The sequence below is a fragment of the Podarcis pityusensis genome (genome assembly GCF_964106645.2).
Source record: "Podarcis pityusensis genome assembly, chromosome: 9".
Taxonomy (NCBI): Eukaryota; Metazoa; Chordata; class Lepidosauria; order Squamata; family Lacertidae; genus Podarcis; species Podarcis pityusensis.
Window position 1 is genome coordinate 18,048,711 of NC_138034.1, and position 121,896 is coordinate 18,170,606.

Genomic DNA, 121,896 nt, shown 5'->3' on the forward strand with positions numbered 1-121,896 from the left:
TTCCTTATTATGTGAAATGGGAATATTATTTCGTTTGGCTGTCCTGAATCTTCCACCATTCAGCTTCTCTGGATAACCCCAAATTCTAAGATTACAAGAGAAGGGAGACCCACATCTCTGCCCATGGATATTTTTCTATTCCTCTGACGTGTCCCCTTTGCTGGCCTTTGTTTCTAAATTAAATAGCTGCCAATGTTGTCACCTTTCCTCTTAGGGGACTTACCCTGTGTCACTAATCACTTTGATTGCCCTTCACCTACACTTTATACCTCTCTAAAATATCCCTTTTGAGAGGTGGCAACCAGAACTGCACACAGTATTTCAAAGGTGGTTGCACCGTAAATTTCGATAAAGGCATTGCAAAATTGACAGTTTTATTGTCAGTTCTTTTCCCAACAGCTCCTAAAATGAATTTTGCCTTTTTCTTTTTTACAGCTGCAGCACACAAAGTTAATGTTTTCATTTAGCTATCCACTTTGTTCCAAGATCAAACTTGTTGCCACTGACCTGGAGTTGGAATGCAAGATCTGTCTGTCAATGTCTGGATAAGAAGAGGGTATGTTGGGTTATAGGGAGTTGGGGTTATGGGGTTGAGGGATGGAAATGAACAGGTGACTTGTGCCTACATTTCCTGATTGCTGACCTTCAACAGTCTTACAAAGACTGGTTTTGAGTTTGTCAAGGGCTATCTAATAGATGGTGAAAACGGTCTTTGTAGACTAGATTGAGTTTTGGTTGCTGGACTTAAGAAATCAGGTGAAGGGTACAGTAGTAAACTAACCATTATTATGGGGTCAAGTCTGTAATATACCCACTTTCTTTGAATTCATATTAACTTGACGTGTATAGGATTGTACTATTATTGCATTATTACACACTAGACCAGAACTTCAAACTTTCCAATTCCTTTCAGTTTCCAATGTTGTTCCAACAATAAAAAAGTTAATTTTGTTAGGCTGTAAATAAAGTGTGAATATATAAATTTTTGTGTGTATGTGTTCGATAGAAATGGAGGAAGGCAATTCAACTCTGATCCTAAGAGGTGAGATTTATAAAAAAAGATATCTCAGGAACAAGTATTTCACCTACTGTAATTGGAAATGAAGTCATTATTATCACAAAATTATTATTACAGAAAATCCCACCATTAGCTCCATTTTTAACATCTTATTCCATTCAGTTTGTTAAAAGATTGAAACTATGGGACATTAACTGGTAGAAGGAGCACATTGCAAAGTTGCCATTTTTAATAGTGATTGATAATATTACCATGAACATCAAATTAACTGTTGTCACTTAGAGAAGAATTAATAGATATTTTCCTTGTAACACCTCAATCAGTTCCACTGCAGTGATTCTGATTTTAATGCAGATTATTCCAATTATCTTTTTTAAATGTTGATAGTGTATAGCAGTAGATTTTGAGGTGTACTGTAGGTGCGTGTGTGTGTTCTGAGAAGTGGGGTGGGCATAACAAAATATGTTCATACACATGGAATTATGCTTACCTCACTTTTCCAAATGGTGAGATCTTCCAAGTGGTGATCTCCAGAGAGAGAGGGAGAGAGAGAGAGAGAGAGAGAGATTCCCAAGAAGGCTCATCCTCTGTGTTTGTAGATTCCAAAGCTGAGCTCTGCTTCTCACATGAAAGATACACACCCTTAGTTTACATCAGGGGTCAGCAAACTTTTTCAGCAGGGGGCCAGTCCACTGTCCCTCAGACCTCGTGGAGGGCCAGACTATATTTTGAAAAAATAGTAATGAATGAATTCCTATGCCCCACAAATAACCCAGAGATGCATTTTAAATAAAAGGACACATTCTACCCGTGTAAAAACATGCTGATTCCTGGACCATCCGTGGGCCGGATTTAGAAGGCGATTGGGCCGGAACTGGCCCCCAGACCTTAGTTTGCCTACCCATGGTTTACATCAACCTTTGATGTGGGAGGAAAAGTATGCCCTTCCCCCTCCCTTTTTATCATTTTTCCCATTCTGAGCATTCCAGAGTGGTCCTGCATGAAGAAACAATTTTCTAAGAGTTCGCTCTGATGGAGACACATCACCTGAATATCACAGTCTATTAACACTCCTTTATCAAGTTCAAAACTCGGGTCAAGTATTGCCATAAGGGAGCTCACAGTGATAGTTCTAATTACGAAGTCTTCTACCTACCTAGCTACCAACCCAACCATCCATCCATCCACCTATGTAATTATGCAACCATCCAGTGAGTGGTTTTACTCCTTGATTCCAAATGCCTAGGAGAACAAGAATGACCGCTCCCCACTTAAAACGGGGGGCGCCCTTTGCGTGGACGCGCGCAGCCCTAGATCTGGAGCAGCCCCATCAGCATAGGCTTGGCTATGCCTTCCCTCAGGTGGGATACCTGGAGGTCTCCGCCTACCTCAGTCAGTTGTCCAATCCCACCTGGGGGAAGCGTTGCCAAGGAGACCAGGCCAGGTAGGGGAGGGATTACCTGCCCACACAATAGAGGGAGGATCTTACCTGGGAATCCTCACTTGGCTCCAGAGCTTCTCCCACCCTACCCACCCTCAGTTAATGTCTTCTTTTTCAGGTTAACTTTTCTTCATAGGTTTTGCAGGTTAACTTTTCTTCACAGGTATGCGGGTGCTGATACGTTAAGGTCGCTGTTAAAGGGCCGGAAAGGAATTTCCCTGCATTGGCAGGTTTCGCCTAGCAAAAAGTCACAACTTTGGCGGTATCAGGCCTTGGGCGGAATCCTTTAGTCCATCTTCCTCTTTGCGGCGGCGATACCAGGGTTCCCCGTTAAAGGGGTTTCTGAAGGGAGGCTTTGACCGTACGCCGAAAGGTCGTCATTGCTCTCCCCTGTGGCAGCGGCATAACAGGGGCGGCTATCTCTTATTGAACATATGTTCTCCAGAGCCGGCCCATCCCCCCCCCCACACTGGATAACCCTGAAGCTCCCTAGGTCCCCGGCTGGGGACTGGGGAGGGAGAACGCCCAATGCCTGAGCCAAGGTCTACCCACATTTGAAATTTAATAAAGTTGTGGCCAATTTAATCCCATAGCACGTTGTCTTGAGTCATTATTCCACATGACAGGGGGGACCGCTCGGGATCTGGGGACTCCGCCTGTCCACGCAATGCTTTTACTTGTTGGCAGAATCCCAATAGATTTCTACTGTTGGGCAGGAACACCATGCAGCTCTATGTAGCAGGCCCTCCATTCCCCTGCTGACCGCAGAGTCTGGGGCAGAAGAAATGGGAGAAGGCACTTTGCCTTCCTAGGTGTGTGACATCATACTGGGTTCATAGGGAAAGGGTTAGCTAATTGTAAAATGACTAACCAATGGGAACCCAGGGGGTGGAGTTAACTGTGTATAAGGTTTAAGCACAGGGGTTTTTGGGGGGAGAGTTAGAGTTAGGGTGGAGAAGACAGTCTGGAATTAGAAGAGACAGATAAGATAAGTCTGTGGGTTGGGCTAGTCTGGTGTGAGAGAGTGAGAGAATTTGTTAAGAGGAGTCAGTCAAACAGTTGAAATAATCAGTCAGAAGGTATTAGGAAGGTATAGGCTGGTAAAGAAACTAAATTTAAGATACTGACAGGAATATTATCGGAGAAACCATAAACTTGTTAATGTCTGTAAAATAAACTTGGGGGGTTTTTGTTCACTTTTAACAACTGTCTGGACTCAGTGTTTTACTAGAGAGTAACGGGTTGGTGGCAGCGGGGAAGCGAGCACAGCGGTGGCACAGGGATCAATAGACTGTTAAATGTCCAGGGACCCTGTGTGATCACCACACAGGCATCTGGGACAGAGTAAGAAAAGTAATCAGATATCCAGGATAATGTGTAATATTCATTAAATTGCTGGTGGAGTCAGAAAACAAACACAAAGCCCACATTTTACAAGGGGAAACACTTGCAGAGAATGTCCTCAAAATCACTCACATTTTATTATTCACTATGTCAGTCCCACACAATACATATTCCAAGGGGCTGAGCACAGCCTCCCTAACTATTTATGATAGCCTGTCAGGGGCTCAGTCGAGGTTTCCGCTGCCTGCCTTCAGCTGCAAAAATCAGGTCTCATTGGTTAGAGTGAATGGCTGACTTGGAGCTGTCCATGATTCAGAAACATCTGGCCAGGCTTTCCCTTGCCACTTTCCCCATTGGATCTGGCATTAGACCAGAAAGTGAGATCTGGTTACTGTCCTCTTGTGTGCTTGGAAGCTCTATGTACATTGATGGTGCTATCACTCCCTATAATACTGGACTCAGTGCCCACCCCCCATGCCAAATTGGGGCCACCAACAAAGAAATGGGAAGCAACAGTCTATCCAGGTGAATCTCAAGTTATGCAGAAGTACAAAACTGCCCACTCCAAATAAATAAATAGGAATGCTCCAAAAACAGAAATCAATATGCAAGACACACATGAGCTTTCTCATTAGCCCCCAAAAGCCACAGAAGTTTGAGTGTCAATGGGAAAGGAAAAGTGGAAAATGGGGGATTAGTGGAGAAAAGTGATTTGGCTTACTTGAGTCCTTAACTGCTTGTGCCATCCCAGAAAAACAATGGGGTACGAAATTATTTCAAACCAGCAAGCAATGGAGATCTAGCAAGCTGGTCATGCTTGTGGTGCTATTCTTGCAACCCGCATGGGGTGAAGGTCATGCTTGGTAACCTACAGTGTGTGCTGGGCCCGGGGGTTAACCCGAGCAACGCAGTCCAGGTCCAGTCCCGAATCCAAGGATTCCACAAAGAGTCAGTCCAACAGGGCCAAGGCAGGAAACCAGGATAGGTCAGGCACAGGGTAACAGGCAGGTTCCAGCAAGCAGCAATGTTGCTCCCACAACCTGGGGCGGGGTCCGGCAGCCTTTTATCTTTGTTGGGGTAGCGGCCGGTCCTGATCCCCCGGCGACTCACCTCCCTGTATTGCCCGAAGGCGAGCACTCCTCCTGCGAGTACTCAAGTCTCTCCTTCTCTCAGACCTGAGTCTTTGCAGCTCGGGAGATGTCGGTGGGTTACTAGACCCAGAGGCTGCCTCAGCCTCTCCTGACCCAACTGGTAGTGGAGCAGCTGCACGTGATTGCCCAGCAGAGGGCAACGAGGTAATCCCCGCATCTGGAGCCAGGGCAGGCTCAGGCCCCTGACTCAGCTCTGCTGGTGCTTGTTGCAGGGGAACCTGTGCAGACTGAGACTCCTCCGATTCAGAGTCCGAGCCCTAGTCCCAGGCCATCACAGAGTGATTACATCAGCCCCTCTGCACCTTGTAGAATCTAGTCACTTTCTTCTGATCTACAGTCCATGGTTTACTGTCCAGCCTGACAACCGAGAAGGCTGCCAAGAATGGAAAGCTCTCTGCTAAGAGGTTCTGTTCTCTTTTGCTAGTAGGGATTCTCTACATTTGCAGGCCAACTTTGTTTTTCTCCAGCTTCTCTGTCTCTCTTCTTCTCCCCTTTTCTGTACTGTTGTTAAATTGCTATGAATTATTATGTTTGTTTTGTATCTTATGTTCTTGCCTTGGTTGTAGTTGAAGTATTTTGTATAAGGAAACCACTTTGAGGTGGGCATGACATAAAGTGGGATATAAAAGGTAAAGGTAAAGGTATCCCTGACCGTTAGGTCCAGTTGTGGGCGACTCTGGGGTTGCGCGCTCATCTCGCTCTATAGGCCGAGGGAGCCGGCGTTTGTCCACAAACAGCTTCTGGGTCATGTGGCCAGCATGACTGGAGAATCAGAGCAGCACACGGAAATGCCGTTTCCCTTCCCGCCAAAGCGGTACCTATTTATCTACTTGCACTTGATGTGCTTTTGAACTGCTAGGTGGGCAGGAGCTAGGACCAAACAACGGGCGCTCACCCCGTCATGGGGATTTGCACCGTGACCTTCTGATCAGCAAGCCCTAGGCTCTGTGGTTTAACCCACAGCGCCACCCACATCCCCTAAAGTGGGATATAAGACTTCTAAAAAAACCCACTAAACAAAGATTGAGCCTGTGGCAGGCCACAATAAATGCCCAGTGGACTGCATTCAGCTTGGTGGGTCACCTGTTGCATAGGCGCACACTGTTTTGAGCCTTCTAGATAGGCTAGAAGAAACTTTCATTGAAACTTTGTTCCAGTGAAAGTCCTTTCACATCCATATTTCAACACTAGAAAAAGTGTTTTACGCTGCCGCCGAGACATAAATTAATACCATGCTTACCGGGATTTATAATTTTCAAGGTGAAATTGACTTAGCATGCTCTACCAAGTGCAATAAATTTATAATAAAGTGCCTTATCCGGTCTCCGATTTGTCCTTGGTAATGACACATATTTTAAAGGAAAGCCAACCTTACTTGTTTCCTCCCCTGCAAGGAAAAATCACTTTCATGCAGTATTCTAATTTTGGATATATGTTCAGAATACTCAGCATATTTACTGTAACCCCAATCTGTGAAACTGCATGTGAAGCTGTAGGATGAAACTCTTTAGCCCTGCTATTGATAGTGCTGCTTCAGGTGTGGCCGCTGGTGGGGTGGGGAGTGAAGAGCCAGCCAGCCTAGCCTTCCACACACAGGTGATCCATTAACAACAACAACAACAACAACAACAACAACACTTTCATTATTTATACTCCACCCATCTGGCTGGGTTTTCCCAGCCATTCTGGTCAGCTTCCAGCACATATAAAAACATCATCAAACATCAAACATTAAAAACTTCCTGATACATGGCTGCCTTCAGATGTATTCTAAAAGTTGTGCAGCTCTTTATCTCCCTGACATCTGGTGGGAGGGCGTTCCACAGGGAGGGCGCCATTGCCGTGAAGGCCCTCTGCCTGGTTCCCTGTAACTTCACTTCTCACAGTGAGGGAGCAACCAGTTAGTCTTTTAACCTGAAACACCAGGACTGAACTTGGAAATTTTGCCATGCAGAGCACATACTCTACCATTAAGTGGTGGTTCCTTCACTTAAAAGAAACAATTTTTTGCAGATAAAGACTACCCCATGACACAGGGGGGCTGCAGAATTTGAGCATTTGACCCCACAGGCAAAAAACTATAGAGACAGCATGGTTGAAACCTCAGCCTAAGTTGCACTTTCTGAAGTGAAATAAGTTTTGTGAAGTGTTGCTTCAGCGATCTTGGATGTAATTTATTCATTTTGCATGCTCACTGACAAATAAATCAGTGTGCACCGTATAGTAGTACTTCATGACTTGCACCAGCTGTGAATTTAACTCAAGTTTTCAGTATAGATTCATTGCAATTGCTCTTACACAAGGGATGAGCTTAGCCCACAGGCCAATATGCCAGCGCATAACTGTCACCAAGATCACATTTTCTCTGTAGTTTATAGTTAGAAGTCAAGGAAGGTCTAATAAGGAGATATTAGAAAGCCAGGAGAAATATAGTGTGGAAAATATTTGACATATAGCTGAAATTAATCTTCTCAGGATTTGAGCATTTACATGTCCATGCTGTGCAAACTTGAATACTCATCCATATTTCTCACATTTGATTCACAGCAGAAACTCCATTTTCAATATCCCTGTTATTCAAAATTCTTTGTTACTTTTATTAACTCTGAGTATTTTATTTCTCACATGTCTGCAAACTTTCTTTCAAGGAACTTCAAGGAATCCTGGGTTAGGCTCAAGAGTCATCTGCAATTTCAACCCACATATCTGACATCTAAGTCCATCACTCTCAAGTACACCATACTGACTCTCTAGTCATCCCATGTCAAATTAAATAATTAACATTTCAGACCAATTGCCCAGGAAACCCTAGGAGAAATTGATTCCCTTTTTTATCTACAAATGTAATGGTTGCCCTTGCTAGGAAACTACTGCAGCTATCCTTCTGAAGGCCAGATTCAGAAGGTGTCCTCAGAAGGTGTGGCCATGCCTGAAAATTTCATTCCAATGTCACTCTCTTGATTAATTCAGCAGTGTTGACTTAATCCTCCTTCTCCAATTAATGGTTACTGCTATCAGAGCTGAAAACACTGACTATTTAAACTGGTGGCATGTTGATAGCCAGCTAGTGCCTACAAGTCCTCCAGGGGATTATATCACACCTATATTTTTTGGACAATAACTATCTCACAGTGCAATCCTATCCATATCTACTCAGAAGTATGCCAAGTTGAGTCAAATGAGACTTATTACTGTACAAGGTAAACGTGTATAGGACTGCAGCCTCAGCCTGGTAAATAAATGTTAGATGTTAAGAGTACAGTAGTAGAACATAATAACATTGGAAGAGTCCTGCTCAAGCAGTTCAAATGCCCATCTAGTCCAGCACTCTGTCTAATCCTCTTTTAAAGCCATCCAAGTTGGTGGCCATCATTACCTCTTGTGAGAGTGAAGTCCATAATTTAACAATGTGCTGTGTGAATAAGTGCTTTCTTTTGTCTGTCTTGAATCTTCCAACGTTCAGCCTCATTGGTATTAGGATCGTCCTACTTGTGTAGGACGCTGGTAGAGACACATGCCCGACTGGAATGTTCTCTCCCTTCTGGTCGATTGTTCGGGAGCTTCAAAAGCTTTCTTCAGCCTGAACATCACAGCGACTGATGCCAAGAGGCATTAGCACGCTTTAGGATCCTGCAGAGTATTGGCGGTTTGTGTAACAGACTCAATAGCTCAGCATTTTGACTAATCTACTTTATTTACACATAATACACTCGGAGCATTCTGACTTAGCTCCTTCCTCTTTCTCATCAGACAGCAAAAAGAGAAAGAACAAAAGACAATAGTCCCACTTCACGGAACACAGTAACACAAAACATCCTGTCTCCGTCACTTCCCACACTGTGGAATGAAAACATACACTGTCATGTGATAGACAACAATCTCATGACTGCAAACACGGAGAAAGAATCCTAACAACTGGATGGCCCTGAGTTCTATCTAGCATTATGAAGGCATGCTGAAAATGGCTCCCTATCCCGTTTCCCACACCACACATAATTTTATACACCTCTATCATGTCCCCTTTTACTCACATTTTTGCTGAACTAAAAAGCCCCAAATATTGAACTTTACCTCATAGGGAGAGTTGCTTCAACTCCTTGATCATTTTTGTTGCCCATTGAACATTTTCTACCTCTACAATATCCTTTTTGAGATGAGAACTAGATACAGAGTTCCAAGTGAGATCTCACCATAACGGCATGGTGATATTAGCCATTTTATTTTCAATATCCTTCCTAATGATCTCTAACATAGAATCCTCCCCGCCCCCCACAGTGGCCATACACTCGCAGCAATAATAGTAAGCAGTAGTAAAAGTTCTAGCATAGCTGCGGTTTTTTTTAAGCACTGGAAATAATAGCACCTCTTTAAAAATGCAACTGGCAAATAATTTTGTTGTTATTAGCCAGTTGGGGGGAAAAGAAAAAAAAAAGAACGTAAGCTATTGGCACCCATTTAGTTCAAGGTTCAATTATATGAAAGTGTGATTAAGTAGAAATGATTAATGAATGCCACATTCAGTTCACAGATGAGGTTTCTGAGTAGAAAGAGTATTCCCTCAGGAGGACATTAAATGTGACTCCTATTATAAATTATGACTACCATTGTTGAGACCAGAAGATGTCTGTTGATCCAACAGCCATGTTAACATTATGAGACAAGCATGGGATTGTATTATTGTTTAACCTCATCTTGCTTGGGTGCCAAAGGGAGAGGAAAAAAACCAATGTGCAAATGAGGAAGACTTGAGCAAATACATGTTAAGCTAGTTTCAGATTACAGTTTGTGTTAAGAGATCTTGCTTTGACTCTTATGTATTAGTTATGGTATATCACAAGCCTATGCATCTCAGAAGGATGTAAACCTCATTGAATTATTGCCCAGGAGGATCCAGTGGCTAATCTGGGTGGGTGGAGTCAGTTCACAACTGGAAGAATTCTTCACTGGGAAGGCTGCAGTCCGTTGATTCACCATACTTTGCAACAGTTCCCAACAGGGAAATCCAGATCTTCAAAATATCTTCAATGGTTTCCTCAAAAATAATCCTTAATCCTATGTCTTTTTTCACTACTGTTCATGGCTGTTTCCCCTGTCTGCTATTTTGGAATAGCAAACTTTTGTTTTTTGGTTCACATGATCCCAGCCAATGAGGGGACCATGCAGTTATCATGATGACGTCACAACCCTGCAAAGTCATTCTTGGCTATGCAAGAATGTCACGGTGGGCAAACAAGACACATTAAGGGCAGGATGAAACAGGAAGCTATGTCTACACAGCATGATGGTTGTTTTTATAGTATTGCGTCTGAATAGAGCAAATGCTCAGAAGTCACTGCAATATTTACCAGAAGTCTTCTCTCTGGTCAGGGACTTATTGTTTCTTCAGATTAACTGTCAGCTGGTGAAGCACTGGCTTTAGTTCTTCCCAAAGGACTGCTGCTGGAGTCTTTTTTTTTTCTCCTCTTGCAAACATTAGCTTTTGTTTTCAGTGATTTCAGCTTGAAGACTTGGCTCCTTCCCCTTTATCAGCTGCCTGCTGCCACAAGGATTCCTCAGCTCCTGGCCCCTCTCTGGACTTTTAACTGCTTCCAGTTCCAGACTCTTTCCAGGTTTACCTCTTCAAAGTATCTTCTTAAACTGCCTGATTAATTTTTTTCACAGTCTCCCAAAGACAGGGGCAGCCCATCCATTTTCACCGCCTGTGGCAAAACAGGAAGATACTACCCTACATGTGTGCCGTGCACCATGTGCTCCTTGCTGCCCCTGCCAAAGCCTCATCCACTTAACAGGGATCACACAGCTGCAGCTTCTGGGTTCCAGTGAGATCTCACATGCAGTTTCATGGAGCTCTTGTGAGATCATGCCAGAACCTGGAAGCCACTGTGGCTGCTTCTCATTTCTCCAGTGATGGGGGAGGGCACACCCATAGAGATGTTAGAATTCCTGATCTATGATTGCAGTCATGGGATTGTTGTCTTTCACATGATGGTATATGTTTTGACTCCACAGAGTGGGAAGTGACAGAGACAGGATGTTTGTGTTACTATGTTCCATGAAGTGGGACTATTGTCCTTTGTTCTTTTTCTCTTTGCTATCTGATGCTAGAGAGAGAGAGAGAGCCATGTTGCAGTGCTCCGTGCGTGTTTATATGTAAATAAAGTAGATTAGCCAAAATGCTGAGTTGCTGAGGTCCGTCATGCAAGGTGCACAAACTCTGCGGATCCCTAAGTGTGCCAGTGTCAGTTGGCATCGGTCGCTGTGATGTTTGGGCAGAAGAAAGCTTTTGAAGCTCCCGAACAATCAACCAGGAGGGAGGGAACATGCGGGTCGGGCATGTGTCTCTGCCAGGGTCCTACTCAAGTGTAGGCTGAGCTCCTGACAAGAGGTGTCCCTTGGATTCTGCCACCTGAGGCAGCTGCCTCAGTCTGCCTCATAGATGGGCCAACCCTGCTCAAAGGCTGCCCATGTGAGACAAGTCTCCCCATTTATTTTCTACACCTCCAGCCAATAAATAACAATGAGGTCATTTAGAGTGTGGATTACTGAGGACAGGTTGCTTCAATCAAAGAACAGCTGTTGCTGGCAAACTTGGGAATGTTGGGCATAGGAACTCCTTGCCACTGAGTGCCAGCCTCAGAGAGAGCCTCCCATCTATGTACTTCATCCTTCAGGGGAAGTGCAACCCATCCAGGACAAGCTGCCTTCCTAATTCAGAGTCTTGAGAACTTCCTACCCATGACGCTTCCATCTTGTTGGGATTCAGCTTCAGTTTATCCAGCCATTTACTGGTTCCAGGTATTGGTCCAGTCTATATTGATTCAAAGGGAAAGGAGAAATTGAGAAGAGTATCATATATAGTACATATTGATGGGGCTTTTTTTCATCCGGAACCTACCGGAACTCAGTTCTGGCCCCTCTCAGGTGGATGCCATTGCCATGATAAGAGAACAAGTGACATGTTCATTTGGGCTGGGTGTTCATCAGTATGCAGATGACACCCAACTCTAACTCTCTTTTAAATCAGAACCAGTGAAGGCAGTGAGGGTCCTGTGTGAGTGCCTGGAAGCAGTTGTAGGATGGATGGCGGCTAACAGATTGAGGTTGAATCCTGACAAGACAGAAGTACTGTTTTTGGGGGACAGGGGGCGGGTGGATGTGGGGGACTCCCTGGTCTTGAATGGGGTAACTGTGCCCCTGAAGGACCAGGTGTGCAGCCTGGGAGTCATTTTGGACTCACAGCTGTCCATGGAGGTGCAGGTTAATTCTGTGTCCAGGGCGGCTGTCTACCAGCTCCACCTGGTACTCAGGCTAAGACCCTACCTGCCCACAGACTGTCTCGCCAGAGTGGTGCATGCTCTGGTTATCTCCCACTTGGACTACTGCAATGCGCTCTACGTGGGGCTACCTTTGAAGGTGACCCGGAAACTGCAATTAATCCAGAATGCGGCAGCTAGACTGGTGACTGGGAGTGGCCACCGGGCCCAAATAACACCGGTCCGCATTGGCTCCCAGTACGTTTCCGAGCACAATTCAAAGTGTTGGTGCTGCCCTTTAAAGCCCTAAATGGCCTCGGTCCTGTATACCTGAAGGAGCGTCTCCACCCCCATCATTCAGCCCGGACGCTGAGGTCCAGCACTGAGGGCCTTCTGGTGGTTCCCTCATTACAAGAAGCAAAGCTACAGGGAACCAGACAGAGGGCCTTCTCAGTAGTGGCACCCGCCCTGTGGAACACCCTCCCTTCAGATGTGAAGGAAATAAGCAGCTATCGTCTCTTTAAAAGACATCTGAAGGCAGCCCTGTTTAGGGAAGTTTTTAATATTTAATGCTGTATTGTTTTTAACACTTTATTGGGAGCCCCCCTGAGTGGCTGGGGAAACTCAGCCAGATGGGCAGGGTATAAATAATAAATTATTATTATTATTATTATTATTATTATTATTATTATTATTATCATCATTATTATTATATTCATGGTGAGGTCTGGCATTTCTTTTTCTAGAAAAATAGCATATTGTCTATTGATGACACTAGACCCCAGATTCCTGGGTGACATGTTACAGCGGTCTCATATAGAGGTTAACCAGCATAGGGGTCAAGATGATCCCTGCGGGGCTACCAGCACAAGAGCCTGACAGAAGCCCTCCAATGCTATGGTTCTGGTCGAGGTGGAGAACATGTATTCAATTTGCATTTTAATGAGAACCCACCTAACTGGCACTTGCCCCAACAATATGCAAACCAAGGCATACCTATCCTTCAAATTGCATTCCTCCCAATTTTGTGATGCAGGTTTACAGCCAAATAAAATGTGTATATTAGGAGAAAGTGTGCATCAAAATTCACATATTAGTGAATGTAGCCTAAAATTCTTGCCATTAGGGGAAAGAGCTTGCAAAGGTGTGTCTATTGCATCCAAAATGTGTATATAAGAACCAGTTTGCTCCAATACGTTGCTGAATTTCCATTAGGTCTTTTTTAAAAAAAATCCGAAATTTATGCAGAAATGTGGAGAACTGAATTTAAGATTTGAAAAAAAATGAGAAGCTGAGAGAAGCTGAAATTGATGGGTTCATCCATTCTCACTCTCTGGTTGTGACATTGCAGAGCAAAGCCACTTTGATACAGGGCCACCAACTCCTGGCCCATTGAGCTGTTCTAGGAAGATATCACAGTGTGGCACATCACTGAGGAATCCATAACAATCAACAGGATGGTGCTCCTCATCTCTGCCTCCTGAAAAAAAAGGTCATCTATCAAGGAGAGTAAGGTGAACCAAACCAAAGTCTAAAGCCAGGCTAAAAGGGGTCTAGATATTCTATATCCTTCTGGTGTGTCTGCGGTTGACCTGCCACCACTCTCTCAACCACCCTGCCCATGACTTCTGCCAACCTGTTCCTTTATACCAAGAGAAAAGAGTACACCAAGAACTCAGGCCAATATAAGTTTCAATAGTGGGAGTGGTCCCTACTCGCAAATCAATAGTCAATTGTAACAAAAACTAATCCATTCAAAAGTATGTGTTCTGACAAGGATTACAAACTCGAATAGAGATTACAAACTCAAACTCATAAGGATATGTATATCCAATTATGAATCAGAAACCAGTAAGTTCATGTTAGTCCATAGTCAGATTCAATGTGGAGGTCTTAGTTTCAATCATTGAGCAGAAGTTAGAAGTCAATTATGGATCAGAAACCAGGACAGGGCCCTGTTTCGATGTTTTCACCTTCATCAGCTGGAAGTATCAAATATTACATGAAAATACATTTAAATTCTAAATTATCATAAATTGTAAAACAGTCATAAATTATAAAACAGTATTATATAACATTTGGTTCCTTACCTAATTTTTAAAGGGTCGTGTAAGTTTGAAGAATTCATATAAATATATCCTGTTATTTTCTACGTTTCTCAGAGATAACAAGAAGTGTGGAAAGGTACACAAGCCAGGCATTCTTGCTGTAAGGCTTCAATTCTATACCCCCTGAAAGTGGGGTATCACCTGGCAGGCCAGAGCACATGACTGGTGGCCTTCATTTGACTTGGTAACGTAGCATATTGTTTCAGCTAGGTGTAAAGGCAAAGGTAAAGGGACCCCTGACCATTAGGTCCAGTCGTGACCGACTCTGGGGTTGCGGCGCTCATCTCGCTTTATTGGCCGAGGGAGCCGGCATCCAGCTTCCGGGTCATGTGGCCAGCATGACTAAGCCGCTTCTGGTGAACCAGAGCAGCGCATGGAAATGCCGTTTACCTTCCCACCCGAGTGGTACCTATTTATCTACTTGCACTTTGACATGCTTTCGAACTGCTAGGTTGGCAGGAGCAGGAACTGAGGAATGGGAGCTCACCCCGTCGCAGGGATTCAAACCTCCGACCTTCTGATCAGCAAGTCCTAGGCTCTGTGGTTTAACCCACAGCGACACCTGGGTCCTAGGTGTAGAAAGACAAATATGTATGGCATATAGTGTTGGGAAAAAGCACCAAGGCAAAAGCCAGCTCCAGATGGCTGGAATGCAAAACAGTGCAGATGTATTGTTGGAGAAAAGGTGGAGCCTATTCTCTGTACTGAGCACCGGATGTTAGCTCAGTGTGTCATCTGACCTGTACTGGAAGTACAGGGGAGGAGTGTGTGACTCTTCTGATGGAGTCTGAAGGGAACAGTCACATTTCTATGTACTGTTGAGTGACAGGAATAAAACATGTAGAAAGACTCCTGTCTGTCTCTTCTTCCCCTCCCTGGGAAGGAATGCAGGGAGGGAGGAAGGAGGAGGGTGTGTCCTGCTCACGTTTGAGGAGGATCGCCGGTTTGTTTACCTAGCCTGCCGGAGGTCGCAGACGGACGGTAAACACACAGTATCTCGCTCAATTGCCTCGGGGGAGGCCAGGTACCTCTGCCTGTGGGCTGAAGATATTGACATATGGCAGCAGAGGATGGTTTCGATCCATCGACCTCTGCATGAGAGGCTGGTGGATTGTCCTCCTCTGCTCCAAGGGAGAAGGAAAGCGTCTGAAAGAAGCCAGAGGCTCCACAGACAGCTGGTGGAAAGAAGAGGTGTTTTCCAGAGCAACAAAGTTCAAGGTATGCTGCATTTCGGGCTAAAAGTGTGAACGCAGTCTGATTAATTCACTGGTTCAGGGAGCTGCGTTTTGGAAAAATACAGCTCCGGGAGAAGAGGCCTGCAGCTTGGAAGCTCAGCCTGCATTCCACAAATTTTTGTGGTTAAGATAAGATGTCCTATTGAAATGCATTGTTGCTAGGTAACGGAAAGTTGGAAAGTTACTAGCAGAGAGGCTGGATTATGAAGCTTGAGAAAAGCGAAACAAAACCAGAGAGTGTTTTGGCTACAAAGTTTACGTGCCCTTGGAAGGGACTTTCAATAGCAGCCTGAGTTTAGCTGCCAGGTGCAAAAGACCGTAAACAACTTGCAGTTTGCTGCGTGAGAAAGGAAAAAACAACTGTTGGATTTTACAGTTTGTTTGACAGTGTGAGCTGGAGGCTTGGCTTCAAGATGGATGCCAAGAAAGGGGGAGGTTTGCCTTACCCACCTCCCTTAACCAGAGACAGTTATTCATCAAGGGTCTGGATGGATAACTACCCCAGAAGGGGTGAGCCAAGATGATGCTGGCCAAGTTCCTAAGAGCTCAACGAAAGCTGAGGAGAGCTTTGACCCCAGAGGGGAGAGTGCAGGAACTGTGGCTGTTGGAACTGTTGGTGTTCCTGAACAAGGTGCAATGGGTGTTGCTGACAGGGGGAGGGAAGAACAGAGTTCAAATCTCCCCACTGATGATGCTACTGGGAAGCATGGAGTAGCATTGAGTGCTGTCCGATGCTACAATTGTGGACAGACTGGGCATCTACAGCGAAACTGTAAGAAGCCGCGCCAGTCAAGAAGAGCAAAGAGCAGCTCTACAAAGCCTGAGGCGTCAGGCAAAAGCCGTACCAAGTGCCAGGTGAAACCTGCAAAGGCTATGATGGCGAAAGGAACCACGCCAGATGTTGGGAACGCGTTCATAATCGACACTGGATGCACAAAACATTTATGCCCGCACAGAGGACTATTTTCGACGTTGAGGAAGCAAAGCTTCACTGTGAAACAGCCCAACGGTCAGGAGTTGGAAGCGACTGGAATTGGGACTGTGTATCTTGAGAGTCTAAACTTGACTATAAGTGATGTTTACCTGGTTCCAGAACTGAGATTTAATCTGCTGAGTGTGTCGCAGATTGCAAAGAAAGGACTGAAACTGTCCTATGATGCTAAAAGCTGCAAGATCTACAAAGATGGAGAACTGTTTCTTACTGCCAAAGAGAAAGATGGACTGTATTTGTTGACTTTTGATCAAAGTGATTACATGAAATGTAATTCTTCTGTTTCTAACGAAATCTCTCTTGCAGGGGTGACCAAGACCAAGAAGGTTGACAGAGCATTTCAGCGGGTGTATGCTGATGTGATTGGTCCTCTAGAACCATCTAGAGGCGGTGCACGATTTTACCTTTTGTGTGTGGATTGTTTCACTAATTATTCTTGGGTTTATATGATGGAGAAACCGCAAGAAACTTTAGAAAAGTTTCAGGAGTTTTGTGACAAGGTTAAAAATATGCATGATGCTAACATTGATTGTCTTTTCACAGATCACAAGCAAATTTTTCTGTTACAGAAGTTTCAGAAGTTCCTGGATGGAAAAGGGATAGACCACAAAGTGGCAGTTTCGCAAGAAGCATGGAACAGGGGGGTCTGTGTAAGAGTGAACAAAGAATTGCAAAAGGGGATGCATGCGCAATTGCTGAGTTCACATTTGCCACATGAATATTGGGCCGAATCGCTAGCGTCCTATCTTCATGTGTGGTTGAGAAAAGTCTCAACAGAGTTGGGATGTTCTCCTTTTGAGAAGCTGTTCAATAGAAAACCTTCTGTTGCCTATTTTAAGGTTTTCGGGTCTCATGTGAGAACAGAAGCTCCAGGTGGAGTAAAGAATGCCAGAGGCATTTTTGTGGGTTATGAAAAGGGTCTCTACAGAGTAATTTTGTCTGAATCTGGTCAGGTGATTCTCACAAAGTTCCTAGAGAGTGCTCCAAAGCAAGAGCGCATAGTACAGACATTTCCCACAGGAAACGATTCAGATGATGATGATGATTTTTCTGATGTCACAGATTACAGTGGTACTGATGATGATGACAGTGATAGCTCAGAGAGTTCAGTTGTAACGGTCATTGAGAGAAAATCTCACACAATGGATAGACCTTCACAGATGAAGGAAGAACCACTGATTGCTACTGGTTCTCAACAGAGTCCAAAGGTTGAACCAGTGAGCACAGAGGATCAGAACCTCATACGCAGGTCTGAGAGAGTTACAAAGGGTGTACCACCAAAGAGGTACTCAAAAGAGTTTGCTAACTTAGCTGTTGCATGTGTTGCTATTGTTAACAACTCAAAGCAGGTTGAAGCAGTGTCTAAGTCAGAGACAAAGACACAACAGAGGGTAGCTAGCCAAGGTAATGCAGAAGCACTCATTCCTTGGAAGCCAGACAACCAGAGAGGTACACTGGTAGAACCAGTGGTGGGGAGTTCCAAGGGTGGAACTGAAACAACAGGGGACTGTTATATGTATAACAACTGTTTGTTCTCTTCTCTGGATATTGTTTTGCCACTTGATGCTTTTGGGGGAGGATGTTGGGAAAAAGCACCAAGGCAAAAGCCAGCTCCAGATGGCTGGAATGCAAAACAGTGCAGATGTACTGTTGGAGAAAAGGTGGAGCCTATTCTCTGTACTGAGCACCGGATGTTAGCTCAGTGTGTCATCTGACCTGTACTGGAAGTACAGGGGAGGAGTGTGTGACTCTTCTGATGGAGTCTGAAGGGAACAGTCACATTTCTATGTACTGTTGAGTGACAGGAATAAAACATGTAGAAAGACTCCTGTCTGTCTCTTCTTCCCCTCCCTGGGAAGGAATGCAGGGAGGGAGGAAGGAGGAGGGTGTGTCCTGCTCACGTTTGAGGAGGATCGCCGGTTTGTTTACCTAGCCTGCCGGAGGTCGCAGACGGACGGTAAACACACAGTATCTCGCTCAATTGCCTCGGGGGAGGCCAGGTACCTCTGCCTGTGGGCTGAAGATATTGACATATAGTTGGGCATGCCAATCTCTGCTGCTGAAGTGGAGTTCTCTGCAGTTCCTCACCATGAAGGAAGAAGGGATTAACACTTGACAAGGTTTGATTTAAAGACTTGGAGAATCTTGCAGGAAATGAATAACTGAGCTTTGGTGGCCCAATGTAACTTTGATACCACACCTTTTCCCTGAAAATTGGTGGGTTGACAAATGGAATGCAAAGCAACCAATTACTGGAAACGGCAAATAATACATCAGTACATGAGAGACAGCTCTTTGAAACAAATATTGACAAAGGGAAAGCTTTTTTTGCCCCCTGTAGCCAGCCAGACTGAATCAATGATTAATAAAGACCAATAGACTTGTACGCTAGATGGACTCGGAAAACAACATGCTGCAAGGCGAAACAATTCGCTTCTTATTCTTGCTGAAGGCGAAGATGATGAAAGCAAGCCCCCAGGGTGATTAGCAATAACTTCACACAAGCGTGTAAACGCCCAAGTTTCAGAACATGCAGTTCTGCTATTATGTATTTACAGCTTCTGTTATTGAATTTATTTCTACTTTTCTTTCTTTCTTTTAAAGCTGTGTTAGAGCTGATTCACGTATGCATATTCATCACTGGATGACTACAGAAATCAATGGTTGCTAAGTGGCAGGGGGAAGGAGGGGAGAAGAAGGATGGAGGAGAAGGCCAGCCCAGTATACCCGCTCTCTCCTTCCCAATCTTGCTCACTGGGAAATCAGTTTCAGAACTGCTACTCTTCTGTTCCATAAACAAACCTAGCACACATGCCCTAGCAGCTGCTCCTAACAGGCTCAAGGTGTATGAATGAGGCTTGGGACGCCCACCCAAATAGAGAGAGCACCACATTGTCTTCCTTTATTAAAAAAAAATGTTCCTGCTTTTCTGTTCAATTGTTCAAGGTGGCTAACAAAATCAAACTGTATAAAATAATTACCAAGGCAGCAATCTTAACCCCTGGGAGTAGGTCCTATTTAATTTAATGAGACTTATTTCTAAGTAAGGGATGCGGGTGGCAATGTGGGTTAAGCCACAGAGCCTAGGACTTGCCGATCAGAAGGTTGCGGTTCGAATCCCCGCAATGGGGTGAGCTCCCGTTGCTTGGTCCCTGCTCCTGCCAACCTAGCAGTTCGAAAGCACGTCAAAGTGCAAGTAGATAAATAGGTACCGCTCCAGTGGGAAGGTAAACGGCATTTCCGTGCACTGCTCTAGTTTCGCCAGAAGCGGTTTAGTCATGCTGGCCACATGACCTGGAAAAACTGTCTGTGGACAAATGCCAGCTCCCTCGGCCAGTAAAGCAAGATGAGCGCCACAACCCCAGAGTTGTCTGCGACTGGACCTAAAGGTCAGTGGTCCCTTTACCTTTACCTATTTCTAAGTAGACATGGCTAGGATCACCCTGCATGTTAGTGCAAATTAAGAAAATGAGGGCAGCCTCCTTCGGTAGCTGGCAGCTGAAGATGACTAATATTTGCAGACAGCATGGCAAGCTGGGTTTGGACATAAGTAGGCCTAAGTCTATGGTGGATTGGGTCCATTGCCATACACAAGTCTGATTATATATTCTGTACATTATAGCTCCGGTTTCTTTATTTTCACTTTAGGCACTTGATCAATGAAGTTACTCTCTTAGCATGCTTTAGTTCCTAGGGATTTTGTCCTTGCTCCATAAAGATCACTTTATGTGGATTGCCCATGAATACCAATTGCTGGGAATCACAAGTGGGGCGAGGGCCATTGCACTCAGGTTCTACTTGTAGGCTTCAGAGAGGCATCTGGTTCATAGCTGTCAACTTTTCCTTTTTCTTGCGAGGAATCCTATTCGGAATAAGGGAATTTCCCTTTAAAAAAGGGAAACGTTGACAGATTCTGGTTGGCCACTGTGAAAATGGGATAATAGATGGGCCTTTGGCCTGATCCCAGAGGGCTCTCCTTATGGCCTTATTTCTAGTTTTCTTTGTTTGCATATGGGATCGTTTCTGTCCTCTCTTTTTCTTAGGCACTCACTCACATGCTGTCTTTAACTGCCTTCTGAACCTTTATTTCCAACGGTCCCAGTCAAACCTCTATTTGTGTTTGAAGACGTGTTTTCTCATTTCTGTTAATGTTTGCACTAACCACTTCTCTTCTCATTGTAAGGAGATATCTAGCCATTTTGACAATGATGTTATAAGTGGGGGTGGGGGGGGAAAGAGTACTGGAGGGGAGCAATTTGGGAAGCTGTGATTGATCCAGCATGTAACAAAGAAATCCCTCTATTTTACACATTCTTTTTCTTCTCAGTCGGTTAGAGCATGGTGCTGATAACACCAAGGTTGAGGGTTCGATTCCGTATGGGACAGCTGCATATTCTAGCATTGCAGAGAGTTGGACTAGATGATGTTCAGGGTCCCTTCCAACTTTGCCATTCTATGATTCTCTGAGAAGAAGAGATGATGATGATGATTTGCTACACCCACTCTGCTTCACAGCCTTCACTATTTCCACAATTCAGCTTGCACCCATTCTCCCTTTGCTTTGCACAGAACATGTAGGTTTGTTCAATTGCTCCAAAGCAAGGAGACACACCGATTTCCATTCATCCTCTGCATTTATCAGTTTTATATCGATTGCTTCTTTCTTAGGCACGTAAGTCAACTTCATGTGTCTGAGAAACAGCTTTCAAGGAAACCACACTGCTCTTTTCTTTATACACTAGGAGCTGCACCCCTGCTTGCTCCACTTGCTAAACCTCTTGTCATTCCCCCTACGTTAGGGCTTCCCCTGGCCATGCCATGCAGCTTGCTATCCACCTTCCCAAGCTAATTTCCGAGGCCACTTCTGTCTTCTATTCTATAGTTCCGCTTCGCTCCACTGTTCTCACTTTCGCTCCCATGTCCATGCCTCTTTCTCGTCTTGCGCAACCCCCCTTTCACACAAACCACCCCCATGCTTAGGAGGCCGAAGCTCCTTCACACACGCCCAATAAAATATTTGAGGGGGCTGCCCCCTCCCGAAGTTGATGGGCATTGCCATTCAAATGGTGTGTGCATGCCGCATCTTGTAATTGATCATGAAGGGCAGGGCTTACCTGTCCCCTGAATATTTTATTCAAGTTGGCACCCCTGCCCCCATGGCAACCCCCTGCATCTTCTTCCCCACATGCATCGCAACTACAGTGGTACCTTGGGTTAAGTACTTAATTCGTTTCGGAGGTCCGTTCTTAACCTGAAACTGTTCTTAACCTGAAGTACCACTTTAGCTAATGGGGCCTCCCGCTGCTGCCACGCCACCGGCGCTTGATTTCTGTTCTCATCCTGAAGCAAAGTTCTTAACCCAAGGTACTATTTCTGGGTTAGCAGAGTCTGTAACCTGAAGCGTATGTAACCTGAAGCATATATAACCTGAAACGTATGTAACCCAAGGTACCACTGTACTAAACATCCTTTTCACCATCTGCCCAATTATGAAGCTACCCTTCCTTCTGTTCTTCAGACCCTTTCATGCCCTCACTTTCATCTTCAACCCTTTTTCTCTGCCTCCTAATCCTTCCTTTTCTGCAACACCCTTTGTGCCCCATTTTCACCCTCACTCCCTTCCTCCCCCTCCAACTTCCTCTTTACCTTTTTAAAAAAACCTCTCCCTTGCACACAGACCACCCCATTTTCATGCTGCCTTCTGTTCTGCAGCTCCCTTTGTGCACACATCCATATGCAGTGGTTGTTGTTGTTTGTTTAGTCATTTAGTCGTGCCCAACTCTTCGTGACCCCATAGACCAGAGCGCGCCAGGCACTCCCGTCTTCCACTGCCTCCCGCAATTTGGTCAAACTCATGCTGGTAGCTTCGAGAACACTGTCCAACCATCTCATCCTCTGTCGTCCCCTTCTCCTTGTACCCTCAATCTTTCCCAACATCAGGGTCTTTTCCAGGGAGTCTTCTCTTCTCATGAGGTGGCCAAAGTATTGGAGCCTCAGCTTCAGGATCTGTCCTTCCAGTGAGCACTCAGGGCTGATTTCCTTAAGAATGGAGAGGTTTGATCTTCTTGCAGTCCATGGGACTCTCAAGAGGCTCCTCCAGCACCATAAATCAAAAATATACAGTGGTACCTCGGGTTAAGTACTTAATTCGTTCCGGAGGTCCGTTCTTAACCTGAAACTGTTCTTAACCTGAATCACCACTTTAGCTAATGGGGCCTCCTGCTGCCGCCACGCCGCTGGAGCACAATTTCTGTTCTCATGCTGAAGCAAAGTTCTTAACCTGAGGTAATATTTCTGGGTTAATGGAGTCTGTAACCTGAAGCGTATGTAACCTGAGGTATTGAATCCTCAAATCATAGACCAGCTGTGCTGGTCCCGGGGGGAAGGTTACCGTTGGCGTAGTCAAAGTCCGGTCCTGGGTCACTAGCCTGGAAACAGTTCACAAGGAGCGGGGCGAGGTCCGAAGCAGGAAGCCGGGCGGGGACAGGAACACTGGAGGGTCAGGTCTGGGTCCGGGCAGGAACAGGTACTCCACAACGACGACGTTGCTCCCGCAACCTGGGACCAGGCTGACTGGCCTTTATCTTCTCTGAGGCCAGGGGCGGTCCCGGCCCCCAGGAGACCCGCCTCTCCTGGCCTTAAGGCGAGTACTCCTCCTGGGAGAAACCAGTTCCCTTCGCCTCTCTGCCCTGAGCCTCTGCAGTTCAGGAGAGGCTGAAGGGTTACTGGACCCAGGGGGAGACTCACCTGTAGGCACTGAGTCCTCAACCACCTCCGGAGCCAGAGTGGATTCACCTGGTGCCTGCTCCTGAGGATCCGGCACAGGTGCAGGCGCTTCAGAATCAAGGCCCTGCCCCAGTGCAGCCGGCCCTGGAGGCGGGGACTCCTGTGCAGGCTGGGATTCCTCCAGTTCAGCCTCTGAATCGGAATCCCAGGCCATCACACCAGCAGAGTTGGAAGGGAACACGAGGGTCATCTAGTCCAACCCCCTGCACTGAAGGAATATATTTTGCCCAATGTGGGGCTTGAACCCGCACCCCTGAGATGAAAAGGTCTCACGCTATACCAACTGAGCCTAAGTTTGTGTTTTGGAAACCACAGGACAAATTTCTTCAAACTTAAAAAAGGGCAGGATATATATATATATATATATATATATATATATATAAAGAACCAAATAAAATATATTCCTTAACTATGAATCCCCTTGGAATAGAACTTGATTATTAGTAGTTAGGCTGGATGGTCACAAAATATACATCGGAATCTGTAATGCACATATGGGCAATAGGCTCTAGAATGCAGAAGTTGCTTAAGGCTAGAGTGCAGGCCTATGGAAGGGGAGAGAGAAAGGGAATTGCCACGTTTAAATGTCCAGAAGTGTCTGTCACTCCAAAGGATTATACTTTCTTCAACAGTGGCCAGGAGGGAGCTATTTAAGTGCCTGGAAGTGTCAAGCAGAAGAAGCATGGGGCCTGCAATAAAGATTATGATAAAGCTATGGCCAGAGGCAACAGCCCAAAGAGATGGAAATAGGGGGCAATGTAGGGCAAAGCCAACTATGAAGGGAAAGAAGGGATAGTTAGTACCCCAAATACTACTCAGCAGCTTTATGGCTACATTTGAATACTCATTCCCTCTGCTTGGTGGATATCTTGCGTGTGTGTGTGTGTTGTCTCTCTCCTGGCGATCAGTCGTGGCCAAGTAAGATTGTCTTCCATGAAAGCAGTCCATAAATGACTGTGGAGGACAATTCTGGATCCGCACATCCTTTCACAGTGGGGACATAGGTTTCTGGGCAATCACGATGAGGATTTGCCAAACATTCCTTCCTCTTAGTTCATTTCTCCCTTACATCCTGAATTCGTGCTTCTTCAAAATCCATGACGCCTTTAGTCAAGACTATACTCCAATTGGAGTGCTTGTAGTCTAAAGGTAAAGGTACCCTTGACCATTAGGTCCAGTCGTGACCGACTCTGGGGTTGCGCGCTCATCTCACTCTATAAGCTGAGAGAGCCGGCATTTGTCCACAGACAGTTTTTCTGGGTCATGTGGCCAGCATAACTAAGCCACTTCTGGTGAACCAGGGCAGCATACGGAAATGCTGTTTACCTTCCCGCCAGAGCGGTACCTATTTATCTACTTGCACTTGACGTGCTTTCGAACTGCTAGGTTGGCAGGAGCAGGGACCGAGCAACGGAAGCTCACCCCGTCGCGGGGATTCAAACCGCTGACCTTCTGATTGGCAAGCCCTAGGCTCTGTGGTTTAGACCACAGAGCTACCTGTGTCCCAGCTTGCAGTCTAGTGTTTCCCAATTATCGGTGCTTATACTGCATTTTTCTTTCTTTTTTTAGATTTGCCTTGAGAGCATCTTTAAATCTCTTTTGTTGTCCACCAGTATTTCGCTTTCCATTCTTAAGTTGGCAATAGAGTAGTTGCTTTGGAAGAAAATAATCAGGAAGAATATAGCCCAGGCACTGAAATCAAGGATTTTTGGGGTTGGACAAGGTGGATGGGGGTGATCCTGTTCACCTTATGAGTGCCTAGGTTCCAGTTCAGTACCACTAAATGTTTAGTTAATAATTATAATAACAATTTTACCCAACCCATCTGACTGGGTCACCCCAGCCACTCTGGGCGGCTTCCAGCATATACAGAAACATAATAAAACATCAGACATTAAAAACTTTCCTATACAGGGCTGCCTTCAGATGTTTTCTAAAAGTCAGGTAGTTGTTTATTTCCTTGACATCTGATGGGAGGGTGTTCCACAGGGTGGGTGCCACTACCGAGAAGTCCCTCTGCCTAGTTCCTTGTAGCCTCACTTCTCACAGTGAGGGAAGCACCAGAAGGCCCTTGGAGCTAGATCTCAGTGCCTGGGCTGAATTATGGGGGTGGAGATGCTCTTTCAGGTATACAGGGCCAAGGCTATTTAGGGCTTTAAAAACCAGCAGCAACACTTTGAATTGTGCTCAGAAATGTACTGGGAGCCAATGTAGGTCTTTCAGGACTGGTTTTATATGGTTAATGCAGTTATTGTTACACGTATATTCCAACTTTGTTCTAAGTTGCTCAAGGTGGCATACGTGGTTTTCCCCCTCCACCATTTTATCCTGCAAGATAGGTTAGGCTGCGATTCAAAGATGTAGTGACTGGCCCAGTCAAAACCCAGCAGGGATTTGATCCATGGTTTCCCTGGTCCTTGTCCAATACTCTAAACACCACACTACCTCCTGGGTGGAGCTGGTGAGAATGCCATCTTCCTGTCCAGGTAACTTGTTGTCATCCACCACGCAAGTGGCAGGAGCAGCAATTCTCTCTTGTACCTTTGAAAGTCATACTGCATTTGTAAATGCAGAGAAATAGATTCAGAAATAGTGAAAGCTGATTCTCTGCCTCTTAAAATTTCTGTTTGTTCTTCATGACTGTTGAATGCCCTTGTAAATGAGGACACGCTGAAATAAGAAAGGAACCAATGTATGGCTCCCAGACTTCTGCTTTATAATCCACATGGGCATGGATGTAAAGGGGGGGGGGGACCAGAAAGAGAAGAAGAAAAAGAGCTGACTTCTGTTCAAATGAGACAAAGTAGAAGGCAAAGCTTTTATGAGGCTGCTGTAGTTAGAGCCAAAGCATAAGACAAGAGAGAGGTAGCAGAAGTCTGAAGCAGCATAATAATCAGACTAAGTGCAAGAACAGGGGTAATAAAATGTATTCACCCTAGTCAATGGTGACAATAATTCATCCTGAGTTCTTGCGAAAGTAAATGCCTCTGAGTCACTAGATTAACACAAATCATCCTGTAAAGACCATTATTTTGAGAACTTACAGTTATGTGGGTGGACATTTTTTGATGCGCCCTCTTTCCCAATCACTTTTCAATTGGTCTTCAAAGCACAGGTTATTCTGCAAGATCCAAGTGCTGCTGCAACCTGTTGTTTCGTTACTGTAATAGTATTTGAAGCACATCTGCACAACTTGTGACCCTCTCAGTTAGATGTAGGCCAACAACCATGTATGGTGCCTCTCCAGGGTCTACATGGAATATTTCACACTGCCTACCTAAAAGAGCAAAATTATGTTGCAGGGGGCACCTTCAAGCACCTGAGATGCCACAATGCATGAATAATGGGCTACATTCTGGCTGGAGGTTCATACATGGAGTGGTCCTGTTTTAAGGTAAACCAGTACAGCCATCTGGACAAAGGGACTCCTAGTCACCAAGGTCACCTGAACGTCCAGTGACGGTGCTGAATCCAGGAGCTGCCCCAAGCTGCAGCCCTGCTCCTGCCAAGGGAGTGCAACCCCATTTGAGCAGGCTGTCTCCCTACCTTCCTAACGTAAGACCTTGGGGCACATAACACCTCTGTCTTTCAGGACTCTGCTCCAATTTATTTGCCCGCATCCATCCCATCATCACGTCCAAGCATCCGTCTAACACCTCAACCCCCTCTCCTGATTAAGATGGAACAGAGAGATAGATCAGGGTGTCATTTGCATATTGATGACACTTTACTCCAGATCTCCTAATGACAGATCCCAGTGACTTCAAATACATGTTAAATACCATATTTTTCCATGCATTTTTCCTAAATTTTGAAGTTTAAAACAAGGGGTTGTATTATACATTGATAGTGCGTAGTGCATTTTCTTAATTTTGGGTTAAGAAAATAGGGGTCGTCTTATACATGGGGTGTCTTATACATGGAAAAATATGGTAGCTTTGAGACAAGATGGAACCCTTTGGGATGATGAAAGACAACTCCCATGGGGCCAATCAATAAAAGGATTTGACAGTTAAGTCCAGTCGCAGACGACTATGGGGTGCAGGGCTCATTTCGCTTTACAGGCCGAGGGAGCCGGCGTTTGTCCTCAGACAGTTTTTGCGGGTCATGTGGCCATCATGACCAAGCCACTTCTGGTGCAACGGAACACCGAAACCAGAGCAGTGCATGGAAACTCTGTTTACCTTCCTGCCGGAGCGGTACCTATTTATCTACTTGCACTTTGGGTGTGCTTTTGAACTGCTAGGTTGGCAGGAGCTGGGACACAGCAGCAGGAGCTCACCCCGTGGTGGGGATTTGAACCGCCGACCTTCTGATCGGCAAGCCCAAGAGGCTCAGTGGTTTAGACCACAGTGCCACCCGTGTCCCTGGCAAAGCAATAGTGCCCCCTAACTACTTTTTGGAAGCAGCATCTAAGGTAATAGTGGAGACACTGTAAGTCAATAGTCCATCTCCCAGAGCTGCTCCAAAAGGATGCCAATGGTTACTTGATTTCTGATTATAACTTTTTGATATGCTTTTAATTTTACCAGTTTTATGTACAGTTGCTTTGATATTTTATGTACATACTAGCAGTCTTTATTTATTTATTTATTTATTTATTTATTTATTTATTTATATGTTGTTGTTGTTTAGTCGTTTATTCGCGTCCGACTCTTTGTGACCCCATGGACCAGAACACACCAGGCACTCCTGTCTTCCACTGCCTCCTGCAGTTTGGTCAAACTCATGCTTGTAGCTTCGAGAACACTGTCCAAATAAAATAAAATTAAAATAAAATAAAATAATAAAATACCATGGGCAATTGTCTCAAAAGCCACTGCAAGATCAAAGAGGACATGCCCTCCTGTCCAGACATCCACATCTCTGTCCGAACAAATGTTTCTAATCAGGGTGACTGTAGCAGTTTCGGTGCCCCAACCTGGTCTGAAACTGAATTGAAATAGGTCCAGATAATAGTTTTTGCTCCAAGAATTCCTGAAGCCAGCCTTCCAAGCATCTAAGCACCTTGACCAAAGGGAGTATATTCACCAGTGAGTGATAATTGTTAAACACTTCTGGATTCCGTGGAGAAAGCCCTCTCCAGGACCATCACTTTCTTCATGAGATGGCAACATGAGCAGCCTCATGGGGATAAAAATTGGACCCCAATAGTGAGGAAATTCAGAAGGTAAGCTGGAATCAAACTAACATATGCAAGTGAAAGTGCCTATAAGATTACACTTAGATTTACAAAGCCTGGAGCCAGAAATCCACAACAAGTCACCTTTCTGCATTATGTTCTAAGGGTGCTCCAAAGAGATATATTTTATAACTACTGCCTCCAGCGGTTTTGAGATTCAAGTGTCCTAGTGTTAAAACTATTTACTTGTGACCTGAATGCTGTCCTCCTCATACAAAATTAAGTAATTTTTACATTACAGACTCTCGGCTCATTTTAAATGATTCCTGTTGAGCTAGAGGTCAACGTTATTTCTAAATAGCTCAACTGAGAAACATTTTACAGTTCTTATTACTCGATCCTAATAACAGAGGTGCCCACAAAATGGAATTGTGGCAATTTTTCTTCAAATTGGAAAGATAGCAGATCCCTTCTGAGCCACAATGGTTGAACTGGGTAAATTACTTTCTGTGCAAGTCTTAAGTGGAGAGATGGAACAAAATGTACATAATTCATACCCTACATTATGATTTGTTTTATAATTATTTCTCAAAGGAAGCTTTATCACGTATCTAAGGACACCAGATCAGTCGTGATATTCTAGTGATTCAGCTTGAACTTAAGATAACCGTGGTGATAATTCAGAGGATGCTTCATACTCTCAAGTGAGCATGCGATTCCAATGCTGTGTGACACACCATAACAAAGTGGGCTGGGTTCAAAATGCAGCTGAAAATGTGGTTTGAGCCCTCAGTCTAAAATGCTTTGTGTATTTCCCCCCGCACGTTAGACAAACAATGTAAAACATTTATACTGGAATCATCTTACAGGTTCAGATGCAGACTGATCCAGTTGTTGTTGTTTTTTAGTCATGTCCAATTCTTAGTGACCCCATGGACCAGAGCACACCAGGCACCCCTGTCTTCCACTGCCTCCCGTAGTTTAGTCAAACTCATGCTGGTAGCTTCAAGAACACTGTCCAACCATCTCGTCCTCTGTCGTCCCCTTCTCCTTGTGCCCTCCATCTTTCTCAACATCAGGGTCTTTTCCAGGGAGTCTTCTCTTCTTATGAGGTGGCCAAAGTATTGAAGTCTCAGCTTCAGGATCTGTCCTTCCAGTGAGCACTCAGGGCTGATTTCCTTAAGAATGGATAGGTCTGATCTTCTTGCAGTCCATGGGACTCTCAAGAGTCTCCTCCAGCACCATAATTCAAAAGCATCAATTCTTCAGAGATCAGCCTTCTTTATGGTCCAGCTCTCACTTCCAGTAGACTGATCCAGTAGACCTATCAAAATCAGTGAGCCCACTCAAACTATTATGATTAAATCTAGTTTCAATCCATTACGTTTAATTTAATTTGTGTGAAACCTGCTAAAGAAGCCATTTTCTTATAATGAATTCAAATGATAGCCACATACAGCAACATGCACTGACAATGTTGAGTTCTATAGGCAGCACATTAATCTAAAAGAAAAGGTAACCCAAACAAGATAACCAGTGAAGGATATAATTCCCTAATAATCCACACCGGAAGACAAAACAAGTTATTTGACTCCTGAGCCATCTGAAGGCAGTCCTGTATAGGGAAGCCTACCTATTTGGTAATCCGGCACTGCCGCAAATGGTCACAATAACAGTTGGCTGTAAACATTGCTACAAACTCTGGTCAACACTTGTCGTCGTCAACATCATCATCATCATCATCATCATCATCATTTATTTCTACCCCACCCATCTGGCTGGGTTTCCCCAGCCACTCTGGGTGGCTTCCAACAAAAGATTAAACGTAAAGTACCCCTGAGCATTAAGTCCAGTCACGGACGACTCTGGGGTTGCGGCGCTCATCTCGCTCTATAGGCCGAGGGAGCCGGCGTTTGTCCACAGTCATGGCCACCATGACTAGGCCGCTTCTGGTGAACCAGAGCAGTGCATGGAAATGCCGTTTACCTTCCCGCCGGAGTGGTACCTATTTATCTACTTGCACTTGATGTGCTTTCGAACTGCTAGGTGGGCAGGAGCTGGGACTGAACAACAGGAGCTCACCCCCGTTGCGGGGATTCAAACAGCCGACCTTCTGATCAGCAAGCCCTAGGCTCTGTGGTTTAGACCACAGTGCCACCCGCGTCCCTAACAAAAGATTAAAAATACATTAAAATCATAATGCCATATATATCCATACGCTCCAACATTTCTCCAATGAAAATTTTCCATAATGAAAATTTTACTATTTATAGCCCATACATCTTACTGGGTTGACCCAGCCACTCTGGGCAGCTTCCAACATATATAAGAACATAATGAAACATTAAACATTAAAAAAAAAACCTTCCCTATACAGGATTGCCTTCAGACAGTTCGGGGGTCAGATAACTCCACACCCTCGAACATTTCTCCAATGAAAACAGGGACATCCTAAGGAAAAGTGGGACATTCCAGGATCAGATCAGAAACTGGGATGGCTTCTCTAAATCAGGGGCATCCCTGGAATAATAATAATAATAATAATAATAATAATAATAATAATAATAATAATTTATACCCTGCCCATCTGGCTGAGATTCCCCAGCCACTCTGGGCGGCTTCCAACAGAATATTAAAATACAAAAACCTATTAAACATTAATAGGTTTCAGATGTCTTCTAAAAGTCTGGTAGTTGTTTTTCTCTTTGACATCTGGTGGGAGGGCGTTCCACAGGGAGGGTGCCACTACCGAGAAGGCCCTCTGCCTGGTTCCCTGTAACTTGGCTTCTCGCAGCGAGGAAACCGCCAGAAGGCCCTTGGCGCTGGACCTCAGTGTCTGGGCAGAATAATGGGGGTGGAGATGCTCCTTCAGGTATACTGGACGGAGGCCGTTTAGGGCTTTAAAGGTCAACACCAACACTTTGAATTGTGCTCGGAAACGTACTGGGAGCCAGTGTAGATCTTTCAAGACCGGTGTTATGTGGTCTCGGCAGCCGCTCCCAGTCACCAGTCTAGCTGCCACATTCTGGATTAGTTGTAGTTTCCGGGTCACCTTCAAAGGTAGCCCCACATAGAGCGCATTGCAGTAGTCCAAGCGGGAGATAACCAGAGCATGCACCACTCTGGCGAGACAGTCCGCAGGCAGGTAGGGTCTCAGCCTGCGTACCAGATGGAGCTGGTAAACAGCTGCCCTGGACACAGAATTGACCTGTGCCTGGAAAATAGGGACACTTGGAAGGTCTGCTGTAATCTTGCATTGACCACATTGTAGTCGCCTTGAGTTTAAAGCTGGTATTGAGCAAAGAGGCTATCAAAAGAACAAGTGCATAGGAATGTCTGATCATGTTGTTTGGATGGAGTCTCTATGCTGAACTGGCTTCTTATTCAGTGTCGCTGTTACTGTCCTTATCTCCCACTGGCCTGTTCATCTTGAGCAGTGATGGGAAACATTGGCCATGCCGGCTGGGGGTGATGGGTGAGTCCAATGACAACTGGATACCCACAGCCTCCCCATCTTAACTCCAGAGATATGCAGTGACTTGAGAACTATATTTTTAAAATCCATCCATTAATGCTTGTTTTTTTTAATAGAAAAAAACAAATAGAACCTCCCCCCACCCCAAATCTGCCCCTGATATAGCAGCAGTATTTTAATGCTTTAGTGCCATAAAGGAATTTCCCAGCTGTGATTGATCTGTTAATGTTTTTATTTTACAGTCCTTCCCCACCCAATACAGAGATTGCCAGAGATATCAGCAGATTAACAGCTTAATAAATGCTACAGAGAGAACTTCACAACATTATGAACACTGCAGTTTCTTAATCTGTGTCACTTCTGTGATTGATTTTAAAGACTGATCAGTTGCAAGCCATTAGTGTCGTAGTTACATAACATTAACACCTGACATAAAAATCCTATATGCTGCAAAAAAATTTAATCTAATTCATCAACAGGGGATTTTGCAGTGATGTTGGAAACGACTGAGGAGACAATGGCTTTATATCCTAAAATGGCTTGTAGAAAATCCTAACTGGGAATTAAAGTTCAGGTTACGATCTCTTTTAAGTACTCTGATGAACTAGATTTGAGAATGAAGGCTTACTCTGCAGTTATATCTGGGACACACTTTCATGCAGAGCTTTTTCATTGTGCATTAAAGGAATATAGAACTATGCTGAGGTCCAACAGAGGAAACGAACTAGCTCCTTTGAACTTTTATGACTTTAAATATCATCTTGGACATACGTAGCACTAATGAGTTTATGTTCACAGTTTTGGCTTAGTTCTATTCTGCTGAAATCAGAATTGAAGGAAGTGGATTGACAGGTTTCTGCACACGCCCAGCATGGCATGCAATACTTTTGAGCCCATGGCCACATTTGCAAATGGGCGAAACTGATATAGGCACCATATACACCCCACAACCAAGCAGAGGCTGCAGCTAATACTACTACTACTACTACTACCAATAATAATAATTTATTATTTATGCCCCGCCCATCTGGCTGGGCTTCCCCAGCCACCCTGGGCGGCTTCCAAAAAAATATTAAAATACTGTAATACATCAAACATTAAAAGCTTCCCTAAAGAGGGCTGCCTTCAGATGTCTTCTAAAAGTCTGGTAGTTGTTGTTCTCTTTGACATCTGGTGGGAGGGCATTCCACAGGGAGGGTGCCACTACCGAGAAAGCCCTCTGCCTGGTTCCCTGTAACTTGGCTTCTCGCAGTGAGGGAACAGCCAGAAGGCCCTCGGTGCTGGACCTCAGTGTCTGGGCAGAACGATGGAGGTGGAGACGCTCCTTCAGATATACTGGACCGAGGCCATTTAGGGCTTTAAAGGTCAGCACCAACACTTTGAATTGTGCTCGAAAACGTACTGGAAGCCAATGTAGGTCTTTCAAGACCGGTGTTATATGGTCTTGGCGGCCGCTCCCAGTCACCAGTGTAGCTGCCGCATTCTGGGTTAGTTGTAGTTTCTGGGTCACCTTCAAAGGTAGCTCCACGTAGAGCGCATTGCAGTAGTCCAAGCGGGAGATAACCAGAGCATGCACCACTCTGGCGAGGCAGTCCGCAGGCAGATAGGGTCTCAGCCTACGTACCAGATGGAGCTGGTAAACAGCTGCCCTGGACACAGATTTGACCTGTGCCTCCATGGACAGCTGTGAGTCCAAAATGACTCCCAGGCTGTGCACCTGGTCCTTCAGGGGCACAGTTACCTCATTCAGGACCAGGGAGTCCTCCACACCAGCCTGCCCCCTGTCCCCCCAAAACAGTACTTCTGTCTTGTCAGGATTCAACCTCAATCTGTTAGCCGCCATCCATCCTCCAACCATCTAGAGACACTCACACAGGACCTTCACTGCCTTCACTGGTTCTGATTTAAAAGAGAGGTAGAGCTGGATTGCTTACTCTAGAATTCTTCTTTCAGCTCCACCTTCAGCATCAGGGGAGCCCCTGCAGACTCCAGGGGGGAACTCTATGGGCATAGAGTATAAATAATAAATTATTATTATTATTATTATTATTATTATTAATGCACTTGCATACACCATGTTGGTGAGCCATGGCTCACAGTAAAGGAGAAGCCTCTAGAGATTTCAGACTCTACTGCATTTCAGTAAGAACTGGGGAATTTGGAATCAAGAACAGATTCTGGAAGAGAGGCTGAAGAAGTGTCAGGTTTTGAGAGATAAAATGTAAGACAAGTCGGAATAGATCAGAGTGGTTCAAAGCATTGACTGCCAACAGTTGGTACACTGGTACCTTGGGTTGTGAACTTAATCTGTTCCGGAAGTCCGTTCTTAAACCAAAACCGTTCTTAAACCGAGGCATGCTTTCCCTAATGAGGCCTCCTGCTGCCGGTGCCCTTCCACCATTCGGATTCCGTTCTTAGACCAAGGTAAAGTTCTCAAACCAAGACACTATTTCCAGTTTTGCGGAGTTTGTAAATCAAATCGTTCTTAAACCGGACTGTTCTTAAACTGAAGTACCACTGTACAAAGAAAACAGAGATGAAATTATGCATACCCAAATGATTGGTCATAAAGCAGTTTCACTAATTCACCAATAGGGCATGGTAAAATCTGAATACAGTGGTACCTTGGTTCTCAAACTTAATCCGTTAGTCTGTTCCAAAACCAAAGTGTTCCCAAACCAAGGTGTGCTTCCCCATAGAAAGTAATGCAAACAAATTAATTCATTCCAGACTTTTAAAAACAACCCCTAAAACAGCATGAATTTTACTCTCTAATGAGACCATTGATCCATAAAATGAAAGCAATAATCAATGTACTGTACTATAAAATAAATAGGACAGTATTGTAGATGATGAGAATTAAAATTATTATTTTTTCTTACTTGCTTTGATGATGGGCATTGTTTGGAGGGGGGACTTTTATCCATTTCCTCAGTCACACAATCAATCAATCAATCAATCAATCAGCTGAACTGGGTTCTACACAGTCACAAAAACAAATTAACCGAAAAAGCCTCAAAAACAAAAACGCAAAATAAATAGCAAAACCAAAAGCACCAAATACAGTGGTACCTTAGTTCTCAAACTTAAACCATTCCGGAAGTCCATTTGACTTCCAAAATGTTCGAAAACCAGGGAGTGACTTCTGATTGGTGCAGGCGCCCCAGAAACAATAGCCGACAGCTGCATCGGACATTCAGCTTCTGAAAAACATTTGAAAACTGGAACACTTACTTCCGGGTTTTTGGTGTTTGAGAACCAAGGCATTTGAAAACCAAGGTACCACTGTATAGCCTTCTGTAACAACATAGTTGATAATGGAATGTAGTTTTATTTTATGACGTGTCAGCCTGGCCTTAACATCTATCCATCTATTTTAGGAGGACATTTTGAAGAACACAAAATAATCTAAAATCTAAAAATAATGATCAGCTGTTATCTCTTTTCTTTTCCCCACTTCAGCTTGTTTGTGGGTAGCAGTTGGGGGACTGTAGTTACAATGCAAAGACATAGGATTTTGAATCAGTGGGATATATTTTGTGTTGTCCAAAAAACAAATTGTCTCCACCCTAAAAAGAACATTCACAAAGTTAAGCCAACAGCAATTCTTCAATGACTCTACGAAAGAAGTAGATATATAAATATATTCTTATCCTTTGTGTTCAATTTGAAAAAATGGATTACCCAGCAAAATGAAGCAAACCATGAAGGCTGATTCTTCCTGATCTGTCGTGTGCATCTCAGATAAGAAGCTTAAGTGCAGGATTATCCTTTTCGCATCTTTGAAATAGAGATTGTCACAAATCCTTTTGTCCACCATGTATATATGCACCATATTGAATCAGAGGATATAGTAAGTTCTTCAGGTTTTGCAAGATGAACATCCTGGTCCTTTGTTGTTGTTTAGTCGTTTAGTCGTGTCCGACTCTTCGTGACCCCATGGACCAGAGCACGCCAGGCACTCCTGTCTTCCACTGCCTTCCGCAGTTTGGTCAAACTCATGCTGGTAGCTTTGAGAACACTGTCCAACCATCTCGTCCTCTGTCGTCCCCTTCTCCTTGTGCCCTCCATCTTTCCCAACATCAGGGTCTTTTCCAGGCAGTCTTCTCTTCTCATGAGGTGGCCAAAGTATTGGAGTCTCAGCTTCAGGACCTGTCCTTCCAGTGAGCAGTCAGGGCTGATTTCCTTAAGAATGGAGAGGTTTGCTCTTCTTGCAGTCCATGGGACTCTCCTCCAGCACCATAATTCAAAAGCATCAATTCTTCGGCGATCAGCCTTCTTTATGGTCCAGTTCTCACTTCCATACATCACTACTGGGAAAACCATAGCTTTTACTATACGGACCTTTGTTGGCAAGGTGATGTCTCTGCTTTTTAAGATGGTCCTAGGGATGGACTAAACACTGAACTTAGTTTTATATTTCTGTTTTTACTTACTTTTGTTGCACTTAAGTGGCAGATCTATATCTGGACTCTACCATTTCAGACTATAGGTGAGGGATCATGGAAATAAATGCTCATCTTAGCAAAAAGGTCCTTCCATCCAGAAAACTGTTCTTCAGAGAGAAGAGTTTCAGATACATAACTGAAATTGACGATTGGTAATTATTTTAGGCGCAACATACAACTGAGTCCAAGTGGGGCTAGTGGAAACAATGAAAACAATGTTGTTATTTTACAAAGTTTTTTACTGTTTCTCCATAGATAGATGGATAGCTAAAATGCTAGGAAGTGGGCTTTAAAAAAACCAATTTGGGCTTCATTTGCACTATGAAAAGGCATCTTAATGCTGTAATTTTACATTAAAATGTGCCTTGGTGTGTGGGCTGCCTAATTACAATTCCCTGAACTTTATTTGGTATGCAAGTGTAAAAAGTAAACAGAGAAATATTTAGATGAGAATTTACAGGTCCACCTACTCTCTCCCATGCTTTGCAGGAAAGACATCTGGGGAAATCAATTTGAATCAAGGAGGTTTACCCAGTTGTCTTTTTCACCACCCTCCATGATGGTTGGGGGTGTGTGTGTGTTGCACTGCCCTCTACTGCACAAAACATTCATCATTTGACTTACGTAAATTGTCAGGACTTGGAAAACTGGTACATTGGCGCATCATATAAGTCCCTTGACTGCTAATAGCTGCTGAAATTTGTCCCTTGCCTTGAGACAGAGATGTCTGGAAGAGATTCTGAGCCCTGGTTTATTTTATTTTATCACCTTATTTATTGTTGGGGAGAGGAAGGGGAGAAAAACCTCTTTCCCTTTCTCCAGCCAGTGGGGTATGGTGAGCAGTGAGGTCATGGGAGAGGGATGAGAGGTGAAGGGGTGGGGATGGTGGGTGGGTGGGTGGGTGTAAAGGAATGAGGGGTGTCAGTGGGGTGGGGTGGGGGGTTGGCAAGCAACATGAGCAGGGGTGGGGGCTGTGTGTGTGTGTGTGTGTGTGTGTGTGTAGAGGGAGGGAGGGAGAGAGATTGCAACAGTCTCCTGGTATTTTGTATAAGGGTTTTATACAAATGCAGTTATTTCTCTAGGACTCATACTTTTAATGTTATTGATTCTATTGAAGTCCATTATGTTTAATGCATCTTTGCTAATTGGCACAGTAAGTTTCATAAAAGATGAGAACAAAACCTTTCGGAACCATTTTAGTTTAGCTAATTATAGAGCATTCGTCTTTTTTTTTTGCTAGACCATGTTGCACAGGAATACAAAAGGCCAGTTTAAGTTTAAAGGGCGCTCAGTATAGTAATAGCATCAAGGACCACTGTGAGTACTATAACCCACCTCGGTGTAGAAAGAAGTTTGTCAAATCACAGACAAATAAATCCAGGAGTTTTTGTGCTGAACACCTTTAACATTTGTTATTTAAAAGGAAATGTATATAACTGTGGTTGTTGTTTTTTTGGCAGAACTGGATGAAATTTGCAAGCAAGGTTGTCCATTCTGCAGGCATGAATCACATCCAAATTTCAGAAGGATAGCTGCCATCGTTTTCCCACATGGACAGCCACTACAGTTTTTATGGTTGGTAAATCACAGTGTCTCTGACTGCTTTGTGGGCAATTGGTCTGAAAATTGCAGCCAACAGACAGGTGTCCTGGGGCAAGAAACTGGCCAGTAGGAAACAAATAGGTCTGTCAGTTTTAGTGCTAGCCGCCTTTAAAGTTGATTTTGGATTGGGAAGAACAGAAAGAGATTGTTTTCTGGGTAAAGTCATTATCTCAGGTTACAAGGTTGACTTGTCTGTTATAATGCAGCTCTTCCTCCGCCACTCCTGTACAATGGCATTTGTTCTCCCTTTCCCCAGCTTTCCTATATATATATATATATATATATATATATATATATATGGTTTTTTTAAACATATCATTTTCAGCAGTAATTAAACATACTTTTACATCTTATTCAAACTTTTGATTTCCATCAATCCTGTCTGAAAATTTTCCAATCTAATCTCTCAGTGTGCATTTCTTATCTTCCCTATTACATTTCAAACTCATAACCAATATCGCTATCTTTTTCTACTTTGTAACACTTCGTATATTTCTCCTTACAAAACCTCTTGTAGTCCTACTAGCGTGATTTGTTGGTCACAGTTGCTCTTCAAATAATTAATATACTTCTTCCAGTCTTCTGTAAATTTCTGGTCCCGCAGGTTTCAAATCCTTCCTGTCATTTTGTCCAATTCTGCACAGTCCATTAGTTCCATCTGCCATTCTTCTTTTGTTGGAATTTCTTCTTGTTTCCATTTCTGGGCTAACAATACTCTTGCCGCAGTCCCTTTCCCTAGCTTTCCATCCTGACATTATAGTAAGCTTTTAATAAGTGATATGACTTTCACTTCCAGCAATCATTTATGTGTATCTCCCTCCCCCCGCACCTTTCAGCCCCTTTTTGCTACCTGCAATGTACCAGATCCCAGATTCTGCTTCATCTCAGAATTTGTCTATATCTAGTGCATATCCCTAGTACAGGGCTATGCACGCATGTTTTTCTACTGCACACACCCACACTCATTGCAACGCGATAAACACATGAACAGGGCTCATTAATTTTGTACCCTCTTTCTCAGATCTATAATCTTCCTTGAGGTGGGAAGTTCAGTTCTTTATTTCAAATGTAGCAGATTTATATTTTAGCTATTATTCTTCTGGCTGTTTTATAATCCCAAACATGGAATTTTAAAAAGAACCCCTAACATGGAATTTGCTTTTTTCATGACCAAGACATACAAGTTTGAAGATTTCATTGAGGTATACCCCAAGATCACAAGGTTTCATCCCTGATAATTCAGTTGCTGTTAGAAAACATCTGGCCCTTAGAGCAAGTAAAGTGGAAATATAACCAAGAACACTCTCAGACCATAAACCAATACTAGTTATGTTCTAGGGAGAAGAACTAGCATATAAAAGATGGAGGCTACAGGAAGAAATACTGAGTAATAAAGATACAATAGAGAAAGGCAAGAAAATTATTAAATAATACTTTGAATTGAATTGTAATCAAGATGTTGACCTAAAAACTGTTTGGGATGCAGTTTTAAGAGATTATTTAATCCAGCAAAGTGCATACCAGAAGAAAGTAAGGGAATGTAAGAAATTGGAAATATCTGACAAATTAATAAAGAAAGAGAAAGAATTGGTTAAAGGCCCAGGAAATAAAGAGAAACTCCAATAGATTAAATTATTACAGATACAATATTAAATGCTTGTAAACCATGAAATAAAAAGGAAAATTAAGTTTGCAAAACAAAGGAATTCTGACTTTGCAAATAAACCAGGAAAGTTACTGGCCTGGCAACTTTAAAAAGAGAGTAGACAAAGACTAATTACTGTGGTGCCTCACAAGACGAATGCCTCGCAAGACGAAAAACGCGCAAGACGAAAGAGTTTTCCGTTTATTGAGTCGTTCCGCAAGACGAATTTCCCTATGGGCTTGCTTCACAAGACGAAACGTCTTGCGAGTTCTTGCGAGTTTGTTTCCTTTTTCTTAAAGCCGCTAAGCCGTTAATAGCCGCTAAGCCGTTAATAGCCGCTAAGCCGCTAATAGCCGCTAATAGCCCTATGGGCTTGCTTCGCAAGACGAAAAAACCGCAAGACGAAGAGACTTGCGGAACGGATTAATTTCGTCTTGCGAGGCACCACTGTAATGAACTGATAAAGGACGGAGTACACATAAACAATCCAAAACAAATCAGACAGGAATCTGTGAGGTTTTACACAGATCTGTGTAAAAAAAGAGAAATAAGACTTTAAACGTATAGAGAATATAGAGGGAAGTAAGTTGGGAAATATTTAGAGTGAAAGTACAGAGCTATTAAATATGCCCATCTCCATGATGGAAGTACATCAGTTGATAAGCCAGGGGAAATCTGGAAAAGCCCAGGGACCAGATGGGCTCATGTTGGGCTACTACAAAAAGTTTAAGGAATCCTTTCCTAAAAACCCCTAAGCATTGTTATTGGGGTTAATAACAACAGAAGTTACTAAAAAAGAGAGAAATCTGTTCCTATACGCAACAACGGCCGTACGTTATTAGCACAAAAGTGGAAAACAGATAGGGTACCGACAAAAGAGGAATGACACATTAAACTGTTAGAGAATGCGGAGCTAGCAGGGATGACTAGAATAAGAAATCAAAATGACAAAAGATATAAGGAGGACTGGATATTGTTTATTGAATATATGGAAAAGTATTATAATAATCAACTTAGCAGGATTTCTAAGGTTTTCAGCAGTGCAAGAAATAACGTAAGTTTACAAAAGTAGCTGTGATAGACGGGGTGAACCAAGACAATGCAAGAAAAAGAGGTGATAAGAAGAACCATGGAAGGAGGGGATGGGAAGTTGGTTAAGGATTTTTTCTTTTTAATGTATGCAGGTTCTTTGATATTCTAACAATGCCACTTCTTATTTACTTTAGAGATACTTTTCTGTTAGCACTGTTTTAGTTTGTTTTGTTGATATGGAATTCCTTAAAAAATGCAAAAAAAAAAAAAAGATAATTCAGTTGCCGTTCTTCTTATTAAGTTTGTTAGTTGCTTTATCCTGCCCAGGTCAATCCACTTAGGTAAATTAAACTCCACCTAGGTACATTAAAACCAAGAGGAAAGAGAAATACATTAAAAATATCCCACCCACTTCTAAAAGACCTGGTTATAGAGAAACAGTTTCATCTGGTGCCTAAAGATATGCAATGAAGGCATCAGGTGAGCCTCACTGGGGAGTGCTTTCCACAAGCAGGGAGCCACCCTCTGGACCTCCTACAAAGGAGGCATGTGAAGAAGGGCCTCAAATGATGATTCCAAGGTCCATGTCAGTTCATATGAGGAGAGGCCATTCTTGGTGTATTGCAGTACTGAGCTGTTTAAGGCTTTATAGGTCAAAACCAGCCCTTTGAACTGGGCCCAGAAACTAATTGGCTGCCATTGCAGTTGGGCCAGGATCGGTGCTATATGTTCAAACCATCTTGCCTTAGTTCAGACCCCTTCCACTTATATGTGAAGCTGATGTTTTTAACATTTCACTATGAATCTCTTTGCATCTAGTTACAACCCAATCTCATTTGCCATTTTGTTGCCCATACAATCCAGTTCTGCTTGGGGTTCCCGTTTTGAGCAATTTGCTATCATCTTCAAATTTGGCTAAGTTACTCCTGACTCCAGACCATTATGAATAGATTGAATAGCCCCTGCCCCAACACAGCGCCTTAATCAACTTCAATGTTTGCTTCCCTCTATGGACAGGCGCTTTCCTCAGCCCTGCTCAGAACTGGCTCCGTATTTACAAGCTGTTCCAGTGAGTATTCAGAAAAGCAGCTCATTGACTCCTGAGGATTCTCTTCTGGTTCATAATATTGGCACTGATGAAAATCCAATACTGCTCGGTGCAATGCAACTGAGTCATGGTTGTAACAGTATTCCAGGGATCAGAGATCTAAACTGGGGAAGAATGAGCTGGAGAATACCAGCCAGGTTAAGAGGGTGAGTGTATGTGTGGGAGTTCTTCTCCAGCTCATTGTAAAGAGCTCTAGGGGCATAATAATCCATCTTGTTTTTAAGGTAAACATTACAAATCACTGAGTTTCTTATTCTAAGTCAAAAAATTATGAAACTTGGTGACATCTCTGTTCCAAGTGTATGTATCTTTCAAGCTTTTTTCAGGCAAAAAAATAATGATCCAGCTTCTCTGCAATCTCCCTATCCCTTTTCATCTCACCACATTTCACATAATGGTACTACTTTGCACCTACCCCACCGATTTTCTGCTTCATATATAAAACATTTTATTGCTTTTGTTAATGTTTTTGGTAAAGTGCTCCACAAATTCTATTTTGCTTCCTTTAACATTTATTTACACCTTTTTTTGCCAGAGATTGTGCCCCTTTTGATTTTCTTCATCTGGGCAAGACTTGCTAACATCCTATGTTTAATCTTTACTGATTTTGTTTAACCTTTTCTAATACTGTTTAAATAGCCTTCAACCATTCTGAAGAGATTTAAGTATCCTAACACTTTCAGTCTCCTTCCTTTCAACTGTTCCTTCATATTAAAGACCTTTTCTTTGATATGGAAAGCCTTAAACTGTTCTTAAACAGAAGGGGGGGGGGGAAGAATTAGAATTCTAAACTATAATCATAATCACAGCAGCATACAGATATAATAATAAGATAGGAGTCAATGCAAAAGACAAAAGGAATCCAATGTAATTCAAATAATGTTTTATTGGAATCAGTGGCGGGTAGTAAATCTTTGAGCAGCACAGAGCCTTTCCCCCCAACCTGCCTCTCCGTGAACAGTTCTGTGAAGTTTGAAAGCTTGTTGGCCAACTCTATCAAATGTTTGCTTTAATAAACACTAACATCTCAGCCAAAAAAGAAGCTGGTGTTTCCTCTTTTAATTTTTTTAAGCATTTTTTAATGCTAGAGTTCCTGGATTATTTTCCATTTACATATATGTTGAACTTGACAGTACTATGCTCATCATTCCTAAGTAACTGGTTACATGTACATTTCAGTACCAGACCCTGGTTGTAGTTAAGATTATGTCAAGGAATATCTCTTCCTTTCATTAGTTCCATAAGTCACTGTTCTATGGAGCACTCATACTGTAGCCTTATTAGACTTTACCGACTGGTGGGGTCTGTGTTGCTCCCGGGAGGGAGGAAGGAAGTCAAATGACACCGAGGTTGATTCAGAGAAAGAGTTTATTCTGCTCTCCGGATAGCAGAAGGCACTTGCATGGTCAGTCCACAGCAAGTCCAAAGAAATGAGAAATTTCATGCAGTATATATATCCTCCAGGCACCCTCTCCCCCCTTCCCCAGGAATCCAACCACGTCAGCTCATACACGTAAGTTGACATCCATGACCATAAACAGATATTCCTGTTCCGGTACTCTTGATCATAAAAGGTTGCTCCTGTTCCTATACTCTTATCTTGGGGCAGGAGGTCACCAACTCTAAGAACACTCCTGGCACCGTTCCCGGGTCTCTTGTCAGACCTGACAAGGTCTGTGCGTCTTTTTGTGGTCAGGATGTAAGATAAGACCCAGACGTGCCATCCCTGCTCCATGGAACTGGCAAGGTCATCCATTGCCGTCACGGACTGATAAAGGAGAGGGCTTTGAGCACTTGTTTATACAGCTGGATTTCTGTTTATACATTGACTCAAGAGCTCAAGTTAATGCATTTTAGAAATGCTCCCTTGGAGGAGGAAAAATGTGGATTTTGAATGAACATTTACCCAACATGTGGGTAATTGAAGCCACCCATCATTTCTTATTTAGTTACCTCCCTAATATGTTTCTCCACAGTGACACCACCTTGAGAGATTGGGTTAGGGGGCAATAATATGTTTCCAGTACTATATTATTTTTTAGGCTTAGTATTTCCACCCACGAAGATCACATGATGGTATTTGTTCCCTTTTATGGGATTCCACATACCCTTTGACACACAGAGCTATACTTCCTTTAATATGCACTTCACACTTCTTTCAATAGATTTCATATCGAGGCACAGCTGTATACTCAGTTTCTGATATACACACTTTATAATAATGTGCTCTCTTTTACTACCAAGAGCTCCCAATTCCCTATCCTTGGCTTTGAGGCTTCTGGAATAGGAACACCTAACACAAAAGCTAAGGAGCATTAATAATAATTAATTCCTGCTGCATCCAAATTTGTTGCTCTTGACTTAAAGGCGTTGAGGGGATTGCATCCAAGTTTAAAAGCTAAGGGGATATTTTATTATGAATTTGTGTTTGCTAGACTCCCCTGTGTTATGAGTTTTAGACTCCCCCGTTATGAGTTTCTGGGTACCAAACACTGAACCCCTGGATTCAGCAAAGGTTAAAATATAAGCCAGGCCAGTTTTTTGAAGAGGTAATGGCATGGGAGATGGTCCATTAAGAAGACAAAAGGAAGGTAATGGCCCATTAAGAAAGCTACATGAGAGGGGCTCTGTGACTGGACAAATAGGAGGGGCATCTCCCTCCACCTGTTTAGTTAGTTAGAAAGACAAAAGCTGAGAGTCCTTGGAGTTTTTGCTGGTGTCAGGTAGAAGCTGAAAGCAAAAAGCTGCAGGCTGTAAAAGGGAGTAAGCTGGAATAGAAGGTCAAGGGTACAATGGCTGATTTCTGTTTGGATTCAAGACTGCAACTATTGGATAAGCAAGACCCTTTTTGGGTGTTAATGCTGTGAACCCCTCCATCATAAGTTGTATATACAATCATACCTCATGTTACGCCCACTTCAGGTTATGTGTTTTCAGGTTGCGGACCGTGGGAAACCCGGAAGTACTGGAACGGGTTACTTCTGGGTTTTGCCGCTTGTGCATGCGCAGCAGTGCTAGATCATGCTTCGCACATGCGCAGAAGTGCCAAATCATTCCGGTGCTTGTGCAGACACGGCGCTTCAGCTTTCGAATGCTACGGGTTGCGGACGTTCCTCCGTCACAGATTATGTCCGCAACCCGAGGTTCCACTGTATGTGTAAATAAACCATGATTCATAAAGACACCACAGTCTCCACTGTGCCACATTTCCAAAAGGAAGCACAAACCCTGGGTAAAGTGCATCTGGAACCCCTGGAATCCTGCACCACTCAGAGATTGTGGTGGGGTGCAACATTTTATACAATGTTCATGGTTTACTAGATTGATGAAGAATCAACAGCATAATGACCTGTTTTTTTATGGGGAAATACTTCTATTTTTTAAAGTCTTCTGTTCTCTCATCACCAGCATGTTTTTCAGCTTCCTGTTATGCTGTTGGGGGGATGAATGACAGAGGCAATGGAAGCAGCTCTTTCTATACTTTGCTCACCCCCCTTTCTGAGTGCACCTTATGAATGCCAGTCTACATTGCTGCAAGCAAGACCCACTTTCCCCTCGTTTGCATTTCATCACCTGGGGGAAAAAAACCAAAAAAAACCACCGAGACTCCAGAGGAGCGAGATCAAAGAGAGGCAAAGCAGAGGAGAACAGGGTGGCGGAGACCCAGAGAGCCTGAAACAGCTTCTCTGGTGCACATGGATCTGACAAGTGAAAGGCTAAATTAAGCAACAGCCCCAGCCGCCGCCTCCTCCTCCTCCTCCAGCCCATCTATTCTCCAACATTTCCAGCAACTGCTGCTAGTGCAAAGCAGGCACGGAGAGGGACGTCCCCCTCCCCCCGCAGCCACCTTCTCCCCCCCTGCTTCCCGCCACCCGCCCCAAATCTCGTGCCGATGCAAACTTCTGGGAAGAGCACGTTTCTTGGGTGTGTGAGCGGCCGGCCGGGATTGCAGTAACCTGTCTGGATAGATCAGCCAGAAAAGGGATGCGCGAGGAAGCAGCCGAGCAAGCGCCAAGGGGGCTGGGGGTGCGGGGCGAGCAGCTGCAATTGGGCAGCGGTGGGGAGCGCAACTCTCCCCACAGGCCTCCCCATCTCCCCCCCCCCGGGCGGTTAACCCCGCTGTCTCTGCCCGCTTTGCCACGAGCTAAATGAGGAGGAGTGGGGGTGGGAACGGCGCCGGCTGCTTCCTCCCTCACGGGGAGACGACGCTCGCCTCAGGCCGGGCCGCTGCCACGCGAGCTAGAACCACGCACGCCGCGGAGCCGTCTACCTCACCCTCACAACCAAAAAAGACCCCCCCCCCAAAAAAGCCCCGCCAGACGGCGACTCCACCGCCGCCCGGTTGCTAGGCAAGGAGGAAGGCGGGGGGGGGGGGGCGACACGACGCCTTGCGTTAGGGCCCGGCCGAGCCGACGCCCCGCTCCCGGGGTGCCTCGGGGCTCCTTCTGCCCCGCGGTGCTCCAGCTGCAGCAGCAGCAGCGGCGGCGCCGGTGGACCACAAACGGCTCTTTCCCCTCACGGTGTCTCTCCCTCTCTCTGCGGCTCCGCCCCCTCACTGTCCCCGTCCCCCCCACGCCACGCACCCTGCTCCTCCCGCCTTTCCTCGCTGGAGCCCCCGGGGGCGCGTGCCAGCTGCATCCGCTGCCTGCGCGAGCTCGCGTTGGGCGCGCTCCCCCTCACTCCCTCACACACACTCACGCGGTCGCACACACGCAGAGAGAGAGAGAGAGAGAGAGAGAGAGACATACCCATATACCCGGACTGACTGACTGACTGACTGACTGACTGCTGCTGCTGCTCTACGCCCGCCTCGGGCTACTGCTCGCCTGCTTTGCGCGCGCGCGCACATGCACACACACACACACACGCACACGCAAACACACCGCCGCTCTGGGTCCGCTTCTCTTCGCAGGGGCTGCTGCAGTCGTCTGGAAGCCTCCCCCTCCCTCTGCCAAGTTTCCTTCTTCTTGAGCTCCCCCCCCCCCTCTCCGGAGCCTCGCTAGGGAGGACTCCCTCCTCAAGCTCGCCAAGTCCCTATTAATATTATTATTATCCTTTATGTTTTGGCTGCTCCTTTGAGCGCCTCCTGGTGCTCCCAAGGTAGGCTCCCTACTTGCTCTCCCTCCCTTCTTCTCTCTGTCCCTCTCCCTCCCCTCCCTTGGAATGAGTGGAGAGTGAGTGGTTTCCAGGGGTATGTACCAGAATGAAAAGGAGATGTGTGTTTATGGGTGGTTTGCATTGGGAGCGGGGGGGGGGGTTAAGAGGATGTTTTGGCTTTGAACCTTTCCTTCCCCCTTCAGCCTATTTGAGTGAGACATTTGGAAGCTGGGGGGGGGGGAGGCTTCTGCAACTTTGCGCTGCGCCGTGACTGTTTTCGTTGTTGTTTGCGAATTCCGCCTCTCTATGAATTCTCGCTCTGGACATCTATCTCCGTGGCTGTGGCAGTTATTATCTTTAAGCAGCTGTCAAACATGTTCAGCATTCGGAAAGAGCTGGGCTGCCTCGGTTCACGGCAGTGTCAGTGAACCCCTTTGCAAATGCCTCTCTCCAACCCCCACCTGACACATCTTCCTAAAAATTTTTTGCTTGGAGATGTAGCGAAACCAACCAAGGAATTACTGATGGACTTTTTTAATATATAAGAAAAAGATAGGGGGAAGTCTTGGATTTCTTTCTATTGCATGGGAGTGAGGAGGAAAAGCAACGTTTGCTGCATCTGCTCATATGTCAGTTTTGATTATGCACTGCATGTAGAACAACACATGATCTGGGAGGAGGACGGAGATGTAATAACTTGTTAGTGTGGGGTGGTTGTTGTTTTTTAAGTGGGGGAGTGTTTCAGCGACCCATGGGTCCAAAGTCTTCATCGAAGTGGCATCTTTTTGTTGGTTTGAATTGAAGGCATCGCTTGGTTGGAAACTGATTCAAAGCCAAGTGTTTTTTTCTCTCTCTCTCTTCCTCCTCTTACATCGTTAGGAAGAGGAAAGGAAGCAGCTATGAAGAGGAAACTGATGTTCTACATGATGCAGTTGGTTCTCGTTTTGTTGGCGTGCTTCTCTGCAAGGTGAGAGGAGGTTCGGCTCCTTGATCAACAGCAACAGAGATTGCCTTGTTTGCTGCTAGTTAGCACCGCTCATGTACACTGGGGTATGGGCAAGAAAGCTGTTCTTTAAATATAAGATCAGTTGGTACGCAGCACAGGTGAAGTAAAGGAGGAAGTCCTGAGGTTGTTGAAATGTTAATAACTTGTGTCAAACAGGTCTTTCTAAAAACCAAATGACAGTTTCGTGATTGCCTCTGGAAAGAAGATCACTGTACGATCTTTCTGTGCAGCCTTTGAAGCTATGCAATGTTTTCTGGAGTCATTGTGTCACTCTAGTTATATCACGCCAGTCCTCATGGAGAATAAGGAACAGGAAAGAAACCAAAACACTGAAGATAATGGGATATTTTGCATGTGGACGTGGGTTGGAATGGGGAGTATTTTTGGTCAACATAACAGAACATGGAGACATTTAATCTTTAATCCTCTAGGTGGAGATAGTATACAATTCCACAATCCCATAAAATAAAACAATAACCTGATTCATTAATCAACTTTTGATGTTGCTTAATAAACTATATATCTGAAATGATGGCATTATAAAAGGCAACTTAAAATGCATGCTTAGGTTTGGTTTTACCTGGCACCTCTATGCATCCAATTAATGATGATTTCTAACTTCATTTTGCTCATAGATCACAGCTTGGGCTGCAGTAGCATTCTGACTATAACATATTTCTGTATTTTATTTTCCCCAAAATCATAAGAAACTCATCTGATAGTGAAAAGCAATGCATCCAATTTTAGCCAAGTAGTGGCAATATATTTCAGTGGCTAGAATTAAATGCTGCTTTTAGGTTTTGATGTTTTCGGTTTATCTAGCCAGCAAGGATGCTGCAGTATTAGTTAAGACACAGTGGGCCTGGTCCTTTTACTCAAGTGAGTAAGTCTCATTGCTGCCAAGGAGTCAACATGTGTACCCAAAGACTGCTACATTCTTCTACAATTTTCAGGATTAGACTCTAATAGGATTATCAGTGTTAGTTTTTATCTAATAATTTGCTTACAAAACTAGTATTTCTTTAATACTGGTAAAAATATCTGCTTGTATACAACATTCAAGTACTAACAATAGTACCTTGAATCTTATTGACAGCTCACATGTGAAATACTAAAGTCAAATAATTACTTGTAAGTGAAGGGTCCTGAAATACCACAAACTGCAAAAAACTACAACCCATAAACATTTAAATGATTTGTCCATGTTGTTGAATATTCCTATTTTCTCAATTTCTCAATAATGTTTTATCCATATAAAAGTAGTATTGTTTTACTTGATTATTTACTTTGTTTTAGTTCAGACTGTGCTCACATTACAGAAATTGCCTCAGAAGGAGGATAGCCTTAATCATGCATTCAAAAAACCAAATGTCATAAATAACTGTAGATTGTTGGGGAAAGACAATGTATATCATATTCTTTTTATGCTAGCTGAATACTTGGAACTTGTATCCAAGCATCATAAATTTCAAGCAAAAATTTGGTTGTTACTGTAAGGTTCATGGGAAAGATCCGTACAGGGAGCAGAACTGACGTCCAAAGAAATACTACAAGGCCTTGGTTTGGATTTTCCCAGTTTAAGAGACATTCGCTTTTCAGCACCAGTCTTAAGTGGACAACAAATGAAGAAAGTCACTGTGTTTGCTGCTGATTTTCAGAATGGGGTGAAGGGGGATCAGATTACTTTTCATTCCTTTTTTTCTCCTTGGCATCTTCAAAACTGAATTTTAAGCTTTTTCTTCTTCTTTGCCCCCAATGTTTATCAGCCTGGAAATCCGTTGAATTAATACTTTTACCACTACTGCTACCATAATTTAACAGGATTCGTTTTAAGATCCATACATATTTTAGACTCTCTTGTGGTTTGCTGCTTTTCTGTCTCGTTGCAACTACCCATGATTTACAAACATCAGAAGCCAGTTTTATCACGACAGCTTCTCTCCATGTTTTGTGTGCTACATGGTCACTGAGTGAAAGCATAGTCAGAATGCCTTCTCAGAAGATGGCAAAGGTAGTCCAGGATGAAAACCATGCCTTTCACATTCTGATATTCCTTCCCATGCAAGTGTTCATTATAAAGAAATAGATGCAGTATTTTGTTTATTTGTATTTAACGGTACAATTGTATTTAACCATAATGAAGAAAACCAGAATTTTCCAGTCTTTTCCAAAATTCCAGTCTTTTATGTCTTTCTCATCAACAAACGTAGTATGTGCCCCAGTTTCATTGCAGTTCTGCTTTATTTTTTTAATAGAAAAATAAGCATGTAAATATTACCTGCTGGTCCGCCCCGCTTTCCCAAATATATTTATATTTCTCCATTGCCTTGTGAAGGAGCACCAGTAGCAGGTGTCAATGGCAAAGACCTTACAGTTTGCAACCTGTGTCATTGGGATGCATATGAATTGTTGTTTCCGAGGCCTTGTCACTCAGTGAATGCATCAAGGCCTATGAGTCCTATAAGGTCCCTACCAGCCAATTCTTTCCAGTGTTCGTTCCCTGCTTTGCTACAAGGTTTCTTGGAAAAGGAAGTGGGTAGCAGGAGGTCCTGACCGACAGTGATCCAATTCTTGGAAGGACCTGAACTTTTATCAGAAGAGCTGTGGCTTAGTAGTAGAGCATCTACTTTATGCAGAAGGTCTCAGGTTGAATCCCTGGACGTATCTCTAGATTGGGGTGGCAGAATCCCCAGTCAGGGCAGACACCATTGAGCTAGATACCAATGACCTGACTCCATATAAGGCAACTTCCTGTGCTCCATGGTGTATTGGGCTTAGTGGACAAAGATCTACTCTTGAGTTTGCTGTTACAGGTTTCACCTTACTCTGTGCTTCTGGTATTGCAGGTAAATACAACTGGATGCATCTCTTGTTTGCGGCACTTATTTCAAGTGTTGGCTTGTAATCAATCCTCAGAGAAGTTGTAAGGAAGTGGACAAAAGTAATATGGGTTGCACCAGTGATTTTGCCACTATTTTCATTTGTTTTAAGTTTTTTAAACACACACACACACACACACACACACACACACACACACGTTGCCTTGCTAGATCATACCAAGGGTCCAAGTTGTCTGGTATTCTGTCTCCAACAGTGGTCAGCCACTTTATTTTCTTTGATTGCCAGAGAAGAAATTGGAAGAAAGATAAAAAGCATACCCAGCTGGGGTGGGGATTTAACTATCTAGTAGGAAAATTTTGGATAGGCTTGGCTGAGGAAGCAAGCATACATAAAACAGAGAAGGACATGGTGAATGAATAAGAAAAGGGAAGTGGTAAATATTAACATTGCTCACATGATGAAGTGTGGTGGCTAAAGTTGGGTCCTAAAAATGAAAAGCTAAAGAATGCTGATTATTCGCTAAGAAAAAGGTGGCATCTTCAAATAATTTGTATTAAATGCATATACAGAATATTCAAAGCTAATCAATACTAACAGTGTAGTAAATGTACATAGAACATATTTAACATATTTTTTTTTAAATGTCTGTTTAGATCAGCATCGGTTGACCCCAATGAAGATGAAGCAAAAAATAACATCACCATCTTTACAAGAATTCTAGATAGGCTTCTGGATGGTTATGATAATCGTCTGAGACCTGGATTAGGAGGTAATGAATAACACTTCATTTTGAAAAACAAAAGACCTCATTGGGTAATTAGAATTCTGGTGCTTAACATGTTGATAATTTTGCCTGAGAATATTGACCTGTTCTTCAACCCAAATAGTGTCTACTACTTTGATACTAGGTTTAGGAAAATTGATTCTGTTTATATTTCTGAAAGTGTGACATTTTTGTAGCATTTGATGTTTGCCATTTTGTTCATAGCCTGTATTATTTTGATTGTTTTTTTTAAAGAAAATAGTTTTTACTAAGGGTTTTTATGTTACAAAAGAAATAAACAGGGAAAGGTACATCTATTTGGTTTTGACTGCACAGGAGATCATTACAGCTGAGTAATCCTATATAAATAGTATAATCACCCCAAGGGTCTGATGTGGGTACTTTGTATTATACAGGGGTCAAGCCTCTGACCATTAAACTGCCACTGAAATCATTGGAAGGATTCCCAATAATATCATGGTGAAATAACAGTGTGGTTTTTTTCCTTTATAAGCATTTGTTAAGGTCAATAAATGGCAGCTCTGTTATGGGTTACCTTTGCCTGAGCTCAGTAAGAAAGAGGGTGAAATTTGGAAATGGCTCCTACAAATTATTTACATGTCCATCTTTCTCCTAGATGTCAAACAACTTTTCTTTTTTCTTTTTAAAAAGCTAAACTTTCTTAATGGCAATCTATCTCTTGCTATTCAATTGCCTCCATAAATTACAATGGTTAATAGTGTATAAACATAATAGCTAATGGCACAGACTGTTTAAGAAGATCAACTAGGTCACTCCCCTCCTCCAATCCTGTGGGACCACAGCAGGATGTTTAGGTTACCCAAACCTCTTTCATCTTGAGGACACAGAGCTGGTTGTGCCATAGATTCAAGATCAAAACTATTTTGAGCTAGAACTGCAGAGCTCAGTGTCAAAGCATCAGGTTCCTCAGATTCTTATCACAGGCCCCATACCCCAGGTAAAGATCTACATAACAAGAGCCCTTTGGCTCTCACCTCTTCCTCAAGCAGCTCTCAGATACATACATACATGAATACCTACCTACCTACCTACCTACCTGCAGGGTGACAGGAGCAAGACAAATAAACTCAGCTTCCAGCTTCAAAGTGTTTCTACTCCTGCCCTTTCCACACCAGCCTCTGGCCCAAGCAGCTCTCAAATAAATGCAAGGCAGACTGTTGATGGCAGCCCTGGAAACAGCAGTCATCCCCAAAAGCAAAGCAAAGGAGGGGAGGGAAACCACCGAATACAGTTGCAGCCAGCAGAAGAGTCTTTGAGCAGAAAAGAGCTCCCGCTGTTGTTCTTCATCCTTGCGCAAGGATCAAAAGCAAAGCAGCCCAGGCACAGTTAGCTGAAACAAACTAATCTACCCCAGCTAAGTAGTTTTCAAATGGTTCCAAGGAATCTTAGTGTTCCTCAGAAGTTGATCAGGAGTTCCTCAGTGTGAAGATGAATAAAGCTTCCCTCAAAGACAGTTGCCCACCACCACTATCAATTCCTCCCTTTCAACACACAGCTGCAGAGACGTGCTGGGTGTGTTTTCTTGAACACTCTTGATTCTCATGAAGCGATGGTGACACTCAAGATATATGGCCCACACTGCACTTGACCTGAGCACGAACACTCATGTGGCCTTCCAGATGTTACTGCTTTCATTCCTCACCATTAACCATGTTAGTTGGGGCTCACAGGAGTTGGCATGAAACATTACCACAGGTTCCCTTCCCCGGTGTACCAAAGACACAGATCCCTTTACTTTAAAATGAATGACTTACCAGTGCTTATGAAACCATTACAGTTGTTGCGAGGTGTAGAATAGTAAGCATAAAAGATACTTTAAAAAATGCAGTGTAGCTTGTTTGTTGCAAGTTCATCTTGAATATATCCAAAACCAAACCAAGCCGAGAAGCTTGCTTACCACAGTCCGCAATCAGAAATGTACAAGAGGACTATCTGTCCCCCACCAGATGTTGGGTTCACCAGCTGTTATAATAGAATGCAGGGGTGAAAGCTGGGTTTTTTTTGGAAGTACTTAAGTTGCAATGAATGAGCATGTCAAGATGATGATACTATAAATGTGCAAGGTGGGCAAAAAGGGATAATGATCATATAATCACTTTTGCTATGCTGGCTTAAATAAAATTTAGATAAATTGCTATGGTTAGGTGAATTTTCCAACCCAGGAGTACTAAAAAAATGGGGGTGGGGTGGGGGTGGAAACCTGAAATGAAATGCCAACTCCTTATATATGAACCTTCATTGGTTTTTTTTTATTTTTATTTTTTTTTTGCTTATTGATGGAAATCCTGCAATGAAATCTAAACAGAAAAATTGTAAGCAATCTCACTTAGATGCAGTCTCTGGAGCAGTTTTGCTGAGAATAGAACTGAAACCAACAAGTGCTATTTTTATGCAAGGAGGCGAGGCAAAAGCTATTCTGCATGTGCTGGAATTGCATGGCATTTAGCACGGCGGGGAAAATAAAATAAACAGAATATTTTGTTGGTGCACAAATTTGAAATAGCTGATTGATTCCTTCTTTGATGACGGGTGAATATAGAAAACCAGTTTTCCTTGTGGGGAAGCCTCCTCATTCTTTTCTTAGAAGTGTGCCAAAGCATGCTACAGTGCAGCAATATAGATGACTATGCCTGTTTTTGTAGTATTCTGTGGTTGCTTTTGCTCACTCCAGTTACCAAGTAGTTCTGTTGCCATGGAGAACCGATGTATTCTTCCATGTATTGCTGCAGTACGGCTTTGTCACAACTTCCTGGTTCTTTGTTTAAGAAAGTAGATGGTTTAATATGTTCTCGCAGTCTTAACGTTTTGTTCATACTGATAATGGTGTTACTACAAAGGGCTCAGTAATTTCCTGCCCCCCCATCTCTTTGGATTTATTCTCTTTCTGTTGGGAGGGGGGACACCCAGTTTCTTTAAAAAACAAAAACAAAAAAACAGAAGCTTGCCTTGCTGTTAAGTTCTAAAGCTAGATATTTTGTGCAATCCTAACTATTCATGGCAAAAATTTTAAATTGTGATTGAGATGGATGTGTGAATATAGGCACACCCAGGCCTAGCACTACCATCTGGAGGTGCCAGACAAATGTCTGACACCAATACAGTGGTACCTCGGGTTAAGAACTTAATTCATTATGGAGGTCTGTTCTTAACCTGAAACTGTTCTTAACCTGAAGCACCACTTTAGCTAATGGGGCCTCCTGCTGCCGCCGCACCGCCGGAGCACAATTTCTGTTCTCATCCTGAAGCAAAGTTCTTAAGCTGAGGTAATATTTCTGGGTTAGCGGAGTCTGTAACCTGAAGCGTATGTAACCTGAAGCGTATGTAACCCGAGGTACCACTGTATGGCGCTCAGCACTGAATAAGTGCCCCACTTTGGCCTTCTTGATAGCTCCAGTTGTAACCACCATCTTTATTTCCACGAAAATGCATTTATTTATTAAAAACATTTAGAACCTACCTTGTAAAAAAATAAAAATACATGGGAGGGTGGCAACGAGAAGTGCCCATAGCAGCTGAATGCAAAAAGACACAGGACAGCTTTAAAAACAACTACAGAGCAATCTTAATTCCAGGGTGGAGCAGTGTAGCCGCACTGCATCTGTAGCCCCATTGCTCACACTGACCAGGATGGAGGTTGGGTTGGGAGGCAAAATCCTGCCATGTGTTGTGCTAGCCTGGAGCTTGCATGCTGGCCAGGCTCACATTCAGCACATTGCTGTCAAGTGGTAGCAGTAGGGATGGCTCAAGTTCCAGTAGATCAGGCTTCCTCAACCTCGGCCCTCCAGATGTTTTGAGACTACAGATCCCAGCATCCCTGACCACTGGTCCTGCTAGCTAGGGATCCTGGGAGTTGTAGGCCAAAAAACATGTGGAGGGCCGAATTTGAGGAAGCCTGCAGTAGATCCTGGGCTGGGTCTACCCTCATAATGCCTAACTTTGGAGCTTTCCATGGGCTACCAGTAGGGGGGGATTTCAGCAGCAGTAAATCTACCCACCACGTTTTTGGAACGTGAAAGGGAGAGCTTTACATTGGAGGCATGGTGGAGGACAGCGGAGGTTGACAGAGCTGTTTCTTCCCCCATCCAACCACACACAGATACATCACCAGCATGGTTAATCAGGGGTTTAGCTGTAGTCTTAAGAAATCACCAGAGCAATAAAAACAGTTCAGTACAACAAACCTAAAATACCAAAACATATCAGTACAGGAACTAAAAGCCTTTCGTGGCCAGAAAGGCTACCTAAACAGGATGGTTTTAGTTAGAAACTCAGATATATAATCTAGGCGCCAAATGGCTCCTCAAACCAAGGTTACAGTCACCAAAACAGAATGTCTAGTTGCCATTTTTGCGCAAGTCTTATTTTTCAAATGATGGGCTGATTGATTGATTGATTATCTGATTGATTATCAGTTAAACATATGGTTAGTTCAGATGACAATCTTGATCTAGGTTAAGAGCTTTGAGAACTTGAAGAAGATCCAGGGACAGTCCACATATATATTGGCCTATTCTGACCTCTTTTTCTTAATGGCGATGCAAACCATTCATAACATAAGAATAGTCTTCACAACTGTGAGCAGGGCAGTGAACTAGGGTAAGTGAACCATAGAATTATAGAATTACACAGTTGGAAGGGACCCCAAGGGTTGCCTAGTCCAACCTCCTGCAATGCAGGAATCACAACTAGAGCACCCATGACAGATGACCACCCAACCTCTGCTTAGGTAAAGGTAAAGGTAAAGGGACCCCTGACCATTAGGTCCAGTCGTGGCCAACTCGGGGGTTGCGACGCTCATCTCGCTTTATTGGCCGAGGGAGCCGGCGTACAGCTTCCCGGTCATGTGGCCAGCATGACTAAGCCGCTTCTGGCGAACCAGAGCAGCGCATGGAAACGCCGTTTATCTTCCCACCTATTTATCTACTTGCACTTTGACGTGTTTTCGAACTGCTAGGTTGGCAGGAGCAGGGACCAAGCAACGGGAGCTCACCCCATTGTGGGGATTCGAACTGCCGACCTTCTGATCAGCAAGTCCTAGGCTCTGTGGTTTAACCCACAGCGCCACCAGCATCAAAGGAAGGAAAGGAAAGAGGGTCATGGGGAACATGGGGCTGATATGAGCAAAACACAGTTATATGGAAACTCCATTTCAAGGGTTGGTGGTAGAGGGATTAGGACAAAAAATGCATGGGGGAAATGGTCTTGAGGAAGAAGTTAGGCAGGCAGGGATTAGGTGTTCTTGAAGGAAGGTCTGGGAATCAAGGGCAGCACATATTAACATGTGAAAGCACGTACTTGTACTTTATATTAATATGAGAAAAAAATGAGTGATATGTTAATCTGCTTTGATTGTAAAGTGGTTCAAAACTATTTGTTTTTTAAAATTCTGCACAGCTGTACTCAAAATGGTGGCACTGGAATATAGGAAAGGTAGAGAGCACTGCTCATGGATGGTACAGTCTACAGAATCTGCCACCTTTTGGAGTGGGATTGCAAAGGTGCAGGTGCAACGTAGGAAACCACTCATGTCTAAATTAATCAGTGTGAAGGGATTCTCTTGTAAGTTTCCCACAACCAGATCCATTACTCCGCTTGCCTGTAGTAATTCTCATTTTAAGTTGATATCTTGCTTCTGCAGTATGAAGAAGAAAAACAGGACTCAGCTATACAGCTGCAAATAAAACGTTTTAAATGTGTTGCAAAGTGCAATATACAAACGTGACACTAGATGGCGACAGTGAGCCATGCCAACTTCAATGTATTTTTCAAAACTTTTTTTTAAAAAAGCATTTTCACAGCGGGTTTATTTTTTTAAAAAATTATGTGTGTAGATTCCACCACAATTAATTGGTTCAGGTGTAAACTAAAATGCTCATGACAGCCAATAAACTAGAATTCACTGTTGAAAAGCCAGTGTGCTTTTGGAAGCAACTTGGTTGTTTTTTAAACCTTTGCCCATATGGCCTATGGCTTAGGAAGGCTTGCTTTGCCGCTGTCTGTGTTGTGTTGCATTATACACAGATTACTAGGTGTCACTATGAGATGGAAACTTCAACGTGAAATGTCTCCCATCTGTTAAAATGCATCTTTTGATAATATATGCCAGGGTAGCCAACATAGGGACCTCAGGATGTTTCAGGACTACATTTACAATCATTCTAGATTGTTGGCCATGGTGGCTGGGGCTGATTGGAGCCCAGTAACAACTGGAGGGGACCTCATTGATTGTCCCCTATCTATGGCCCTATGCCGTAAATGCTATCTTTGAGTAGGCAATAGGATTCTTTTTAAAAATGGCATTAGCTGTGTTTTGCTGATTTATAATCATAAGCCTTCAGAAGAGAAGTCCAATAACTTTCCCAAACAATAGACCATTATATTTTCCTTGCTATATGTGTACATTCCTCTTATTCCTTGCTGCTGTTTGTCTTCATAGACAAATTTGTCCCTCTGTATAATAAGTTCTGAATATACATTTTCATTTTTGCCATTGACTATTTTTTTATGAAGGCGCCTCCGTCTCCAAGCAGCTGTGTAAGATACAATGGCTGAACTGTTGGGTTGCTCTACAACACACTGACTATGCAATAACCTGTTTATAACAATAGGCAAGGCATTTTGGAACTAAATTACTAAATAGTCTAATTATTTCTAATTATAGGATTCTGAGAATTGCCATCTTGTTCTGTGTTTTGCTCATGTTCTTTAATGCATGACTTATTTTATTTTTTAATCAGCTAATAGAGGGAAGACATTCTTGTTTTTTACACTTGCTCAAAATCCATCAAAGCCAGTTTTGTGAAACTGGTTGATGATACGCAATTCCTCCAATATTTATCTAGTGAAAAACATTGTCTGAGAAAGGATTAGATGTGTTCAAGCGTAGGACATATCTGTCCATTGCTAACAGTTAAAAGAACACCCTACATTCAGAGATGTTGCAAAATGGAATGGCAATTTCCATCATGCTCTCTTGTGAGCTTCCTATGGGCATTCGGGACAATTTGTGTCACAGTTCTAGGCTCTTGGTATGGTCAGAAAAAGGCATTTTAGTTCCAGAAATCTGGTATGAAGTAATTTGTTGCAAGCATGCTGCTGTATACGAGGCCTTCCCTGTTCAACAGATGGTTAGTGCTGGTGCTGTCAGCTTTGACGATGCCAAACATTTTGAAATGAATTTGTTGTCCAAGCTGATATCAGTGTTCGTATAGATCCACCTGAGGAATCCAAAGCCAACATTCCAAGTTAAGGAAGACATAGTGAGAAAGAAGTTGGCTGTACAAAGGTCCTCACATTTAAATTAACAAAAAGGTGTGTGTAAAGTTTAGCATTGCATGCCTAAATGTTGTTTTAGTCAAATCCGTGCCGCTGAAGCTGATGGGTGAATTCAGAAGTTATTTTCCTGAAATGTCACACTTTTTATTTTTACAATATTGCTAATTTTAGAGCTAACAAATGAAGCCAGCTTTAAAAGCAATGGTATCTTCCACTCTTACACATTTATTTATTTATTTGCCTAAAATATGATCAAAATACTTTTGCTCTAGTTGAAGCACTGAAATAAGATTACGCACCGATTTATGAGTTGCGGTGTACTGATCACTACAATATCCAGTTGCTAAATAGACATATTAAAATTGCCCTGTCCATAGCACATATGATCACTGAAGTTGTTTTCCTTAAGTGAGGTTTTCCAGAGTAGGATCTGCAAGCTTTCTAAAGGTGGGATTAGTACTGTATACACTGATCTAATGTTGTGCTCATGCTGACCTCTAGTGACAGGAAATCCTTCACGTAAATGGCTATGATAAGACAAGTGTGGGCTTCTTTTATTACAACCACAGTTAGCTAGGCGTGACACATCTCTACAACAACTAGGATCACAGTCAGGCAATATTTACTAACCTGCGAATACTATTTCTTCAGTAGGAAAAAAATATATTAAATTCTATTCTTGTCACTATCGTTCACTTTCAAGATGGAATCAGTCTCAATAAAAGCAACAGAGCTGTGATTCTTTGTACATTTAACTGAGTGTATGGCCTATTGAACATAATGGGATTTACTTCTGAGAAAACATGCATAGGATTGCATAAGACAATAACATACCCTCCAACATTTCTCTGATGAAAATAGGGATGTCCTAAGGAAAAGTGGCACATTCCAGGATCAATTCAGAAGCCAGGATAGCTTCTGTAAATCTGTGAATGTCCCTTGAAAATAGGGGCACCTGGAGGGTCTAGAATAAGTATGTGAAAAAGAGTTCAAAACATCAGTGACAGGCACCGAAAGCTGTAATGAAAGATCAGCGGGAAGTAAAACAACAACAACATTCTGTCATACAAGCCAAAATCCCAACAAAATTGTATAGTGGTATGTCATCAAAGGAGGGGTCATCTGGGCCTCTTGGAGCAAAATGCCATATGTAATATCAGTTGGTTATCTACTCTTAGAGGCAATGGCTTTACAGTGTCTAAAGCAGAGGTCTTTCCCATCAGTTGCTATGTGACCTCCTTGAATTTGGGGCCTTTCATGTTAAAACACATATGTTCTACCTTATACATAATTGGAGAAGTCGCCTAGTTCAAACAAATAGGTCTGTTGCCATCCTAAGTAGTACCTAATGGGTGTTCCTTGATTCACATTACTCCATCCTGGTTAAATTCTGTTAATGTGCCTATGCTATTTCTCAAACTTCAGTATGGCAGTATTGCATACTGAGCATTAGGCAAATATGCTTTCAGCCATCCCACTTCATATTTAAGGAGCTAATATTTTTATTTCACGGCCAAATTGAACAGGGGCCAAGTAGCCACCATAAATCTTGGAATGATAAATCAGTGTAAAATGGAAGTTAGTTAGCCACAAACACACCAAGAAGAAACACATTTCTATTTCTCATCTTTTTTGGGGGGAGATATAAAATTGCAGTCCTGAAGGATTATAACACTCTCCATCTTGTGGATGAGATTGGCACACTGACGTTCCAAAGAGGATATTTATTTTTGATCTAAACCCTGATCCCAAACATATTTATTGTAGTTCCAGTGTCTTGCTTCCTCGTATGTTTAGCATACTTCTTTGTACATCTGTGGTACATGTATATCACAGCAATTTGCTGTCCTCAAAACCTTGTAGGAAAATGTCTTAGAAAAAGTTCTGCCAACTGCATGATTCTCCTAGTTAACTTTTGAACATTAGTTCTATGTGAAGTGAACATGGAAGTCACCAGCAGTATACCACCCTTCCCTGACTCCCACAGAGCCCCATGCCACACTGAAATTTGGCTTAAAATAATTATTATTTTGTAGCCAATTTTGTGCCTTGCCCTGCGGTGCCAACACCAGTCTCTCCAGTTTGCAAATGGACCCGGAAAGCTTGGCAACCCCTGATTTAACAATATTTTGCATATGAAGCTTTTCATTATCCTTGTTTTCCTCGCCATTTCGAATTATCTGATCTGTTTACTGTGGTGCTTGCAAATTGCTACATGCACAGCCACACTCACAAATTTGCCAGATGGGCATTGCACATAGTGAACATGTTAGGTTTCCAAGGGGTTGCTCGTGTGCAAACAGGCAAATCTCTCCCTGGCTGGCTGCTAATGTAAACTTTATCTGTCCGGAGAGCCACTCACCCGTGGCTGACTCAATCGCTGGCAGAATCCGTGAGTGGGAGTTTCTTAAACTTCTTCCAGCAAAGAAGCTCCTTGACGCCCAGTCTCCGCCTTCCCTCTCTGCGCGAAAGCCTTCTGCGCAGAGAGGGCGTGGGCAGCGGGGGACCCTTTCCTTCCCCGCTTGTCCCAGGCAAGGAGTCGTGGGACCGCCTCGCCGCTTCCCCCATCTGCCCCCATTCTCCACTGGTGCTACGCTGATTCTCTTCCCCAGAAGAGGAGCTGCTTCTCCGGATCCCTGGAGGCTCTCTATAATCCCTCTGGCTTTTGCTCTCTCCCTCCGGCACTGAGGGCAGTTGCCTGACAGAACTGATTCAGAAGTAAGTTTGGGAGGGGGAATCTGTTTTAAGGATTGGACTGTTGCACCTGTACACTTTTGAGAACACATTTTGAGCGACATTTTTCACTACTTGTAGGCAGAATTAGTGAAGTATGCCCGTGGAGATCATATGACAATGTCAGAACAATGTCAAAGGAACTTAAATAGTACTTGGGGATTTGAAAAAAATAATAATTAAAATGGTATGAGAAGTGGAAGTGTCTGCAAAAACCTGGAGAATCCTTTGTTAGGGTTTTACCAGCCGTTGCAATTTTTGGTCGGACAAAATTCTTTGTAAGACTTCCACAAAGCTGTAGTTGTGTGATGTTCATCCATATGTTAGTTTGCCATCATCCATACCCTATTATTATTAGAAGAAAACGTGGTACTCTTCAGCCATAAAGGTAAAGGGACCCTTCACCATTAGGTCCAGTCGTGGCCGACTCTGAGTTGTGGCGCTCATCTCACTTTATTGGCCGAGGGAGCCGGCCGACCTTCTGATCGGCAAGCCCTAGGCTCTGTGGTTTAACCCACAGCACCACCTGTGTCCCACTCTTCAGCCATACAAAGATAGTATTTGTTCTTGCCTCCAAATCTGTGAAGTATATGCCCCACCTTTTAACCAAGAGATGCAGATACAAATGTCAGGCAGGCCTTTATTTGTGAGGATGAGCATCAAGAATATAAATGGATACAATCTGGCAACAAAGGCTTATACTTCATTACTGATTTATCTTCCACTTGAAAGAGAAGAAGGAGTCAGTCCAAATGTTAGCATTTGCTGGGCTAGCAATAGTGTGTAAACTAATTGGAAATAAGCTTTTGAGATGCACAGAATACTCTGTGTACTCAAGCAGAGGCAGAAATAGCTTGTCTAAGCCTGAAGTCTTTTTTTTTTTTAAAGGCTAGCTTTTGATATTGTTTGAAGGTACAGTGTTTCCATGCTTCCAATGACAGGAGATCAGTAGAAATTTTATGATTTGTTGAGAAGTTAAACAACAAGACCATGCAAGGATAAGCAGTTTCAAATGTCATTATTATAGATGATGTTTCTGATTTTAATCCAAACTTTGGGTAAATATTGATTTCCTGGTAGGACAACTTGAACCACAAGTCCCTACTTTGATTTTTTAATATAATTTTTCAAATCTGCACATCAGCAACTAGACTTTTCTAGCATCATTTTGCAACAAAAACAGGATAATTCATTAATATAGATATTTCATTTTCATAGTTTAGGGAAGCTTTTAATGTTTAACAGACCATTGTATTTTAATATTTTGTTGGAAGCCACCTAGAGTGGGTGGGATATAAATAAATTATTATTATTATTATTATTATTATTATTATTATTGTAATTTGAAATATATTTGGGTATCCATTTCTCAAAATGTTCTTTCCAGAAGGGTCATTGATTTCTTTTCTTCATTTTTAAAAAAGAGCTTTTTTTGGTTATGTATTTTAACACCCACTTTCTTTCTTCAGTGAATTCTGTGGAATATATGTGTGATTTCAAGAACAGTTTTCCAGTGTACAAAATGTTAGGAAGGGAACCAAAAAATAAGTATAATATGGGATACAGTTTATGTTAAAGTATCTATGTTAAAGTATGGAAGACTTCGAATCTTATTCAGAGAGAAGTATTTCCAATCAGGTCATTCATAACATTTTAGTAATCATAAATATTTTTTGCTTCTCAAGACATAGATGTTTCACATGTTTCAAAACATCAGTAATATCCCACTGATTTTTATCAGATACCGCAAAATATATGTTACTCCTGAAAGGCAGATTTTTTTTTCTAAGGAGAGACAAAAAGCTGAGAGGCAAAAGTGGGCCAGAACTGCACTTCTGTGGAAAGAGGTTTTTCAAAGACATCAAATCCAACTGTGTCCAGATTGCATAACAGATTGTTAAAGCAATGAAACACTACTGCAGTAAGGCGTTCTGCATTTAGAGTGTAATTTGGGAGAACTCCCCCAACCCTTAATTGTAAAAAAACCTTTAAACTATGCTTTGATATAGTAATTCCCATTCAGAAAGACTCCTCTTTCTGAAATTTTACAGTCTTTTAAAATGATATTTAAAACATGATGATAATGAAACAGACAGATTTCACATGTGCCCTTTAAAGCACTTATGAGACTTCCTTCTGTTATAAATGTAATTTAAAATGTATATGTTTCAGGTTTTTAAATTGATGTGCATGAAGGAAGGACAGTTTATAATCACAATTTAAATATCTTTAATTTTGGTTGCCCTGTGAACAGATGCATTATCCCTAAAAGCACTTCTTCTACCCACCATCCTTCCAACAGACTTTCACACATTTAGGAAGAACTTTTTCCCATGTTAATTTTTGTCTCTATAGAGAAGTTTCTCTTGGTCACTATTGCAATGCACAGCTCCCAATTTTACCCAATTTTCCCACCTTTTCCATGCTCATTGGCATTTATGGTATGGCCATTTACTTCCACTGTCTTCCACTGTCAGTAGAACTGACAAGATTGGAGAAAAGGCTTGTCAGTATAATGTATATAGAAGTGCATGTGTCCCTATGTATCAAAAGTGTATAAGCACACCATGTTACTACACTTAGTAGTATTTTCATTTTTTAAAAAACAAAACAAAACACTGGTCGGTGAAATTAATATAGCTTTCCATAACTCTTAGAGCTATAGGATAGACCAGAGAGAGGGCATTGGGTGAAATGTACATGGCTTTCTATGAAATTTGTTGTTGTTGTTGTTTAGTCGTTTAGTCGTGTCCGACTCTTCGTGACCCCATGGACCAGAGCACGCCAGGCACTCCTGTCTTCCACTGCCTCCCACAGTTTGGTCAAACTCATGCTGGTAGCTTCAAGAACACTATCCAACCATCTCGTCCTCTGTCGTCCCCTTCTCCTTGTGCCCTCCATCTTTCCCAGCATCAGGGTCTTTTCCAGGGAGTCTTCTCTTCTCATGAGGTGGCCAAAGTATTGGAGTCTCAGCTTCAGGATCTGTCCTTCCAGTGAGCACTCAGGGCTGATTTCCTTCAGAATGGATAGGTTTGATCTTCTTGCAGTCCATAATTCAAAAGCATCAGTTCTTCGGCGATCAGCCTTCTTATCAGACCTAAATAAGGGATAGTGAAGGAAACGGTAGAACAGGCTGGTGGGAGTTTCAAACTGTTGTCATTCATTATGGGATTAAATCCAATACTAGTTGCAAGGTGGCATGGGCTAATATCCAGGCAGGCAAGCAGTGAAACATATTTTCTCACACTTGCTGAAGGGGTTGCTGTGAAATATGAAACAAACCATAACTTGTGAAAACTGATGCTCTGCATTTACTGCAATGGTTGTCAATGCCTGTGTGATCATTAATACTCTTGGAAATCTCTGTGCTATTTTATTTTAGTTTAAGTGTATGTTAAAAGGTGTGGGGTGTGGAATCTTGCTCATCTGTTTCTCTATTTCCTACAACACCCTTTGAAATTAGAACTCTCCATTTCCTAGTGCAGCATGGAAAGTGTTTGCCATCTTTTGTAAAATAGGGAACAAATCTTCTCCCTAAGATTTACTAAAGTTCTTGCCTGTACTAAACAACTTACTGGGCTTAATCACAGGCATAGGGTGGGCACAGTTGTAAATCTATTGCATTTAATTTTCTAGTAGCGTAGCAAAACAATTTGGGCACTATTTAGAAAGCAACCATTTTCCTTCACAGTGAATATATTCAACATAGTAAAGGAAACAGTGTACCAGGCACAACAATCCTAATTCTGGAGAGTGGGGAGGAGAAATCTCTATGGAGGAGGCTACAAGATTCACAGGAAGCATCCTGCTCATATGTTACCATTATTTAAAGCTCAGGTGTTGCATTTATTTATTTATTTATTTATTAAAAAATGAATTATAATAATTCTAGCAATAGATGCAACAAGAGTCACTCCATTTTAAAGCAAATATATTTGTGTTTTGGGTATGCATACATAAGGTAAAGGTAAAGGGACCCCTGACCATTAGGTCCAGTCGTGGCCGACTCTGGGGTTGCGGCGCTCATCTTGCTTTATTGGCCGAGGGAGCCGGCGTACAGCTTCCGGGTCATGTGGCCAGCATGACTAAGCCACTTCTGGCGAACCAGAGCAGCGCACGGAAATGCCGTTTACCTCCCCGCCGGAGCAGTACCTATTTATCTACTTGCACTTCGACGTGCTTTCGAACTGCTAGGTGGGCAGGAGCAGGGACTGAGCAACGGGAGCTCACCCCGTCACGGAGATTCGAACTGCCAACCTTCTGATCGGCAAGCCCTAGACTCTGTGGTTTAACCCACAGCGCCACCCATGTTATTGTTTCTTACAATAGCCATTCAATGTGCAACACCAGCGTGATCAATATAGATCTCCCTGACAAATAATCACACGTGATTTGAAACATCTATTTCCCCTGCTAAATGGTGCTTTTACTGCATACAGTACAACGCTGTTTATTTAAATAATTGTGGAGTACTGAGGAGCAGAGATGTATACCTGGCATGCTGCCTCCTCCTTTCCTTTGTACTTTCCTCCTTGTTCTCTTTGTTTATTTCTTGATTTGCCTCTTTCCTCTCTGTATCTTTTAACCTTGTTCCCTCATATTTCGTGTCATGTTAGTTTACTCTCATCTCTAATTCCTTGCCACTTGCACTCACCGTGAGTGAAATTAAATCGAGCAAGTGCAACTGTGTCATTGGCCTTTAAGTCTGGTTGGTAGGGGCTTGTGTTCCATAGGAAAATAGTTGGGTGCCAGCAGACAGGGCTAGAATTAGTGGTGCCTGTAAGCTGATTCACAAAGGCATGCCCATCACCTGATATCTCGTCATGCCCTTGAACTCTTTCCATCGGAAAGTATTGTTTTGTGGTGTTATGAAAGCTCCGCCAGTGAGGGAAGTTTTCATACATCATCATCACTGTGGGTTAAACCACAGAGCCTAGAGCTTGCCAATCAGAAGGTCGGCAGTTCAAATCCCCGTGACAGGGTGAGCTCCTGTTGCTCGGTCCCTGCTCCTGCCAACCTAGCAATTCGAAAGTGCGTGAAAGTGCAAGTAGATAAATAGGTACCGCTCCAGTGGGAAGGTAAACGGCATTTCCATGCGCTGCTCTGGCTCGCCAGAAGCGGCTTAGTCATGCTGGCCACATGACCCGGAAGCTGTACGCTGGCTCCCTCGGCCAATAAAGCAAGATGAGCGCCGCAACCCCAGAGTTGGTCACGACTGGACCTAATGGTCAGGGGTTCCTTTACCTTTACTTTAGACTTGATTTACTAATCACCTTCTAAACAGCATAAAATACCGTATTTTTTCCTCTATAAGACTCACTTTTTCCCTCCTAAAAAGTAAGGGGAAATGTGTGCGCGTCTTATGGAGCAAATGCAGGCTGCGCAGCTATCGCTGAAGCCAGAACAGCAAGATGGATTGCTGTTTTCGCTGTGCAGCAATCCTTCTTGCTGTTCTGGCTTCTGAGATTCAGAATATTTTTTTTCTTGTTTTCCTCCTCCAAAAACTAGGTGCGTCTTATAGAGCGAAAAATACGGCAATTAAAAACAGTTCAACACACAAAAGCAACAAATACCTTGAAAGCAAGATTAAGTCCCTAACAAGTTCACACTTGTGGTAAAGTCCCATTTACCCAGCTAGGAAAGGCTGATGGAACAAAAAAGAAGAGGTCTTCAGCTGTTGACAGAAAGCGAGGATAACGGGCACCTGCCATATCTTGACAGGAATGCCATTCTACAGATACGTGCATGTCATCATTTGATAGCCAGGTCATCAAGTAAAGAATGCATGAACTTGCCGCCTGTAACACTGAGGTAGCTGGTTGATGCAGGCTGTTTCAGGAGGCAGATATTGAATTATTTATTATTTTTAAAATAGTCTGCCAGCAGTGATGTCTTTCTTGAGTCTGCTACGACTACATAACTTCTCAAATAGTGTTCCAGATGTTCCATTTTAAATTTCTTTTTTTTAAATCATGAGCAGCACACACAGTGCTATACGGCAGGTGGTGAGTCGCAGAATCATGGATCCTAAGCTTCTAATCCGTGAAGCCTGATGGCTCACTCTTAGCTCGCCATACCTTCCTTGTCCTGTTGGAGGCTGCCGTGCAGGCAGAAGGTAGAAATAAGTGTTAATACCATGAGTGTTAATACGATAAAGCTGCAACACCACTGACCGATGAACCTGCAGATCAGTACAAAGGCTGTCAAACTCCTTTGACTTGTGTGCTGAACAAACAGAATGGGGTAGCACATCAGGAAGAGGCATTGTCCAGAGGTAGACCACATGCTTAAGGTCTCAGGTCCAATTCCTGGCATCCGTGGTTAAGGCTGAAAGAGAAACTTGCCTGAAACCCTGCAGAGCCAGCACCATGCGGGAAAGACATACACAGCTAGATGGGCAGTTGGTCTGACTTCATTTAGAATAATAGAATCATAAAATTGTAAAATGGAAAGGGACCATGAGGGTCATCTAGTCCAACCCCCTGCATGGTAGGAATATTTTACCCATTGTGGGCATTGAACCCACAACCCTGAGATTAAAAGTTTCATGTTCTACTGACTGAGCTATTGAGGCAGCTTCCTATGTTCCTTCCAGAACACCCTTTGGGGTAGCCATTTGAGCCACATCACCCAGTGTGGCATAGTGGTTAAGAGCGGTGGACTCGTAATCTGGGGAACTGGGTTCGCTTCCCCGCTCCTCCACATGCAGCTGCTGGGTGACCTTGGGCCAGTCACACTTCTCTGAAGTCTCTCAGCTCCACTCACCTCACAGAGTGTTTGTTGTGGGGGAGGAAGAGAGAGGAGAATGTTAGCTGCTTTGAGACTCCTTTGGGTAGTGATAAAGCAGGATATCAAATCCAAACTCTTCTTCTTCTTCACCCAAAAAGCAGGTGTAGATTGGCATTAAAAATTACATGTGCTTTTTTTTTTTTTTAAAGAAACAATGACTACAGGTATTGTGAACTCTGGTTGAAGAATAGTATATAAATTGAATAAAAAGCAAAAAATTATTTCATAAAATTTATATACCATTTGATTGTGAAAAAACTCAAAGTGGTTAATAAATACGAACTCCCCATAGTGGGAGAAGACTTGTATGCCTGCTGTCCAAGCACTAACTATGGATGGGCAATTTCAAAGCCCCTGATCTCCTTTCTGATGGTTCTTTACCTTTAAACCGGACAGTACTTTAAAGAGAGCAGTGTCTTCTATAAAGCACAGGCCCACCCTGACTCCCTCTGACATGTGCCGCTGTTGCCTTTCCCTGCACTCTCCTTGCTCCCACCCAGGGCAGGATTTAGGTTTGATGAGGCCCTAAGCTACTGAAGGTAATGGGGCCCTTTATATGTCCAGCTGTCCCTTGTCAACAACAAATTGTCACTGTTTTTTGTGTTGAATATATGCTATATGGTAATTTATGGACCTCATAGGTATCTAAAGCCATTTGCACATAACAAGTAGGAGCCTACGCAACACAAAACACTGTTGCTGTATGTAGGTTTTATTTTATTTGTTTTTTATCTTATATTTTGGAAATGTACATCCAGGTTTTTTTCCTTTAAACTTTTGGGGGGGCACCCAAAAGAGTGGGGCCCTAAGCTATAGCTTGTTTAGCTTATGCGTAAATCCGGCACTGCTCCCACCAGCACTTCATGTTTCTAGTTGTCCTGCTTGCCGTGGCAAGTGTGTCATAGTAGTTAGAGTGTTGGACCAGGACTGGGAGACCTTGTTCCCCACATGAAGCCCACAGGGTGCCCTTGGGCCAGCCATTATTGTTGGGATACTGCTGGGGAGACAGGGGCATCAGGCAGGCCCCCAGCTGGCTCCAGCCACCGGCCAGCAGCCGGGCTATCACTGGTCTCCCTTGGAACAGCATCAATCAGCGACACGAGCCTCAGATACATTTAGAAGCTGTGCACACACTACCAGCAGAATGAATAAATCTTCTCACAACGGAAGTGGCGGACAGAGTCATGTGTAAGCATATTTACAGCATTTATTCAGCATAGTTCAGGAACAAAGGAAAAAACATGTCTGCTTCCCTTCGTGTCCAGCTAAACAGCCAAAAGCAAAAGCAATATACAGATGGAAGTTCCCAGCAGACTGCTGGAATGTAAACAGGCATGTGACACACAACAGTCATGCCTGTTCCCTTTTAAGGTGGAACGGAACTGTATCCTAACAATTATCTCTCGGCCTAACCTACCACACAGAGGTTTTTTGAGGGTAAAATGAAGATGGGGAGAACCACGTATGCTTCCTGGAACAACCCCCCCAACCCCCTCCTTTCCCAGCTGATATTACTTAGATAAGAAGTGAAACAGTGTGTTTGTTTCTATAATATAACACTACTTCCCTGCAATTCCAAGAGGTGAGCAGTGGAGGCGTAATCCGCAGCAGTCCGAAAAAGCTGTTCTCCCTGCCTTGATGCTTCATTCTCTGCTTGGCTTTGCCTGGGAGCCAAGAGGCAAAAGGGAGAAAGTTTGATCACCAAGCATTATTTTGAAGCTGCGGTATGAAAAAGAAAACTGGCAACTCTCCCCCTTCCCTCTGTGTTCTTCCCTTCACTCCACCTATTCAACCCTAATTAAAACCAAGCTGTGAATTTAGCACCAGTTCCTCCCTTTGTACTACAAGCTGCAAATTGTACATTTGTTCTTCTTCAAGAGCTCCAGGGACATTGTAAAAAGGGGGGTGGGTGGGTTCCATTTTTGCTTCTGTCAGTAGGGTTGAATTCTGAAGTGGCTGAAAGGAAATTGACAAACATTTTCACTCCGTGTAAAACGTTTGTCACTTTTTGATGATTTTTCAGGAGGAAAGAAAAAAAGGCTATGAACAGAGGCGGAAGTCTTCACAATGCAGCAACCACAATGCTGCCTCTAATATAATGCCAGTTCATAACATGGGAAATGGTTCCTGCCCTTACTCTGAATTGGTAACAAAAACCAAAACCAAGGAAGAATAGATGTTTGAAATACGATTCATTCCAAAGCCCGTGTGCATTTGGTAAGAATTGCTGCTAAAAATGTTCTCCAAGGACAGATTTGCTTTGAAACGCTTTGGGCCTGGCATAAATATCATTTCAAGCACCTGGACTTCCTTCCCTCTCCTTCCTCCCCTCCCTTTTTGCTGCGTTCCTGTTTTGTGATTGGCTCTCTTACTCTGAATTGGCTTCATTATGTAGCTAAATCTGATTGGTTATTTGGTTACTATGAGTGGTTAGCCAAAATAATCTTCGTGCTTTGTGTGGAGTGAGACAAACTACGACCCCAAGTTCAGAAGTAATGCTAAACCACACCATGGCTTAGCTCTGGGTAGCATGGTAACAGAACAACTGGGGAAGAAGCAAAGTGCCATAATTATTATTGTGAGTACTCTCATGCTCACACATTCAGAGTTTGGCTTAGCATTATAGGTTAACTGGACAATTGCCATAAGTTGGTGGCCACAGCTTTTTTGGTGGTGGCCTCTGAGCTTTGAAACCCCATCTTCTCAGTACTGTGTGGCACGTGTGGGAGTGCGCCCTTTTTAAGCAGGCACATAATATCTTCATTTATGGTCAGAGTTTGAATGATAAGTTTTAATGCTAGGTTATGGTTTTATTATGTTCTTGTCTTGTATTTTCCCCCATTTGTTTTTATTTTTGATTGTTCCCTACTTAAAAAATAATTTTGCTTGAAAATGATATATAAATAGCCCAAATAAATATAATAAATAAATCTGTCGATCACCAGATCTGACTGGCTGTATGGCAATGTTGTGATGTTTCTATACTGGCTTTGCGATCCTTATCAGGTAGCAAGAAAGAAGGAGATGCTGTTTCCTAGGCAACCCAATTTAGTTTCTATTGACTTTTTACCTAGTGAACACCTGAAATTAATCTCTAGCTTTGCTAACATAATGAATACTATGTTAATCTTTACTTACCTTTGTTCTCTGCCTCTCAAGGGATCTCTGTGTTCCGATTAGTGCTATAGGCAGATCTTTAAAATGGCAGAATCAGCCTTTTGTGTTTGTTTGTTCTAGTAGCCCTTCGTGCAACCTGTAAATCTGTTTATCACCCAGCAGAGGCTAATCTAATTAGGTCTGCACAACAACTGCTGGGATCCATTTTAAGACTGTTTCAGTTTGCAGAGTTGTGGCTTTAACATCATGCCATCTTTTTGTTCATCCTTCTGGTTAGACTAACATGTAGGAAAATGAACAGTTTTGGAAAACTCAAAAGCTAGTTGACTGTGTTGGGACTTTTTGTAAGGTCCTAATAAAGGTATTGTCCTATTGTAGATTTTGGGCATATTTCTATGGACCAGCATAATTTCCCTCCCTCCCTCCCTCTGAACAGTGTTAGCCACATAGGAAAAAGTGCATGAGCAAAGAGAGAGAAGTGTACAAAGGAACATATTGGGAGTTAATGTAGATGTCTTGAGAACAGTTTTATTATTGCCTGGAAAATGTTTGGGGATGTTCTGTTTTGAGTGACCTGCAAGGGAAGGGAAGGCTTCAGTGGTAACCTGGACAGCTCCATGCACCAGAGGTCAAATCATCATCATCATCATCATCATCATCATCATCATTTTAATTGTATGCCGGGTATATAAATGTAAGGCTTCACAAACAAACAAACAAACAAACAAACAAGCATGTTCCTTGTATTTGAAAGAATTGGTCTTTAGGTATATACAACCCATAGGATGGGTGTCCTTTGAATCCAATTCCCCCCAATTCTTTAAAGTCAGGGATGAGAGCCCTGTTGGATTCCAGCTTTCATCATTCACACCAGCCAGCATGACCAATGGCCAGAGATGATGAGAATTGTGGTCAACAACATCTGAAAGGCCACAGCTTCCCCATCTCTGCTTTAAAAAGAGAGACAATCATAAATCCATTGCTGTTCAGTAATCATTGAGGGACAGTCTATCTAGCCCAGGCTTCCTCAACCTCAGCCCAGATGTTTTGAGACTACAGTTCCCATAATCCCTGACCACTGGTCCTGCTAGCTAGGGATCATGGGAGTTGTAGGCCAAAAACATCTGGAGGTCCAAGGTTGAGGAAGCCTGGGCTAGATAGACTGCCCCTCAGTGATCTAGCGTTGTCCCCCACCACCATGGACTTTAAAAGTATAGGCAGTATTATTATTTTTTATATCATATCTGTGTTATTTTTGAATTTGTTGATTTCTTTATGTGGAGCTTTTATGTATCTAAGGTATCTAGAACCTGTGGCTAAGGTAGAGGCTCAGTTACAATTGAAGAACAGGGAACCTTATTGCTCCAAGTCAAATCAGACCTAAAGACTAATTGATCCTCATTTGGCTCCTCATCATGGTTCTAGAGGGCTTATTTGTAATGTAAAATTAGTGTCTTATTTTGGGAGATGTGGTTGGATGCATTTTATCTGTTTTTACTGGCTCATAAAACACATGGAGAGGGAGAACTTTCTACTGTGAGTTTTTTTTACTGGGTCATGTTCAGATTTCATTTTACAGTGGAGTTAATGTTGAATTATTCCATTCTCTTTTATGGTTTTGCTTAATATTACTGTTCTAGTATGACGGCGATAAAATTAAATCTGCTTGCTTTACTTCCTTTCTCTTGCATCCAGTCGTTAGGTAAAGGTAAAGGTAAAGGGCCCCTGAATGGTTAAGTCCAGTCAAAGGCGACTATGGGGTTGAGGTGCTCATCTCGCTTTCAGGCTGAGGGAGCCGGCGTTTGTCCACAGACAGCTTTCTGGGTCATGTGGGTCATAAACTGCTTCTGGCACAACGTAAACGTGACGGAAACCAGAGCACACAGAAATGCCGTTTACCTTCCCACCAAAGCAGTACCTATTTATCTACTTGCACTGGCGTGCTTTCAAACTGCTAGGTTGGCAGGAGCTGGGACAGAGCAACGGGAGCTCACTCTGTTGTGGGGATTCGAACTGCCGACCTTCTGATCAGCAAGCCCAAGAGGCTCAGTGGCTTAGACCACAGTGCCACCCACATCCCTATCCAGTTGTTAAGCAGTATAGTGAACTTTGCCTACAGGAGAAGACAGATTTCACAGTCTCTTGTGCTCCATTCTTCCCTCCTGCCCTTTATTGCCATTTTCATACATTTCCTAGCACTTTGTACAGCTGCTGGTGTAGAACGTTTTCTCTGTGCTAATGAACTATCATAGATGATACAAATACTTTTCGTTTCCAGTATATATTTGTGGCTCCCATATGATAAGTGCAAATACTCATAATAAAATATTGGCATCTTTGGGAAAGGAATTAATCAGTTATTTGTGTACAAAGATAAGAAAACTGTGGCATGCTTTAAAGAAACATCTATGCATGCCTGTTTCCAACTGTTTCCCCTTCCATGGATAGGTAGAGGAGAAGGGAATTGCTCTATAGTTGTTGCCTAGGTGTAACGTCATTTTATCTTACCATTTAGATTAGCTGCTTCCTAAGTTTAGGGGCTGGGATTCTCCTTTCACTACAGATGGATGGAGTTGTCTTCCCCCCAAGCCATCTGAAGGCAGCCCTGTATAAGGATTTTTAAAAATGTTTAATGTTTTATTATGTTTTCATATACGTTGGAAGCCGCCCAGAGTGGCTGGGGCAACACACAGTCAGATGGGTGGGGTATAAATAGTAAAGTTGTTGTTATTATTATTGCTGTATTATTGTTATTGCTATTAGTGAATAGAACATCCCTATTTTCATCGGAGAAATATTGGAGGGTATGCTGAGTGAAAATAAACAACAAAGGCAGAAAAAAGGGAGGATAAAGAAAAAGTAAAAGCTCAAAAAATGAATAGAACTAAGAATTCCAACTAGAATGGTCAATGTGACTTGTCAGTGCTAGCTAAGTCTTATCATCAGTCTCACCAAGCTACATGTAAAATGATGAGTTGCTTTTCTCTGTGCATCTACCTCATAGCAACATCTCTTTCTGTAATTGAAATTCTTACCTTCTCACTAACATGAATATTTATCTTACATTACATTTTAATAAAATGAAGGGTTCCCATTTTGTTTCTACCCTTGTTTCAAATATTTGAGGAAACATAAACAGGTATTTTAAAAACCAGCATTCACACCTTGATTAGTGGATCTGTGTAGGCATGAGTTCTGCTTCTTCGGCAGAGCCTCACCAGCTATTTATGGATGCATAAACAGAGCTTCCCCTCAATAGAAGGAAATAGAATAGTTCATTTTTGAAGGAGCTAAGTGTGCAAAGGAGTACATGAATATCTGGAGGAAGGGGGGGGAAGCTCAGTATTTAAACATGTAAAAAGCTGTGGTTTAGATAGAGTAATTGTATTGCAGTATTAATGCAAAGTGTACATGATGGATCTCTTCTATCTCCACTGTTGGAGTCAATGTGTCTCTGAATGCCAGCATCTGGGAATCACAACTGCTTTTACACGCAGTCCTGCATGCAGACAACCGCAGGCATCTTGTTTGCCATTGTGAGAACAGGATCCTGGACTGGACAGGCCTTTGACCTAATGCATTTATGTTATGTCCAAAATCCAAAAAAGTGTGTGATGCTCAAATAGCCATTAATGAGGAAAATTAGCTTGTAAGTTTTCTTTCTTGAATTAAACTAATAGTTAATAATAATAATAATAATAATAATAATAATAATATTTACAGTGCCCTAACTAGACTTGAAAATTATTTTGGTGTTGGTTAAAATGGGAAATATGTTAATCTAAACTGGAGCATCTGAGAGTGAGAAAAAGTCTGGAATTTTTCTACTGTACCCTGAAAGGGAGGAAACATGCTCACTTTACCTTTCTGCCATATTTTGTCTCTTGTTGATTTTCCTAAATTTTACTTTAAAAGTAAGGCTCCATCTCCTACTGTTCCAGGCATATGCTTATACATATTCTAAATCTCAAAAGCTAGAACCCAAAATAATTATATAAAATATTGCGATTTCTACAACATTTTAAGAAGGCTATCCCTAGATATCTCACATTCTGAGTTAAGAGATACAGAACAACATGAATGCAGTCTACCTATCTATTGGCCTTTGGGGTGATTTGCTTTTCAGTGTATTTATGCAAATATGATATTTTAAGGCTGTTAGTTTCCTGCAACAAGAAGTCCAGAATTTTAACTGGGTCCAATTTTAGGGTTGGTTTCTACAGTGACCACCAAGTTACTCACGTCTGTATTTAATAATAATAATAATAAAATGCTTGTCTATTGTTGCATTTACTGAAGAAAATACACCATAGGACCTTTCTCAGCATACTTGTAAAAAGGGAGAAACCTACATCCTCACACTTGTTCTTATTTTTTTATGCCAGACAGTACAACTGAAGTCTTCACAAACATATATGTGACCAGCTTTGGACCAGTTTCAGATACAGACATGGTGAGTTCCCCAAAGCGAAATAAATTTTGGCATGAAATTATTTTGTTAAAAATATATACCCCCAACCATTTTACAGAAATTTCACAAGGAACCAGTATGCTAAATTGTATTACTGTATTATCTTGATGATGGCCAGGAACTTCCAAGGCATGGCTATGAAATCTGAGTATCAGGGAAGCACTCCAGACTTCAGGGCCAGTTGCCATGCCATATCAAACAAAGCTCCATGAAGATGAGGAACTTTGATTGGCCAACCTCATTTTCAGTTGTAGCTACTGTGGTATAAAGTGAATGAGTCTGCAGATGGACTATCTGGTGGGGATGTTGGAGAGAACGGGTGTGCTGGAATTTATCAGCCAGTGTTGTTGACTTCAGGCTTCTAGTTTTATGAAAATGAGAATCAGCCACTGAGCATGGCAGCTTCCCATTCCAATAATAGACTGGCTGTAACTTCCATCACTGGCAATATATATTGTGTACTGTGTACTATGTACTGGCAATATATATTGGTGAGCTGCTGAGGAACATTTAGTGAGATCTCTCAGCCTCCAAGAATGAACCATTTGGAGGCACCATTCTCTAAATGCATATATTAAAAATGGAGCTAGAACACAAACGGTCTGATTCTAATAACAAAGATAACATAGCTTAACTATAAAGGGTGTTTACAGGCATATGAGGCTTATGTGCTTGAAGAGGTGAATTCATTGATTGTGGGAGGAGAAGAGGAAAAAAATACCATTTCTAAAAGAGTCACTCAAAAGAAGATTAGTAATGACATTTTGACTTTTCAGGAAGCACATGTTACACAAATGTGTGACACACACGGTGTGTTACCGATTCATTTCCGTACAGGTAAAACTAAGCAACCATTTTTACCACGTCGGGGTGAGATATCAGTCTAGGTAAAGGTCCAAGATATCAAACTAGCACTTACACATTTGTTTCCAGTAGTAATTACTCTTTCAACCTTGGAGAGCAAAACTCAAGCCTGACCCAGTGTCAGACTCACAGAATCCAATTACACAGCATTTTCTGTCAGGCACGGCTGAAGACTGAAGACCCTGCAGGCAGCTTAGGACATGCCTTTTAAGTAATCTACAATCTGGCAGTTTGAGAAGGTTGCCATCCTGGAGTCCATGAGACTTTGAGCTCTTCTCATAAGGATCACATGGAAGCTGATCTTAATATCCTGCGGTGTCAAAGAAATAATCAAATGTTCTGCTAGAGAAAACCATGGGCAGCAGGCAGTGTACTTGATCAACGCAAGAAGAGGCCATTATGGGCAAGAATAAAATATTTGGAGTTGTAACTAACAGCTTATTTTGAAGGGCTTTAATGTGAAGTCAGAATGCTTCTCTTGGTGGGATGAAGAGTGTGACGGTTTCACCAAGGCAGGGTAATTGATATGCAAAGTAGCTTACCAGGATCAGAATAAAAAACAAGAAATGGCCTCATTAATTTGTTGACTAGGAAGCTTCATTACATGATGACATTTGCTTTTCAACCAGGAAGTACATACTTCTACCATCTACTGAAAAGTAATTAATCATTCTAGTCTGTAGACCAAAGTTAGAAACACCACAGATCCATGCATAATTGCTATAGAGAAGTGTTCAATACAAATATTATACAGTAGTAAGCAACTGCAAGAGCCCCTAAAAACTACTACACTGATGACATGTTGTTATGAATTTCCTTATTAGAAACCTCAGCAATAAATAAGAATAAATAGGCTGTCGAGATTCATAGTTTTACTGAAGCAGCTGTTTGATAGAAGGTAGTGAGATCAGGGCATTGGCTCCCTTAATCACAGTGCTCCCTTTGTTAAACAAAAAATACAAACTTAGCCAATGTTACATCTAATGCAACTCTTGTCACCAGTTGTCACTGAATTTGTCACATGTTTTGATTTCAGTCAAAACAGGTTCTTCACTAACATGAACACAGATTATTGATATTAGTATCATGTTGAGCTCCTTTTCATTACACCAGCGCTCCTCGTTTCGCCTGACAAGTGTTAAACGATATGCCATTTGAATTTGTCCAGGGCATTTCTCATTAGTGGAAGGGCTCTTGTTACACTTCTCAAATCCCTGCTGAAATAACATAGTCTGAATAAGGCACTTCAAGAAGACAACTGGCTATAGAGCATATGTGGTTTATGCATAATGATTAAGTATAGCATTTAGTCAAGTGAATAGCAAAATTTTATCCATATGACACAAAGCGTTACATCTTACTTTAGCAGACGCATTATTTTATTGATATTGGTCACTGTGGGCCTGATTTGCCATTGCGGCACATGTTAAGTGTGAAACACATATTTTTTTAAAAATCTAGTGAGGTGGGTGGAGAATTCATTTTGCAGCATTTGGCACTTGTTTTGCTTGGGTGTAAATGAGAACATAAGACACACAGCAATGGATAACAGAATCCTAGTTAGCATTTACAGAAATGATTGTTCTCCAGAGAGCACTTATGGAAATGAAAATCTGTGCCTCAAAATGACAGCCACAGTCATTAGCTGTAGGTCTCAGTAGTCAGCTATATAAAAGTGGTTAAAGTGTTTACTAATGCCAAGGGCTGACATTAACTCTAAAACGTGAAAGTTACTTTCCACTTTTTAAAAATAAAAATGTTGGCAATGTTGAATAGCCAGCTTCCAGATAATTCTGTGCAGGGACAAACCTGAAATAATATACCCCATACTTTAAAAGGGAAATTAATGAGAGATTTTCTGAGTAGGATTGCTTTTGGTGTGCAATGACACAGAAATACTGTGGTGTTCAGCTTCTCAGTATAGTTGGGAAAATAAATATTTCTTTGGAAAGGAGATGCAATTAGGTTTCCTAGGCAGTTTTAATTTTTGCTTCTTTTTATTTTTTAAAGGAAGTTTTTTTTAAAAAAAACCAAAAACAAAACAAAAACATAACCTCTTCTTTTTATAGCATAAGATTATTATTTTGGCGTTGTCATTCCTTAGTTTTCTGGCTATCCATTGTCCAGAGCCACCTCATATGCATTTAATGGTGGAAACACAAGATTGAAACCCCAACTCACAAAGCTTCCATGTTGACTTCAGTCAAGTCACTATCTGTCAGCCAAACATGGAATCAGAGAATTGTAGAGTCGGGAAGGGGTCACTAGGGTCATCTTACCCAACCCCCTGCAAGGTAGGAATCTTTCACCCAATATGGTGCTTGAACCCATGACGCTGAGATTAAAGAGTCTCATTCTCTACCAGTTGAGCTATCTACCTCAGAGGTTGTTGCTGTACACCACTTTAATGAAGTGTGAGCCTAATACATAAATAGAAGGGGAAAAACTGGTAAGCTATGGTAAACAAGGCCATGTTTCCCCCTATTTGAATTACTGCTATTGTGGGATGTAATCCACTGAGAGCAGTCAAGTACAACATTCCTTGTTTTCCTAGAGTGGACATGCAAGGGAATGTTTGGTCCAGCCCAGAGGTCGGCAAGGTTTAGCTCGCTTGGGCTGGTTCACTCCAGTGGAGATCCCTCTGTGGGCCGGATTGTGCGCATGCCCATGATTTCCGGCGTCTGCGCAGATGCGATATCCGGCGCTGCAGAAGTGAGTCCCCGTGCCACGCTGTGCCGGTTTAGCACAGTGTGAGGGGACTCGCCAAGCACACAGCTCGGTTTGGGGGTGGCTCATTGGCCAGTTAAACAACCCCCGTGGGCCACTTGTGGCATATGGGCCTTAGGTTGCCTACCCCTGGTCCAGCCAGTCAAAACTTCCTGTTCCTCCTGGCCTGGAGCATCCTTCCTTGCATGTGACTAGTGGGTGGGCATGACCTTTCCAGACCTGGTAAAAGGCCAAAGCATGCTACCACTTTCTCCCCTTTTCCATCTTCTTTTTGTCCTGTGAACCTCCAGCCAAGCAGTCCCTCGGGCCATCTCCCTTATGGGGTAAACCTGTTTTTATACATCCGTAACTTTAAGCCTTAAGCCTGCCTTCAGGGATCACACCGTGCTCTGCCTGATCATGAGCAAACGTTCTTTTAATTGCTTATGAATAAGACTGTGGTGTCTTTATTCTTTTAGGAGGGATTCAAGGGGTCTTACCAGGAAAATATTAGAACACATTTCAATCTGAACAAGCCAGATTGAATTGTGTATTGTCTCAAGAAACTCACACGAGTTTGCAATTCGTTTTCTGCTGTGTAAAGGGGAATGCACTCTGCTAAGTAAAGGAACTTGCTAGCGCAAGTTAGGAAGGGTATTAATAAACAATATATCCTCTCCTGCCACAGCTACAACTGTTTAGAGTTCTGAAGAAAATGCCTATCATTATGATGGGTGGAGGCAACAGGGAAGTTCAGGGGAAGCTCTCTCCCTACCCCTCCAACCTAGATGTGGCAATTTTTGACTTGGATTGCAACTTGCAACCTTTGTCTATTGAACTCAGTGAGAACCACAGAGAAACCAGCCCATCACTCTCTCTAGTCTTGCCACTTCATCTGTACAGTGGTACCTCGGGTTAAGTACTTAATTCATTCCAGAGGTCCGTTCTTAACCTGAAACTGTTCTTAACCTGAAGCATCACTTTAGTGCTGCCGCCGCGCCGCCAGAGCATGATTTCTGTTCTCATCCTGAAGCAAAATTCTTAACCCGAGGTACTATTTCTGGGTTAGCGGAGTCTGTAACCTGAAGCGTATGTAACCCGAGGTACCACTGTACTTATCCTCCTCTGGATTCTCATTTCTTGAATACAGTAAAATGGGCTAAAGTGATGAAAGAAATCCAGAATCTGGCATGTAGACACATGCTTAATTACATGTTTAAACTAATCCTAAAGCAATACAGTGGTGCCCCGCAAGACGAATGCCTCGCAAGACGGAAAACCCGCAAGACGAAAGGGTTTTCTGTTTTGGAGGCGCTTCGCAAGACGAATTTCCCTATGGGTTTGCATCGCAAGACGAAAGCCCATAGGGAAATGCTGGCGGTCGGGAGCAAAGACTTTCGCCCACAGCCGGCCTTCAGAAGAGGACCTCTTCTGAAGGCCGGCGGGGGGCAAAAGTCTTTGCTCCCCCCCGCCTGCCTTCCCCCCCCGCCTGCCCCGGGCGATCTTAAAATGCTGGCGGGCGGGAGCGAAGCGTTCACTGCCGACCCCCAGCATTTTAAAATCTGCCCGGGACAGCAGAGAAGTCTCTGCTGTCCCGGGGAGATTTTAAAATGCTGGGGGTCGGGAGCGAAGCGTTCACTGCCGACCCCCAGCATTTTAAAATCTCCCCCTGTCCCGGGGAGATTTTAAAATGCTGGGGGTCGGGAGCGAAGGGTTCGCTGCCGACCCCCAGCATTTTAAAATCTCCCCCTGTCCCGGGGAGATTTTAAAATGCTGGGGGTCGGGAGCGAAGCGTTCACTGCCGACCCCCAGCATTTTAAAATCTCCCCGGGACAGCAGAGACTTCTCTGCTGTCCCGGGGAGATTTTAAAATGCTGGGGGTCGGCAGCGAACGCTTCGCTCCCGACCCCCAGCATTTTAAAACGCTGTTCCGAAGCGGGGCGGGGGGGCGGGAACACCTGCCCCAGCCGCCCCACTTCGGAACGCTGTTCCGAAGCGGGGCGGGGGGGGCGGGAACACCTGCCCCAGCCGCCCCGCTTCGGAACGCTGCTCCGAAGCGGGGCGGGGGGCGGGAACACCTTCTGAAGGCGGGCGGGGGGCGAAAGTCTTTGTCCCCCCTGCCTGCCTTCCCAGGGGCTTTTAAATTGCCCTGGACAGCGGAGAAGTCCTCCGCTGTCCGGGGCGATTTTAAAATGCCGCCCGCCAGCATTTTAAGATCGCCCGGACAGCGGAGAAGTCCTCCGCTGTCCTGGGGTTTTTTAAAATGCTGGGGGTGGGAAGAAAAGCCCTTGTCCCCCCCCCCCCCAGCCTTCAGAAGAGGTCCGGGGACAGACTGTCCCCGGACCTGGTCTGAAGGCGGTTTCCCTAGGAACGCATTGATTGATTTTCAATGCATTCCTATGGGAAACCGTGCATCGCAAGACGAAAAACTCGCAAGACGAAGAGACTTGCGGAACGAATTAATTTCGTCTTGCGAGGCACCACTGTATATGGGACGGGAAAGGAAAATGGAGACAAGGAATTGGAGCGAAGGCTTTGGCTTCACCATGTTGCTTCTCTTCCTTCCTCCTGTGCAGATTGCATAGGACATGAACAGCTTGTGTTTCCCGACATCTACCACATGAACAGGGGGAGTATGGGTGCTACATGTTTTTCAGAGACAGAAATGAGGTAACGTAAGTCAGATATTTTTCTGTGCTTGTAAAGATGACCACAAGTGGGATTTGAACTCTACCAAGCTCTTGAAGGCAAAAGAAATAGAATCTTCAAATAGAATCTTCAAAAGTTACTCTCTCCTGTGGAATCCTCAGTTTTCAATTTTGCCTTTGATAAAGCGGTTCCTTGTTACCTCTCTGAGATTTCATTTGTTGGTTCAGGCTCGCAGTTTTATTTTCTTTGTTTCCTCTCTCTGTTTTTGTGTGTTTGTTTTTGTTTGTTTTTGTTCTGCCTCCTTCTGTTTCTGAAAAATAGAATAGAAAAGAAGAGTAGTGTTTTTCTCCTTCCCTTCCCTTCTGCCAGCCATTTTCCTTAGCCCTGAATTCCATTCTCATTCTGTCTCTGTGACCCAATATCGTTGGCTCTTTCTCTGTCTCCATGGCAGGACCAGCTGTTTTTACCTCAGCCTGAAGATCCTTATCTGTGTCTGGGCACTTCATTTCCATATTCCATTTTCTCCAACCCCATTTGTTCTCAGTTACTGCCACACAACGTGGCGAAAGCTCTCAAGAAGTCTTCCATTCCCTGCAAACAGCATTTGTGGGCCTCTCAGCTCTCTTGGTGCTAGCTAGCTTCAACTTCAGCCCCTGTGCAGGAAAAAAAAAGGCAGACATAGTAATTTCCACTAATTCCCGCCTCCCTTGCATCAAAAAGCAACTCTGGCAATGGAAACCTCACAAGGGCCTGCAGTGCCTTTAAATAGCTCTCCCCCCTCCATCTTTGAGTGCCAGACAAGGTTCCTCAGTGGTTCCTTCACTGCCCAGGCTGAATTTATACAAGCTGGGAGGTGGAGGCAGCAGCAGGGTGAGAGGCGAGTTCTGTATGTTTGGATCCTGTACCCAAGTCCAAGATGGTGAAGTTGCCTGCCTTAGTCCCTAAGGTTATTGAATCTGAACTGGCTAATGCAACGATTATTAAAGGTCGGAGCAACAAGTCATGGATCAGTTGCAAGGATAAATTGCTGCTTGTTGATGCACCGGTGACAGGATCAGCCCATCGCATACTTCATCCTAAGGACTTGGATGCACAACTTGAGGACCCTACAGAGCAGGAACTAGATTTAGGTCTCAAGTGAGCGCATGCGGGAGTCGGTGGTGTGGGCAACTTCTTCTGCCCCCATCTTTGCCAAAGCTTCTCTCTTGAGACTGGAGGATCTGCTGGATGAGGCTAACCCGTAGCTCAATATTCTCTTAAGCTTTAAAAGTTGGCAGCATTTATTTCAGATGTGATTCAGTTTTCAGGTTGCTTATTGGTGGCATGTGACCTGGTAAGGAGAGTTCTCTGGTTGTGCCACTGGGAGGTGGTTGCTCTCTTCTGCTCCAGTTCAGCTATGGAAATCTATGGCAGGGTGGGTAATGCTCTTAAGAGCTGCTGCACTCCAGGATGTGCTTGTGGAATCAAAGGGTGAAAATAAGGCCATGCCCTCAAGCCCATAAGAAGGATGACAAGTGCTCCTTTCAGATCCTAGTCCTACCAGATCCTCCACCAATTCTACCAGGCCCTTTGATTTCTCAGACCCAACAGAAGAGGGAGAGAAGTTTGGTCCTCCTATTGCTCCTGGAATAAAGCTCGCAGGGGAACCAGAAGCCAGCAGCAAGAAACATTCCTTAGGTTTCGTTCATTCAACTAGTTCAGAAGATACAAGCATCAATTCTGAAACCAGCCTATAGGAGGCCTTCTCTCCCTTGTACAGATGTCAGGCCATCATGTCAGACCTTTGGGTCCTGGAGACCATCAAACAGGGTTTTCATCTGGAATTGACATTCCTACCCCCCTCACAAAGGGGATTTCTGTGCATGTAACAATATGGCCTCCAGGCCTCACCTTGTTATATAGTTTTTTCTTCCTGTCGCAGTTTTTTGAACTAAGCATGGTCCAGTCTGTCTGAGTCCCCCCCACCACCACCTTTTATTGGTTATTTATCCAGCAGAGAGTGTTTTTTGTTTCTTTGTTTGTTTTTCGTTGGCTGTTCCTCTTATCTGTTCTGCTTCTCATTCTCTGGATTGTCATAATGGAAAACAGAATTTCAGAGGAGATAGGGATTTTTGAAGATTCTATTTGGAGCTACAGATTTGCCTTCAACCACCAGGTGGAGCTCAAGTCCCACTGAGGCCATCTTTTTACATGTAGGGGTATCCCCTTTACAGGTAAGAACCCAAATGGTCTTACTTAAGATGAGCTTAAATCCGTGTCAAATGATATAGGTTGCCCTGCATATTAGTAGACACCTCTTGCTTCATGCCTAGAGTAATGTAATCATAGAATTGTAGCATTGGAAGGGACCCTGAGGGTCATCTAGTCCAACCCCCTGTAATGCAGGAATATGCATCTGTGTCAGCCTGGAGCATTAAAGTGATTCACTTCAGTAGGTGCAAACTACATGAAACCCAAAAAAGGATGTGGGTGCGCTGTGGGTTAAACCACAGAGCCTAGGACTTGCCAATCAGAAGGTCGGTGGTTCGAATCCCTGTGACGGGGTGAGCTCCCGTTGCTCGGTCCCTGCTCCTGCCCACCTAGCAGTTCGAAAGCACGCCAAAGTGCAAGTAGATAAATAGGTACCGCTCTGGCAGGAAGGTAAACGGCATTTCCGTGCGCTGCTCTGGTTCACCAGAAGCGGCTTAGTCATGCTGGCCACATGACCTGGAAGTTGTACGCCGGCTCCCTTGGCCAATAAAGCGAGATGAGCGCCACAACCACAGAGTCGGCCACGACTGGACCTAATGGTCAGGGGTCCCTTTACCTTTACCTTTACTGTTATCCTGCAATTGCATGCAGTGAAACTCTGTATTTCTCTCTCTCTGTTTTAAAAAAAATAATATTTATTACTTTTCCAACAATTTAAACACTACAAAAACAATACAATACAATACAAAAACACTACATAACATTGACACATTAAACACATTGAACTAACAAAACAAAACAAAAACAATAAAATAAATCAAACAATTTCATTATCCCATCTTTCATTCACTTATTTCCATGACCTCCTCACACCTCCCTTTTTGTATTCCACTTCTGTTAATTGTTTCAGCAATTCCTTTCCATCTTCCTCTGTTTTCTATCCTATAATTATCTTAACACATTCTAACCTTATTTTTTCCTTTAATACTCTATTAATCTATGTATACCTAATTCCTTATAACATTTCTACTAAAGCCATATAACTTCATTCCAACATTTTTCTAACATTCATTAATTTTACAGTATTTCTGTAAATAGTCTTTAAACTTTTTCCAGTCTTCTTCCACCGACTCTTCTCCCTGGTCTCGGATTCTGCCAGTCATTTCCGCCAGTTCCTTATAGTCCATCAACTTCATCTGCCAGAAACTCTGTATTTCTCAGCTGTGTATTCCCACCAGTATTCTAGATCTAGACCCATTTTATCTCACTAGATCTAGAACCTTGCAGAGATAAAAGCTGCTTGGTGGTATGGTGGAGTTTCGGGCGGGGGGGAATAGACTAAAGGGCAAAAGCTAAGCAGTCTTTTTCTCTCCATTTGCTTTTCACTTCACGGTGTACATGCAACTGCATGGTATTCTGCCCCCCAGACTCCTTCGAAGTAAGCTGGATGTCTCTATTTGTTCCCAATCTAACCTTACTTTCAATCACTGCTTTACAAGTTTAGGCTCAGTGCATTAGTAACAATGCTTTGAGTGAAGGATGCAGAGATGATTTTCGGCTTTATTATGTAGAATAATAGAGACCATCAAAAGGAAGGCAAAGTGCAAGGATAAAGCAGATTGCACCTTTGGAGATTCAGCTGTCTTGTAGCTGTTTTTATGAAATGTGTAAGCTTAGTGTTGTGATGAAAAAGCCCTAAAGAATTGCAAAGAAGCCAGTGATGTAAATTTATTCTGACATTAGCCTGAGAGGAAAAGCTGTGTTCACTTAAAAAAATTAAAAAGAAAGTTACTCCCCTAAAACACAAAACAGAAAAACAAATCAGTAACTCTGAACAGTTAATCACCATAATTGACAAAGGAAACCTATAACGTTAAGTCTTGATTTAAACAGCTAATTGCATATTCACTTCATTTAGAAAAACGTAAAGCACATTTCCTTACAATCAGGAAAAAGAAGGATAGATTTAGAAAATGTGTTGGTGTCCCCATTGTCTTCATTGCCATGTTGTAGGAATTCAGTGCTGCCCAAAGTATTTTAACTGTTAAATCCATCATGCATTGGACTCTTTCTGAAGCCCCAGTTTCACTGCAACAAGAAGGGAGGGTTTTTACTGACCCCTCGGTGTATTAGAGGAGTCTTGGCCATGCAAGGCATATTTGCAGTTGCCCAGACTGAAGTTTAGACCCACTCTGGCAATTCACTAGAGAGTTTTGGCAATGCAGATGGTGTTAGAGTGAGGCATATTACAGATTCTTCCCATATAAACTTCTTGTTCTACCCTTACGGTATTTTTTTGGGGGGGGGGGACTGTGCCTCAGTGGTTCCCAGGCTGCTCATGTAATACAGTGAACGCTCAGGTTGCGAACGTGATCCATGCAGGAAGCATGTTCGCAACCCGCAGCGCCACGTCTGCGCATGCACGGGTCACGATTCAGCACTTCTGTGCATGTGCAAAGCACAATTTAGTGCTTCTGTTCATGTGCAAGTGCCGAAACCAGGAAGTAACCCGTTCTGGTACTTCTGGGTTCGGCGCGGTGCGCAACCCGAAATCGTGCAACCCAAAGCGTCTGTAACCCAAGGTATGACTGTACTAGAATAGGCTTTTAGAACTTCTATTCTGGTGAAAACCCAGTCATACTTTTGCTACTTGGCACTTATGAGATCCTGATGACAATTCTGAAGAGTGCACTGGGACATTGGAAAGACCCCTGTGCTGAATATATGAGAGAGATGTATGGAATTTTCAATAGTTCAGCATGTGTTGCACCCCTGAAACTTCTCACCATTTGGGAATTGGTTGAGGAATACACAGTTACTATTAAGGATGGGAAAAGGGACGTGGGTGGCGCTGTGAGTAAAACCTCAGTGCCTAGGACTTCCTGATCGTATGGTCGGCGGTTCAAATTCCTGCGGCGGGGTGAGCTCCCGTCGTTCAGTCTCAGCTCCTGCCCACCTAGCAGTTCGAAAGCACTCTTAAGTGCAAGTAGATAAATAGGGACCGCTTTATAGCGGGAAGGTAAACAGCGTTTCCGTGTGCCGCGCTGGTGCTGGCTCGCCAGCTGCAGCTTCGTCACGCTGGCCACGTGACCCGGAAGTGTCTTCGGACGGCGCCGGCTCACGGCCTCTAGAGCGAGATGAGCATGCAACCCTAGAGTCGGACACGACTGGCCCGTACGGGCAGGGGTACCTTTACCTTTACCTTTTTATTAAGGATGGGAGAGAAATTCAGTTTGGGTGACTTTTCAACACGGACCTACCTAATCCATGCTTCTCGAAGCAATGCGTCAACCGAAATGCAAGTAGCCTTCAAAATTTGCACTTCTTTTAATTTTGCGATTTTGGTTCTGCAAACCTGCCCCCCCCAATGTTAAATTAGGGTCAAGCGTATCAAAGAAAAGTGCACATATTAGTGCGGATAACAGAAATGCTCATAATATGGAAAATTGCTTGCAAAATGTGTGTATTAGAAGAAATATGCATCAGAATGCTGATGGATTTTTGTGAGAACTTTTCTTTTTTTAATCAAACTGATGCAGAAACATGGCAAACTGCATTTAAGGGGGGGTGCGAAACTGAAATTGACAGATTTGTCTATCTCTAATTACTGTTGTTCAAGTTTATAAGTTTATTGTTCTGGCCAAAAGACCATGACAAACATGTAGCAATAGTATTAATAAAAGAATACAGAACAAGCATCCATAATATGAATCAACAGGATCACACTTCAAAACGACTTTGACAGATTAGAGAACTGGGCAAAAACAAACAAGATGAATTTTAACAGGGAGAAATGTAAAGTATTGCACTTGGGCAAAAAAAATGAGAGGCACAAATACAAGATGGGTGACACCTGGCTTGAGAGCAGTACATGTGAAAAGGATCTAGGAGTCTTGGTTGACCACAAACTTGACATGAGCCAACAGTGTGACGCGGCAGCTAAAAAAGCCAATGCAATTCTGGGCTGCATCAATAGGAGTATAGCATCTAGATCAAGGGAAGTAATAGTGCCACTGTATTCTGCTCTGGTCAGACCTCACCTGGAGTACTGTGTCCAGTTCTGGGCACCACAGTTCAAGAAGGACACTGACAAACTGGAACGTGTCCAGAGGAGGGCAACCAAAATGGTCAAAGGCCTGGAAACGATGCCTTATGAGGAACGGCTAAGGGAGCTGGGCATGTTTAGCCTGGCGAAGAGGAGGTTAAGGGGTGATATGATAGCCATGTTCAAATATATAAAAGGATGTCACATAGAGGAGGGAGGAAGGTTGTTTTCTGCTGCTCCAGAGAAGCGGACACGGAGCAATGGATCCAAACTACAAGAAAGAAGATTCCACCTAAACATTAGGAAGAACTTCCTGACAGTAAGAGCTGTTTGACAGTGGAATTTGCTGCCAAGGAGTGTGGTGGAGTCTCCTTCTTTGGAGGTCTTTAAGCAGAGGCTTGACAACCATATGTGAGGAGTGCTCTGATGGTGTTTCCTGCTTGGCAGGGGGTTGGACTCGATGGCCCTTGTGGTCTCTTCCAACTCTATGATTCTATGAAAGGAGAAGTTTTCAAGGTGGGAATGTTGCCATGGCCTACACTGAATCGAATTTGGAACATCACATCCCACACTCACATCCAAACCTTCCATAAAACTGAATATCTCTTCTATTGAATGTTGCATACAGGAGTAGAGAAAGCTCAGCCAGATTTCATCTTGAGGCTTTTAGGTTAAGTTGTCAATTTTTGAATTCAGTGGTGTGTGCGCCCAGCCAAATTTCATAGATTTCACCTTATAGAGCACTTCTGACTTTGAACAAGTCTGACTCTGTGCTATAACTGAAGAGGGTGGCAGTTCAACAAGAACTGCCCTGATCCACAAGCCCAAAAGGAGGGCCAGTGTGAGTGGGTTGGTGCAGGGGTTCCAAAAACAGATGTCAAAAACATCAGAGTGATCCGTGCTAGTGCTTTATTAGAAGAAGGTGAAAACTGACAAGACAGCCTCCACAGCCCTGCTGCACTCCGAAACAGCAAACATTCGTTATGACTTGTCTGTGAGGGGCTAATGATATGTTAAACAAGCTAAGTAAGATGGCAATAATAGTCCAATTAACACACCCCTTGCTTAGAGGCACCTTCCTAACCCATCTCTCAGATAAGGCAGTCAGCACGAGAAGCCTCCCCTCTCCAAACTAACTAAACCAAAACTAAGGCTTCAAAGTTTCAAAGCGGGGGTTATCTTGACTACCAAGGTGGCATTTACAGGCCTTCCAGGACATTTGCACCATTTGGATCTACACAATCTGCCCCATGTGTTCTTCCGTAGTTCCCTTGGGGTCTCAGAGGAGGGGAGTTGTTACTCGGCTGCAAGCAAAATCCACAACAATATAAAAACAAAACAAAACAAAAATCAATCCTATCACTGTAATTGTGACAGCCATAAATTAATAAGCAGTGCCACCATCCTCCAAGCCTTTGGAACCTCTGTCACAATCCTCCATGTTTCTTGTTCCAAGTTGGCTGTCTTAGTGCTATCTTGATACAAAGCATGCATCCTTTTACTTAGGAAGCTAGGTTTATCTGGACATATATGCAGCACCCCTGCTTTATAAAACCACAACACCCTACTTGAGCAGCTGCAATCATATATAAAGCTAGCCTGTTTTGCAAGACAGCTGCTTTCACGGCAGAGGTTTCCTCAATGAGGGCAACCAACCCCAGTGCAGTGGTATTTAAAGCTGCCTGCATTATCTCAGCAAACTCACTGACCTTCATCATGGTGAACATAATTCCAGCAGGTGGAATCAATACTATCAAATTATCACCATGGTTAAAAACTGATCAAAGTCCATCTTCCTTTCCAGGTTCGCCAATTTAATGCCCTGTCACTAGACAGGGCTGGCATCATCTGATACGGTACCCAAGGCAGACCCAGGTAACATCATCCATGCCACCCTGGGGGCAACCACAGCCAGGCATAGTTCCCACATACCCAATAGGTACCGTTTGTTCCCACTCAGTAAATCTCAGGGGTCTGGTCCAGTTATTCCCAGGCCATAACACCAGTGTGGTGTAGTGGTTAAGAGCGGTAGACTCGTAATCTGGTGAACCGGGTTTGCGTCTCCGCTCCTCCACATGCAGCTGCTGGGTGACCTTGGGCCAGTCACACTTCTCTGAAGTCTCTCAGCCCCACTCACCTCACAGAGTGTTTGTTGGGAGGGAGGGAGGAAAAGGAGAATGTTAGCCGCTTTGAGACTCCTTCGGGTAGTGATAAAGCGGGATATCAAATCCAAACTCTTCTTCTTAACCATATGAACCCATCCCACATCTGCTTAGTATGACCCTAATCCTTTCAGGATACATTTTCCCTTCTCGTCTCATTGCATTGACTGAGAAGGTAAGATTAGAGAGCAACTCTTGTACACACTGGGGTACTGATAGATAGGACAGGGCGCACTTGCTTAGCATAGCATTCAAATAACATTGCACCACACAATAATCATTTTTACCCAATGGCTTGAAATATGTTGAAGAAACCACCATGTCCTTGCATTGGCATCTGTGTGCAGATCCAGCAGTTATAAGAGCCAGTATTTTCTGCTGATCGATTTGTCCAATCGATGTAGAGATTTCCACTCCCGCTGTGGGAGTTGATGACAGCCAAGCTCCTGGTCTACAGGAGGTACAGCAACATCTTGGCACAAGTGTGGATACAGTCAGTACAGGAACCCTGGGACCCTCCAGATTATGATGGCTGTGACTGCCGCTGTCCACTCCAGGTGCAACCTTTAACAAGCAAACAAATATCATTTAGGCACAATTCTAGGCACATTGTCTCCTTGTACCAGTACTACACAAGTAGCTGTCCCAGCTGGGCTCAGCATTTCAGCAACTTGCAATTGGCCAGAGGGCTTCCACCAGCGGACTGAGTTGAGCCAAACCCTTTGCTTCCCCTGACACTGCAGCCACTACAGCCTGTTCCAATATGAGTTGAAGCAACCTTTCCCCAGCCTGATAGGGCAACTTCTGTGGAGCCTGGAGGATTGGTTTCACTTCTTCTTGGTAGTCAGGGGTCTATCACACCCGCTAGAACTTGCACTGCTTTCAAGGCCCACCCAGTTCTTGCATAATTGCCAGTAGGAGTTTAAAGTCCCAGTCATAAGTGGAGCGGACTTGCCATTGCCTGTGTATGCTATGGGGGGTGTTCTACCTCCATCTCTGCTATTGCTCCCCAAGCATCTTGATACATGGCTATAATCCAATCAAGCAAACAGTGATTGCCTTGCATCTTCTGAGACCCATGCAGCTGCTGCCTTGGGGCTGGGTGTGCAGCCACATTGCTCACTGCCTCTCCCATCAAGAGACTCAAACTGCCCTCTCCTTCATCCCACAAATGTGACAGCCAGGCCAACAGTGTTTCGCGTGGCTACTGATGAAATTACTTAGCCAGCTCCATGAGCTCACCAGATTTATCACCATGAACAGTATTCACCTAGATTGGCAGGGCTGGGGCAGCACCAACCCTACACTATTTCACTTTAGCCTGCATCAAAGGACGTGCAGCCAGCCTCATTCCCTCATCACCATCACTACTTCCCCTTCCTCATTCAAGGTGCTGTCCTCAGCTTTATCATCCCATCCTAATGGTGACCAATCAGGTTGACCAAGAATAGTTGCACCCTAGGGCTATGCAAACAGTGTCCCCTTCTCTGTGCACATTGAGAAGCCAGTGCGAGCAGCTCCTTTTCCTGCTTCTCTAACTTTCCGCCTGAATCCCTTAGAACTTCACAGACGGTAGCTTGCATATCTCTTTCACAAGCCACATCCTCCTCCATGGACTTCATCCACTTTGCAGAAGCCTTCAAGTCATTTCCCCAAGGGCTTCGGTGGTTAAATTCAGCCACTCATGGGCAGCGGTTATAGCTGCTGGATCTACTTAGACAGCTGACCAATCCTGGGAAGCCCCAAACCCATCCAGCACCTCTGCCACAGGCACGCACCCACTCTTCCTAACTCCAGCCAGGAATTCGCCATCTGGCTGCTATGACTCCCCAGCGCATCCTTACTTTGGAAACCTGCTAACTCTGCCTATTGTCCTGATTTTTTTTATGTTTTTGTATGCATTGGAAGCTATCTAGAGTGACTGAGACAACCCAGTCAGGTGGGTGGGGTATAAATAATAACGTTGTTGTTGTCACTATCATTATCATCATTATCCACAGGCCAAAAGGAGGGCCTGTGTAAGTGGTTTAGTGCAGGGGTTCCCAAGAAGGATGTAAAAAATGCCCAAGTGATCAAAGCTAGTGCTTTATTAGAAGAAGGTGAAAACTTACAAGACAGGCTTAACCTCTGGATCATGACTTCAAGCCCCACCTTGGGCAAAATATTCCTGCATTGCAGGGGGTTGGACAAGATGACCCTTGTCGTCCCTTCCAACTCTACAATTCTACGAAAAGCCTGCAGAGCCTTGTTGCCAATGCAGGCTCAGGATAGATGCTGAAACATCAAGCATTTGTCATGACTTGTCCTCGAGGGGCTAATATGTTAAGCAATACTGATAAAAAAGCAAGCTACATAAATTGGCAACAATAGCCCAATTAACTCACCCCTTGCTAACAGGCACCTTCCCAATTTTCATCCACCTCTCTGATAAGAGTGTAGCACAAGAAACCTAGTCCCAGGGCTATTTTGACTACCAAGATGGAGTGTACGGGCTTTCCAGGTCATTTGCACCATTTGGTTCTACACAGGAGCTTGTGTCTTACTGCAGGGCAAGATTAGCACAAGCCTACTGTTTTTGGTATAGAGAGAAGTGAATGCAACATGAGAAATGAAAGAAAAAGGATCAGGAGGGACAAAAAATATCCATGCCAACAGTGCAATCCTACCCATTACTCTTACTAAAGAGTAAGGCTCGTTGAGCTCAATGGGGCTTACTCCCAGGTAAGTGTGTGGAGGATTGTATTCCAGCTTTACCTATTCTGAAGATATTTCCCTGTTTTCCAGGCTGCTGAAACTGAAGCTTGCATTACCAGAAGAAAATTAGCAGAATGGAAGTGTATCAAATGCTGCACTGTACTCCTATTAAAAATATTTACTGTGGCACAAATTAACAAGAAGACCTCACTTTTTTTGCAATTACTCTACTGAATTGCAAGGAACTGGGACTGTCGATATGCAAAGCAACCATCATAGAATCACATTAGCTAGCAAAATTAAGTTGGAACACATTAGGTAGTAAAATGAAGCTGTATGTTTATCATTGTGTGTATTATTAATGAGGGAAATAGCTAAGGCAACAAAATTCTTTAGCATAGTTTTGCAGGATTGAATATTTTTGTATTTTGGGGGATATCCTATTAAAGGACTTAAAACAACCCTTTAAAATAAAACAAAACATTCAAAAATGTTTAAAATTGAGAAAAATGTTTTGGAGGAGGTAATAAAATTGAAGGATGGAATAAATTTATTGCTGTCTGAAAATATGGCATCTAATGTATAGGCCAGTTTTTCTGCATCTGTTTTTCATGAATGCAGCGAAGTGAATATAGTAAAGATATTAAACATATATTGAGTTCCATTATGATCTTGCAGATCTGTTTAGGATATCTGTTAAGTTGTGGGCGAACGTATCAGACAACACAGCGATTCTTCAAACAGCTCTTGTTTATTCAGATGCCAGAACAGAACTGAACTGAAGAGCTCAGTCAGCCTGCTTATATAGAGCTCCAGAACAGCGTAACTGTTGCAACTTTCTAAAACTATCCAATCATTGAACGTCACTTTTGATCCTTCATTTGCATACAAAGTATCCAATCATTGAACGTCACTTTCGATCCTTCATTTGCATAACTATCTACAGCATCCCCCTGCTGGCCCAGGGTGAGAACTTCAGTACATAACAATATCTTCTTAATGATACCAGAAACTTTATGAAGTCATGGCATGAAGAGAATCAATTTTTGGTTATTTTCTCCCCTTCATGCTATATTATCCACTACAGACTCATCAAAGTCCAAACTTAAACAGTTTGGAAGCATTGTACACAGCAAACTTCATGAGCCATGCAGACGTGCAGCAAAACTTTGAAAGTATGCACACACCCACACCCACACCCACCCACACACACACACACACACACAATTTCTAAATATTTATGTATTGATTGTCCTGCCTCTCCTTGCTTTTTCTCCAAGTTGGTAATGTGCTACTTTTACTTTATTGAGATGGACTGATAGTAACTAACTTTAAAACACTTTTAATATCCCCCCACTTCAGGAATACACAATAGATGTTTTCTTCCGCCAAAGATGGAAAGATGAGCGATTAAAGTTTAAGGGTCCAATGAACATTCTTCGACTGAACAACTTAATGGCCAGCAAAATCTGGACTCCAGATACATTCTTTCATAATGGAAAGAAGTCAGTAGCTCACAACATGACAATGCCAAATAAGCTACTACGAATTCAAGATGACGGGACTCTCTTATATACCATGAGGTGCACATTTTATTTTGTCTTTTGATCACTGTCCTGGTAAGCTGTTCTCACTTTAGCATCAAGCCAGCATGATCCCTATTATTAACACTCTCATTTCACGGCATCCTGTAGCAAACACTCGGGTAAGCAGACTCCTAACATGGTAAAATACGCCATCCATTTCCCAGAGGTACTGGATGCAGAAAAGAACTGCATCCTCCCCAGTGCCCTGATAATCTAAAGACCTCCCTAGTAGCCTATTCACACATACATACCACCCATTGCATGCTATGAAACTAGCAGATGAATAGTTTTGAGATGCCCCAATACAGGTGGATCAGAGATCTGTTACATTTGCAAAAAATACATAAACTTATCAGTTTGCAAATATTGGTTCATTTTGCATGAACATGTGGATTCTAAAAAAGGAGACTGCAGCCACTGCACTCCTCTACTGATATTTCTGCTGTTGCGCTATCCAGGGCTTAGCATTTGAACCTAGGCTCGTGGTTTGTCTCTTTCAGCCCAACCACAAGCTGTAAACCAAGCACAAACCTTGTTTGCAGCACATGGCTTGTCTAGAATGAGAACACCTATGAGCCTGAGTTCAGATGAATCAATAAGCCAAAGCAAGAGGTCCAAGGAATTAGTGTGTTGCCCATGGGAACCCATATGCTTGTACGTTCACGCTAAGCCATGGTTTGACTTAGTGTTTCATGCAAACCAGTTTGCTGCATGTTTCTAGTTTTGCTAGATGAGTCTTTGCTTTGATGCATTTATTTTCTGGGGTGCTCTTATTGAAACAATCAACATTAAATTATTTATCAGTTTTATTTAAGGTACGTGCCTTTAATAGGACTTCTGTGTTCATGTGGCACATATTTTTGAACTGAATGTTAATGGGTAACCTGTAGTTCCATAATTCGCCATTTCATTCAGCTGGCCTTATAGTTTTGGGATCCGTTTTGTTGTGATGAGGCAGTGTCCTCTGAAGGATCAAATAAAACAAATAAAGGACAAATAGAGGGTTAAGTTTTAATTGATTTTGTGTAATTAATCTCTGCAATCTGTAAATTCAGGGGTTTTTTTTATGGAATTGGTTTTCATGACTCTTTAACAGCAGACTTAAGTATACAGTGGTCTTTTCCCTTTTAGGCTTACTGTCCAGGCTGAATGTCCAATGCACTTAGAAGACTTCCCTATGGATGCCCATTCGTGCCCATTGAAATTTGGCAGCTGTAAGTAACATGGCTAAAAGCGCAGCCTCTAGCTAGTAAATATCTTATGTAGTTCAACATCTCATTTCTGCTCTTGGACTTGCTCACAATTTATGTATGCTTCAGCAACATTGTGCTGCATTATATGTTCTGGGGTTTTTTATATTTAAAATAATTCATTTCCAGTGTTTTTGTCTTTGAACATGTTAGCTAATTCCCTGGGTTCTTGTTTTTCCAGAAGATATTATGGCCTAATTGCAGCATTCATCATAAATAATGTCATTTATTGACCAATAGGTTTAAATCGTTATAGTAGCAGAGTGACACAATTGTTAATGCAGCACCTCGATAAGAATAATTACATACCTGATACAGCGTGGAAAATGAAATAAGATATCTGAAAAACATGTGCTTTGAAATTACGCCAATGTGGTTCCTGCACAAGCTGAAGTTTATCTTAATGTTTTGTTCTTTTGTACTTGTATGAAGGCTGTAGCAGGTAAAATCTTCTACAATACTCTTCTAATGCAACAAATATGCTTTTTAAGTTGTACAAAATAAGTGCAAATGAAAATGCATTTGCACTAAATAGTGAGCTGGTTCACACATCATTTAAATCAAAGTTTAGTTTAATTATGATTTAAAGGTGAATGTGTAGAGAGATTGTGCATGGGATTAAAATTGTGGCCCTTTGCTTATACCCAGCTCCTGCTTCTGTTGGGCTGTTTGGAGCTTTGTTATAGTTTGGCTCAGTGTTATGTTCAACCCAAGCAAAGAACAATCCTTGGTTACAGCTCACTTTTTTTGTAGAGAGAAACGAGCCAAACCATTCCACCCCGTGCACCAGCACACTGTACTTAAGCTTAACTATGGTTTAAAGTGATGTGTGAAGCAGGCTAATATGAGGATAGGCTAACTGGTATGAGTCCATGCTTAATTTAGTTTGTGTGGTGGAAAGGTGACAATATATCTCACTAATATTTTGTTCTTCCTTTGAGAAGTATAGACTTGGCTCAGACACTACACAAAAAACCATGGCTTGTAAAATCACATGAGTTGTTGTGACATCTGAGCAGACATTTTGTGAATCATCTTTGCTTTGAAGCTAGTTTGCAGATCACACTTTGTGTAATTCTTTGTGATAAAATGTCCTTCACCAAACTAGTAATAATATACATTTTTATTGTGGTTGTGAATTACGTTTTATACATTGTGCTTAGAACTTAGGCATCAGCCTCTCAGTTAGATTTAAGCAACTGCATCTCACCCAGGAGAAAGGATGTCTCTTTTGATGTGAATGCTCTTGCAAGTTTTCAAGGTAAAATAGGTTGAGTCACCTAAGAATTACATAATGAAAGAATCCTTAGTTGACACTCTTAGTCCACACGTGGACACAGACAAACAGGAGAGCCTCAAAGGGTCTTAGGGAAGGGAGGCATTGGTGACTGAATAGGATCATTGTTTTGTCCAGGGTTTCCCAAACTTGGGTCTTCAGCTGTTTTTAGACTACAACTCCCATCATCCCTAGCTAGCTGGACCAGTGGCCAGGGATGATGGCAATTGTAGTCCAAAAACAGCTGGAGACCCAAGTTTGGGAAACCCTTGTCTAGTCAGTTAAGGAAGGACTCTGGATGCCTCAGATTTTAATTCCTGGACACGACCTAAAGGAAAAACAATATGTGCTCTGGTTAAGATCTACGGAGCAAATAAAAGTAGATAACACTGATGTGTTTGAATCTTTAATTTGAATTTTTGCTGAGATTGTGTAAAGCAGAAATCTTTTTCCAAAGCATCTCTTTGGGTGAAAAGCTTCCTTTTTAAAAGAAGAAAATGCTAATGTATAATGCTGAGAGTGTCCAATGGTTTGATGAGGAGTGAAATTTGATGGGGAAAGGCTCTAAAAGGCTCCTGTTTTTCTTACAGGAAGTCAGGGCTAAGCAGTCTTTCCTTTTGTTATTTTCAGTTGGGGGGCGGGGGAATTAAAGGCCTTATTACCACACAAAGAGCACCAGGTTTTTTTGATCCATGGATGCTGCTTCTAAATGCTTTCCTTAATAAAGACCATAAAACCTTCTGGCAAGTGGTCTCAGGAGTTTTGCATTCTTGATCACAAGCTCTAAACCGTTGTATCTCAGTGCATGCCTGAGGACCACTTTAGAGCCAACTTTACAGACACAGATGATATTATTACATCTTATTTAGGCTCTCTACTTGATGCTGTGCTATGAGTCACACCAAAATGGAACCCAGTTTCTGTAAAAGAAGTCTTACCTGTGATTCCTCAGATCAAGAGCGGGAAGGATCCAAGGACTGATTAATATCCCTCTGAAACTTATAAAAGTAAGGCAAGCTTGGTGGGCACCATTGTTGGATGCCCCTTTTACTACAGTGAATTGTTCTGGCATGATCCTTTCTAGCTGGAAGAAGCAATAGTGGTACCTTTTTTTTAAAAAAAGGGTAAAGCTTGTGATCTGGGAAACTGTAGACTTATAAGCCTGCCGTCAGTCAAGGGGGAGTTGTATGCCAGGTTCTTAAGCAATGGAATGATTTATTTCTTAGAATCTGAGAATATACTTACTGATTCTCAAGCAGCATTTAGAGAAGATTGTTCAACCCTTGATCACTGTCTGATCCTTTGTCACCTTCCTGAAAAATATACAAGAACCTTGTGAGGGAAACTGTTTGCTGCCTTCATGGATTTAAAGGTAGCTTTTGGTTATATCTCCAGGGTCAAGTTATGGCAGAAAGTGGATGAAATTCTTGTTGATAAAAAACTTCTCGCTTCTTCCTCTTTTGCCTTTGTATTGCAATAGTCTTTCACAAATCAGATGTGGTAATAAGGGACAGTTTACTAAAGATAAACCCACAACCAAGGGAGTTAAGCAAGGATGTATACTTGCTGCTACTTTGTTTAATTTGTTCTTAAATGATCCCAGAACTGCCTTGAATGACCCAGATGGACTCCTACCAAAACTAGGTAATAGGAAAATTTGTATCTTACTTTATGCAGTTTTTTTCCTCCTGCTCTATACTTGGGCTAAAATGCCTGTTATCTCAGTTTTTAATCTATTGTAAGCACAATTGTTTAAAGTTCAATTATGGAAAAGCAAATGTTTTAGCTTTTGAAAACAGCATTTCCCAGCATACGTGGGTTTTAGATGATCAAATTATGGAACAAGTTATATTGGGGGTAAAATTCAATCATGCTACATTGTGGTCTACTCACAGATACCTGGAACATGCTTTATAGAATAGGAATGTAATTGTTATTGCATTTCACACCTACTTATTGAAGCTGAGCTTGAGCACTAAGATGAGATGGTATTTATTTATTCATCTTAAAGTATCAGATACCATTTTTCGGAACAATTGTCTCACAAAGTGGTTTACAACCATTAAATACATCAGCCGTCATTAAAATACAACAATAAAACTTCTGAATTTGATTAGAATAAGGCAGATGAACAAATACTTGTTTGTCAAATGCTGTACACCTCAGTCTGGAGGTGGAGCTGGAGGTGGGAGAGACACATATACCTGTATATCTAAAGTATAGGGTATGGGCTTCTGAGACCTGTAGCTGAACATCCCAGCCCTTGGAGACCTTTCATTCTCAGTTCAGGGATGAGGTAGTTTTCAATTGACTGTCCTAAAAAGTGTGCAACAGGGGATGTTCCATAACCTCTGTCCCACGATGGGTAAAAGTGAAAGTCTTCAACACAACAAAAATGGAGCTCACCATGCACGCAGAGACCGGGGGAAAAATGAGTAAGAAGCTCTATAAGAAGCTAGCACCATTCCTGTTGGATGGGAGAAAAATGATCCCTGTGCAGCAGGAAACAATGTTTGAAGAAACATCCAAGGACCAGCAATATGAGTCTTCAGCCCTTGACCCAGATGACATTGAGATGTCTCCCAGCACAGATCCAACAGAGGCAACCATTCATTTACAACAACTAACACATCCTGCAATGAAGCCACAGCAGTACACATTGCAGAAGGTTGTTGTGCACCAGGAACTATTCTGGAGGAGCCTAGAGGACACAGTAGGTCAGTGCAAGGGGAGCTCCTAGTGAGCAGCTTGCTCTAACAATAGCTATTGGTGAACTTTTTGACCCTCTGCCTGCATCTACCTCTCCTTTGCCCCGTTCCCTTTTGAAGAACTAGAGTCTCTTAAAAGGCCAACGCTCATCTGAAGGGAGATATGTTCCCTGAGCTCCACAGTCTCCAACCTAATGCATTTCCTGTGCCTGGTGCACTCAACACACCCTTGAGAATCCTGTCTCTGATTCTACAGGGACTGGTACTACGGGATCTCTTCTGCCTGCTAGCCTTGGATTTCACGATCCCTGATCTTCAGCATGAGATGCATAGTCAGGAACCTAGACCAGCTCCTTGGCCAGTGACACTGTAGGCTCCAGTTCAGTGCCTTGGTCACTGAATGACTCAGGGATCATGACAGGCACCTGATGTTAGGGACTAAGTACACTGATTTCCTGAAAGAAGTAAAAGGGCATGGTCTAACAAGTTGTTCAGGCTCCTGCTCACCAGTAACTCTCGCTGGTGAAACTGTGGGAAAAGCCTGCATCACTCTAGGCAGGATCACTTGAGGTCCTGTTGATCCTAGAATGCAACAGTGGAAAGCACCCTGTGCCATGATGCCTGAGAGATGCAACCCATGGTTTGGAATGAAAAGATGGATCCAACGTTACTGCTGCTTAATGTCGGTGAACCAGATGTGTGGGCCATCTCTCTCTCAACCTCCAGTTCTCATTTGAAGATTTATTCTTAACTTTCCAGAGTTAATTCTACATGGTTTCTGATGAGAGCAGTCCCTGCACACACCACAGTTCAGTCCTGGTCAGCCTCTCCTGCTTTCAAGTTTCACAGAGTTACAAGGTGAGTGGTTTTTGTTTTTTTTACACCTCTCTTAAATGTCCTCCTCCTCCTTGCTTTGTTGCCAATGCTTTATGTGAAATTTAAGAAACTGGTTCAAACTGCAGCAACTTCATGACGCCTAGGTGCACCATGAATGTAGTGTTTCTCAAAAGATGCTGACAACTCCTACATGTACGTTGCAGCATATACATCTCTCACAAAATATAGGGGTTCCATTATACTGACATAAATACTCACGTAAATACCCCTGCATTCCCTCAAACAAGCAGCCCTGAAGTGCATGTCTGAGTCATCATTAACAATAGAGAACCTGCTGTGCTTACCATATTTGCAACCGAAACCAAAGATACCTTGAGCACTGTTTATCCACTGAAAATAGAGAGGGTGTTGCCTACTGACCAGTCCTTTATTTCATGTACAGGTGTAGACGAAATAAACCCAAATGTGGAAGAAACAGAATGGAATGTCCCAGATAGAAAAGTATTCGCGACACCCCGATCTGTGGAAGCGGAGTTTGTTGGAGAAGAAAACACCCCAAGATGCAGAAACCAAACTAGCCCCACCTTCTCCTGGTGCTAGATAGAGTGGTCAACTAAATACTCATATTAAGCAGTCAACCTGAGAAACAGGAGGCAAGTAGATAATGATGTCTGTGAAGGACCTGGTTATCAAATGGCAAAGGGCAGGTGAAAGCTTCAGCTTCTTACATGAGCAGATACAAATAAGACACAGAGATATGGTTTGTTTATTTAATCAAATTAAAAAAACAACAACACCATGACTAACATCTTAATACGTAACAGGTACCATTTTCATTATCACATTTGTGCCACTCATTTGGAAGGTAGGGACAACAAAGCTGATTTTATCAGCATGTCCTGGATAATGTCATTTTATTTTCCCTGAAAGCCCCAAACATTGATTGCAGCATGCTATTATTTACTTTAATATTTAATAAATTATAATTCTGCTTTAAATTGATCTTAACTGTGATCCTTTGTCTTTAAAAGTATAGTTAAGACAATAAAGAGCTCGTGGATATTTATGTGATGCCATATTTTGGAGATAAGATGACCAAGTATTTTCATTTCTGAAAATGGAAGGGTCAGGTATTTCAAAATTACTCTTGTGCTATATATAGTCTCTGTTTTTTTATGTTATTGTTTATGTAAATTTAAATGAACAATAAATAAATAAAGGGCTGTTTCACTGAACACCTCCGGTGGTTTGTTTGTTTGTTTGTCTTTTGCCACATTTGTGGGTCATGAAACGTCCACTGTCTCTATTTCCAAGCAAACTGAAAACATAGTTTGGTCAACGTTGTTCAATGGAAACAAAAATGTTTCGATTTACAAGAGAAGAGTCGCTTGTAGAAAGAACAATTTGTGGATGAAACTGAATAGAAAGTGCAGAGCAAATTTATTCTGATTGGCTTCAGATAAATGCCTAGTCTATAAACAATAAGTGGGGCCAGTAAGAGAACCACAGCAGAGGGCAACCCAACAACAGAGACAGGAGAAGCATTGGGGGTGGTTTTTTCACTTCGTGTTTTCCTTCTTTCTCTCCCTCCATGATGGGGTGGAAAACCTCCCTCTTCTCCTCTCCCATGTGCAGCCATCACTGCTTGACAAGTAAAGGGTATAGAATGGGGACTCTGGGAATTCACATTTTGATCGTAGCTGGAATTGAATTTAGGGGCTTTGAAAGCTCAGCTCTCATTTGAGGTTGGCTTCTCTGAGCCTCCAACTTCTAATTCAAGCCTGGGTCTTGATTCAGGCTTTAGGTCCAGTTTTGGTTGCCCTGTATTATGACATCTGTCAGGAAAGAAGGGAAATGTGTCCCTGTTGATTTTCCTTTACCTCTCAGCAACATTCAATATAATTGGCCATGGAGCAACTGTCCAAGTTGGGGGTGGGTGCCATTGCTTTGCAGTGATGCCAGTCCTCCCTGGATGGTCCTTTCCAGGGGGTAATGCTTGGGCAGTGTTCTTCGGCTCTGTGTAGCTTTCAATGTGGGGTTCCTCAGGGTTCAAATTTATCCCCTATGCATTATGTGTAGTGCTGCCTTTGAATATGGTTTGGAAATTTCAACTGGTGCAGAATTTGGCAACCAGTTAGCTTATCAGGGCAATTTAGTTTAAGCATGTTACACCGATCTCATGGTGTAGAAGGCTGGATGTCCTAGAGTATGATCATTGTCAAAACCACATTATGGCTTTCTGAAATTTACCCAGAGGAAATACATGTTTTAGGACAAATTTCCAGTTCTTTGGGGGCAGTTTTCTAATATCTGGCCTGGAAATGGCTCTAATATTGCAGGTGCAAATAAGAGGTTTGCTATACCTGTAGAGAAGAGAATTGCACAAGCTATGGCTATAAGAACTTCTGCAACCTGCTTGCAGCATTTTTCTGTACTGCTTATGTGGTATTCTGTGAAGTGGTTTGAGTCTTCAGTAGCTATTTTCTTGATGATGTGATCATGTTAGGGGTTAAGGAGAAGGTTATGGTTGAATTCCTTGATTTGGACTTCTCATGAGTGGAACATAAGGACACAAAGAAATCGAGGTGCAAAGAAATTGTGATGAATTTTGCATCCACAAGAATTATGATAGTATAGTTATCCAAGTACTCTGATGCTAAAGGTTTATAGTTTGCAGTTGTCTATGTTGGTATCTCTGGGCAACATTGAGGTGTGCTGATTTTCACATTGATATTCATATTGAAGCAGGAATTTCTTCTCCGGATGATCAAAACTAGTTAAATGATGTGTCCATGAAGCCCTTTATTATTAGTGATCAGACATATGCCATTCTGCTGCGGTTAGTGAGAGTCTATAGCTGGCATCTCACAATGTCAAAGGATTCTGGATCAGCTATTGTAATAGCAATGTATGGTTGTTGTTAAACCACTTTGCTTTTTTAACGAAATACATAGCATATAAGTATTTTTTAAAATTAATACATAATAGCAGTCTTATTCATTTCTTGGTATATACAGGATTGTTTGTGTTTTGGAAATATATTTTGTTTTCATACACTGTAAGTTTTCTGAGTTAGTTTTTGGCAGAGTCTATGCTGTCAAAAGTTCCTGTAATTCAAATCTGGTAACTTACTTTCACAACTGCAAACCCATGTGATTTAATGCAGATACAATAACATGAATTCCCTTAAATCTAAATTAAAAATTGCCTTTAGGAAAAACTAACAATTTTATACAACTAAATCCATGTTTTCCATTGTAGGATAACATAAATGAAGTATCCCATTCTTTAAATATCTTTGCTCCATGGCATCTCCTGAAGGCCCATCAGATATCAGACTTCTAGGGGGCGAAATCATGAATAGATGTGGGGAAACTTTGCCCCCCCCAGTTGTTGCTGATCTTACAACCCCCATCATACCTGGCCATCTGCCATGCTTACTGGGACTGACTTGAGTTGTAATTCAACAACATCTGGAGGGCCAGAGGTTCCTGACACCTGCCCTAAGATGTTCATGGGAGATGTTTACGCTGAACAGTCTTTTTTAATCAATTTTGAGATAAATATGTTGCATCCTTAATCTATTTTGACAGCAGATATCCAGTATTTTCACAATCACAAAGCAAGGAATTTTGGATGCAGTTATGTGCTCCATATGCCCCTTTCTTCCCATGTTGTTCTCTCACCTGCTTCTGAGCAGGTATCAGCTGGACGTATGCACATAGGGCCTGCCATCACTTGAGTGAAAGTTAAGGGGAGGGAGCGCGCCTACGCCCTCTCTTTTTCCCCAGTCTGGCTTCTCATCTCTGCTGAGACAAGCAGCGCAGGCCCCTGGGGAACACTGCAGGCCCAATGGATGGAGTGGGAGGTTGTGGGTTGCTGCACTGGTGCCAGCACTGATCTGTAACCATCTCCGCCTCCTGTCCTCTGCACATGGAGAACCACTTTGCATCCTTTATGTGTACTCTTACATCAGGGATTGGGGAGTTTTGTTGAGGGTCACATTCCCTTAGTGGCAATCTATCAGAGCCATGTGCCAGTAATAGGTGGGTCCAGAGCTCAAAGTGGGTGGAGCCAGCCCCTTCTCCCTTTTACGGCCACCCCTTTCCCCCCTCCCTCTCTGTCTCCCTCCCTGTCTCCTAGCTAAGTTGATGGCAGAGGGCCAGGGCTCTCAATGGATTTGCTTGTTGACAGCTTCTTCCCCCATCACTCAATCCATTTCAGGTTTTGCCCTATCTCTCCTACCTTCATGAAACTGGGCCAAGGCCTGCATAGGTTCTTCCCCCCCTGTCTTACATAGACAAAGCACTTCCAAGTTCCTACTGCTTAAGAGATCAAGAAAGTCAGTGAATATCAGAGGCTGTGCTGAATTCTCTGAGCCAGCTATTCCCAAATAATTGCTCTTTTGAGCTGATAACGTGTCTTCTTATTTCCCCCCTGTAGATGCATATACATCTTCAGAAGTGACCTACAAGTGGACCTTCAATGCATCTAATTCAGTAGAAGTAGCCCCAGATGGTTCGAGGTTGAATCAGTATGATCTCATAGGGCAAACAATTGGAGAAGAAACAGCTAAATCAAGTACAGGTTAGTAAGACAAAGAAGAAACCGTTCGAGTCCTTTTTCCTTTAGCCACTGGTGCACTTTTGGCCATATATGCAGACTACACTCTGTGGCCCTGCCAGTTTGACTTGAGGACATAGGAAATTATAGATGCTAGAACTTAATTTAAGTTATTTATATACCACTGAATTACCAAAGTCTCTAAGTGATGTTACTATAATATGCTATATCATAGAGGGCTTCCATATGGGAGCTCTAGGTTGCAAAATGGCTCATTTAGATATAATTCTCTCTGTTAATTGGAATGTGAACGTCCACATACTCCATTTTTTAGTTTTAGATGCCTTTCTTTCTGAGTGACCTGTCATCATTGTTTGAATTTTTCTGTGCTGTGCTTTGTGGCTCCTTGCCCTAATCATTACTCCCTACCCTCCATTACCTTTTCCTATTTGTGGCATGTACACAGATATTTGTGTGCCTGTGCACATAAAATAAATAAATTGCCAGACATTCACAAGAGCAAACATTGCCTATCTTTACTTATCATGTTTCATGGTTACTTACCATGTTTCAAGGGGTTTTTTTGGGGGGGGGGTGTTATCTATTTCTATTGGTTTTTTTTAAAAAAAAGATTAATAGGTCCTTGGAACTGGATTGCTCAAATTCAGATGTACCTTCTGCATGTGGGAAGTGGTACAAAAATGTTTGCTTGCACCACTTGGACTACCAGAATCAGAATGGCTGGAATGTGTTCCAAAAAGTTACCACACACATGACAAACCATACGCCCAAAACAGTGTGCTAAGGAGCAATAACATGGGTTATTTTTATTTAACAGAGTTTCCATTGTAAGCAGAAATCTGGATTAAATATAATTTTTTTTAAAAATGGGCTGCCATTTTGATGATGACAATGTCAGGTGGACACTGCACTGCAAGAAACTTCCACGCATGAGCTGCACAATAAACCCCCATCTAGGAAGCACCTGGAGTCATAGTTCCAGATGATTCAACAATAGTAGAGTATCGCATTCACTTTTGTAGAGACTGCAAAGTAAAGGAAAATGCACATAATTGTGCATTTAGTTCTGTACTGTTCCCCATCATGCAAATCCCTTTTTAGACCAAAGTGAGCAGCTTAGGTGCAGCTTTTAATGCTTTGAGGGTGTGCTGCTCAAAATTAAACTATCAATCCAGCCAGATGGGCAGGGTATAAATAACTACTACTACTACTACTACTGCTGCTGCTGCTGCTACTACTACTACTATGGTCAATGACCAATATTCAATATGAAGCTTTGTCCAAAAATATAAAATAGTATCAAAACAAAGTAACTAACTATAACAATAATATTACTAGTAACTGTATCATACTATAAAACGCCAGGGATAGAAAGCAAAAGTATAAGTTTGCTGAAATTAGTTCTTAGTTGTGCTTGTGTGGGGTTCAATCTTTGTTTGGATTTACCGACATATAGCTTTTTTGAGAGGGGCGTGTGTGGAAATCTGCAGTATGTTTGCCTTGTTAAAGCAGATGTCTTCAGCTTGTCATGAAAAATGGTTTATTGTGGAGGCAATTCATAATTATTTCTAGCGCTCCTCCTAATTTGATCCATTCATTTCTAGGTGAATACAAAGTAATGACAGCTCATTTTCATTTGAAGAGGAAGATCGGTTATTTTGTGATTCAGACCTACCTCCCCTGCATCATGACAGTCATCCTGTCCCAGGTGTCATTCTGGCTGAACAGAGAATCTGTCCCGGCAAGGACGGTCTTTGGTGCGTATTGTGACGGACACCTGGATGTTGTGTTAGTTAGCATTGAAGGCAGCTCAGCATTTCAGGTGCCAGCTACAGCACATTTAGTTCATCTATCTTTTCATTCTTTTCTTTTAAGAATGCATTCTCTTTTGTGATTGAAGTTCATTATGCAGTGTGACAAACTGTGGCTATTTGTCACTAATACTACTTTCAGGTACAGGCCACAGAGCTCCAGGGAGTTGGAAGGGGATTAACATATGAAAGCAAAGCATGTAGAGTCAATATTCTACTGGCATTGGAATACGGGAGGAAAAAATGTGCCTGGTTTTAGGAAAGTTCTGATGGTAAATGTTTTCAAGTCCAGCTTTCTCTCTTGAATTCTGGTCTGCCATTTTTATGCCATGCAAGTAGAGACCACAGCCCATATCAGGAGTGCTCCCATGCCCAAAGGAAGCTCAGTTCTTCAATGCAATATGGAACTTGTCATACAGCTTTGAGATTGGGATGACTCCATGTCAGAGTCTGGGTACCAGCAAGGGACATTTCTCAATCATGTTCCTGTTGTAAAAGAGGAGAAAGGTCTGGTAGATGTTTGGGTTGCTACTATTATGTGTACAAATTTGTGACCTACCATCCCGTGTGCCCCTGCCTCCAGCCAAAGTCCCATTAGAACGATACTACATCATGACTTGCTTTTCCTCCAGGGGCATTAGTAGGGTGCAATGACAGCTGTCAACCAGCTGCCACCGAAAGGAGTTTCATCACTACTAATGAAGAGGAAAAGTTGAGGAAGCTGCTGCCAGTGGCAACCTCTTCTAAACTGAACCCATATCATTTTCCCCCACTCAGCCCAGTTTTAAGAACTCCTTTTTTGTGCCTTTCATTACATTTTTTTTGTCCCTTTGTTACGTTTTTTTCTTTCAACATAATATTTTCTATATATCTCAGCCTACACCACTCCCACTTTTGCAAACATCACACAGAGAGAGAGAGAGAGAGAGAGAGAGAGAGAGAGAGAGCGCCATTTCAGGGCTTATAGGGATTTTCAGAACCAGCAATCCAACCTTCCCATGGGATGGATGGAGGGGAGTACAGTTTCAGCGCAGTGAAAACCCCATGCAGAGACAAGTGGAGGCTGTACAGTGGTACCTTGGGTTTCATACGCTTCAGGTTACATACGCTTCAGGTTACACACTCCGCTAACCCAGTGCTTCAGGTTAAGAACTTTGCTTCAGGATAAGAACAGAAATCGTGCTCCGGCGGCACGGCAGCAGCAGGAGGCCCCATTAGCTAAAGTGGTTCTTCAGGTTAAGAACAGTTTCAGGTTAAGAACGGACCTCCGGAACGAATTAAGTACTTAACCCAAGGTACCACTGTATGTCCAATCTGCATTCTTTTTGCTTGCCTAAACATTCCTCAGCTGTTCTGACTTGAGAAGTAACCTCAATATCTTCCTTGCATGCCACTTGAGTGAGAGTTACAGTGGAGAAACATAAGTTGTGCCTCCTTTGTGTGTTTTCCTGGGGCAGGCAGGGGAAAACCCTGGTAGCTTCCCTATGCTAGCACTGGGTTAGGAATACATCCGAGCACAATTATCAAAAGAGCAGTTGCATGGCGACCATTCTCAAACCCAAGAGCAGATGTGCTTGCAGAATAGTGGGTGTGGCGATCACACAGGGTCCCCGGACGTTTGACGGTCTAATGACCCTGTGCCACCCACTGTAATTGCTTTCTTCACTGCCACCAACCCATTTCTCACGGGTACACACGGAGTCCAGACAGTTGTTAACATTAACAAATAATCAAGTTTATTTTTATAAGCATGAAAAAGCTTATGGTTTCAGTTAATTTTTCTTGGCAGTTTCTTAATCTTAGTTTCTTTACTGACCCAATGTTCCTAACAACTTCAAACTGATTATCCCAACTAACTATCTGACTCCACCTAACAATTCCTCTCACTCTCTCACAACACAACTCAACCAACCCACAGACTAATCCTCCCTCTTCCTTCTCCAACTCCCAACTCTCCACTGCCTTTCACACAACTCCAACTCTCTCTCTAACTCCTCCTATCAGTTTCCACTGGCCAATCACGTCACACTCATTTAACCCTTTCCTTATGACCCACCTAGGAGGCAAACACCACAGTGGGGTATGAGCCAAATGTGGAATATTACAACTGTGCTTTTCCATGAAAAGTTTCTTCTTCTGCATTATGCACATGAGTGAGCTTGCTTTTTATATTGGAACACGCTCTGAAGCAGCCTAAAAAGAAACTATTTTTAAAAACTGAGATGTTGAGTATTTCTTGTCTGAGATCTCCTCTCTATTTCACTTTGCTCACATAATGTACTTATAAGCAGTAGGTTGCATTTAAGGACTTGGGATAATGAGGCAGTTTTAATAATCACGCTCTCCAGTTCCTTTCATTTATGACATCTGTTTAATGTGGTTGACCTAAAGTGTCCATGGTGAATTACGACCAAATGATTTGTTGTCTTTGCCTTGCTTCAAATTAGCCTGTGTAAAAAGTTGCAGTGCTGCTAATTGGATAAATCTTGACTATGTTCTTCATAGAAGATGCATTTGAAAAGCATTTGATTGTGCCTTCAGGGACTAGGCATAAAGCTGGCACAAAATTGTTTGGTTCAAGATTCCAATCTGTTTTTATTTCTTAAGGTATCTGTGCCATTTGTGTTTTTTCAGCAATGCAAGTCAATGACTCTGCGCTGCTAATTAAATGCCAACTATTTTTTTAAAAAAGAAAACTTGCAAAATACAGACACATTAAATACACTGGATATTAAAAAAGCATATAAAGGATATCTAAGTCAAAACCTTCACCACCTTTGTTGGTACGCAAAGTAGTTTTTCAGGTATAGGATCTAAAGTCCTGGGCTACATGTGCTGAATATTGACTTGTATAAAGAGCAGGTACAATTTACCCCATGACATGCCGGAGGCACCTTTTCATAATCTGTTTTAGGTTCAACAATAGTTTCCTTTCCAAATTGGTATTTGGGAAGCACAAGTCCAAATTTACCTTTTGTGCATAGAATAGTTTGCATGCCATTGGTCAATCCTGACCAAAATGTTCTTTCAAAGAGTAGGCTTTGACTTAAAGGTAAAGGGAACCCTGACCATTAGGTCCAATCATGGCCGACTCGGGTTGCGGCCCTCATCTCGCTTTATTGGCCGAGGGAGCCGGCGTACAGCTTCCGGGTCATGTGGCCAGCATGACAAAGCCGCTTCTGGCGAACCAGAGCAGCGCACAGAAACGCTGTTTACCTTCCTGCCGGGGCAGTACCTATTTATCTACTTGCACTGGCGTGCTTTCGAACTGCTAGGTTGGCAGGAGCAGGGATTGAGCAATGGGAGCTGACCCCGTTGTGGGGATTCGAACCGCCAACCTTCTGATCGGCAAGTCCTAGGCTCTGTGGTTTAACCCACAGTGCCACCCGCGTCCCTAGGCTTTGACTTAGTTCACAAATATTTCAATTTTAGAGGTCAAGTGCATGAACAGGAATTTATAACCTGATTGCACAATTTTGTTAGCATTGAGAAATCTATTAAAAAATATGAGGACCAAATAGTGGCTACTGCTGCTGCTGCTTCTTTTTCTTTGCCCTTCAGTTGAAAACTAGAGTTGTTAGAAATGTTAACAGGATCCCCAAGTTGCTTAGAAATAATACTCAGATAGATATGGAGACATGCTATAAAATTCACTGAATTAATCCGTGTGTGTGTGTGTGTGTTTGTAGTGGTATACATATATTTTGTGGTAAGAGTTTTTTTCTAAAAGATTGCCATCTCTGTGATACAATAGAGATTTTTTTTGTTTTTGTACTAATTATGCCTGCTTCCTCAGCATTGCTAATTTTCGTACAAAGGCAGGTCAGCCACAGGCAAATCATCTTTGCATAGTTCTCTGTCCTGGGGGAGGACAGATAATGTGGAGAGTTTCTTATTCTAATTAAACTTAATCAAAGTATGTTATATTTGAATGAAAAAAATCACAGCTAAAAATGGAAAGAGTAATAAATATTGGACTTCTGCTGTTTTCAGATTACTATCTTTGTCATTTGGAGGAGACTAGACTCTTGGCATCAAGTAATTTATTTAATGATGCTTTCAAACCCTGCCAGAAAACTACCTCATAAGTTTCAGTTTATGGACAAACTACGCATAACAGATGCAGACTCATTTGTTGAAGCTTGAGTCTTCCTCCCCAAATACATGTAAAGCAATTACAAATTTTAGACAAAAGGTATGGGGTTGGCTTACAACAGAAAGATCCCAAGAACAAATATGAATTAGAAGTGTGTGTGTGTGTGTGTGTGTGTGTGTGTGTATATATGAGAGATGGGGGGGATGCCACCTCAATTTACAAATAGCAGATATCTGCAACCTAACAAATAAATCTGCGTGTTCTTCTCTTGAGCTTTCATTACACTAGTGGGGAAGCTCTGGCCCTAATAAGGCATGGCAGGCCTCTCCATTCGGCCTGCAAGGCCTTTGGGGCTAGCCACCTGCCCATCACCTGATGTCATATGGCAGGCATCCCAAAACCTGACCCTCCAGCTGTTTTGGGACTACTACTCCCATCATCCCTAGCTAACAGGACCATTGGTCAGGGATGATGGGAATTGTAGTTCCAAAACAGCTGGAGGGCCAAGTTTGGGGATGCCTGTTATATGATGTCAAACATGGGATTGGTAAAGCTGCAGTTTCAAAGGTTTGGGAATGCACTCTAAACCTTAGAATCTGCTGCTAATAGCACCACAATAGACCCATGGCTGCCAAGGAAATATTGGGAATGTGTGACTGTTTATTTGCACCTATGCATTTAATTCAATATTGTTTGAATTTGGTGTTTTGCCCTGTTGCACCTTTTTCAACATGGAAAGGCACCGGATTCATAGAGCACTGAATTCAAGCCACTGTGTATTGGCAGTTCAAATAATGTATTGGATATGGTCAGAGGGGTAACTCCTGATATCTCAAACAACCCCTGAAAAATAGTAAATAATTGACTTGTGCTCACCCCACTGCCGCTCCCCACCCCACCTGTTTGTAGTTCTTGTGAAACATGTCAAGCAGAAACCTACTCATCTACCTTTTCATTTTGCCAGATATATGTGAAGCTCATTCATTTTCCTGCATGAGAGAAACAGAAGTTTCCACTTTGCATGTTATACAAAGGGAAGACAGTGTGAATTTCATATTATCTGTTGGTGCTAGTTTGTTACATTATTGCTACCCTAAAAGGCAATGGGTGGTATCCAACTAAACAAGGGTGCTTAGCAGTGCAGTGGAATTTCCTTGTCCTCTCTTCTACCCACACTGCACTGCAGATCCTGTAAATCTCTTCTGGTGGATTCCCCAATCCTCTGGGGCAGATTTACTCAGTGTGTAGAAAGAGAAAAGGGGTTCCACTGTACAGCCAAAAGTCCTTGTATAAGTGGAACTATTTAGTTTGCTATCACCCAATGTATCTGCACAAAGATACAGTGGTACCTCGGGTTACACATGCTTCAGGTTACATACACTTCAGGTTACAGACTCTGCTAACCCAGAAATAGTACCTCGGGTTAAGAACTTTGCTTCAGAATGAGAACAGAAATCATGCTCCGGCGGCGCAGCAGCAGAAGGCCCCATTAGCTAAAGTGGTGCTTCAGGTTAAGAACAGTTTCAGGTTAAGAACGGACCTCCAGAACGAATTAAGTACTTAACCCGAGGTACCACTGTAGTATCAAGTTTTGTGCATATAATCTTGCATACTTTCTTAGTCACAATGTGCATTTTAACTGTGACTTCTGTAGAGCTTTATCTCTCTCCACTGAATTCTGGATCAAGCCCCCATAGTGTCGTTATCAGCTGCAATCAGCAGCTTTACACTAATCATTTGTAATCACTAGTTTTTGCTCCTGATGAGAAATATTCTTTTTTAAAAAACAAAAAAAAAAACATTCTGAATTACCCTGACCAACACTTTATTTTCCTCCATTTTCTCTCCAGGAGTCACAACTGTGCTAACAATGACAACGTTAAGCATCAGTGCTCGAAATTCACTGCCCAAAGTAGCCTATGCCACAGCTATGGACTGGTTTATTGCTGTTTGTTATGCATTTGTATTCTCTGCCTTGATAGAATTTGCCACTGTAAATTACTTCACAAAAAGAGGATGGGCGTGGGATGGGAAAAGCGTAGTCAACGATAAGGTGAGTGATAAAGAAACGTGCTTAAAGTTCCTTCCAATTCTAAGAAATCAATTTAGTAGCATCTACAGCTGATAGCTTTCTATTACTGAAAAATAATTGAAGTCTTAAAACCAATATAAAGGCAGAGCAGATTGACGCAGGAGAGGAAAGGAAAAGATGCTGACAGTTTGAGCACACACTTCAGCAGAAATTAAATTGTACATATGGAGTCTCCTCCATCTGCTTCATCTTAGAGAAACAAATATTGTCCCAAGGCTGCCTACAAATTAAACAATAGCCCATTTATGCCTGTTAAATATCCAAAATAATCTTAGGCAGCATTTAATTATCTTCGTCAGTTTGTTGCGCGAAAATGAATGAGGCCAAAGCTACTTTCCTATGACGAACCTTAATCAGGATTTTTTTTTAAAATAATATTTATTGAGAATTTAAAATTACAAAGAAAGAAAGGAAGAAACAAGAGAAAAAGAAAAAGAAAGAAAAAGGTAGACAGAAATAGCAATTGAACAATACAAGTCAATAAAAACCAAAATCAAAGAAAAGAAACCACACAATACATCAAAATCAAAAAACAAAAATAAACAAAAAATTAAAAAACAAATCCAATATTCCCAAATCCTTATCTTTCATTAACTTGTTTCATCGACCTCCTCGCACCTCCCTTTTTTGTATTGTAGTTATTAATTATCTCAGCAAATCCTTTCCATCTTTCACAATATTCTGTCATTAAATTACCTTAATCTATTTTAACCTTATCTTACCATAAAAAACCCTAAAGCTTAAAACTTAAGTCTTATTTATACCTAATTCTTTTAAGCATAACATATTCTTACATAATTCTTTTTAACATTTCTACTAAAGCCAAATAATTTCATTCCAACATTTTTCTAATACTCATTAATTTTACAGTGATTTTCTAAATGAATTTTTAAAACTTTCTTCCAATCTTCATCCATCGTCTCTTCTTCCTGGTCTCAGGTTTTGTCAGTCCTTTCTATCCCATCCATCTAGTCCATCAACCTGGTGACCTTCTATCCGAGGCTCTTAAGTCTTTTCCATGTCCCTTCCGCAGGTCTTCTTCATGTTTATACCTGTACTTTACTTTATCTTCTGCTGATCTTATTCTTAATTTCCTTCCTTTCTCTCGGGGAGACTCCAACTTGACAATATCTTTGTCCCTTCTCGACAAGTCAGCCCATTCTCCATAGTCGACACTGAAATCCATATGATATTTAAAGGCATGTTTCAAAGTCCCTCCAAAGTTAAGGGCCCCCATAACTCCAAACTCCCCCTGGCCCAAAGCCAAATTCGAAAGGTCGAAACATCCCTGCATAGGGGGATCTATCCAGCTTCCCATCTCCAATCCAAACAGAACTCCATCTCTCCAAATCTGACTTTCTCCAGGTTCATTCGTCAAATCCAACAACTTATGTTCCTGCAGGGCCTCAGCTCTCTCCATTTCTGCTACTTGAGGTTCAGCAACAACCTCCTCCTTTATCTTCTTCACCACTTGATCTGTCAAAGCACATTGCTGGATTAATTCCTGAATGGGTTCTATATAGGTATTCACTGTTTGTCCAAAATTTCCGACTGCAACAGTCATCAAATCCATCTTCTCATGTAGCTGTTCCAGTAAAGCGCTTGTCTTGCAAAGAGCAAGCACTAAAGCTTCTTCTGGGCACATTCTTGTTCAAGGTCAAAGTCTGGTCCCACGATCTTTAATCTCTACAGCTGCAAAGCTCCCCAGAGTGACTCCAATAACAGTTTCACAAGCTCCCTCTAGGGGAAACAATTTTTATTTGTATCCGTCTTTTTAAAAGCAGATCTAGCAACAAAGTTCCTTTCCTTTTTCGGATATTTTGTTCCTTTTAAATGCAAAAGGGAACATTGGAATCAATATGTTCCTCTTTTTTAACTATCTGTCAAAACGTTTTGTCCAGAGTCAATGAACTTCCCCAAAGCATCTGTCCTGACACCCCGCTCCCAGGTTCAAGACAGTGGAAATTTCTCTTTCTTTACTCTCTCTTCTGCAGGTTTAAACAGTCTAAAAAGATTCCCCCCTCTTCTCCTGCTTCCAAGGGGGGGGGGGGTTAGTAATTTTAACTGATGGAAATTTAATCCTTTACAAACAACTTTCCAGACTCTAGCTTGCAATGTCTTTGCTTCAATCTATTTACAAAAGCGGAAGGCGGACTTCCTGTTTAGACCTTCCCGCTTCGGTGCCAAATTAAGAAATTTCATAGTCCAGACTAAGACTTCCGGGTTAGCGCCTCTGGCAATGGCGGATTTCCTCTGATCGGGAGGAATCCGCTTCGTGAGAATTAGGGTCTGGACCGCCGCGGCGAGGCGGAGACCCACTAAAAACCATAGGCGGGAGAAGCCTGTGGACGTGGGATTCGGCTGGCACCTTTCGCGCCTCCCCTACTCGCGGGGAAACCCGGTCTCGGGGATCCGGAGCGACGTGGGGTGAATGGCGCAGTGCTTCAAATCGACTGCTCTTTTCACGGAGTGAAGCCTCATTGCTGTTGCCGGAGAGCGCTGACTTTTTCCTGTGGACAATTGGATTTTAAACAACTGCCCGTGAGTAGAACGGAAAATTGGACTATGAAATTTCTTAATTTCGAACCTTAATCAGGATTAATGAAACCCCACACTTCATATTTCAGTCCCACATTTATGCTGTTGTGTGAGAAACCTGGCACTTGCTGTTTTAGCTTAAACACTTCTCTGGTGTGTTTGGTTCTTTTTTATAAAAATAAATAAAAATGAATGTTATTTCTGAAAACTGCACCAAGAGAGATTTTTTTTGCCCTGAAAAGCTGCATAAAAATATCAAAATAATTAGTTCACATTGGAGCTAGTTTCAAACCAGTTAGTGGTAGAAAGTCAGCAATTTTACTCTTATTTTACTCCATTTTAATCTGCAAAGCTGCATTAAACCCTACTTAAGAGACCTGCTCCAGCTCCCCATTTGGAACTTTTCACTTCACCACAGAAAATAGGGATCTTCTTCATGGGGGCTATTTTTCCCTGTGCGACACAAATAAATAATGTATTTATTATAGTTGTTTACCATACTTCTCCCAGAAGCTAGGGCAATGTAATGTGAATATTCTGTGGGGCAGAGATAGGGGCCTATAGTCATCCTTTTCTTCAACTCTCAGAGCTGAAGGCAGGACTTTGCCCAAGATGTTCTAATCACCACACCAACCAGGTAAAGGGTGTGTGTGTTTTTGTTTTTGTTGTTGTTGTTTTGCCAACTTGTTGCTCAACCTGCTAGTTTGCTACATACATGTCTCATGTGAAAGTAGAACTTGCGTGAAGATTAAATTTGCAGGCTTAAGGAATTGTACTGAACATCAGAGAAGTTCTAAGGTTAGGAACATCACAAAGGTCTTTTGGATGTGTCCCATAATACCCATGGATCACAACAGATGGAAATTGGAAATCTTCATTGGATATTTTGGAAGATGTATTAGCATTTAAAGCAGCAACTCAACTGTTGGAGACAAGAGATGTTTTTTATTGGGGATGGTTCCTCCCCCCAGCCCTACATAGCCTTATGTTTGAGCATAAGCACTAGCTCACTAAAATCTTTTGGGCGGGAGGAGATTCTGAAGTTTCCAAAGGAACACTGGAACATTTTGAGAACATATGTTATTGACTGTGCAGTCAGATTCCTTGCAACATCTGTCTCCCTCCTAAGCCTATTAGGATTTTGCATCACTTATACAAGGCATCATTTTCTATTCTGCCTGTATTTGTCAGTGGCAACTTGCCGATTTTATCAATTGATTCTGTAGATGTGTAATATTTGTGTGTTGGGGAGAAAGATTGGAAAAATTACCAAGAGGCTTGCTGAATCTAGGCACACATTGCAGCCGATGTGGGAATTACACATGCTCCACATTATTAGAGCAAACACCTGAGATTAGAGTTGCTATGTATCAACAAGACCTGAAGGTATGCTAAGGTAATCTAAGAAGGCAGGTGAAATTTGAATGTTTCCCCACTCAGCTATACATTTGCACAGAGGAAAGAGAGAGCCTCGTCAAAATGATTCCAGTTTCCGCAAAACCTGCTTTCATGTATGCATTGGGCGAGATTTTCAGAGGAAAACAACTACCAGGAAAACAACTACCAGACTTTTAGAAGACATCCCTGTTTAGGGAAGCTTTTAATGTTTAATAGATTATTGTATTTTAATATTCTGTGGCTGGGGAAACCCAGCCAGATGGGCGGGATATAAATAATAAATTATTATTATTATTATTATTATTATTATTATTATTATTATTATTTGTGCCTGTGCAATGCTGCAGTGTATACATGCCCCTGAAAAGGAGCTTACAGTATTTCATACACCCAGGGGGAGGGGGAGGACTCAAGCAAGGGTAAGTAAAACTACTAGCCACCATTGTGACATAATGCAAGCACCATGATTGGGTAATCAAATGCCATTTTTGTTCCCCCACAGAAAAAAGAAAAGGCATCGGTTATTAAGAAAAACAACGCCTATGCAGTGGCAGTTGCCAATTATGCACCAAATATCACGAAGGACTCTGTTCTCCCGACAATCTCCAAGAGCGCTACCACAACAGAACCCAACAAAGCCAAGCCAGAAGCCAAGCCACAGGAAGCAAAGAAAACCTTCAACAGTGTTAGTAAAATCGACAGGATGTCGAGAATAGTTTTTCCAGTCTTATTTGGTACTTTCAACCTGGTGTACTGGGCAACATATCTAAACAGGGAACCTGTCTTACATGGGTTTTAGGAGCAAACCTTAACTTTATGCTGAGGGCGTATAACATCATTATAATCAGATTGTTTTCCTATGTACAGTACGACTAATAACTGCTAACCCGTGAACCGAGATGTACAGAATGTATATAGGTATCATGTCCATTTATCTCCAAAGGAGGTGCACAGAGTTTATTCATGGGATCTGTAAACAGATGGCACCCATGGCAAATATAGCCCGCTCTCCTATCCGTGTGAGTTCTCCTAAACTGGTATTCAAATAATGCTGAATTATATCCATACAACCGCATATGGTCCTACATAACTATTTAGTAACACTATTTTTTTAATTTAAAGTTTAAGATATTTTTCTATAAAATGACTGATTCTACTTTAATGCAAAGAAACTATCATTTAAAAGAGAAGGGTTTTTTTATAAGAAGTAACCTTAATTTCTTACGGTAGCAGTGCCCATGTAAATATTACAGGTGTGTGGTGAGCTCAAGTATTCTCTTATTCGCAACCATTATGAATGCAAGATATATGTAAAGGCTATTGGAATGTCAGGGTTAAGCACCTCTTTACTTTTGAGTCAAGCGCTGAAGTTGCTGATTAACAGTTAGATCTGTGGTACGGTCAGCACTCTGCCCCTGAAGCAAAAGGATTGGGTGCTTGGGCAGGTCTCACAAGAAAAGAAAAGTTTCCAGCCTAGCCCCAAAGCTGGATTCATATCAATCATTGTAGCAAAAGTGTTTTTTCTTTCTTTCTGTCCAGTGCTAAAGTGTTTTATAAAAGCAGTTGTGCAATGTGGGGGGAGGGATATCGGGGGCAAGGGAATTGATGCTGAGCCAACCTCTCCGTGCCACACTGTGGTAGAAGTTGACAACATACTTTTTAAAAAATAAAAAAGTGATGATACACCAAAGTAAACAACACAAACCTGCTTGCTCCTAGTGAAAAACATTGGCCAATATTCATTCAGTCCTTAATAGTTCTTCTAGCTGTTAACAGCTCCCTGATTTGGGCCCAGGAGGGGTGGGTCATATGGCTCTTTTTCAATATGAAAAAAAAGAATCATATGAAAAAAACATGATTAGGGGCAGTGTTAATTAATAACAGTGACTTCATACATTATTTTCTTGGCTCATCACAGATGTTTTCTATGGTGAGCTTTACAGGCACTTCCTTACATAGCATTGCATGGGCTGTTTTGGCTCTGATATATTCAGGTAGATATAGAAAGAAAGGGATGCTTGTCTGGCAAGTGGTACAGAACAATCAAAGTAGGGTATTTCTTTTTTGCTGCAGTTGCACTTACTCCCAGAACTTACTCCCAAATAAACATTCAGGGTCAGGGGTGTAAATAGTGCACAGTAAGGTGAGATCAGGTATTAGAGTTGTTGTTTTGTAATTCGTTGATATGCAGAAGGAGAGCTAGTCTCCTAAATAAATGGTAAACTCTGGATCTTTCAGATGAGCAGTCCTAGGGCTGGTTCACATGTTACTACACTTGGTTGCTGTGCAGTTGACTACTTGCAGCTGAATGTACAAATGGAATCCATTGATTCAAAGCTTGCCCACCTACATGCAGAAGCTGTCTTCTGCTCATGGAGGGGCTGTTTGGCACTGTGCTCCGGAGCGTCGTATGAGAAAAGCAAAACTGGACCCAAATACGTTCTTCCATTTGTGCAAGCTCTTGTAGTAGCAGAAACTTGAAAGCTGCTATAAAACCTACCTGTTGATGGCACTAGGAAAATAACTGTGCAAACATTTGCAGGTTAACACAAGTGAGAGCTTATCTACATTTACCTTTCCTCCACTGCTGTTTGTTGCACTCAGCTTTAAAGAGCGGATTTATGCTCCGGGGCGGTGGAAAAGAGCTCTCAGACATGAAACTTTAAAGCATGGAACTGTCCCTGGAAAGGGCAGGGCAAAAGTTGTGTGGATAAGCCCCGGCTGTTTTAATTCTGCTTGTGGGTCTTTGGATTCGATCTGTTTGTTTGAGGCGATAGTGAGAAATGTTATAGCTGTGTTTTATATCGGCAGTGCCCGTGCATTCGCAAAGGCAAGTCATTCATCCAGATGTGCTCCTGCAAAAAATTCCAGGGACCCAATACAGATGGGAACATGTTTTTGCAAATAGTTCAATTTGCTCTTTGAAATCTCACAAAGAGCAACATTCTGGATTCTTAGCTGTAGGTTTACAAGGTTACCTAGTAACATATTGCACATAGTAGCCATTCACGAGACAATTTTAAGTATTAATCCCGTCTTGTGAATTGAAACTTTTATAAATTAAAGAGAAGAAGAAAAAGCCAAATGTCCAGAAAAAAAGCTTTCAGATACTCTTCAGGGTTTAAGCATATTGGTAATATAAAACTTCTGTGTACAACTTTTCTGAAGTACAGTTTCCATGAAATCTGCCTTAAAAGGTTAACTTCGTGTATCCATAGCAGCCACTGGAAACCGTTCTTTGGGATTTCGTTTTCATGAGGGGGTCCTCATGATTAAAGATTATTGCTGCTTTTGTAAATTGCAAGCTTACACTTTGCTGGCATAAATTTACAATGACTTTATATATTAGAAATAATTTTGCTAAGAGGAGGTCTTTTTTTTTTAAGAAAAGAAAATCCAGTGCATCATCAATACTTAAATGCAAACGGAAACAAAACTGGAGCCTCTGTTTGCAAATTTTGTATAATATTTAATATTGATCCATTAACTATTTCTCATGAAACCTTTGCAAATATTCCTTATACCCCCCCAAAAGGCCCTGTAAATCATACTACCATAAATAATTGTGTACTGTATTTAGATTTTAATAATACATTTGGCCAGTCAAAGGTATTTTGATTCACGTACATATTAGCAGTTATTAGTTGACCTTAAAAAAAGATCCACCTTTCTGATGGTGTCTTTATAGTAGAAGCATATGTAGTCGTATAGTGTCATTTATTGCAGTTTTGTACAGTACTTGAGTATAGTGCATAACTAGATATTGCAAAGTTTAACAACACTGTTTAAATATTTCTAAAACAATTTTAAATTACCTTAAGAGGTGGAAACACACATGCACAAAATCAAACGATATTTCCATTTGCTGTTTTATTTTCTGTATTGTTTCATTTTCCTTTAACGTGGTTATGGTCTTTACTCTGCATGAGAAATATTGATGGCAAGGTCACAAATGCATTTTATTGGTTAGAACATTGAGGTAAAATAGATCTTCTGAGATTAATAGTTCCATCCTTTACATGTAAACTCAGAAGTAACCCCACTGAGTTCAGCAGGACTTACTCCAAAGGTGACCATGTGTAGGGTTGCAGCCAAAATCAGGTAAGATACTTAACACAATGAGAATAGGTTGAAAGGATAGAACATTACCTTCCCCATAATGTATACATTTGATCCCCTCTAATCAATTCATCCTCTTCAGTAACAGTTGTTGGGGAAAATGAGCACTTTATTTGAAACATTAAAATAGAAAAAAAATCCTTATTTTCATACCTATTTATATATAACGTAGATCTGTGTAGTACAGAAATGTGTGATAAAGTTGTGCAAGGTTTGAAGGCAAGCAATAAAAAAAAGTTATTCATGGTACAGTTATACATATCTTTAAAAAATGTTTTATTTGTAAAATATAAATATACCCTTTGATGCTACATTTTCCAGGTACAAATAAATATATAAATATGTACATATGTAAAGCACTTGTAAATACTAGTAATATAGACAATTTTATTCAATTT

At 42.5% G+C, this 121,896-nt stretch overlaps 1 protein-coding gene and 2 long non-coding RNA genes across 6 annotated transcripts; 2 read left to right on the forward strand and 1 right to left on the reverse strand.

The window, feature by feature from the left end:
• The first annotated feature begins 46,371 nt into the window (after positions 1-46,371).
• GABRA2 (gamma-aminobutyric acid type A receptor subunit alpha2) lies at positions 46,372-121,161 on the forward strand. 4 transcript variants are annotated; one of them, XM_081020111.1, is made up of 10 exons: positions 46,372-46,859; positions 47,736-47,823; positions 51,357-51,472; positions 75,808-75,875; positions 94,566-94,786; positions 95,921-96,003; positions 105,304-105,447; positions 107,049-107,201; positions 113,202-113,404; positions 117,882-121,161. In XM_081020111.1, the coding sequence occupies exons 2-10, from the start codon at positions 47,756-47,758 to the stop codon at positions 118,176-118,178; spliced, it is 1,353 nt and encodes a 450-aa protein (XP_080876237.1). In that variant the 5' UTR covers positions 46,372-46,859; positions 47,736-47,755; the 3' UTR covers positions 118,179-121,161. The 4 variants fall into 4 exon arrangements, with proteins under 4 accessions (XP_080876237.1, XP_080876238.1, XP_080876239.1 ...); XM_081020112.1 differs by lacking the exon at positions 46,372-46,859 and adding an exon at positions 46,932-46,950; XM_081020110.1 differs by lacking the exon at positions 46,372-46,859 and having other exon boundaries at positions 47,388-47,823.
• Positions 81,956-84,057, reverse strand: LOC308485706. The gene is made up of 3 exons (XR_013990693.1): positions 84,003-84,057; positions 82,580-82,765; positions 81,956-82,422 (listed from the first exon to the last, which is right to left on the reverse strand). It is a non-coding gene; the product is annotated as an uncharacterized lncRNA (long non-coding RNA).
• On the forward strand, positions 84,157-93,624 carry LOC308484979. The gene is made up of 3 exons (XR_013990258.1): positions 84,157-84,325; positions 90,152-90,222; positions 93,294-93,624. It is a non-coding gene; the product is annotated as an uncharacterized lncRNA (long non-coding RNA).
• Positions 121,162-121,896: the final 735 nt, after the last annotated feature.

Bases quoted from the DNA above. Each gene is read 5' to 3' on its own strand.
- GABRA2 (XM_081020111.1), top strand. From the start codon at position 47,756: ATGAAGAGGAAACTGATGTTCTACATGATGCAGTTGGTTCTCGTTTTG. The intron at 75,876-94,565 runs GTGAGTTCCCCA...CCCCCACTTCAG, and splicing joins CAGTTTCAGATACAGACATG to GAATACACAATAGATGTTTT. The intron at 96,004-105,303 runs GTAAGTAACATG...TCCCCCCTGTAG, and splicing joins CCCATTGAAATTTGGCAGCT to ATGCATATACATCTTCAGAA.